General features: G+C 46.8%; 3 protein-coding genes and 2 long non-coding RNA genes across 15 annotated transcripts in view; 1 reads left to right on the plus strand and 4 right to left on the minus strand.

The window, feature by feature from the left end:
- Window positions 1-750: 750 nt before the first annotated feature.
- BIN2 (bridging integrator 2) lies at window positions 751-46,632 on the minus strand. 2 transcript variants are annotated; one of them, XM_054527241.2, is made up of 13 exons: window positions 46,471-46,632; window positions 36,389-36,469; window positions 22,717-22,771; window positions 22,315-22,409; window positions 21,649-21,744; window positions 19,212-19,319; window positions 18,810-18,895; window positions 16,711-16,786; window positions 15,435-15,517; window positions 11,282-12,032; window positions 7,803-7,883; window positions 4,420-4,491; window positions 751-1,240 (listed from the first exon to the last, which is right to left on the minus strand). In XM_054527241.2, the coding sequence occupies exons 1-13, from the start codon at window positions 46,549-46,551 to the stop codon at window positions 1,211-1,213; spliced, it is 1,695 nt and encodes a 564-aa protein (XP_054383216.2). In that variant the 5' UTR covers window positions 46,552-46,632; the 3' UTR covers window positions 751-1,210. The 2 variants fall into 2 exon arrangements, with proteins under 2 accessions (XP_054383216.2, XP_002823287.3); XM_002823241.4 differs by having other exon boundaries at window positions 11,282-12,035; window positions 46,471-46,627.
- Window positions 46,633-51,055: 4,423 nt separating this feature from the next.
- CELA1 (chymotrypsin like elastase 1) lies at window positions 51,056-68,873 on the minus strand. The gene is made up of 8 exons (XM_024257229.2): window positions 68,834-68,873; window positions 68,047-68,129; window positions 65,987-66,087; window positions 64,807-64,932; window positions 63,476-63,612; window positions 62,099-62,244; window positions 52,298-52,447; window positions 51,056-51,208 (listed from the first exon to the last, which is right to left on the minus strand). Exons 1-8 carry the CDS (start codon window positions 68,871-68,873, stop codon window positions 51,191-51,193), a joined length of 801 nt encoding a protein of 266 aa, XP_024112997.1. The 3' UTR covers window positions 51,056-51,190.
- A 4,301-nt stretch (window positions 68,874-73,174) lies between these two features.
- On the minus strand, window positions 73,175-112,556 carry GALNT6 (polypeptide N-acetylgalactosaminyltransferase 6). 9 transcript variants are annotated; one of them, XM_024256742.2, is made up of 14 exons: window positions 112,427-112,556; window positions 111,676-111,763; window positions 105,685-105,806; window positions 104,668-104,734; window positions 101,518-102,111; window positions 99,426-99,598; window positions 87,604-87,753; window positions 86,307-86,541; window positions 82,890-83,007; window positions 81,310-81,510; window positions 80,319-80,450; window positions 79,538-79,639; window positions 78,059-78,211; window positions 73,175-76,747 (listed from the first exon to the last, which is right to left on the minus strand). In XM_024256742.2, exons 5-14 carry the CDS (start codon window positions 102,006-102,008, stop codon window positions 76,634-76,636), a joined length of 1,869 nt encoding a protein of 622 aa, XP_024112510.1. In that variant the 5' UTR covers window positions 102,009-102,111; window positions 104,668-104,734; window positions 105,685-105,806; window positions 111,676-111,763; window positions 112,427-112,556; the 3' UTR covers window positions 73,175-76,633. The 9 variants fall into 9 exon arrangements, with proteins under 9 accessions (XP_024112510.1, XP_024112511.1, XP_024112513.1 ...); XM_024256743.3 differs by lacking the exon at window positions 112,427-112,556 and adding an exon at window positions 111,908-112,186; XM_024256745.2 differs by lacking the exon at window positions 111,676-111,763.
- Window positions 112,557-129,008: 16,452 nt separating this feature from the next.
- LOC129049129 (uncharacterized) lies at window positions 129,009-141,420 on the plus strand. Its single transcript, XR_008511951.1, has 3 exons — window positions 129,009-129,028; window positions 138,945-139,119; window positions 140,986-141,420. It is a non-coding gene; the product is annotated as an uncharacterized LOC129049129 (long non-coding RNA).
- Window positions 139,700-141,621, minus strand: part of LOC129049128 (uncharacterized) — a 5,907-nt gene continuing 3,985 nt past the window's right edge. The window contains exon 4 of one of the 2 annotated variants that reach the window (XR_008511950.2): window positions 139,700-140,840. This is a non-coding gene — a long non-coding RNA (uncharacterized LOC129049128). The remainder of the gene's footprint in view (window positions 140,841-141,621) is intronic. The other variant, XR_008511949.2, reaches the window with a different exon arrangement.

The raw sequence follows: 141,621 nt of genomic DNA on the forward strand, positions 1-141,621 counted from the left end.
CTCCAACTCCTGGGCTCAAGCTGTCTTCCCCTGTTGGCCTCCCAAAGGAATCCAGGACTTCTGACTCCAAATTTCACGCCATTTCCAGGATAGGATTTTTTTTTTTTTGAAACACAGTTTCACTCTTGTTGCCCAGGCTGGAGTGCAATGGTGCGATCTTGGCTCACTGCAACCTCCGCCTCCTGGGTTCAAACAATTCTCCCGCCTCAGCCTCCCGAGTTGCTGCGATTACAGGCATGTACCACCATGCCCGGCTGATTTTGTATTTTTTTAGTAGAGACAGGGTTTCTCCATGTTGGTCAGGCTGGTCTCGAACTCCCGACTTCAGGCGATCCACCTGCCTCGGCCTCCCAAAGTGCTGGGATCATAGGCGTGAGCCACCGCACTCAGCCGATGATTGTTATTATTATACTTTGTATCCTTTCAGTTTCATATCTTCCTCTCTTGTGCTCAGACCCTTACTCATACCAAGTACTAAACTGTAAACACTAGATATAGCTCTAAAATGTTATTACCCCTTTCCAAGTGTATCTGTTTATCAACCAAAGTGGGGAGTACATGCAGGATTAAGGAGAAGAGTCTGTGGCCCTTGGTATCATAAAAGAATTACAGTTAGGAGTTAGGGTGAGCTGGGGGTCAGGGATGTGACTAAAGCTTTCTGAACCTGGGGCAGAATCAATAACCACACCTAAGTGGAAAACAGTGTGCTGGGTTGCAACAATGCCTTGTGTCAAATAAACAATCCACAGATAGTCAGAATCAGACTTTATTTAACAATCTGAAAATGTGTTCTTCTGGCTTTAAGTCTTGCAAAATGGGTCATAAGTCAAAGACAGATTTGTTCACTATCCTCTGAGTATGTGTGGTTATGTCCCTTATAGACAAGTGTCTGTGTCTATAGATACTTTTGCTTTTTATAGTGATTAAAGCTCCACTTTAGTTAATGTATAAAGTCTTATTCTAATAATGCTAAAACCAGAATTAAATATTCCCTGAGTCTAATGTTCTCTTCTCCCCAGCCTGCCTCCCTCCATCCTTCCCATAAGGCTGCTCCTCCACCTCCATTAATGCCAGGTCTTTAGACAGCACCAGCATTCCTACTGAGAACCCAGGGATAGACGCTGGCTCTTATATCCCTCTGACCTATACCCTCTGGTTGAAGAGCTTCTCTGGCAAGGTGTGGGGCAGGGGCAGTCTTGGCAGTTTCTCTTCAGAGTTGTGGATTTTCACCTGTAGATACCTGGAAAGTAAACATAATTGTGTCAGGTGTTGACCTGCCTTCCCACCAACCACTTATGGAGGGGTTAAACTCAATTTGCTTCTACTGAATTATACTTCACGTAATGCCACTGGCCTCTCTTGAGGGAGGCAATGTGAAACTGGTTGTTGGGATTATTGCAAGGACTTGTTGCAGATATTGTTCATTACATCATTCACAATATCTTTATGATGATTCACAGGAGAATTTCTTTTTTTTTCTTTTCGAGACATAGTCTTGCTCTGTCTCCCAGGCTGGAGTGTAGTGGCACAATCATAGCTAACTGTAGCCTTGAACTCCAGGGCTCAAGTATTCTCACCTCAGCCTCTGAGTAGCTAGGACTACATGCGCACACGATCATGCCTGGCTAATTTATTAAAAAAAAATTTGTTGCCTAGAATGGTCTTGAACTCCTGGACTCAAGTGATCCTCCCACCTCAGCCTCCCAAAGTGTTGAGATTATAGGCGTGAGCCCCGGCACCTAGCCTCCTTAAGGAATGAGCATCATGAATTGGGTTAACTGATCAGGTTTTTCTCTTCTTGGATTTTAGAAAGTCTGGAACCTATTTCGTGGTCATCCTTAGTAAGCTTATTTTATAGAATGCATTTTTTTATACTTGCCTAATTCATGGCTCCATTTCATATCACTATCCTGTCTCATATAATTCTGAGTTTTTCTGCTATATGTTGTGTATATGTGTGTATGTTAATATAATAAACATATATATATGCAGTTCACATGCCGCATAATGACGTTTCGATCAACAATGGACTCTATATACAAAGGTGGTCCCATAACATTTTAATGGAGCTGAAAAATTTCTATTGCCTAGTGACGTGGCAGCTATTGTTAACATTGTAGCCTTCATAACATCACAGCACAACACATTACTCACATATTTGTGATGATGCTGGTATAAACAAACTTACAGTACTGCCAGTTGTAAAAAGTATAGCCATGCAATTATGTACAGTACATAATACTTGATAACAATGAACAACTATATTACTTGATGTATTTAATATACTATGCTTTTAAAAATATTTTTCTATATATATTATTTTTAAGACAGAGTCTCACTCCATTGCCCAGGTTGGAGTGCAGTGGCACAATCCTGGCTCACTGCAGCTTCTATGTCCCGGGTTCAAGTGATTCTCATGTTCTCATGCCACAGCCTTCCAAGTAGCTGGGATTACGGGTGTGTGCCACCATGCCCGGCTAATTTTTGTATTTTTAGTAGACATGGAGTTTCACCATGTTGGCCAGGCTGGTCTTGAACTCTTGGCCTCAAGTGATCTGCCTGCCTCAGCCTCCCAAAGTGCTGGGATTACTGGCATGAACCACTACACTAGCCTACAATACTTTTTATTATTATTTTAGTGTGTATTCCTACTTATTAAAAAAAAGTTCTGCTTATTGGCCAGGTGCGTTGGCTCACGCCTGTAATCCCAGCATCCCAGCACTTTGGGAGGCTGAGGCGGGAGGATCACGAGGTCAGGAGTTCGAGACCAGCTTGACCAACATGGTGAAACCCCGTCTCTACTAAAAATACAAAAATTAGCCAGGCGTGGTGGCGCCACCACCTGTAATCCCAGCTACTCAGGAGGCTGAGGCAGGAGAATCGCTTGAACCCAGGAGGCGGAGGTTGCAGTCAGCCGAGATTGCGCCACTGTACACTGTACTCCAGCCTGGGCGACAGAGAGAGACTCCGTCTCAAAAAAAAAAAGTTCTGCTTATTAAAAAAAACATTAACTGTAAAACAGCCTCAAGTAGATCCTTCAGGAAGAGGCATTGTTATTACCGGAGATGACAGCTCCATTTGTGGTAGTGCCCCGAAGACCTTCTAGTGGGACAAGATGTAAAGGTAGAAGACAGTGATATGGGTGATCCTGACCCTAGGCCAATGTGTATGTTTGTGTGTTTTTATTTACTTGTTTATAGACGGTGTCTAGCTATGTTGCCCAGGTTGCATTTGAATTCGTGGGCTCAAGTGATCCTCCTGCCTCAGCCTCCTGCATCGCTGGAACTACTACAGGCACATGCCAACACACCCAGCTCTGTGTCTTAGTTTTTAACAAAAAAGTTTTAAAAAGAAACAGAAAAAATACGGAAAAAAGCTTACAGAATAAGGATATAAAGAAAATAAATTTTGGCCGGGTGTGGTGGCTCATGTCTGTAACCCCAGCACTTTGATAGGCCAAGGCAGGCGGATCACCTGAAGTCGGGAGTTTGAGACCGGCCTGACCAACATGGAGAAACCCTGTCTCTACTAAAAATACAAAATTAGCTGGGCGTGGTGGTGCATGCCTGTAATTCCAGCTACTCGGGAGGCTGAGGCAGGAGAATTGCTTGAACCCGGAGGCTGAGGCTGCGGTGAGCCAAGATCATGACATTGGACTCCAACCTGGGCAACAAGAGTGAAACTCCGTCTCAAAAAAAAAAAAAAAAAAAAAAAAAGAAAAATATTTTTTAATGGTGTAGCCTAAGTGTACAGTGTTTATAGTCTACAGGAGTGTAAGTAATGTCCTAGGCCTTCACATGCACTCACCACTCACTCACTGAGTCACCCAGAACAGCTTCCACTCCTGCAAGCTCCACTCATGATAGTGCCCTATACAAGTGTATCACTTTTTATCTTCTATATGGTATTTTTACTGTACTTTTCTATGTTTAGATACACAAATATTAACCACTGTTTCACAACTGCCTACAGAATTCAGTAAAGTAACGTGCTGTATAGGTTTGCAGCCTAGAAGCAATAGGCTATACCATACAGCCACACATAATGACAAAATCGCCTAATAATGCATTTCTCAGAGCATATCCCTGTTGTTGAGCAACACATTACCGTATAATATGACCTTTTTGCATTTTTTAAAAATATCTTAACCTCTTTAACTCCTTTTTGAAATAATTTGAGATTTAATTAAATAAATACCTAGAAGATAGGGCCAGTTTAAGGTCAAGTATAGGGAAATGGGCACGGAGACACTATGAAGTCCCAGTTCATTCTTGTTTCCTCTGGCTCCCACCTGCTTGACTGCCCTAAGGGTATGGTTCACGGCTGGATTCCCCTTGTAGCCTGTGGTGAAGATTCCAGCCTGTTCCCAAACCCCTGTCAATCTAATGCCCAATCTATTCTCTGTATATCTGGTCTTACCTCTTCTTGAGGTTCAGGTGCTGTGAGGTTGTTGTTTTCTGGTACCGTGGAGACTTGAAGCTGGTCTTGGCCCTACAAAGAGAAGAGTTCTGCCAGTAAAAGGTGGCTCAACCTTTCCAGCCTCTCAGCGTAGAAGTGTCTTCTGTGCCTTACACTTTACAAGGGTCTCAGTATTTGTACTATTACAAAGGGCAAAATACAGTGTTGTTTCACCAGAGCCTGAAGGCATCAGGAAAGGCTTTCATCCATCCTCTTTTACAGATGAATAAACTAAGATTCAAAGGGTAAAAAGACTTGTTGGGACAGGAAACTAGGTCTTTGAATTCCAGAGTTGTTTCCATGATCAAACACCATGTAATCTGTGTGACGTGGTGTGGATGTGTATCTATAAGGGAGTGCGAGGTCTTAAAATTACTACCTGCCACTTTTAGATAAACCGTCCTCAAGAATGTATTGCAACTCTTACACTTAAGTGATCCTAATTCATGACACGCAGTTAGAAGAAGCAAGTGGTAAAATGATTTCTTTGGGAAAAAAATTTAGGTTCTGAGATGGGAACCCAAAGTGTAGGAAGCCCGGTCTAGACCACGTGCAGGGGTGCACACCTGTAGTCCCAGATCCTTGAGAGGCTGAGGCAGGAGGATCACTTGAGGCCAGGAGTATCAAGGTTGCAGTGCACTATGATTGCACCTGTGAATACCCACTGCACTCCAGCCTGGGCAACATAGTGAGATCATCTCTAAAAATATAAATTAAAAAAAAAAGAAAGAAAGCCCTGCCTAGAAACTGCTATGCTAGGGGAAGACCCTGTGAGGTTTAAAATAAGTTTTTAAAACATGAAATTTAATTTACAAACTATAAAATCCATATTTTAAAAACAGAACCAATTTCTTTTTAATTTTTTCTTTTTTTTTTTTTTTTTGAGAAGGAATCTGGCTCTGTCACCCAGGCTGGAGTGCAGTGGTGTGATCTCGGTTCACTGCAACCTCCACCTCCCAGGTTCAAGCGATTCTCCTGCCTCAGTCTCCCAAGTAGCTGGGATTACAGGCGCCCACCACCAGGCCTGACTTTTAGTAGAGATGAGGTTTCACTGTGTTGGCCAGGCTGGTCTCAATCTCCCGACCTCAAGTGATCCACCCCGCTCAGCCTCCCAAAGTGCTGGGATTATAGGCGTGAGCCATGGCACCTGGCCAACAGAACCAATTTCTAACAGTGTGATAGCCACTTGAAATACCATGATTTCTCCTTCAAGGACATTTTCTTTCTTTTTACTCCCTCCTCCCTTTCCAGGTCATGAATTAGCTCAAAGGTGATGTTACATCACCTCCCGGAAAGTTATCAAAACCTTCCATCTCTCTGAGATGATTCAAATGGTAAGCAAGAACAGATTTTTTTCCTAGTAATTTTTTTTTTCAAAAATGGCTATGTTTTTTCCCAGTTATATTTATATTTACCCATTTTTACATGTGATATGTCCATAATTCTGCCTGAGAGAAAATATGATTTATAATGCATCTGCAAGGGAAGTGAGCATACATAGGCTTCAGAGGATTGATGACACGAATAGGCTAGGATCTAAGATGCTCTAGTTGCTTAATTCTACAGGAAAAATATTTCTCCTTAGCTGATGACCAAAGCAATCCCACCAGAGAGGCTAAGAGTAAGGAAATATAAATCTAAAATATAAGGAGACAGACTCAGGTGAAAGGAGAGTGTATCCTGTACCTCTTTTCCACGGAGGACAGTGTTACTAGCCTGTTTCTTAAAATGGTCAGAAAGAGTCTTGGCTGCTATAAACTCTTCCCTTCAAAAAGATGACTCCAAGAATGGAAGCTTGTTTTATCATTCCCCAGAGGCAATCAAAGGGTCACTCTATTACTGTCTCCATCTAAAATCATATAATACATTATAAAATCAAATTGAAATCAGTTCAACCATTGAGTTGCTCTTTTCAGTGCAGAAAAATGAGAAGTGGCTATACTTATGTACTCAAAATGCTGCATCTATCCTGCACTTATTCACTATCCACATGTCCTGCCTATCTCTCTCCATCAGCACAGCTGCCTCAGACTAGAAACTGACCACGGAAAAGTCATTTTTATTATTTAAAAAATCTTTTTTTGAGATGGGGTCTCACTCTGTTGCCCAGGCTGGAGTGCAGTGGCGCGATCATGGCTCACTGTACCCTTGGCCTCCCTGGGCTCAGGTGATCCCACCTCAGCTTCCCAAGTAGCTGGGGCCACAGGCATGTGACACTACGTCTGGCTAATTTTTTGTATTTTTTGTAGAGATGGGTTTTTCCTATGTTGCCCAGGCTGATCTTAGACTCCTGGGTTCAAGTGATCCACCTGCCTCAGCCCCCAACAAAGTGCTAGGATTACAGCCACCTTGGGAGGTTGAGGCACTGCACCCAGATCTTTTTATTAAAATTTTTTTAAAGAGATGGGATCTCACTATGTTGCCCAGGCTGGAGTGCAGTGGCTATTCACAGGTGTGATCATAGCATACTACAGTGTTGAACACCTGGGCTCAAGTGATCCTCCCGCCTCAGCCTCCTGAGTAGCTGGGATTACAGGCTTGCACCACTGAGTCTGACTTAAGGAGAAGTTTTTTTTTTTTTTTTTTTTGAGACAGAGTTTCGCTCTTATTGCCCAGGCTGGAGTGCAATGGCAAGATTTCGGCTCACTGCTACCTCCGCCTTCTGGGTTCAAGCAATTCTCCTGTCTCAGCCTCCTCAGTAGCTGGGATTTCAGGCACATGCCACCATGCCTGTCTAATTTTTGTATTTTTAGTAGAGACGGGTTTTCACCATGTTGACCAGACTGGTCTCGAACTCTCGAATTCCTGACCTCAGGTGATCCGCCCACCTCGGCCTCCCAAACTGCTGGAATTACAGGTGTGAGCCACCGCACCCAGCCTAGGAAAAGTTTTTTTTTTTTTTTTTTGAGACGGAGTCTCGCTCTGTCACCCAGGCTGGAGTGCAGTGGCGCAATCTCGGCTCACTGCGAGCTCTGCCTCCCGGGTTCACGCCATTCTCCTGCCTCAGCCTCCCAAGTAGCTGGGACTACAGGCGCCCGCCACCACACCTGGCTAATTTTTTGTATTTTTAGTAGAGACGGGGTTTCACTGTGTTAGCCAGGATGATCTCGATCTCCTGACCTCGTGATCCGCCCACCTCTGCCTCCCAAAGTGCTGGGATTACAGGTGTGAGCCACCGCGCCCGGCCAGGAAAAGTTTTATATCTTGCTCTGTTAGGGCCCTCAGTGCTTCATGTGAATCAAGACTGAAGGCCTCTGAAAGATATACTTCCGGAAAAAGAAAAATAAATTTTAATGTATAAAAAAATAGGGCATCATCATGTAGATGACTTAGGCTTTTAGTACCTCTGAGGAGTCAGCTGAGATAAGCTTATTATCCTCTTCCTTGTCTTCCATCTTCTTTGCCTCTCCAGGCTCTGAAGCAATCTGTGAATCAAAGTGAACAATGGAGGAGAGAGTCCCACACCTTCCCACCCTGGGGGCCATCCCTGTGCCCTTGGTCCATATTAGCTCCTCTCAGATAGCAAGAGGCTCCCGAGGTAGCCTTGGTCAGACACAGGCAGTAATAGGGTGGTGTGATCTAATGAGTGCCAAAAATCTCACACACTTCTCCCAGATATACACATGGCTCATGTGCTAGCCTTCTTCATTGCTCACATGTCACTGCTGACTGCTCTATAAACTTGCAACTCAGCTCCCACTCCCTGTGCCCTTCCCTACTTAATTTTTCTTCATATCACTTATCATTACTAGATTGTAATTTTATTTATTCTTTTTTTTTTTTTTTGTCTGTCTTCCTGCACTAAAATATAAGCCTCAGGAAGGCAGGGAATTTTGTTTTGTTCACTGTCACACCCCACCTCCTAGAAAAGTCCCAGGCACACTGTAGGGGCTCAGTAAGTAATTGTAGAATGAATAAATCTTGTTGCCATCTAGTCAGACATTTCACCATAATCCTCTCTACAACGTACCTGACTGGAGATCGTATATCCTAGATTTTTTTTTTTTTTTTTTTGAGACAGAGTCTTGCTCTGTTGCCAGGCTGGAGTGCAATGTGGCACGATCTTGGCTTACTGCAACCTCTGCCTCCTGGGTTCAAGCGATTCTCCTGCCTCAGCCTCCCGAGTAGCTGGGATTACAGGCACACGCCACCATGCCCGACAAACTTTTTGTATTTTTAGTAGAGACGGGGTTTCACCATGTTGGCCAGGATGGTCTTGATCTCCTGACCTCATGATCTGCCCACCTCAGCCTCCCAAAGTGCTGGGATTACAGGCGTGAGCCACTGCGCCCGGCCCTTAGCTCTTAACATCAAGGAAAGAGAACTAATTCTCAAGGCGGTCCATCCCATATTTTTTTTGGTCAGCCCCTTGTGTTTCCTTTGCCCTTCCACAATACTTTTTTTCCATCCCATTTAAAAAATTGAGCTAACTGTAGAAAGTTCCTCTTGTATTGATCCAAAATGTATCTTAAAAAAAGTCTTTATACATAGTTTCTGCCTCTGCCCTCTGGACTGTCACAGAACAAGTCAAATCCCTATATGATAGTCTTTCCATATAATGTGACTAGAATATGACTTGAGGCCGGGCACGGTGGCTCACACCTGTAAGCCCAGCACTTTGGGAGGCGGAGATGGGAGGACCACTGACGCCCAGGAGTTTGAAACCAGCCTGGGCAACAAGGCGAAACCCCATCTCTACCAAAAATACAAAAATGAGGCAGGCGTGGTGGCATGCGCCTGTAGTACCAGCTACTTGGAAGGCTAAGAAGGGAAGATCACTGGGGCCCAGAGAGGTCAAGGCTGCAGTGAGTCATGATCGTGCCACTGCACTCCAGCCTGGGTGACAGAGTGAGACCCTGTCTCAAAAGAAAGAAAGAAAAAAAAGAGTATGACTTGATTTACAGATCCTTCACAGAACCAGTTGCTCTTCAATGGGTTGGCATCTCTCAATTTTTTTTTCAAAAGCCTTAAAAATTTTTTTTTGAGATAGGGTCTCACTCTGGTGCCCTATGTGTAGTGGTGCTCACTGCAGCCTCAACCTCATAAGCTCAAGCAATCCTCCTGTCTCAGCCTCCCAAGTAGGCAGCAGCCTTTTCAAAAGGCTGTCCTTTTTGTTTTACTTCCCTCTGTGAGTTCCTGCTTTTAGGTCTTCTCATCAGAGAAGACACACCCTGGAAATTTGCTGCCATTTTTTTTCAGGGTCTATTTACCATAGTCACAGGTATAACGAACTGAAGTGAGACCCACCCTCCTGCCCCCACTAAAGAAGGTAAAGCTCAGGATTCCAACTATTTGTTCTTTATTTTTTTAAATTTATTTATTTATTTATTTATTTTATTTTGTATTAATTTTTTTTTAACTTTTTCTTTTTCTTTTCTTTTCTTTGAGACACAGTCTCACTCTGTTGCCCAGGCTGGAGTGCAGTGATGTGATGTCGGCTTGCTGCAACCTCTGCTTCCTGGGTTCAAGTGATTCTCATGTTCTTGTGCCTCAGGCCTTCCAAGTAGCTGAGACTGCAAACACCACCATGCCTAGCTAATTTTTGTATTTTTAATGGAGACAGGGTTTCACCATGTTGGTTGGCCAGGCTGGTCTCGAACTCCTGGCCTCAGTGATCTGCCTGCCTCGGCCTCCCAAAGTGCTGGAATTACAGGTGTGAGCCATGATGCCTGGCTTCAACTATAGGTTCTTTATACTAGGAACTCCCAGAACTTGGAGGAAAAGAAAGAAATTAGTAAGAATCTGCTCATTAACACTACTAGAGATAAGCCCCTTATAGAAGTCAATTACCGGCTGGGCGCAGTGGCTCACACCTGTAATCCCAGCACTTTGGGAGGCCGAGGCAGGTGGATCACGAGGTCAGGAGTTCAGGACCAGCCTGCCCAACTTGGAGAAACCAGCTGGGCGCGGTGGCTCACACCTGTAATCCCAGCACTTTGGGAGGCTGAGGCAGGTGGATCACGAGGTCAGGAGATCAAAACCATCCTGACTAACACGGTGAAACCCCATCTCTACTAAAAATACAAAAAATTGGCCAGGCGTGGTGGCGGGCGCCTCTAATCCCAGCTACTCAGGAGGCTGAGGCAGGAAAATAAAGTGAACCCAGGAGGCGGAGCTTGCAGTGAGCACAGATCGCGCCACTGCACTCCATCCTGGGCGACACAGCGAGACTCAGTCTCAATAACAAAACAAAACAAAACAAAAAATAAACATGGAGAAACCTCGTCTCTACTAAAAATACAAAAATTAGCCGGGTGTGGTGGCGTGCGCCTGTAATCCCAGCTACTCTGGAGGCTGAGGCAGGAGAATCGCTTGAACCCAGGAGGCAGAGGTTGCAGTGAGCCAAGACTGTGTGACTGCACTCCAGCCTGGGTGACAGCGAGACTCCATCTCAAAAGCAAAAAAAAAAAAAAGTCAATTACCCTAAAAGTAGATTACTAAATTAATAGCTATGAAGACATGAAACAATCCCCAGAACCAAAAAAGGTGTCCAAGAGTATTCTGACTATAGTAAAGATACATACATGGAGGTTATAAAAGGATATAAAGAACCTACCAGAGCCGGATGCAGTGGCTCACATCTGTAATCTCAGCACTTTGGGAGGCCAAGACAGGAGGATCACTTGAGGCCAGGAATTCAAGACCAGCCTGGGCAACATAAGGAGACCCTATCTCTATTGAGGGAGGATCACTTGAGCTTGAGAGGTCGAGACTGCAATGAGTGGTGATCACACCACTACACTCCAGCCTGGGCACCAGAGTGAGACCCTAGCTTAAATAAATAAATTAATTAAATTAAATACCAAACCAGAACTATTCTTACCTGAGATGTCATTAAGGTGGGGGAAGCACAAAGTTCTTCGGGGTTCTGATTGTGGATGTTTTCATTTTCTTTGGCCTCAGGAGTTCTTACTGGCTTCTCTGGTGGTTCTGGATTAGGAGAGACCTCTAGGGAGGTCCTAGGACTTGGAGTCCCAGTCCCCAAGGAGGCCCTAGGGCTGGTGGGTGAACCCCCTCCAGAGGCTGTAGGGCTGGAAGGTATGTTCCCTGAGGAGGGCCTGGGGCTTGCAGTGGCTCTGGGTGGAGGAGGTCTACTAGGAGGTGCTGAGGTCCTCTGGATAGAGGCTCTCTTCTTTGGTTGTTCAGATCCTTCACTTGCGGTGCGGGTTCGGAGGACTACTTCTGCGGCAGATGATGAAGGCTGCCCTGAAGGGCTCAGGGCTCCGCCTGTTGATGGAGCTGGGGAGCTGGGGAGAACTTCCTCCTGGGACTTGGCACTCTCAGTGGTAGGAGAGGGCTGGGCCTGGGCGGGGCCATTGAAGGCTGGTAGAGGCTCATCTTCCTCAGAGGAGCTTGCTTCAGATCCTTCCTTCTCTATTTCCTCCTCTTCTAAGAGCTCCTTGATCTCAGAATTGTCTTCCCCCTGGGCTGCATCAGGTGCCAGATCTTCAGTTGCTGACATAGATTCACTCTCACTCTTCAAGGAAAGTGTAGAGGGACTAGTAGGTGAGGTAAGAGGACTGGAGACCGTAGCTGTTCGAACTGGGGGAGAAATGACTAAAGAGCGCCTGCTGCTGCTAAAAAAGGAAGGTGTTCAGATTCAGAACGGCTAAAAATCAGAAGCAACGTAAATATGCAAAAATAAATTATGATGCATGTAATAAAAAACAGAATAAAGCAATTTAAAATGTTAGAAAGTTTGCATAATTTACAATAACACTTATAGAGTGAAATGAAAAAAGGGCCAAAATTTTATCTCTATCATGAACTCAATTATGTAAAAATATGTACAGAGAAAGAGACTGGAAAGAAACACTGCAAAATGTCAGCAAATATTTCCTCTGGGGCAAAGATTAATGGGTGATATACAGTTGAACTACACAGATTTCATATTTGTGAATTACCTACTTATTTATTTGGAACCCCCAAATCAATACTTGTGGCACTTCGCCAGTCGCTATTGGACACGTGCAAGTGGTGAAGAATGAGTTGCCTGGCACGCACTTTCCAGATGAAGTCTAACAAGGCAATCATCTACCTTCTTGCTTCCGTTCTCAAACTGCAAACAAGTGTCCTTTCCACCATGTTTTCCTAACTTTGTGCTTTTTGCTGGTGATTTTGCTACTTAAAATGGCCCCCAAGCTGTAGTGCTAAGTGCAAAAAGACTGTGATGTGCCTTCCAGAGAAAATACATGTATTATTAGGTAAGCTTCATTCAGGCATGAGTTACAGTGCTGCTGGTTGTGAGTTCAATATTAATAAATTAATAATATATATTAAATAAGGTATCTTTAAACAGAAACTCACATAAAACAAGGTTATATGTTGGGTGGTTGATGAAAATGTTGTGACCAGGGGCTCACAGAAACCTGTGTTTTGATGTTCATTGAGTATGGCAACTTTATAAAACAAAACTACCATGAACAAGAATCAACTATAACATTTATCAAGTAGCTACTATGTGCTGGATGCCATGCTTATCCTTGAGCATCCAGGATTAGAATCTAGAATATATCAGCCAAAAAAAAAACCACTTATTTTTTATTTATTTATTTATTTATTTATTTATTTATTTATTTTGAGATGGTGTCTCGCTCTGTCGCCCAGGCTGGAGTGCAGTGGCGCGATCTTGGCTCACTGCAAGCTCCGCCTCCCGGGTTCATGCCATTCTCCTGCCTCAGCCTCCCGAGTAGCTGGGACTACAGGCACCCGCCACCATGCCCAGCTAATTTTTTTTTGTATTTTTAGTAGACATGGGGTTTCACTGTGTTAGCCAGGATGGTCTCGATCTCCTGACCTCGTGATCCGCCTGCCTCGGCCTCTCAAAGTGCTGGGATTACAGGCGTGAGCCACCATGCCCAGCACAAAAACTTATATAGATCAATTTTTTTAAAAAAGGTCAACAACCCAATTGAAAAAATGGGAAAACGATATATAAGAAAGTCACAGAACAGGAACCTTAAATGGCCAATAACATGAAAAGATGCTCAAGGAAACTAGCAATTATGAAGCTATGATTTAAAACTGCAAAAAAATTCCATTTCATACTCATGAGCTTGTAAGAATGAAGAAGTCTGACAATTTCACATGTAGTGAGAATGTGGACTCATGAGGGCTCTTACTCACTGCTGATGGGTGGTAAACTGGAATTATCACCTTGCAGAGCAGGGTCAAGAAGCCCCATGACAGACCTTATGACTCAACAATCCTGCTCCAAGTATAGACCCTAAAGAAACTCTTGATAATATTCACAGGGACAAATGTAAAACGTGTTCATCACAACATTATTTATAATAGCAAAAACCTAGAAGACAACTCAAATGCCCCAAACTAGCAGGAGGATAAATAAATCATGAACTAGGCATACACTAACAAGTATAGAAAGGAAACAGCAGAGCTATTATAGCAACATGTAGCAATAACAAAAAAATCTTACAAACAACACTAAGAGAACAAAAGAAGTTGCAGAACAATACATACAGCATAAGTCCATTTATATAAAGTTTAAAAACATGCAAAACAGCCGGGCTTGGTGGCTCACGCCTGTAATTCCAGCACTCTGGGAGGCCAAGGCGGGTGGATCATGAGGTCAGAAGTTCAAGACTAGCCTGGCCAATATGGTGAAACCCTGTCTCTACTAAAAATACAAAAATTAGCCGGGTGTGGTGGTGTGTGCCTGTAATCCCAGCTACTCTGGAGGCTGAGGCGGGAGAATCGCTTGAACCCGGGAGGCAGAGGTTGCAGTGAGCCAAGATTGTGCCATTGCACTCCAGCCTGGGCGACAGAGTAAGACCCTGTCTCAAAAAAAAAAAACAAAAAAAAAACCCAAAAAAACATGCAAAACAATATTTTATGTGTGCATGTATGTGTGAAACAATACAGTGTGTGCATGTTACATTTAGTGTTACATTTAGTATTTATTTCCATGCATGTTATTTTATGTGTGAAACATACATGCACAGATAAAACAACACACATAGAAATGATAAATACTAAATGTAACATAGTGGTTACCTTTAGTGGGGTCAGAAAGAGAAAGTGAGTGGGGAAGGAACATTGGGAACTTCAGCTATATTTACAACAGCCGAGTTCTTAAATTTGATGGTAGGTATATGGCTATTTGTTGTATTATTCTTTATACATTCAGTTATGTCTAAAATATTTAATTTTTATTAATTTTTTTAGAGACAGGGTCTTGCTCTGTCACCCAGGCTGGAGTGCAGTGGCATGATCATAGCTCACTGCACCCTCAAACTCCTGTGCTTAAGTGATCCTCCTGCTTCAGCCTCCTGAGTAGCTAGGAGTACAGGTACGCAACACCTTGCCCGGCTAATTTTTTTTTTCTTTTAATCTTTTTTTGTAGAGATGAGATTTCACTATGTTGCCCAGACTGGTTTCAAACTCCTGATCTCAAGTGATTCTCCTGCCTCAGCCTCCCAAAGTACCGGGATTATAGGCATGAGCCACCATGTCTGGCCTTGAAATATTCAGTAAAAAGCAGCCGGCTGCGGTGGCTCACACCTGTAATCCCAGCACTTTGTGAGGCCGAGGTAGGCGGATCACGAGGTCAGGAGATCGAGACCATCCTGGCTAACATGGTGAAACCCCATCTCTACTAAAAATACAAAAAAAAAAAAATTAGCCAGGCATGGTGGTGGGTGCCTGTAGTCCCAGCTACTCAGGAGGCTGAGGCAGGAGAATGGCATGAACCCGGGAGGCGGAGCTTGCAGTGAGCCGAGATCGCACCACTGCGCTCCAGCCTGGGTGACAGAGTGAGACTCTGTCTCAAAAAAAAAAAAAAAAGAAATATTTAGTAAAAAGCAAAATAATTTATATAGGAGCATAGTACAAACAACAAACATCATCACGCACATGCACATAAGGGACAGGTCAGGATTCTGGACTGGAGATGAGGATGTTGAATACATTCACACACAGGACAAGCGAAGCAAAAAAGAGTCTTGGATGGTGCTCACCTTGACAGTCCCTTCACCACAAAGACTTTATTGGAATGTTGCTTCTCCAGTTTGCTCATCACCTCGTAGAGATTGTGGTTCAGCTAGAGCCAGTAAGAAAGAAAGTGATGCTAGCCAACTGGGAACCCGAGAGTGGCATATCCCTTCTCCCCTCCCCTTCAGACAGCTTCCCAAAATAAAACCTCCCCCTTTCAATTCTGATCCGAATTCTTCTTCATCTGTCTAGCATTAGAGTCCAGGGTCCTGTCCCGCCACCCCTTCTTCCTTGTCTCTCTGTGTTCTAAGTTCTGCCTCTTCCATCAGACTGGCAGCTGTCTCAAGGCAGGGTCCATAACTGATATCTGATTTGAGGTTCTAGCTTCTCACAGGTGATTCAGGGAATGAAAACTCATTTTTAGGCCAGGCGTGGTGGCTCACGCCTGTAATCCCAGCACTTTGGGAGGCTGAGGCAGGTGGATCACGAGGTCAGGAGATTGAGATCATCCTGGCTAACACGGTGAAACCCTGTCTCTACTAAAAATACAAAAAAATTAGCTGGACGTGGTGGTGGGCACCTGTAGTCCCAGCTACTCGGGAGTCTGAGGCAGGAGAATGGCATAAACCTGGGAGGCGGAGCTTGCAGTGAGCCGAGATTGCACCACTGCACTCCAGCCTGGGTACCAGAGCAAGACTCCGTCTCAAAAACAAAACAAACAAACAAAAAACCCTCATTTTTAATATTAACTAGGCAAATCATACTTTAGCCAAATAAACTATGGAGAGTAGTATGCATCGCTGTTTGTGAGTATAACTAATATAAATGTTGTAGTAGCAAAGAATCTTGGAATCCCAGGACTAGAAAAGACTTCATAAATTATGTTATATGGCTGCCTGTCACTGACAGGATTAGTCTTATTTGAGACCAACCGCCTGAGAAACTGACTTGTCCTTAAACACTGCCCTCTCCAGTCCCCAGCAACAATAGATAGAGATTTCACAATGGGGTTCCCCATTTTAATTTTCCCTACTATAGACCTAACCTCCTTTATTCATGCTAAAGCTCAAATTTGGACACACTTACTCAGTTGTTAAGAGAGATGAAGAGGGCCCTCGGATAGTGTATATATGTGTTTTAATATAGTTAAGTACACAATCAAGTGCTCTTATTTCATCATGAGATAAAAGTCAAAATCTGTGGTGCCAATATGGATATTTAAAGACATTATGTAAGTCAAGGCTACCTTCATATTTACTAGAAAACACACCTAGGAGCCTCAATTGGCCAGAAGTCTCTCACCTTGCTCATTTCCCGGTAGAAGACATCCCTCAAGTTGGAAATATTTTGGAAGATGGTCACATAGCAGCCAATACGACTATTAGGAAGCAAAATCACAAACACATATGGGTAAGGCATGGGAAAGGAGTTCTTTGTTTGAAATACAAGGTAGGACTTAAGCCAAAACCAGCCACCAAGGCTCCTAAATGAAAGCCATCCCGCTGGGCACAGTGGCTCACGCCTGTAATCCCAGCACTTTGGGAGGCTGAGGTGGGCGTATCATGAAGTCAGGAGATCAAGACCATCCTGGCTAACATGTTAAAACCCCGCCTCTACTAAAAAAAAAAAAAAAAAAAAAAAAATTAGCCGGGTGTGGTGGCACTTGCCTGTAGTCCCAGCTACTCGGGAGGCTGAGGCAGGAGAGTCGCTTGAACCTAGGAGGCAGAGGTTGCAGTGAGCCGAGATCGCGCCACTGCACTCCAGCCTGGGCGACAGAGTGAGACTCCATCTTAAAAAAAAAAAAGAAAGCCATCCCACATCCCACACTCAGGATGTTCTGGGATCTGGATTCATCAGAGCTGGGCCAGGAACACACCTGATTCTTCGGAGCAGGAAGGCCAGGGGAGACAATATCAGCTCAGGTTGACACCAAAGTTTAACAGTTTCATGGAGTTATCTGATTTGGGCTCTTGAAGGGCTGAGCAGACATGAAAAGGCTTTGAATAATTTTTTAAAGGGCTATATAAATATAAGGCTATCTAATTATAATTATTACAGTAAGTAATTATTCTTTCCCTTTGTGCAATACAGGATGACTTCTGTGCCTGTATGTATATTAAGTGAATCAAGGAAGTATACTTTTAAAGAAACTGTATTAAATTTCATGTCTAGGCCAGGCACAGTGGCTCATGCCTGTAATCCCAGCACTTTGGGAGGCTGGGGCAGGTAGATCACTTGAGGTCGGGAGTTTGAGACCAGCCTGTCCAACAGGGTGAAACCTGTCAAAAAATACAAAAATGGCCAGGCACGGTGGCCAACGCATGTAATCCTAGCACTTTGGGAGGCTGAGGTGGGCGGATCACAAGGTCAGGAGATTGAGACCATCCTGGCCAACATGGTGAAACCCCATCTCTATTAAAATACAAAAAATTAGCTGGACTTGGTGGCATGCGCCTGTAGTCCCAGCTACTCGGGAGGCTGAGGCAGGAGAATCGCTTGAATCCGGCAGGCGGAGGTTGCAGTGAGCCGAGATTGTGCCACTGCACTCCAGCCTGGCAACAGAGTGAGATTCTGTCTCAAAACAAACCAAACGAACAAAAACAAAAATTAGTCAGGTGTAGTGGCACGTGCCTGTAGTCCCAGCTACTCAGGAAGCTGAGGTGGGAGAATTGCTTGAACCCGGGAGGCATAGGTTACAGTGAGCCACCCTCCAGCCTGGGTGACAGAGTGAGACCCTGTCTCAAAATAAATAAATTAATAAAATAAAATAAAAAATAAAATTTCAATTTCATTTTAATTAGGAGTCACATAATGTTTTAGAATACATGTGTTCATTAAAAAGGCTCCATCCTATGTACACTAATAAGTGACAATATAAAATATTCTGACCACAATTCTATTAATGCATATCTTGTACAGTAAAAAGAAAAAAGGATACAAATGGAGTTTCTGCTCAGATTTCTCTTTAAATGTGGAAAATTTGGCTGGGCATGGTGGTTCACGCCTGTAATCCCAGAACTTTGGGAGGCCAAGGCAGGGGGATCACTTGAAGCCAGGAGTTCGAGACCAGCCTGGGCAACATGGTGAAACCCCATCTCTACTAAAAATACAAAAAAAAAATTAGCCAGGCATGGTGGCACATGCCTGTAATCCCAGGTACTCGGGTGGCTGAAGCACAACAATCACTTGAACTAGGGAGGTGGAGGTTGCAGTGAGCTGAGATTGAGTGCTACTGCACTCTAGCCTGGGTGACAGAGTGAGACCCTGTCTCAAAAAAAAAAAAAAAAAAAAAAGGGGCAGTGTGGGAATTTAAATCTAAAACACTTTTATCTACCTACTGTCAAGGCACACAAGGTGCCTTGTGTGAAGCAAGGGCACCTTTTCTGAATTTCAGTCATTACCTATTATAAAGAATAGGCAGCTCCTCTAGTAGTTCTTGGTTCAGATCTTCAAACACAGTCTGGGCTTTGTTAAACTCTTCCTCTGCCTAGGTGTAAAAGAGACAAGACAATCTCCCTCAATTCTGAACCCAGTACTACAGCATGCCTCCTTCATCCTCTGTATTTTTTTAGGCACTACGCTTTCTAGGAGCCATCCCTCTTCTTCCCCGACCATGCCCTCCCCAGCCTCAAGACTCTGACTATCCTTACAGCATCAGTGTCAGAAGAAACAGATTTCCTTTAGGACACTGGATGCTGAATTTATAATTTCCTATACCCATGTTGGCCCAGCCACCTGCTACCACCATGGGGAGAAGGAGAACAGGAAGAGTTTACCAGTTTTTGTTGTTGTTTTTGTTTTACCTTGGCAGTCTTGGCCTCATCTTTCTTCTTGGCATTCTGCACTGCCTCCAGGTGATGTCGGGCACTGTCATAGTCCACGAGTTTCCGACCCCGCTTGGCAATTCTCTCCTGACTCAGGGTAATAAGAAAGGGCGTGGATACACACTTTTTAGTGGCCAGGATGTAGGTAACAGAATACCAAACAGAGAACAAGATTCTTGCGTACTACTATCAAATTTCACTTTTGTTGTTTTTTGCTTTTGTTTTTTTTTTGAGACAGGGTCTTGCTCTGTTGCCCAGGCTGGAGTGCAGTGGTGCGATCTCAGCTCACTGCAACCTCTGCTTCCTAGATTCAAGCAATTTTTGTGCTTCGGCCTCCCAAGTAGCTGGAATTATAGGTGTGTGCACCAAGCCCGGCTAATTTTTGTGTTTTTAGTAGAGATGGGGTTTTGCCATCTTGGCCAGGCTGGTCTCGAACTCCTGGGCTCATGTGATATGCCCACCTTGGCCTCCCAAAGTTCTGGGATTACAGGCATGAGCCACTGCACCTGGCCCAAATTTCACTTTCTAATAGGGTTTTGTGCCCATGGGGTCTCCCTCAGTATCTGGGAAGAATGGGGGATTCTCAGAGGGAGATAGAGTCCTACAGAGCATGTGGAAATCTGTATTATGTAATAGATATATAATTAAATACATATATATGTAATAGATATATAATTAAATACATATATATATTTCCACCTCCACCTCCCCCTGTATTAAATGTTAATATTTCCTATGAACCCACTATAAACTGGTTCAGCCTCCAGGAGAAATGGCCTTGAGAATCACATGAAAATGAAAGTCTGGATTTTTGGGAATTAGTCCCAAATCTGCCATTCATTAGCCTGTGGCCAGTGGCAAGGCACATCTCTTTTGGAGCCTCAGTAGCCCCATCTCCCCTTATACAACTGTTATTTGAAAGATCGAATGCTGAATACAAAGTGCTTTGAAAGCTCTAAAACACAATAAAAGCTATAAATTACTATGACCACTGAGAGAAAGTCTACTCAGCCTTATCCAAACTATAAATTATACCAGTGAGAAGCAAACTATGTCATTGAACCGTTTCATTCTCTCAGTCACAGAATTTGAAAAGATCTTAGCAATTATCTGGTCCAACTTCTCATACAATACCATGAGGCTTCTCTATAACATCCAAGATAAGAAGTAGTTTGACTTCTGTTTGCACAAAGAACAGACAACTCACTATCTTTGAGTCTATTTCATTTCATTTTTGGAAAGCTTTAACTATTAGGAACTTAAGTCAGCCTCCTTCTAACTTCTTCCTCTGAATCAGCACGGGGCTTGACAGAATAGGTGTTTAATAAATACTAGAGTCGGGTGCAGTGGCTCACACCTGCAATCCCAGCACTTTGGGAGGCCATGGGCGGATCACCTGATGTCAGGAGTTTGAGACCAGCCTGGACAACACAGAGAAACCCTGTCTCCACTAAAAATACAAAAATTAGCTGGGCGTGGTGACGCATGCCTGTAATCCCAGCTACTCAGGAGGCTGAGGCGGGAGAATCGCTACAACCCGGGAGGCGGGGTTGCAGTGAGCCAAGACTGCGCCATTGCACTCCATGCTGGGCAGCAGAGCAAGACTCCACCTCAAAAAAAAAAAAAAAAAAACAAAAACAAAAAAACAAAAAAAAACCTAGCTGAATGAATAGATGAATTCTAATTCGGCTTTCTGAAACAGTTTAGAATAGGTTGAATTCCTATTTTACCTAACAGACTTTCAAATATTTGAAGATAACTATTTGATTGCTCCATGTTTCCTCTTCTATACAATAAACATCTTTAGTGCCATCAGCTGTTTCTCACAGCTAAAAGGGATGCCTCTAACTTGGATCTAATTCGAAATCAGCCCAAATATAGCTCACTGAAATCTAAGTTTATTTTATTTATTTACTTATTTTGAGACACCAGCCTCTGTCACTAGGCTGGAGCATAGTGGCATGGTCTTGGCTCACTGCAACCTCTCCCTCCCCAGCTGAAGTGATCCTTCACCTCAGCCTCCTAGGGTGGCTGGGACTACAGACACGCACCACCACACGACTATTTTTTTTTTGTATTTTTTGTAGAGATGGGGTTTTGCCATGTTGCCCAGGCTGGTCCCGAACTCCTGGGCTCAAGTGATTCTCCTGCCTCAGCCTCCCAAAGTACTGGGATTACAGGTGTGAGCCACTGCACCCAGCCTTGAAATCTAAGTTTAAACATAAACTTCACACTACTTCCAACCTTCTATCCTAACCTCCCTCTTGTCTAACCCTCAACCTTAATCTTTCTCCTAATTTACCCAAACTTCATTCTTAATCGTGAGCTCTAATTCTACTTATAATGCTTAACCCAATATGTTCTCTAACCTGGATGGGTCATCCACAACCCAGCCTTGACTCTGTACATCGAGTACCTTAATTTCGCTGAACTGGGCAACGTAGTTTTCCATGGTCCTCACAGCTTGGTCAGCCAGTTTCTCCTCGTAGTCTTCCCAAAGGAGATCATTATTCTGTGGGATAGAGTCAGAGGCTGGTGAAGGCTCCACTTCCCAACAACAACTGCCTACCAGGGAAATACCCAAATTCTCCCTGCAAAAACCTTTTTCGTAGCACTGTATTTAGAATACCATGTTGGATTCTGGGGACTAGTCAGAGGAAGAAAAGAGACAGTCCCTACCCCAAGGAACTGCTCTATGGGAGTCTGAACATACATTCAGAGATTAAGAACAGGGCACAAGGTCAAAGCCTTGGACTCCAGAGCTTAGATGGGAAAGTTTAAGAGTGTATAACTGCATGAAGTTTGTTTTAAAAAACAACCAATCTTTAGGAGGTAAAACTTCCCATAATGTTTTAAAGAGGAGAAGAGGGTCAAAATTAGAGGGATCCACACATTAGGGAAAACTTGTTTTTACCTTAACAGTTGTAGCTTCTTCCTACCACCCAGTGACTGAGGCTACACAAATGCACAGTGTGAACTGGCTCCTTTGTTTTCCTATTTTCTTGGATAGAGAAGCTAAGCTGAGGTTGAGATGCAAACAGGAGTAAGTGCCAACAAGTTGTAAAACCCAAGCCACTCTTACCCCTACGATGGCCTTCAGCTCCTCATGACCATCCCACTCGCTGCTGTAGATCTCCTGCAGGGTTTCTGACACTCTTTTTGAACTTTCATGCATCACTGAAAGAAGAGAATTCAGTCCCACCATCATGTTTCCCCAACAGTAGTTGGTGTAATCACATGGGTGACAAATCAGTGGTTCCAATTCAGAAGGACAAACTCAGAAGGTTTGGGTTATATAAGTGAGGAAAGCTGGATGGGGCTGAAAGGAAAAGTCACTCTTCCTCAGCCCACAAAGTTCCAGGAGTCAAGAGTAGACAAATGATAAAATAACAAAAACCTGGGGGTATGGCTGTTGTTTTCCACCCCCAAACCTCCTAGTAGCTGTATAAATGCCCTCTGGATTCTCCCATGCTGCAATGCCCACCTTTGACTGCACTAAGGAAGTTCTTCAGGTCCTTGTACAGCTTGTGGCCTTCTGCCTGAAAGAGAAAAGTACATTTGATGACTAAAGAGATTAATATTTCAAAAGATGCTCCAGAGGTCAAAGTCAAAAAGTAGGTTAAGAGCAGAAATCACACCTGGACTTTCTCTAAATATTCACAATTGTTATAAGTCAGTCTTTACTTTCTTTACCAACATGTTGTAGGTGGTCTCTTTTGTGTTTGTTTTTAAGATGGGGGCTTGCTAAAGCTCCCATTACACTGGCGTCTTCCTTCCCGTGAACAAGAGCTTATACCCAAGTTCCACTGTTGAAATGTAAGTGTTCTCCACGTAACACTATCTATGCGATTCTCTGGCTTGCACCCTCCTCTCTGGGTAAAGTGCTACCATTTTCTGCAGACACCAGCCCTTCTTCTTTCTCTGAACCCTCACACAGACATTCCTCTCCTCCCCAATATCCTTCTCTGACTTGCCTCACTTTACCCTTCCCTTCCATCAGTCACCTTTTATGCTACTCCAAGGAGCCTCATCATTGCTTCTCCTGTTCCACCCTGAATGTCTTCATCTATAGCTCTCTCTATCCCTGCTTCCATCTTTGCCCCTGTGTCTGAAATCTCATTTTTTTAGGCTAGGAACCCCAAGTTCAGACAAGGGCTCCTCCTCCCTCTAAAAAAGGAGAGGAAGGTATTATTTAGACTTGGAAGTTTAAATCTCAATCTGATAGATGAACTGCTTTTGTTATAACTCTGACAAATGTTCATTTAGCCTCTGCTTCTCAAATACTTCCAGAAACTGGAAACTAACGTCTTGCCTGAGACAGTATCACTTGATTTTAAACTAGCTCCGTTAAAACTTTTTCTGGCTGGGTGTGGTAGTTCACACTTATAATCCCAGCACTTCGGAAGGCCAAGGCTGGCAGATCACTTGAGGTCAGGAGTTCCAGACCAGCCTGGTCAAAATGGTGAAACCCTGTCTTTAGTAAAAATACAAATTTTAGCTGTGTGTGGTGGCGCACACTTGTAGTCCCAGCTAAGCAGGAGGCTGAGGTAGGAGGATCGCTTGAACCTGGGAGGCGAAGACTGTAGTGAGCTGAGATCGGATCACGCCAGTGTACTCCAGCCTCGGTGACAGAGCAAGACTCCATCTCAAAACAAACAAACAAACTTTTTCCTATTAGTCTTGGGTTGGCCTTCTGTACTGATAGAGTAGATCTAATTTCTCTTCCACACATGCTTGAAGACAACTTGCATGTGCGCTTGACCAAGCCTTTCTCACAGGTTTCCTCAATTGTTCCTTATGGTGTTTAGACCCTCTTCCCATTTTGGTCTCCTTCCTATGTGTAAACTCATTTTGAAGAGTTGGTTGGGAATTTAAGGCCAGACATCTGACATTCTGGAACCTGACTTCAGGACTGTGGACTGTAGGGATGGAGTGAGAGGTGCAGCCCACTTCAAGGGTACTCTAGGGAGCCAGCCTACAGATCAGAACAGACCAGTTCAGGGGATGTTGTACTTGAAAGCCAAGCTGCATTATTCAGTACACCATAAAATACTTGTTGTGAATTTGTTCATTTGTTATTTGCTGTATTCATTACTTGATAGACTGTCGATGATACCAAAAGTGTAAAAAATTGGCCGGGCGCAGTGGCTCACGCCTGTAATCCCAGCACTTTGGGAGGCCGAGGCGGGTGGATCACGAGGTCACGAGATCGAGGCCATCCTGGCTAACATGGTGAAACCCCGTCTCTACTAAAATTACAAAAAAATTAGCTGGGTGTGGTGGTGGGCGCCTGTAGTCCCAGCTACTTGGGAGGCTGAGGCAGGAGAATGGGCATGAACCCGGGAGGCAGAGCTTGCAGTGAGCCAAGATCACGCCACTGCACTCCAGCCTGGGCAACAGAGCCAGACTCCGTCTCAAAACAAAATAAAAAACAAAAGTATAAAAAATTATGGGGCCAGGCACGGTAGCTCACACCTGTAATCCCAGCACTTTGGGAGGCCAAGGCAGGTGGATCACCTGAGGTCAGGAGTTTGAGACCAGCCTGACCAATATGGTGAAACCCCATCTCTACTAAATACAAAAAATTAGCAGGGTGTGGCGGCAGGCACCTGTAATCCCAGCTGCTTAGGCAGCTGAATCGCTTCAGGCTTAGGCAGGAGAATCGCTTGAACCCAGGAGGCAGAGGTGGCAGTGAGCCGAGAGCAAAACTCCATCTCAAAAAAATAAATAAATACATAAAAGTAAAAATAAAAATAAAAAATTACGGGAGAGGCCGGGCGCAGTGGCTCACGCCTGTAATCCTAGCAGTTTGGGATGACGAGGCAGGCAGATCATGAGGTCAGGAGTTCTAGACCAGCCTGACCAACATGGTGAAACCCTGTCCCTACTAAAAATACAAAAATTAGCCAGGTGTGGTGGCACGCACCTGTAATCTCAGCTACTCAGGAGGTTGAGGCAGGAGAATCACTTGAACCCAGGAGGCAGTGGTTGCAGTGAGCCAAGCTCGTACCACTGCACTCCACCCTGGGCAACAGAACAAAACTCCATCTCAAAAAAAAAAAAAAATTATGAGAAAAAAGGAAAATTCAGAAAATTCTATCTAGTGACAAAATGTTTCCTGTGGAAATCTTTGGGGGAAGGTCGCTATTTACTTAATTTTAGCAGCAGAAAATTTAGGTCTACTTGGTCAAATCAAAGAAAATTGGACTAGCTATTTCATCCATTTTTTTGCCTCCAGAGCTCACTGTTTTTTTTTCTTTTCTTTTTTTTTGAGATGGAGTCTCGCTCTGTTGCCCAGGCTGGAGTGCAGTGGCGCGATCTTGGCTCACTGCAACCTCTGCCTCCTGGGTTCAAGCAACGATTCTCCTGCCTCAGCCTCCCGCACAGCTAGGACTACAGGTGTGTGCCACCACGCCCAGTTAATTTTTTGTATTTTTAGTAGAGACAGGGTTTCACTGTGTTAGCCAGGATGGTCTCGATCTCCTCACCTTGTGATCTGCCCACCTCGGCCTTCCAAAGTGCTGGGATTACAGGTGTGAGCCACTGTGCCGGGCCTCAGAGCTCACTTCTAAGCTAGCCCAAACTTTTGATCAAACTTCAGATGAAAAGTCCCTCTCAAGGGGCTGAATGTCAGTTTGAAGGGACATGAGGACACAGTCTTTTTTTTTTTTTTTTTTGAGACGGAGTCTCACTCTGTCCCCCAGGCTGGAGTGCAGTGGCGCGATCTCGGCTCACTGCAAGCTCCACCTCCCAGGTTCACGCCATTCTCCTGCCTCAGCCTCCTGAGTAGCTGGGACTACAGGGGCCCGCCACCACGCCTGGCTAATTTTTTTTGTATTTTTTAGTAGAGATGGGGTTTCACCGTATTAGCCAGGATGGTCTCGATCTCCTGACCTTGTGATCTGCCCGCCTCGGCCTCCCAAAGTGCTGGGATTACAGGCTTGAGCCACCACGCCTGGCCGAGGACACAGTCTTAAAGGAGTGAAAGGCACTGTCAGAGAGGTACAGAACTGTGATTGTGTGCTGTGTTACAGCAAATGAGGATTAAGAGAACATCATATAAACAATCAAGGAAGTAGGCCAGGCGAGGTGGCTCAAATCTGTAATCCTAGCATTTTGGGAGGCCGAGGTGGGCAGATCACTTGAGGTCAGGAGTTCAAGACCAGCCTGGCCAACATGGTGAAAGTCCGTCTCCACTAAAGATACAAAAATTAGCCAGGTGTGGTGGTGGATGCCTATAATCCCAGCTACTTGGGAGGCTGAGGCAGGAGAATCACTTGAACCCGGAAGGTGGAGGCTGCAGTAAGCTGCAATTGCGCCATTGCATTGCAGGCTGGGCGACACAGCAGACTCTGTCTAAAAAACAAAACCAATCAAGGAAGTGTCAGATGCCACAGAGATGTTAGAATGCAGGAAGAATTGGTAAAATTCACTGGATTTGGTAATGGGTCACTGGTGACCTTGAGAAAGCACTTTCAATAGCATATTGGAGACAGATTCAGTCAGTTAACAAAATTCAGAAACACTCAGCATCTACCAGAAAGGATATCTCACTTCCTCCTTGCTTTTTCATCTATAGATAAAAGCTTAGATAGCCTAACATGTTAAATGTATACAACATCTTTTAAATGTGGATAAGGGAGGTAGGTAGAAGTTTGAGAATTTTGAAAAGGTGATAATCAAGATTTTAAAGAGCCTTGAAAAAGTTTTGGGGATTATAAAAATGAACAAGGCTTGGCCGGGCGCAGTGATGCACGCCTGTAATCCTAACACTTTGGGAGGCCGAGGCGGGCAGATCATGAGGTCAAGAGATTGAGACCAGCCTGGCCAACATGGTGAAACCTTGTCTCTACTAAAAACACAAAAATTAGCTGGGTGTGATGGCACACACCTGTAATACCAGCTACTTGGGAGGCTGAGGCAGGAGAATGGCTTGAACCTGGGAGGTGGAAGTTACAGTGAGCCGAGATCGCGCCACTGTACTCTAGCCTGGGCGACAGAGTGAGACTCCGACTCAAAAAAAAAAAAAAAAAATTAACAAGACTTTTAAATTCTTTTTTTTTTTATTTATGAAGTATTTATTGATCATTCTTGGGTGTTTCTCGGAGAGGGGGATATGGCAGGGTCATAGGATAACAGTGGAGAGAAGGTCAGGAGATAAACACATGAACAAAGGTCTCTGGTTTTCCTAGGCAGAGGTCCCTGCGGCCTTCTGCAGTGTTTGTGCCCCTGGGTACTTGAGATTAGGGAGTGGTGATGACTCTTAAAGAGCATGCTGCCTTCAAGCATCTGTTTAACAAAGCACATCTTGCACCGCCCTTAATCCATTTAACCCTGAATTGACACAGCACATGTTTCAGAGAGCAGGGGGCTGGGGGAAAGGCCATAGATCAACAGCATCCCAAGGCAGAAGAATTTCTCCTAGTCAGAACAAAATGGAGTCTCCTATGCCCACCTCTTTCTACACAGACACAGCAACAATCTGATCTCTCCCTCCTTTCCCTACACTTCCCCCACTTCTCTTCAACAAAACCGCCATCGTCCTCATGGCCCGCTCCCGATGGTCGCTGTCTCTTTGGAGCTGTTGGGTACACCTCCCAGACAGGGCGGCTGGGCAGAGGCGCTCCTCACCTCCCAGACAGGGTGGCTGGGCAGAGGCGCTCCTCACTTCCCAGACGGGGCGGCCGGGCAGAGGCGCTCCTCACTTCCCAGACGGGGCGGCCGGGCAGAGACGCTCCTCACCTCCCAGACGGGGTGGCAGCCAGGCAGAGGCGCTCCTCACTTCCCAGACAGGGCGTCCGGGCAGAGGCGCTCCTCACTTCCCAGACGGGGCGGCCGGGCAGAGGCGCTCCTCACTTCCCAGACGGGGCGGCCAGGCAGAGGCGCTCCTCACCTCCCAGATGGGGCTGCGGGGCAGAGGCGCTCCTCACTTCCTCCCAGACGGGGTGGCGGCCTGGCAGAGGCGCTCCTCACCTCCCAGACGGGGTGGCAGCCAGGCAGAGGCGCTCCTCACCTCCCAGACGGGGCGGCCGGGCAGAGGCGCTCCTCACTTCCCAGACGATGGGCGGCCGGGCAGAGGTGCTCCTCACTTCCCAGACGATGGGCGGCCAGGCAGAGGTGCTCCTCACTTCCCAGACGGGGCGGCCGGGCAGAGGCACTCCTCACTTCCTCCCAGATGAGGTGGCGGCCAGGCAGAGGCGCTCCTCACCTCCCAGACGGAGCGGCCGGGCAGAGGTGCTCCTCACTTCCCAGACGGGGCGGCCGGGCAGAGGCACTCCTCACTTCCTCCCAGACAAGGTGGCGGCCAGGCAGAGGCGCTCCTCACCTCCCAGACGGGGCAGCCGGGCAGAGGCACTCCTCACTTCCTCCCAGACCGGGCGGCCAGGCAGAGGCGCTCCTCACCTCCCAGACGGGGCGGCCGGGCAGAGGCGCTCCTCACCTCCCAGACGGGGCGGCCGGGCAGAGGTGCTCCTCACTTCCTCCCATACGGGGTGGCGGCCGGGCAGAGGCACTCCTCACCTCCCAGACGGGGCGGCCAGGCAGAGGCGCTCCTCACCTCCCAGACGGGGCGGCTGGGCAGAGGTGCTCCTCACTTCCTCCCATACGGGGTGGCGGCCGGGCAGAGGCACTCCTCACCTCCCAGACGGGGAGGCCGGGCAGAGGCGCTCCTCACTTCCCAGACGTTGGGCGGCCAGGCAGAGGCGCTCCTCTTCTCCCCGACGGGGCGGCCGGGCAGAGGTCCTCCTCACTTCCCAGACGGGGCAGCCGGGCAGAAGCGCTCCTCACTTCCCAGACGGGGCGGCCGGGCAGAGGTGCTCCTCACTTCCTCCCAGACGGGGTGGCGGCCGGGTAGAGGCGCTCCTCACCTCCCAGACGGGGCAGCCGGGCAGAGGTGCTCCTCACTTCCTCCCAGACGGGGTGGCGGCCGGGTAGAGGCGCTCCTCACCTCCCAGACGGGGCAGCCGGGCAGAGGTGCTCCTCACTTCCTCCCAGACGGGGTGGCGGCCGGGTAGAGGCGCTCCTCACCTCCCAGACGGGGCAGCCGGGTAGAGGTGCTCCTCACTTCCCAGACGGGGCGACTGGGCAGAGGCACTCCTCACTTCCCAGACGGGGGGGCCGGGCAGAGGTGCTCCTCACATCCCAGACGATGGGCAGCCGGGCAGAGACGCTCCTCACTTCCTATACGGGATGGCGGCCGGGCAGAGGCGCTCCTCACTTCCCAGACGGGGTGGCCGGGCAGAGGGGCTCCTCACATCCCAGACGATGGGCGGCCAGGCAGAGACGCTCCTCACTTCCTAGATGGGGTGGCGGCGGGGCAGAGGCTGTAATCTTAGCACTTTAGGAGGCCAAGGCAGGCCGCTGGGAGGTGGAGGTTGTAGCGAGCCGAGATCACGCCACTGCACTCCACCCTGAGCAACATCGAGCACTGAGTGAGCGGAGACTCCGTCTGCAATCCCAGCACCTCGGGAGGCCGAGGTGGGCAGATCACTCCAGGCCAGGAGCTGGAGACCAGCCCGGTCAACACGACGAAACCCCATCTCCACCAAAAACACAAAAACCAGTCAGGCGTGGCGGCGCGCGCCTGCAATCCCAGGCACTGGGCAGGCCGAGGCAGGAGAATCACATGAGCCTGAGGCAGGGAGGTTGCAGTGAGCCGAGATCACGGCAGTACAGTAAAGCTTCGGCAATAGAGGGAGACCAAAAAAAGAAGGAGAGGGAGACCGAAGAAAGGGGGGAGGGTGAGGGGAGGGGGAGGGGGAGGGAGAGGGGGAGAGGGAGATAAATTCTTTCTTGAAGGAAAAAAAAGGACAATTTTTTACTTCACCATGAAAATTTTATTTCAAAAATAAATATAATAAAGTAACAAAAACTGTTAAATTACCTTGCACATGCTGGGCGCGGTGGCTCACCCACTATAATCCCACCACTTTAGGAAAATTATCTGGGCGTGGTAGTATACGCCTGTAATCCCAGCTACTTAGAAGGCTGAGGCAGGAGAATCGCTTGAACCCGAGGGCACAGAGGTTGCAGTGAGCTGGGATTACACCACTGCACTCCAGCCTGGGCGACAAGAGTGAAACTCCGTCTCAAAAAAAAAAAATTACCTTGCACAATTTGTACAAATAAAATTCCTAATTTTTTCCCATTAGTTATCATATGACCTGAAAAATCAGATCAGTAAACAAGGCTACCATGCATAAATGCACAGTGTTGAAAACTAGGGGGTACTCTATCACAGCCCAGAAAATGAATGCCTTCTGCTTTCCACTGCAGCTCACAAAAGCCCAGGTCCATTTCTGTGTTTTAGAATGAAGCCTTTTAGTTACAAAGTTCTCCTTTATGCTCTTGCTCTTTCTTTTGAGAAGATGAAGTATGAGTGTGAGAGTGAGTGTGTGTGTGTGTGTGTGTGTGTTGGGGGGGGGTAGTGGTGTGGAGTGGGGGAGAGAGAAGACAGGTCAGCAACAGGTATCATTTTCTTTCTCTGACCTATCTGTCCTCCCCTGGAATATATCCAGGGTGAATAATCCCAACATCTTTCTCCTTTCCTGACAGATGTGACTCTCATAGTCTTGGGTTCTCGCTTGTCTGGTAGTCAAGAAACTTGGCTTTACTACCAACTAGCAAGTTACTCCACTTCTCTGCCTTCCATTTCTTCATCTATAAATGCAGGGTAAGGCCAGTTCTAGCTCTAAATCTTCTGATTTTATCACTTCTGCTCTCTGAATCCTTGCCAAATTCTTGGCATTGCCATAAAGAGTCTGAGTCAGTCCTTCCCACCCATTATACAAACAGTCCCAACCCTCAGTTAATGAACCACTCACACCAGAAGCTTGTCCTGAGCAGTCAGGTGGACAGAGCTAGGTCTTAAGAGACTGGAGTACTGAGGATGGAGAAAGTTCTTGTCCTGGGGTTCCCTACTTTCTGGAGAAAAATTGGCTCAGACACTCAGCAAAACAAGTGTAAATAGCATGCCCAAGTGTTGAAGTGATTAAGTGTTGAAAGTGCTTGGTTTAATGTAGATCCAGGAGAGAAATATGAAGCTAGATTATTAGATTTGATTTTAAACATAATGAATTGAAAGCAGCTGTCACTACCAAAAATAACAGGTTAAAGTGTTGCTTGAGGAAAATAATCCTTCCTATGTAATACACTCTGAAGAGAAGGAAAAGCGGGAAGCAAGTAGAGCCTCAAAGAAAAATTACCTATAGAAGAAATGTGATCAGGGCTGGGTGCAGTGGCTCACGCCTGTAATCCCAGCACTTTGGGAGGCCGAGGTGGGTGGATCACTTGAGGTCAGGAGTTCGAGATCAGCCTGGCCAACATGGTGAAACCCCGCCTCTACTAAAAATACAAAACAACAACAACAAAAACAAAAAAGAAAAGAAATGTGATCAGGAATGTGGGCAAGTGGCAAGACTTTGAAATTAGGCTAGGAAGCTTGGTATTGATAGGATAAGCTATTAATAAAAAGTTTATCTGCAAGCTGACTGTGGGTGAGGGTAGGGCACATGACCAACCAGTTCAACTTCTGGAACACTTCACTCACACCTGTAATCCCAGCACTCAAGGATTCAGAGGCAGGAGGATTGCTTGAGCCTAGGAGTTTGAGACCAGCCTGGGCAACATAGGGAGACCTCGTCTTCACAAAAAGAAAAAAAATCCTTGACCTTGTCCTTTTTCCTCCTGTGTGTCTTTGCCACCCCAGGTCCCCAGGTCAGACGTGACTGTATTGTCACTGTCTTCCTCCATAAACTATGAGCAGGCAGGTTGTCTCATTCATGTTGAAGTCCCAGCACCAAACACAGTTCCTGGCACACAGCAGGTGCTCATAAAATGTTTGTTAAATGAATTTACCAAAAAGAGAATTTCAAAAGCGTGTTCAATCAGCACTTATTATAGGTGAATCATTCTCGCAGTCAAGAAGTTTTTCCTTATTTTTTTTTTTTTATAGAGACAAGGTCTCACTATGTTGCCCAGGCTGGTCTTGAACCCCTGGCCCTTCCGCTTCAGCCTCCCAAAGTGCTGGGATGACAGGCATGAGCCACTGCACCCAGCTAGAAGCTTTTCCTTATTCCCAACCTAACTCCATTTCATTTCTCAAACATATTTTCCCCCCTTAAGTGATGTTTAAATGGTGGGCTTCCACAGGGAATTCTGAGGGGATTGTCCCATCAGATCTTGTTCTTCCTGATGGTGCTTCTTCATCTCTTGCCTCTTCCACCTACACATCTGCTCTTAGAGAGAGGACAAATGGACAGAATGGGCCAAGAATCAGAAACCTTCCACAGTGGGTGTTAACTTACTGATTTTTCTTCTTTTCATCCTGGAGTTGGAAATAGAACAGTAAGAAGAGTTGAGAAGAGGCCCAGAGAGGCCTCCTAGTGAAGCACAGTGAAAAAAGCTGAGTTTAAGTCTAAATCCTGGCCCTGCAACTTACATGCTGTTACTTTACTATTAACATCACACAAAAAAGGAGACAACCAGACTTTATGTGCCTCCTGATGGAAGAATACAATAACACCTACTAAGTATTCTTGCCATCAGAACAAAAACCTGAATCTCATCAAGCCTCTAAGTCTATCCATTTACAGAAAATATGGAAGACATAGGAACATATTAGACAATATCATGGGAATTCAATCAGCAAAATATACACTGTAGGAAATTGCAGGACAAACAACCTAGTATCGTTAACAAATAAGCTACAAGAAGGGAGGGATTAGAATATAGATTAAGAGATATGACCTTAAATCTAAGCAACTTAAAACATGTCAGTGAGTTGCTGATTTAAACAATCCATAAAAAGCATGAAGACACAATGAGGGGAATTTGGACACTGACAGGATATTTTGTGATATTAAGAAATGATTCTAGTGTTTTTAAAAGATAGCACTAAAACTTACATTTTAGTGGAATATTTAATCTGAAATATCTGAAAAGATTTGTATGACATTGGTAAGTGAAAAAGGCAAGTTGCAAAATCATATGCATGGAATAATCTCACTTTAGTAAATCTCACATTTATTTATTGTGGATATACTTAGACATCATACACATACATAGCAAAGTAATTGTAAAGACATAAAATTACATTGTTGTAGTTTAGGAAGATGTAAAATCATAATCGTTTTGTTTATATTGTTTTCTTTTCCTTTTTTTTGAGATAGGGTCTCACTTTGTCACCCAGGCTGGAGTGCAGTGGCACAAACAAAGCTCACTGTAGCCTCGACTTCTGAGACTCAGGCAGTCCTCTTGCCTCAGCCTCTCAAGTAGCTGAGAATACAGGAGCACACCACCATGACCAGCTAATTTTTGTATTTTTTGTAGAGATGGGGTTTTGCCATGTTGCCCAGGCTGGTCGCAAACTTCTGAGCTCAGTACTTTGGCCTCCCAAAGTGCTGGGATTATAGGTGTGAACCACCATGTTGGGCCTATTATTAATTTTTAAATTCATTTCTTTCTTTTTTCTTTATGTAGGGGCTTTTTTTTTTTTTTTTTTTTTTTTTTGAGACAGGGTCTTGCTCTGTTGCTTAGGCTGGAGTGCAGTGGCACAATCACAGCTCACCGCTCAGTAGCTGGGACCACAGACGTGCACCACCATGCCCAGCTAATTTTTCTTATTTTTTGTAGAGTTAAGGTCTCCTGTGTTGCCGGGTTTGTCTCAAACTCCTAGTCTTAGCAATCCTCCCACCTCGGCCTCCCACTGAGAGGTGTGAGTCACTGCACCCAACCATGTACTTTCTGAATTGTTGTAATGAGTACATATTTTATTTATACTTATTTATTTATTCATTTTTGAGACCAGGTCTTGCTCTGCTGCCTAGGCTGGCATGCAGTGGTATGATCACAGCTCACTGCAGCCTGGAATTCCTGGGGTCAAGCGATCCTCCTACCTCAGCCTCCCAGATAGCTGGGACTACAAGCATGTGCTACCACACCTGGCTAATTTTTGTATTTTTTTGTAGAGACAGGATCTTGCTATGTTGCCCAGGCTGGTCTTGAATTCCTAGGCTCAACTGATCCTCCTGCTTTGGCCTCCCAAAGTGCTGGTATTACAGGCATAAGCCACCATGCCTGGCCAAGTAAATGTTGTATAGAAAAATATTTTGAGGTATGATAATGGTATTGTGGTTACATTTTAAAAGAGTTCTATTTTTAGAGATTGATAATGAATTTTTTTTTCTTTTTGAGACAGAGTATCACTCTGTCACCCAGGCTGGAGTACAGTGGTGCGATCTCGGCTCACTGCAACTTCTGCCTCCCAGGTTCAAGCAATTCTCCTGCTTCAGCCTCCCGAGTAGCTGGGATTACAGGCATGTGCTACCATGCCCAGCTAATTTTTGTATTTTTAGTAGAGATGGGGTTTTACCATGTTGGCCAGGCTGGTCTCGAACTCCTGACCTCAGGTGATCTGCCCACCTCGGCCTCCCAAAGTGCTGGGATTACAGGCATGAGCCACTGCACCCAGCCTGATAATGAAACTTTTATAGATGTGTAAATGTTGTTGGAATCAAAATGGAGCCACTACTGTTAAAAAAAAATCTCTGATAATAGAGCCAGGGAAGGCTATGAAGAGAGCATTCTCATGCTTATTTGCCTGATAAGAATTATCACAAAAGATCCTATGAAAACCACAACCTTGCACAAAGGCCATCACAACCTTATACAAAAAATATTTCTGCAAGGACTTCTGCCCAGCAACTGCCTGTTCAACCTTGGACTGGTGTCACCCTTATTACTGATCTTTGTAGCCAACGATAATTATTTTCAAAGAATCATGTAATCCTTCTCATTTTTTCCTTTGAAAACATTTGTCTTCCTTTACCTCCCTGTATACCTCATAGTTTACTATGGTACACATATTCCCATTGCAATGCTCTATTCCCACATAAATATCTTTTCTCTTAGACAGCCTCCCTCTGTTTGTTACTTAGGCTGATGAATGAAATGATATATCTAGAATTTGTTTCATAATAATCAAGGATAGGAGAAAGTGAGTGGGGACACAGTGAAACATGATTGCCCATGAGTGGATAAATTATGGAAGCTGAATGATGAGTACATGCGAATTCATTTTACAAGTTTATCTGCCTTTGTACATATTTGAAATATTCCATTAAAAAAAAGTTTATCAGATCTAAGATGGTAAACCAATAACAACAACAAAAAGTTCAAAAGTAAGATTCCCAGGCCCTACTCCCAGAGATCTTGCATTTAAAAATATTTCCCAAATGATTCTGATATACACTCAGCTACTGAATTAGATGATAGCTAATAACCCATTAATATAATTTTAAAAATTATTTTCTATATAATTCAACTAACTGATATTTATATAGTAAAGAATTTGTGGGCCAGGTGCAGTGGCTCATGCCTGTAATCACAGCACTTTGGGAGGCCAAGGCAGGTGGATCATCTGAGGTCAGGAGTTTGAGACCAGCCTTGCCAACATGGTGAAACCCTGTCTCTACTAAAAATAAAAATAAAAAATTAGCATAGCATGGTGGCACACGCCTGTAATCTCAGCTACTCGGGAGGCTGAGGCAGGAGAATCGCTTGAACCTGGAAGGTGGAGGTTGCAGTGAGCCAAAATAAATAAAGAAATAAAGAACATTTCTCTGTTCCCCAAAATGACAGTCAGCAGCAAGAAAAAAGGTAAATTCCTTTATTTTTATTTTTATTTTTTTTGAGATGGAGTTTCACTCTTGTCACCCAGGCTGGAGTGCAATGGCAAGATCTCTGTTCACTGCAACCTCTGCCTCCCAGGTTCAAGTGATTCTCCTGCCTCAACCTGCTGAGTAGCTGGGATTACAGGTGCACGCTGCCATGCCCAGCTAATTTTTTTGTATTTTTAGTAGAGACGGGGTTTCATCATGTTGGCCAGGATGGTCTCGAACTCCTGACCTCAGGTGATCCGCCCGCCTCGCCCTCCCAAAGTGTTGGGATTATAGGGGTGATCCACTGTGCCCAGCCAGTAAATTCCTTTAGTTCACCGAGGAAGGATAAGCAACAGGTTACCCTGTAGCCCTTAACCCTAGGGGGAGGGTGGCTTGGTGGAGATGTTTGCCAGTTTGTAGAACTTATTGTTCTTCTGCCACTCAGCCCTCGTGTCTCCTTTCTTCTTCGAAGCTTCCCTCCCCTACCCTCCAGATTACCTGTTGTTGGTGGAAGTTGTTAGCGCTTTGTTCAAATCGTTCATCTTTGGTTTCTACAGCTTTCCCCAATTTTTGCAGCACCTAGGGATATAAGTCAGAAAGGCCTATAAGGTTATAGTCAAGTCTCTCTTACATGTTGGCCTCATATGACCCTGGCTTCAGTCAAGAATCTCACTTACAACTCAAGGGCTGTACTCATTTATGTATTTATTTATTTATTTTTGAGACGGAGTCTCACTCTGTTGCCCAGGCTGGAGTGCAGTGGCACGATCTCGGCTCACTGCAACCTCTGCCTCCCGGGTTCAAGCAATTCTCCTGCCTCAGCCTCCTGAGTAGCTGGGATTACAGGCGTGTACCACCACACCCAGCTAATTTTTGTATTTTTAGTAGAGACAGGGTTTCACCATGTTGGCCAGGCTGATCTCAAACTCCTGACCACAAATGATCCACCCGCCTTGGCCTCCCGATGTGCTGGGATTACAGGCGTGAGCCACTGCGCCTGGCCTTGAAGGGCTGTACTCTTACTGGACCAAAAGAATTAGGAATGTAGCAAACTGCTAAAAAAAAAATCCTGTTTTGTAGTTCTTTTCAAATTAGGGGTAGCTCTAGGGGTTACGTAGTAGTGAGCTAGAGGATATATATTAATATAAAGCTCAGAAGAAATAAGGTATATCTGGCTGGGTGTGGTGGCTCACGCCTGTAATCCCAGCACTTTGGGAGGCCAAGGCAGGCGGATCACTTTAAGTCGGGAGTTTGAGGCAAGACTGACCAACATGGAGAAACCCCGTCTCTACTAAAAATACAAAATTAGCTGGGCACGGTGGCGCATGCCTGTAATCCCAGCTACTGGGGAGGCTGAGGCAGGAGAATTGCTTGAACCCAGGAGGCAGAGGTTGCAGTGAGGCAAGATCGCGCCATTGTACTCCAGCCTGGACAACAAGAGCGAAACTGTCTCAAAAAAAAAAAAAAAGAAAGAAAGAAGGTATATCTTTCTGAATGTCATTGTTATTATTGTTATTATTTTATTTGAGACAGGGTCTTGCTCTGTTGCCCTGGCTGTAGTACAGTGGTGCAATCACAACTTACTACAGCCTCAACCTCTCTGGGCTCAAGCAATCCTCCCACCTCAGCCTCCCCAGTAGCTGGGACCACATGCTCACACCACCACACCTCACTAATTTTTAAAAATTTTCTGTAGAGACAGGGTCTCACTATGCTGCTCAGGCTGGCTGAACTCCTGGGCTCAAGTGATCCTGCTGCCTCAGCCTCCCAGAGTTCTGCAATTATAGGCATGAGTCATCAGGCTGGCTGGCATTGTTATTAATTTTTTTTTCTTTTTTTTTTTTGAGGAGGAGTCTCGCTCTGTCGCCCAGGCTGGAGTGCAGTGGCGCAATCTCGGCTCACTGCAAGCTCCGCCTCCCGGGTTCATGCCATTCTCCTGCCTCAGTCTCCCGATTAGCTTGGGACTACAGGCGCCCGCCACCATGCCCGGCTAAGTTTTTTTGTATTTTTAGTAGAAATGGGGTTTCACCTTGTTAGCCAAGATGGTCTCGATCTCCTAACCTCGTGATCCGCCCGCCTCGGCTTCCCAAAGTGCTGGGATTACAGGCGTGAGCCACCGCGCCCGGCCTGTTATTAATATTTAAAGTGGGTTTTTGAGAAGGAAGGAGGAAAGCATTATATTAAAACAATTATCGATGAGAAAAATGTCAACTGTGCATGGCTTTTAAGTAAAATGTGGGCCTTGAAGACATTTTTTACTTGAGAGACTGTTTTCAGCTATAGCGTTAGGTTCCTCTAGATAGATGAGGTTAGAGAGGTTGGGCAGGGACACTTCCCTCATGGGGACTTTTGTGGAAAACTTTGAGAGGCCCCGATATAATGCATTTGAAACTCAGCTAGACCTGAATGCTATCCATGTCTATCGCCTCTCAACTAGAAAACCTGAGAGCCAAACCATCATACTGATGTCAGTGCTAATGCAAAAGACATGTGGATGAATAAGACCCAGTCTCTGTTCTCATAGGACACTCACTTATAAACAGGCAATTACATGTAGTAAGAAAGTCCTGAGTCTTCTGCCTATAACCCCCATCTTGGAAGGAGACACCATCATCCTGCCGAGTCCAAGTTAGAATCTCGGGAGTTGCCTTCAACTACTTCTTCATCCTCTTCATTGAATCCCTCGCCATGTCCATCTCTAGAAACCATCTTATTCCCCTGGTCTCACTGCCACAGCCTTAGTCTAGGCCCTCACTGTTTATTACCTGGCCTGCCGCAATAGGTCTACTATGCTGCTGCTCCTTAAAATCTTCTAATGGTTCTCCATTCATCTGTTCAACAAATTTTTATTAAATGCCCAATATCGGCTAGGCGCGGTGGCTCACACGCCTGGCCTTGGGAGGCCGAGGCAGGTGGATCACTTGAGGTCAGGAGTTCGAGACCAACCTGGCTAACAGGGTAAAACCCCATATCTACTAAAAATACAAAAAAAAAATTAGCCGGGAGTGGTGGCAGATGCATGCAATCCTAGCTACTCGGGAGGCTGAGGCAGGAGAATCACTTGAGCCTGAGAAGCAGAGGTTGCAGTGAGCCAAGATTGTGCCACTGCACTCCAGCCTGGGTGACAGAGGGAAATTGTCTCAAAAAAAAGAAAAAAAAAGTCCAATATGTATCTTTAAGTAATAGTTCAAATTCTAGCATGCATGCAGGTCCCAAGGATCTGACCCTACATTAAGCTTCACCTCTCATACTCCTCCTCTCTGCAGGTCTCCTTTCCTAACACTTTTTTAGTTTCCCGAATAACCCACACTGTTGCTTGTCACAGATGCTGGTCCCTCTTTCTAGAATGCCCTTCCTCACCTTGTCTGCCAGGCAAGTATCTTACAAAACCCAGTTCAACTCCGTATCTTTTGTGATACTTAACCACATCTACTTCATCCCATTGATCAATTACTCACTCCCTCCCAAGTGCTTGCAACTTCTGTATCTTGTATACAGTTCAATTGTTGTTTTATTACTACTACTACTACTATTATTATTATTATTATTATTATTTTGAGACAGAGTTTCACTCTTGTTGCCCAGGCTGGAGTACAATGGCGCGATCTCAGCTCACCACAACCTCCACCTCCTAGGTTCAAGCAGTTCTTCTGCCCCAGCCTCCTGAGTAGCTTGACATGTGCCACCACGCCTGGCTAATTTTGTATTTTTAGTAGAGATAGGGTTTCTCCATGTTGGTCAGGCTGGTCTCGAACTCCCGACTTCAGGTGATCTGCCCACCTCGGCCTCCCAAAGTGCTGGGATTACAGGTGTGAGCCACCGTGCCCGGCCTGTTTTATTATTTCTATTTGTTTATTCTCCTAAACTATAGGCTCCTTAAGGTTTAGGTACTTGCTTTGTTCATTTGGATTTCTCAGTATCCAGGAACTAGATATTTAATAATTGTAGCAGGAAGGAGAGTAAGACTGATATAGGAGAAGATATAGGTCTGAATGAGTGGAGCCTTGAAGTAGGATTTTCTAGATTGAAATAGAGTATAGGGGCTGGGCGCAGCGGCTCACACCTGTAATCCCAACGCTTTCGGAGGCCAAGGCGGGTGGATCACCTGCGGTCAGGAGTTTGAGACCAGCCTGACCAACATGATGAAACCTCATCTCTACTAAATACAAAAAACATCAGCTGGGTGCGGTGGTGCACGCCTGCAATCCCAGCTACTTGGGAGGCTGAGGCAGGAGAATCGGTTAAGGGGTTGCAGTGAGCCAAGATTGCGCCACTACACTCCAGCCTGGGCAACAGAGCGAAACTCTGTCTCAAAAAACAAAACAAAAAATTAAATTAAATTAAAAAAGAAAAAAAAGGCCGGGCGCGGTGGCTCACGCCTGTAATCCCAGCACTTTGGGAGGCGGAGGCGGGTGGATCACGAGGTCAGGAGATCAAGACCATTTTGGCTAACACGGTGAAACCCCGTCTCTACTGAAAATACAAAAAACTAGCCGGGGGCGGTGGCGGGTGCCTGTAATCCCAGCTACTCAGGAGGCTGAGGCAGGAGAATGGCATGAACCCGGGGGGCGGAGCTTGCAGTGACCGGAGATAGCGCCACTGCAGTCCGGCCTAGGTGAAAGAGCGAGACTCCGTCTCAAGAAAAAAAAAAAAGAGAAAAAAGAAATAGAGTATAAAGGGTGAGAGTAGAAAGAGGATTCCAGTTAGAGACAACAGAATCAGGAAAATCACAGGCGTACACAGCTTCACGAGCTGGTTCAGCATGGCTGTTATGGGTAGTGGTGGGGAATGAAGGTAGAAAGGGAGACTGGAGTTTCATTATGAAGGGCTTTGAATGCCATGCAAGAGTGCCCAGATCTGGGGAGTGTGGCAGGTTCTGTGGAGAGACTCTGATTCATACCTCCATTCTTTTTTTTTTTTTTTTGAGACAAGTCTTGCTCTGTCGCCCAGGCTGGAGTGCAGTGATGCCATCTCAGCTCACTGCAACCTCTGCCTCACCGGCTCAAGCGATTCTTCTGCCTCAGCCTCCCAAGTAGCTGGGATTACAGGCGCCCAACACCACGCCTGGTGAATTTTTGTATTTTTAGTAGAGACAGGGTTTCGCCATGCTGGCCAGGCTGGTCTTGAATTCCTGACCTCAGGTGATCTGCCCACCTCAGCCTCCCAAAGTGTTGGAATTACAGGCGTGAGCCACTGGGCTGCCAGTATCTCCATTCTTAATCCAGGGGGTGTGTCTCATTCCTGGAGCTCTTGCTGTAGGGGATAAGATCAAGCAACTCTGGAGTTAGACAGATATGGGCTCCTTACTGACTGTAAGTCTTCAGGCAAGTCATTAAAACTTTTGAGCCTCGGTTTACAGAACTCCCTTTCCCCCATTAGATAATATTTATCTCCTGGAATTGTCAGGAGGATTAAATGATATTTTGCATGTCAATTGCTTTCTCAGAGCTGCCCTACAAAGAGCACTCAATAGGTACTCACTGTCATTATGTTTAGTTTTGCTCCCTTGCCTGTAAATGCTTATATTTTTGGTTTGGCTATATCTGTTTGTGTCTGTCTCTAACTGCACCTCACTTGCCACCCAGCCCTGGATGTGCAGTCTGCCATCCTCCCTGGCTCCACCCTTCCCCGCTAACAAAACACTGTTCTCTACCAGAAAGTTGCAAAACCACCTTGTTTAGTGGTAAGTGCAGCTCTTAACTTCCTTTCTGTTACCCCTCCCTTCCTTTGTCCCTAATTTGGTTCTTCTTAGGTGGAGAGGATAGAAAAAACAGAAAAGAGAAAACTCAGTCTAGAGTCAGTGTAAGGGATGACTGGGGCAGACCAATCTCCCCAATCCCCAAAAGGCTCAAGGCCAAAAGGCTTGGAGAGTGTGGGGTCAGGGGTTGGGGGGTACTGAGAGAAACTTCCTTACCTTCCAACTCTGAAAGTGAAAAGGTGTTACCACCCTGAAACATACCCCAGTGCTCTGGGGCCAAAGTAATTTGTTGCCATAAGCAACAGGTACATGTTAGGGCAGTTATACTGTGTCATGGGTGTTCTTCCCAATGAAAGACCCTTGAGGGAACAGGGTGTACAGATACTAAACAGATGTTTGTTGAAACAATGAATAAATTCTACTTTTGGATCACTTCCTAATGAAAACCCATGTAATGCTAATCCCTAAAATCCTGCTTTGAGAATTCTGTCCCAATTTACCTGGCCTGGCAGCTAAATTAGAATATAGATATTTAAGGAGAAAGAGCAAGAGCAAGGCAAAAAAGTAAATGCGGCAAAATGTTAACACTTGGTGAATCTGCGTGAAAAATATTCCAGTGTTCATTGATTATTTATAACTTTTCTGTAGATCAGGGCTGGGGTGGAAATGGAGCTTTAAAAAAAATTACTACATGTATCTTTGGTGGCTACAGTTCCTTACCATTGCCTCTCCCATAATCATTTATTATATTTTAGTTAATTCCCTCGATTGGGGTAATTTGCATAGGGCCTGGATATTTGATATTATAAAATTTTGCTAAAATTTTTTCTTAGGTGCAGTAAATTTTTGTGGTTATGTAGGAAGTCTTTCTTTCTCTCTCCTTCCTTCCGTCTTTCCTTCCTTCCTTTTCTCTCTCTCTCTCTTTCTTTCTTTCAAGACAGAGTGTAGCTCTATTGCCCAGGCTAGAGTGCAGTGGCACAATTTCAGCTTACTGCAACCTCCACCTCCCAGGTTCAAGCGATTCTCCTGCCTCAGCCTCCAAGCAGCCAGGACTACAGGTGCGCGCCACTAGGCTAATTCTTGTATTTTTTGGTAGAGATGGGATTTCGCCACATTGGCCAGGCTGGTCTCGAACTCCTGAGCTCAGGTGATCTACCCACCTCGCCCTACCAAAGTGTTGGGATTACAGGCATGAGCCATGGCGCTTGGCCGGAAATCTTTATTTTTAGGATATATGATAAAGTAAGCTTTCCTTAAAAGGTCCTAATATACTTTTTCCAGCCTTTTCTCTGACCACTCCCTGTGCTCCAGCTGAGCTGTAGTTCTCACTCCAGTCTCCATGCCTTGCTTATGCTGGCACTTCTCAGCTAGAATGCTCTCTGACCATTTGTCTGAAAAACTACTAATCGTCCACAATTCCTATTTCAAATTCAGCCTCCATTATAAAACCTCTCGATTCTCCCCAATCCTTTTGTCCTCTGAATTCCCATAGACCTGCATCTCTTAGGTCAGTTATTTTATTACTATTATTTTTTTTTTTTTGTAACTAGATTGTAAGCTTTTGGCAAAGCAAGAATGTCTCTTACCCCTAAATTCCCTGCTGGGTCCAGCCCAGTACCCTGAACAAAGGAGTTTTTCTGTAAATATTTGTGGAATTTAACCCTCTGGGATTTAAGCTGAGTAGATGTCAACAGAGGAGAAGACCAACAAAGGAGTGGTAAACAACACCCCTTCTCAGGGGGATCTGAGAGGTTTGCCACAAAGAAATCACAAACAGATGGTGAAAGCAGTACTATAGTTGGAAATGAGAAGATGTATCATACTTAAAAAACACACACACACAATAAAGCCAGCTTAAATTCAGTCCCATGTTGAGTTTGGGCGGGAAATGGAAAACAGACCAAGAATGTTTCATCCCTATTGTGTTTAATGGTCACCAGACCTCCACTCCCAGCTTTTCAGAGGATGCCTGAACAAAAAGTGTTTCTACTCCTGAGCTCTGTTCCTGAGAGAGGATCAGCAGGAAGTGGGGGAGGCACAGATGTGAGAGTGGCTTATCAGGAACGTTGTAAAGCAGCAGCCTGAGTGAGGTTAGGATTCAGAGGCAGGACACCTGGGTTTCAGTAATATTTCTGCTACCTACCAATCTCTTTTGAGCCTTGTTTCCTTATTTCTAAAACAGAGATGCTAATAACCTGCTTAAAGGGTTGAATAGATGAAGGGAGATGACATCGGTAGAATGTTGGCTCCATAAAGGGAGAGAGAATCACTTTGTCTTTTGTTTTTTTTTTGAGACAGAGTTTTGCTCTTGTTGCCCAAGTTGGAGTGCAATGGCGCGATCTCGGCTCACGGCAACCTCCGCCTCCCAGGTTCAAGCCATTCTCCTGCCTCAGCCTTCTGAGTAGCTGGGATTACAGGCATGCGCCACCACGCCCGGCTAATTTTGTATTTTTAGTAGTAGAGACGGGGTTTCTCCATGTTGGTCAGGCTGGTCCCGAACTCCCGACCTCAGGAGATCCACCTGCCTGGGCCTCCCAAAGTGCTGGGATTACAGGCGTGAGCCACTGCACCCTGCTGATAATCACTTTCTTATATCCCTGTCTCTGGTCCATAATAGGCATTTGATATTTGACACATTTCGCTATTTGACATGTTAGCTATTACTTATTACTCAGATTACATCCAACTGCTTGCAGAAAAAGCAGAAAGTGTTGCAAGGAATTCTTTCATTTTAGTGCAAATTTCTCCCTCTTTATCTCGCTCTCAATAACTTCCCAAGACTCAAGGACTGGCTTCAGGCTGACTGAGCTGAGCTCCCTTCCGGCATCCCAGGCCATTCCCACCTTATTGAAGTTCAACCTCTGCCTACCCTTGTGTCTAGTCTAGGTTCAGAATATCTTGTTTTCTTCATCAACTGGGAATCCCTCATGGCAGATTTCAGTTTGCTCCTCTTTGTCTACTTCCTCAGGGTTCAGGCCAGAAGAACCTGAGAGACTGGTTCTGTCTTTGGGAAGTATTTGACTCTGAGTCAAATGTGACACCTTTTCAATTTAGTGTTCTTACCATATTGAGTTTCATCAAGAACATCAACCCTCTCATTTTACAGGTGCAAGATCTGAAGCCCAGAGCAGGACATTATTTAGCCAAGGTTTGGAGTCTATGCTTACAAAGGAATGAAAGCCCAAAGCAAGGTTATAGTGTTGACGAGAGGCTAGATGAAGACAGAATATGCAAGAGTGAAATACAATCAATTGTATGTCTTTTATTTTTATTTATTTATTTTTATTTTTTGAGACAGAGTCTCCCTCTGCTTGAGTGTGGTGTAGTGTGATCACTGCTCACTGCAGTCTTGATCTCCTGGGCTCAAGCGGTCCTCCCACCTTGGCCTCCCAAAGTGCTGGGATTACAGGAGTGAGCCACTATGCCTGGCTGATATGTCTTTTTAAAATTACTTTATTCATGAGTGTTTTGTCTTTTAGGGTTTTTTTTTCAACCACAGTGTGGCCTTCTCTCCAGTATCTCCTGCTCGCCCACACTGTTTCTAGCTAGACCTTCCCATAGGCCCTTCTCTTGGGTCTACCAGATTTGTAACTCTTCAGAGAGGCTGAAACTAGGATCAAGGTGAAGTTAGGGTAAGTGAAGTAACGAAGTCTGGCTACACAAACTCTTTCCCTTTTCCTCCTCTCTTTCACATGACCTCAAATGATAGAAAAAACCTCCCTTCCACTGTGGTCTCTTAAAGTCAGGAGCTACATCTACATTCCATCAGTTTTCTGCTGATAAATGAACTCGGGAGAGCTGGTTGCCTTTAAGCCTTCCCAGGGTTCAAACCAGCGCTCCACCTTTAGAAGATAATAGGGATATTTCAGTTGTTAAGCAGAGCTGTTCATCCAAATGCTTCTAAGTCAATCAGCTCTTAGAAAATCAAAACTTCTCCGTTGTAGAAGGCAGGTTGGGCTTAATAAAGAGAGAGAGAAAAAAAGGAAAACCGAAACTCTTATCTCAGGTCCTTCTTGTCTCTCTTCACCCGCTCTTTCTTCTGGCTGACATGTCTTCCCAAAGAGCCTTGTCTACTACAGGGTTGGTAGGTGGAGAGCAGAGGCTTAGGTTAGAAGCAAAGAAAATATTCTGGACAGGTAGAAACAAAAATGCCATCAAAATATGTAGAGAATGTCCCCACGATCTAGATTGCCAAGCAAGTAACAGATGGCCAGCCTACCTAAATGCCAGTGCTGGGGCAGGGCTACCTGGCACTAACCAAGGACACACTCTGAACACAGATGTGGTTCATCACCCTGGGAGGTGTACTCCCCAACGCCAAAGGGAGGGTACAAGAAGCAGATTTGGGCTCCTGCTTACGTCAGCTGAAACACCACCCAGAGGCCAGGCAGGGTGAGGTAGGGGGAGAACTATGCAGGATTATTCTAGCCTTCGGTGGGGGGTGCTGCTGGCATCCGCTGCATCTCTGTCTTTGGGGAAATTGCCCTCTGTGGAAAATTACCCTCCAATTTCATCATCTGTAAAATACCAATTTTGGATTGCTAGCACAAAATTTGATACAAAGGTGGCCACCACCGTCACTTCCTTTCTTTCACCTCTTCTGGGTCAGCCTGAGGGTTGTCGAAGGTTCTGCCAGAGACTGTTGTCTCCCCAGCTACCCGCATCCTTGCCCAAGATCGGGTGGCGGTCTCCGACCTCTCTCCAATCTGCCAGTTTTCATGGAAGCCCAATCCTCGCTCCCGTTTCCCTGGGAAAGCGGGAGACCCTTCTCGTCAGACCAGACCCTTCGGGGCCCCTGAGCACCCTGCCCGCCCCTCCTGCCCGCCCGGGCTCGGCCTCGGCTCCCTGCGGGCCAGACAGACGGCGAGGCCCGGCCACCTACCTTCTCCTGGGCCCTGCTAAACTTCTTCTGCACCTGCTTGGCGAAGAGGCCGGCCGCGCCGCCTGCCTTGCCCTCTGCCATCCTGCCAACTCCCTGGGGGCCGCCGCCTTGGCCCCGCGCCCTGTGGTTTTCTGAGGCCCCCGAGGAGGAAGTGCGGGCTCCCGGCATGCCTTGCATCCGGCCCCAGCCCTGAGCCACCTCAGGCCGCCCCTGGCCAGCCCTGAGGCCCGCCCCTCGGCCCACCACTGTCAGCCGCAGCAGGCCGGCTCGGAGGGGCGGGGACGGGGCCTGCCCTCAGGCAGCGCTCGCTTGAGGCCACCTTCCGAGCTCCAACCCCTGCCCGAAACCTCGGCCTCACTGAACCAGGTCCTCAGCGGTGGGCCCAGACTCATTCGCTCCGGAAAGCCAGTTCCCATCACGCTGAGCACTGGAGAGCAACTGCCACCGCAGGGTAGAAAATGGTGTGGGTTCCACTCAGCGAGAGGACCTACCATATGGAAAACACGTTTAGGTTCTGTGAGTATGCATGCGAAGCCGCCATGTAAACTGCGTTTCTTGCTCCAGGTTGCGGTGTAGGCTCTAAGCCTGGAACTGGTAGGGATAGAGTGCAGAAAGGGAGCAGGACACCAGAGCCTGGCTTGAAAGAGAGAAACAGGCCGGGCGCGGTGGCTCACTCCTGTAATCCTAGCACTTCGGGAGGCCGAGGCGGGTGGATCGCCTGAGGTCAGGAGATCAGCGTGACCAATATGGTGATAAACCCCGTCTCTACTAAAAATACAAAAATTAGCTGGGCGTGGCGGCGCACGCCTGTATTCCCAGCTACTCGAGAGGCTGACGCAGGAGAATTGTTTGAACTCGGGAGGCAGAGGTTGCAGTGAGCCGAAATCGCGCCACTGCACTCCAGCCTGGGCGACAGAGCGACACTCCGTCTCAAAAAAAAAAAAAAAAAAGGAACAACTAAGCTGGAGATAGAAACAGGGTAGGGGGCTGGTTCTTAGGCAAGGGAATGATTGCATTGAAAAAAAGGCTGAGGAGGATAGTATGGATCCCCGTGCTGGGGATGAGGAGCAAGTTTTTCTAGTTGGAGTACAGTGTACTGGATGGAGGCAGAATGTGAACACAGACACAGATTGTGCAAATTGGGGTGGGGCTGTTGAGATGACAACTATTGTTTCTCTAGGGGGAAGTTCTCCAAAAAATTCTTCCCTGACCTATTTGCGGGGATAGCTTGAGATTAGGACACTAGGTGTGGAGGAACCATGTACTCAGATTTTACAGTGCAGGTAAAATTTCCTCAAGGAAGGGAAGAAGGTCAAAATAACACTTCCTAAGGGGTGGAAGAGGAAGATAAGGGCCTGACACAAAATTAGAGGCCCTTGTATGCTATTGTGTTCCTCTTCTTTCTCCAAAACAATCATTACTGCACTCAAGGTCAACTGTGTACCAGGCATTGCTGGGTGTTCTGAAACTAAGGATGAATAAAATGCAATCCCTGACCTTAAGATGCTTAATGAAGTCTGTCCAGGCACCACGGCTCACACCTGTAATCCCAACACTTTACGAGGCTGAGGCAGGCGGATTGCTTGAACCCAGGAGTTTGAGACTAGCCTGGGCAACATAGCAAGACCTTGTCTCTGCTAAAAATACAAAAATTAATTGGGCATGGTGGCACACACCTGTAGTCCCAGCTATCAGGGAGGCCGGGGTGGGAGGATCACCCGAGCCAAGGGAGGTAGAGGCTGCAGTGAGCCCTGATGGTGCCACTGCATTCCAGCCTGGGCAAAGCGTGAGACCCTTTCTCAATAAATAAAGAATAAATATTAATAAATAAGTACATAAATAAAGATGCTTAAAGTCTGGAGCTGGAGATAGGTGGGTAATCAGGTGATTATAATGTAATGTGCTTAATTCATTTGTAGAGATGGATACAAAATTTTCTGGCAACAGGTGATTAGGGTTTGTTTGTTTGGAGACAGGGTCTTGCTTTGTTGCCAGGCTGGAGTGCAGCAGTGCCATCAGGGCTCACTGCAGCCTCTACCTCCCAGGCCCAAGTGATGCTCTCACCTCAGCCTCCTGAGTAGCTGGGGCTAAGGTGCGTGCATGCCACCACTCCTGGCTACCCAGGCTGATCTGGAACTCTTGAGCTCAAGCAATCCACCCGCCTCAGCCTCCAAAAGTGCTGGGATTACAGGTATGAACCACCGTGCCCTGCCAGGCGATTAGGGTTTATTCTGGATGTTAGCTTTGGTGATGCCCTGGAAGAGGCAGGATGATGAAAGTAGAAGGACTTGATATTGGATGGGGAGAAGTGGGGAGAAGCATGGAGAATAGCAGTACTGCGGGAACACTGAGAGTAGATGGCAATGCTAACAGGTGTGTCACTGGCAGAAGGAGGCCAATACCTGTGTCCCTGCCAGGATTACATGGCATCCTCAGCAATGCAACCCAGCCACTGTCTCCTAAGAAACTCTGTTTAGTGCCAATATCTTGCAAACTGAAATTGATGGTCACCAAATCATGTAGTGTTAGAGAAGAAACAACCCTTAGAAGTTAATTAGATAGGGAAATTGAGTCACAGAAAGGGCTGATGACTTGCCCACAGCCACCCAGCTCCTCAGTGGTGGAACTGGGATGGGAACAGACTCGGCCTCTTATAGCACATGGAGTGTTCTAGAGGCCTCTGCTGAGCCTGCCAATTCTAGGGTCTGTCTCAGCCAGTTTCTCCTTCTGTAATGTTTGATACCCTAGTCCCTCTTGTCTGGTCTTAAGTGATTGACATGAAAAGCTGCTTCTCATCCTTTTTAGCCTTCCCCTTTCAGTTCCCCCTTTGCTTTCTCATAGGCCACTCTAACACACTGAGCCCTGGCCAGGATACAGCAGAATTATCAGTTTCCCAGTTCTCTGTGGTTTATAGAACCCTGGATCCGGTTGCCTATTTTAGTCCCAGCCTTGAAGTGCCGATTCACACTTAGCTTGAGGCCCTATGTTGTTGTTGCCTCTTCCTTTCTGTTCTGCCTCTTCCCCTCAACCCTTTCCTTTCTTTGTTTAGTATCTTCTCTTCTCTCCTTTTTTCTATTCTTAGCTCTCCAGTCTCCATTATTTTTTTTTTTTTTTTTTTTGAGACAGAATCTCACTTCGTTGCCCAGGCTGGAATGCAGTGGCGCAATCTTGGCTCACTGCGGCCTCCACCTCCCAGGCCCAAGCGATTTTCTCCAGTCTCCTTTCTAATTTGTGACTTTCTTAGTCTGCTGGTATCTGCCCTGCCTCCTAATCTTACACTTCTATCTCTAGTGTATCCTAGTAGTTGCCATCACCCAGAAACTTGGAGTGGGCGCTCGTTTTAGGCATTAAAGGGGGAAACAAAAGAAGGATGAGCCCACAGTATACCTGGGAAAGACAGGGCATATTCAGTCACTCAGGAACTTTTTTGTTTGTTTGTTTTGAGACGGAGTCTTGCTTTGTTGCCCAGGCTAGAGTGCAGTGGCACGATCTCAGCTCACTGCAACCTCCACCTCCTGGGTTCGAGGAGTTTTCCTGCCTCAGCCTCTTGAGTAGCTGGGATTACAGGCGCCTGCCACTGCGCCCAGCTAATTTTTGTATTTTTAATAGAGACGGGGATTCACCATCTTGGCCAGGCTGATCTCGAATTCCTGACCTCGTGATCCACCCACTTCGGCCTCCCAAAGTGCTGGGATTACAGGCGTGAGCCACCGTACCCAGCCCACTCAGGAACTTTTTTTTTTTTTTTTTTTTTGAGATGGTCTTTCGCTCTTGTTGCCCAGGCTGGAGTGCAATGGTGCAATCTTGGCTCACTGCAACCTCCACCTCCCGGGTTCAAGCGATTCTCCTGCCTCAGCCTCCCAAGTAGCTGGAATTATAGGCGCCCACCACCACACCCAGCTGATTTTTGTATTTTTTTTAGTAGAGAGGGGGTTTCGCTATGCTGGCCAGGCTGGTCACGAACTCCTGACCTCAGGTGATCCACCCGCCTCAGCATCCCAAAGTGCTGGGATTACAGGCGTCAGCCACTGCGCCCGGCCCACTCGGGAACTTTTTAAAGCACTCTGTGCCTTCGAATATAGCAAATATCCACAGGAATAGGGCAGATGGACAGATTAGTGGATAGGTAGATCCTAAAGTAACCCAAAATGGATAACATAAAGCTACTCCCCACTGGGTTTGTGGACTGGTAGAGGTAGCAGCAAAGGGAAAACCCAGCCTGCAGATGTGGTGAAATCCAACTTGGATCCTATAACTGCATTTCTTCTAAATCAGTGGTCCCCAACCTTTTTGGCACCAGGGACCCGTTTCGTGGAAGACAATTTTCCACGAATCAGGGTGGGGGATGGTTTCGAGATGATTCAAGGGCATTACATTTATTGTGTACTATATTTCTATTATTATTACATTGTAATACATAGTGAACTAATTATACAATTCACCATAATGTAGAATCAGTGGGAGCCCTGAGCTTGTTTTCCTGCAACTAGACAGTCCTGTCTGGGGGTGATGGGAGACAGTGACAGATCATCAGGCATAGGGACCCTTGCTCTGGAGGGCTTAATTACAAATAGACACAGTATGATAATGTATATCTAGTTTTATTTGCTTTTCTATCAATGGCTCAATAGTCTTTTAGAATGTGTTTTACTTTTTGATCGCAAGTCCTGTTGCAGATCTAAGAACCATTTTGGGAAGGTCGTTGGACTCAGGAAAATGTTCAGTTGGAGGCGATGACCTGAAGGAAAGACAGTTATGTCCACAGTCAGTAACTCCTGCCTACCTCCTTTCTTGTTTCCTCAGGGCTCCCAGTTAAGTATGGTTTTGTAGTGGGTTTATGGGAAGTTGACAGGGTGTGGGGACAGGGAGGCAGGAAGTCAGCCTCAACTGTGATAGGACAGCTCAGTGTTACAGCTACATACCCAGAATACAGTGGCAAAGACAGACCTTGAAATGGCCGTGAGCCAAGATTAATACACAAGGCTCCAGAATGTGTTTGAAGGGTGGAGGGCACAGTGAAATGTGTTGTGTGGCCTTTCCACCAGGTCAGTGTAGGCAGAGCCTCACCTAACTCTCAAGCATTATTTAAGGTGGTAAAACCTGTCAAAAATTAGAGCAGGCCGGGCGCTGTGGCTCATGCCTGTAATCCCAGCACTTTGGGTGGCAGGTGGATCAGTTGAGGTCAGGAGTTCAAGACCAGCCTGACCAACATGGTGAAACCCGGTCTCTACTAAAAATACAAAAAAAAATTAACCAGGTTTGGTGGTGCATGCCTATAATCCCAACTACTTGGGAGGCTGAGGCAGGAGAATCACTTGAACCCAGGAGGCAGAGGCTGCAGTGAGCCGAGATCAAGCCACTGCACTCCAGCCTGGGTGACACAGTGAGACTCTGTCTCAAAAAAAAAAAAAAAAAAAGTTAGAGCAAATTACCATAATGTCCTTAGAAAGACCTTGCGGGAGAGGAAGTCGGTGCCTCCTTCCCTTGCCTAGGAGTATGCAGGCCTTTCTGAACCTGTTTTTCCCTGGGCTTTGACTTAGGAAGGCACTGATATGTCCCTGATTCAGATTTGATGTTGCCACTGTCTTACCCTAAGCAATAAACAATACAGTGAAGTCTGCTCTGTGGGTATGTGAAGGGGAGGGAATTCAGGATGGCAGCCTTATTGAGGGAAAGTACACTGTGGAAGGAAGGGAAGGGAGTAAACACATGAATGTGGTAAGGAAGATGACGGCTTGCCCAGTCCATCCAACGTTTGTTCCCCAACCCAGCCAGTGCATAGGTCTCCAGGTGACCCCATTTCAACCCATCATTTGAGAGGACTCACATTATTTATCCAGGAGATGTAAGCAGAGACCCGGGTGAAGACTGTAGGCTTCTTGGAGACATTACAGCCCCGGCTGGACACAAAGCTGGTCACTCCATGGACAGAATACTTGCCATTCACCAAGCAATGGAGGGGGCCCCCAGAGTCACCCTGCAGGGAGGAGAAACAGAATCCTAAAACTCCAGATCTTCGGGGTTTTGCTTGCACTCCCCTCGCCCCCTGTCTCTGGTTGTGAAATTCTGTACAGTTTTAAAGCTCCAATGCAAATCTCCACTTCCTTCATGTCCCCACAATGAAAATGAATCTCTTCTTCCTTTCTAAACAACCACAATATTTCTTCTCTTTTGCTGCACTTATTTCATGTTCTGCCTTGTATTTTGGTTTCATAATTTGTTTGTACCGCCTTACACATGTCTATGAGCTTCCTGAGACAAAAACTCTTACCAAGATCTTTCCTCTCCACAATGCTAGCATAGAACTTTAAATATCTAAAGTTCAATCGCTTTTATTGGCTTAAATTGAACCTGGGGTGGAAAAAATAGGGCATTCTAATAATTTCTTTATCCCCAGCATTTAGACCAATGGGTATTATTAGACCAAGTATTTAGACTTGGTAGTCAAAACATGCTAAACTAAACTGGAATGAAGAGGGAAGTGATGTATTAGGTTACATGCTCAATTGGGAACCTGGGTTTATGGAATATGATCTTGCCTCCCTTCTTACTCAGCTTCTAGAATGCCAGGTCCATAATGCCACACATAAAATGGGAAGATACTTCTCTGGAAAAACTGAACTGTCCAAGAGGAAAGACCTAAAGGTACTGACATTGGAGGTCCTCCACTAAAATGGCCTAGCCAGGTCACCTGACAGAGAATCCACTATTGATGAACCCCATCTAAGGCTCAGAGCTACCAATCAGCCCACCCACTCTGGGTAAAAATACCACCCCCACTCTGAAATAAAAGCAGATGGTTAAGGATCACTAAACATCTAAAGAATGCCTCTAGCCAGGCGCGGTGACTCGTGCCTGTAATCCCAGCACTTTGGGAGGCTGAGGCGGGCAGATCACGAGGTCAGGAGATTGAGACCATCCTGGCTAACACGGTGAAACCCCATCTCTACTAAAAATACAAAAAATTAGCCGGGCGTGGTGGCAGGTGCCTGTAGTCCCAGCTACTCGGGAGGCTGAGGCAGGAGAATGGCGTGAACCTGGGAGGCAGAGCTTGCAGTGAGCCAAGATGGTGCCAGTGGGCTCCAGCCTGGGCGACAGAGTGAGACTCTGTCTCAAAAAAAAAAAAAAAAAAAGGAATTCCTCTAATACAAAAATAAAGATTGAAACAAAGAAACAAGAAGCTAAATAAAAAATGAAGGCAACCAAGACTATGCAGGGAGAAGAAAACAAGCAATAAAACCGTAACTAATAGGCTGGGAGTGGTGGCTCACACCTGTAATCCCAGCACTTTGGGAGGCTGAGGCGGGCGGATCACCTGAGGTCAGGAGTTCAAGACTAGGCCAACACAGTGAAACCCCTAAAACTCTACTAAAAATACAAAAATTAGCCAGGTGTGGTGGTACATGCCTGTAATCCCAGTTACTCAGGAGGCTGAGGCAGACGAATCGCTTGAACCCAGGAGCTGCAGGTTGTAGTGAGCCGAGATTGCACCACTGCACTTCAGCCTGGGCGACAGAGCGAGACTCCGTCTCAAAACAAACAAACAAACAAACAAAAAACATGACTAATATGCATCCATGATACAAGAATGGCATACTACTAAACAACATTCAGACAGCAAAAAAAGCCTTTGGAAATTACAAATTTGATAGATTTAGAAATGAGAGACTGGAAGAGTTGGAACATAAGGTAGAACAAACAAGATATAGAGAAAACAAGAGGACCAGCTTAGGAGGTAAACATGTGAATAACAGAAATTCTAGAAAGGGAAAAGTAGAGTGGGAGGAAATCAACAAATAAACAACATTTTCTGGATCAAAGGTCTGGAGTTTCCGGGAAAACCCACCCATTAAGTGTCCCTCACAACGAATGCAAATAGATCCACATAGACCACTAGGTCAAGAGAAGATGATATAGGTCACTTAACAAATTAGTGGAGTGTGTGGGGTTGAATTAATGAAAAATTGACTATATTAAGCAAATGAAAAAGACAGTTATTAACAGACATTGAAAAAATTGAAAAAGTTGTGTAGCAAGGGCTGACCTTGGTGGTTTATGACTGTAATCCCAGCACTTTGGGAGGCTGAGGCAGGAGGACTGCTTAAGCTAAAGCCAGGAGTTTGAGACCAGCCTGGGGTACAAACCGAGACCCCCATCTCTATTAAAAAATTGTAAAAAATCAGCTGAGTGTGGTGGCATGTGCCTGTAGTCCTGGCTACTCAGGAGACTGAGGTGGGAGGATTTCTTGAGCCCAGAAATTCAAGGCTGCAATGAGCTGTGATTGTGCTACTGCACTCCAGCCTGGGTGACAGAGTAAGAGCCTGTCTCTTTAAAAAAAAAAAAAAAAAAAAGTTATGCAGTAAATGAAAAGTAAACCTAGAATATATTACATGATTTTATTGTAAATAGCATTTTATATAATCATAGTAAATACTGAATGTTGATCTAACCAAAATATTTTGAGAGGTTGAGATGGTGATCAGAAAATGTCATGCTTGGAAGGCAGGCATGTGTATATAAAAAATAAAGAGAATCACATCTGCCATAATGTCTGAACTGAAAAACAGCAGTGTAAGTGTATAATTTTAAAGATATAGAGGTAGACACCAAAAAAATCAGCTGAAGAGTTGAAAGTGGCCTCCCATGGGGTGGGAGAACTAGAGTAGCTATTCTTTTCCATTATTGAGCCCCATAATCTTATTTGCCAATTTAAGCTTCAATAAAAAGTAAAACTTGGGGCCAGGTGTGGTGGCTTACACCTGTAATCCCAGCACTTTGGGAAGCCGAGGTGGGTGGATCACGTGAGGCCAGGAGTTTGAGACCAGCCTGGCCAACATAGCGAAACCCTGACTCTACTAAAAATACAAAAAAAATTAGCCAGGTATGGTGGCTCATGCCTGTCATCCCAACTACTGAGGAGGCTGAGGCACAAGAACCCAGGAGGAGGAGGTTGCAGTGAGCTGAGATCACGCCACTGTACTCCAGCCTGGGTGACAGAGCAAGACTCTGTCTCAAACACAAACAAAAGTGAAACTTAAAGAAAACTAGGGAAAGAGACCAAAATTTCAAATTGGGATAATTCTGTGTGTGTGTTTGTTTTGAGATGGAGTCTTGCTCTGTCATCCAGGCTGGAGTGCAGTAGTGCCATTTCGGCTCACTGCAACCACCACCTCCTGGGTTCAGGTGATTCTCTTGCCTCAGCCGCCCGAGTAGCTGGGACTACAGACGTGCAGCCCCACTCCCCGTTAAATTTTTTTTTTCTTTAGAGACTGAGTTTCGCTCTTGTTGCCCAGGCTGGAGTGTAATGGCATGATCTCAGCTCACTGCCACTTCTGCCTCCCAGGTTCAAGCAGTTCTGCCTCAGCCTCCCAATTAGCTGGGATTACAGGCATAAACCACCACACCTGGCTAATTTTGCATTTTTAGTAGAGATGAGGTTTCACTATGTTGGTCAGGTTGGTCTTGAACTCCTGACCTCAGGTGATCCACCCACTGTGGCCTCCCAAAGTGCTGGGATTACCAACATGAGCCACTGAGCCCGACTGTTTTTTTTTTTTAAGACAGAGCCTCTGCCCAGGCTGGAGTGCAGTGGTATGATCATAGCTCACCGCAGTCTCAATCTCCTGGGCTCAAGCAATCCTCCCACTTCAGTATCCCAAGTAGCTGGGACCACAGTGTGCGCCACCTTGCCTGGCTAATTTTTTAAATTTTTGCAGAGACAGGGTCTCCCTATGTTGCTGAGGCTAATCTGTAACTCCTGAGTTTAAGTGATCCTCCCACCTCAGCCTCCCAAAGTGCTGGGATTATAGGCATAAGCCACCATGCCCAGCCAAGGGTAATTATTTTAAAGTGGAACTACCTGTACTCCACCCTAACTGCTATTTAGGAAAGGATGTTTTCTTTAGATTATTGTACTCAAAACAAAACAATCTCTTCCACCTAAATTCTGTTAGGAATTTAAGAGTATTTCAGGGGCTAGAGGAATGATAGGTTAATGAATTGTATATAATACTATTGTCTTGTGCTGATTGACCCGAGAAGAGACCAAGCCTCTGGAGAGAGGGAGAGTGTGGCTGAGGATTTTAGAGCAGAAGGAAGAGTTGGAAAAGAAATCAGTGGGAATGGGCTGATTGAAATGGGAGGTTCTAAGTGAATCCACTCTGAGGAGAAGGGTTGGAGACCCAGAACTGTGAAAGCCCAGAAGACACACTATTTGAGAAACTCCATTGGGGAGGGACCTGGGGACACAATTGCCTCCGAGAATTGTCAATTTGGAGTGGCAGCCAGAAGAAAAGTACTCGTTTTTTAGAGCTCAGGGCTTACGGGAGAGCACAGGCATGTGTATTCACTCAGAAAGGTTAAACCTTAGGAGGTTATAGGTGAAGCTGGCTGATGAGGGCCTAGAAGAGGTTGCATTATGCATTAGTCTATTTTCCCCCTTATTCCCATGTAGAGTCCCTCTGATACAGGACTTTTAAATGTTAATACCAGGAAAGTCTAGGGCAAGCTAGGATGAATTGGCTACTTTATTTCCATGGTTCTTTGTACTTATACCACAAAAAACTTTTTAATCCTTTTTTCTTTGAGACAGAGTCTTGCTCTGTTGCCCAGGCTGGAGTGCAGTGGCACGATCTCAGCTCACTGCAAGCCCCACCTCCCCAGTTCACACCATTATTCTTCCTCAGCCTCCCGAGTAGGTGGGACTACAGGCGCCCGCCACCACGGCCTGGCTAATTTTTTGTATTTTTAGTAGAGATGGGGTTTCACCGTGTTAGCCAGGATGGTCTCGATCTCCTGATCTCGTGATCCGCCTGCCTTGGCCTCCCAAAGTGCTGGGATTACAGGCATGAGCCACCACGCCTGGCCTAATCCTTTCATTTTATAGTTTCAGCCAGCCTGCCAGCTTCTCTTTCTCCTCCATCTAGTTTGGACCTTGCAGTTGATCTGCAATCCTGTCCTTTTACTCCAATCATGCAGGAAACTGACTTTGAGTAAAACAGAGTGAATCATATATCCATGTGGTCGTAGTCTGGTCTCCAAACAGCCAGTCAGCAATATCTTGGAGGACTATCCTCCCATTCGCACTAACTATTCCAGACCCATACAACCCTTTCGCCTTCATTTTCAGCAGTGAAGTTGACTCATCCTAGTTCATGAGTAACTAGAAGCAATAATGTAGAACACCTGCCAACGTTCGGCTACCAAATCCTGCAAACTTTTCTATGTCTGTGTGCACATCTGGTATCCCTCTTCCTGTTCAGAGCCAGCTCCACCTGTGCTCTTAGTTCCATCTCTTTCTTCTCCTGTGGGATCTTGTGCCATCCATTATTATTATTACCTCTCTCTGACTCTACAGGATTCTTTCCTCTCTGCCTATTTATGCACTCAATTTTCTTTTCTCTTTTCTTTTTTGAGACGGAGTCTCACTCTGTCACCTAGACTGGAGTGCAGTGGTGCGATCTTGGCTCACTGCAACCTCTGCCTCCTAGGTTCGAGCAATTCTCCTGCCTCAGCCTCCTGAGTAGCTAGGATTACAGGCACATGCCACCATGCCTGGCTACTTTTTTGTATGTTTAGTAGAGATGGGGTTTCACCATGCTGGCCAGGCTGGTCTCGAACTCCTGACCTTGTGATCTGCCCGCCACGGCCTCCCAACGCACTGATATTACAGGCGTGAGCCACTGCGCCCGGCCAATTTTCTTCTCTTAGCTACCAGCTTTTTTTGTTCTTCCTTTTTTTTTTTTTTTGTCCTCTTTTGAGACAGGGTCTCACTCTGTTGCCCAGGCTGGAGTGCAGTGGTGTGATCATAGCTCACTGCAGCCTCGAACTCCTTGGCTCAAGTGATCTTCCCACCTCAGCCTTCTAAGTAGCTGGGGTTACAGGTGCACACCACTACATCCAACTAATTTTTAAAATTTTCGTAGAGATGAAGTCTCCCTACGTTTCCCAGGCTGGTCTCTAACTCCTGGGCTCAAGCGATCCTCCTGCCTCAATCTGCCAAAATCTTGGGATTACAGGCATGAGCTACTACACCCGGCCGGTTATATTTGTTATTGCCTCTTTATTCCTTACCCTTCGGACAAACTTCTGCCCTCACCACTCCACTAAAACTGCTCTTGCCAAGGTTACAATTGCCAAAGTGGCCACTTTCAGCTCTTATCTACTGTGGCTTCTGGGTGAATTGTATATTATGTGATATCTGTAAGTACTTCCTGAGATTTCATAATACTCTTATTAGCAGGTTTTTATCTTACATCTACTTCTCCTTTCTTAGATCCTAGTGGTTTCTTTGTCCTCCACCTATCCCTGAAACACTCAAGTATTTATGTTCTGATAGTTCTTTCCCAACCCACTGCTCTTTTCTCATTGAACAGTGTTTCCCTGGGATGGGATCTGATTTGTTCTCAGTGGGTATCTCTAGCCCAGCTCTTCCCCCAGGCCCCACTCTTTCTATCTAATTTCTTGGCCAGGCATGGTGGCTCATGCCTGTAATCTCAGCACTTTGGGAGGCTGAGGTCAGGAGTTTGAGACTTAGCCTGGCCAACATGGGGAAACCCCATCTCTACTAAAAATACAAAAATTAGCCGGGTGTTGTGGCACATGCCTGTAATCCCAGCTACTCAGGAACATGAGGTAGTAGAATCACTTGAGCCTGTGAGACAGAGGGGGCAGTGAGCTGAGATCGCGCTACTGCACTCCAGCCTGGGTGAGAGAGGGAGACTCCATCTCAAACAAAACAAAAAAAACACCAAATTTCTTACCGGTTGCTATACCTGAATGTCCCATTGGGATCTCAGACAAAACTTGTCCAGAACCAAACTCATCATCTTCTCTGTCAAACTCTGTAAATCTTGTCTCAGGGCAACAACGCCTTCCCCCAAATCACTTAAACCGGATGCCTGGCTGTTGTTCCAGATCCTCCTCCTTCCCTCCTCCGGTTCCTATCACCAGTGCCTTAATTCAGGCCCTCAAATTTCTTGCTTAGATCATTGCAATAGCCCTCTAGGCAATCTCCCTGCCTCTCTTGCCTTCTTCAAAAACATGCCTAAAGAACACTTCTAAAAGGTGAATCTGGTTGTTCTAGTCTCCTGTTTAGAAGTCTTCAATGGCTTCCCAATGCCCAAGAGATAAGGGTCATGTCCCCAAGCCTGGCATTTGAAGCCCTGAGTTGTAACAGCTCTTGCTTGCCTCTCTAGTCTTACCTCCTGACATTTCCTAGTATGGTGGTAGCTTCTATTCTAGCCCAGGGGTCAGCAAACCTCTTCTGTTAAGGGCCAAACAGTACATATTTCAGGCTTTGCAGGCCATACAGTCTTAGTTGCAACTACTTTGTGTTGTAGTACAAAAGCAGCCATAGGCTGGGCATGGTGCCTCACGCCTATAATCCCAGCCCTCTAGGAGGCCAAGGCAGGAGGATTGCTTGAGGCCAGGAGTTCAAGACCAGCCTGGGCATCATAGTGAAACCTTGTCACTACCAAAAACAAAACAAAATTAGCTGGGTGTGATGGCATGTGCCTGTGATCCTAGCTACTTGGGATGCTGAGGTGGGAGGATCATTTGAGCCCAGGAAGTTGAGGCTGCAGTGAGCCAAGATGGCACCACTGCACTCCAGCCTGAGTGATAGAGCAAGACCTTGTCTCTTAAAAAAAAAAAAAAAAAAAAAAGCAGCCATAAACAGTTTGTAAATGAGCAACTGTGACTGTGTTCCAATGAAATGTTATTTATAGGCACTGCAATTTTATATATTTTTCATGTGTCATGACATATTATTATTCTGATTTTTTTCCTTACCATTAATAAATGTAATAATCCCAGACTGGGCAACATGGTGAAACCCTGTCTCTACAAAAAACACAAAAAATTAGCTGGGTATGGTGGTGTGTGCCTGTAGTCCCAGCTACTAGGGAGGCTGAGGTGGGAAAATCACTTGAGCCTAGGAGGCAGAGGTTACAGTGAACCATGATGGTACAACTGAACTCCAGCCTGGGCAACAGAGTAAGACCCTGTCTCAAAAAAAAAAAAAAAAAAAAAAAAAAAAAACATACATATACATATATATGGCCAGGTGCGGTGGCTCACGCCTGTAATCCCAGCACTTTGGGAGGCAGAGGCAGGTGGATCACGAGGTCAAGAGTCCGAGACCAGCCAGTTCGAGACCAGCCTTGCCAACATGGTGAAATCCTGTCTCTATTAAAAATACAAAAATTAGTGGATGTGGTGGTGCGTGCCTGTAATCCCAGCTACTCGGGAGGCTGAGGCAGAAGAATTGCTTGAACCCGGGAGGCAGAGGTTTCAGTGAGCTGAGATTGCGCCACTGCACTCCAGCCTGGGCGACAGAGTGAGACTCCATCTCAGAAAAAAAAAAAATATATACACACACACACACACACACATATATAGAAATCGAAATGTAATAACCATTCTAAGCTCATGGGCCATATAAAAACAAGCAGTGAGCTAGATTCGGCTTGTGGACCTCCAGCCTCTGCTCTACTCTAGCCTTAGGGAATGCCCCATAATTCTCTATGTACTCTAGGTTGTTTCTTGGCCCCCTGCCTTTATTCATGCCATTCCCTCCCTCTGAATGTCTTTTCTCCTTTTTGCCTGGCCTATTCGTATTTACCCCTCAGGACCCACTACAAATTCTACTTTCTTGGGGAAGGCAGGTCTTTTCTGGCCCCAGTAGGTAGAGGTAAGTACCTACCCTTGGGCTTCCATATCACCTATGCACATCCTGATTATTAACACTTAACCACATTGTATTACAATGTTCTATTGTATGTCTGCGCCTCTAGTTTCTTTACTTGACACTGTTGGATCCATCTTTGTATCCTTAGCACTTAGCACAATGCCTAGCATATAGTAGATATATAATGAATAGTTGTTAAACTGCATTAAAAAATCTGAGGTGGGGCATGGTGGCTCACGCCTGTATTCCCAGCACTTTGGGAGGCCGAGGTGGGAGGATCACTTGAGCCCTGGAGTCCGAGACCAGCCTGGGCCACAAAGCAAGACCCCATCTCTATATTAAAATAATAATAATTAAAAAAGCTTAAAAAGAGAAATCTGTAAGATAGTTTATGGCTGATTGATCTTGTCAAAATGGAGGAAGGTTATATTTGTTATATATAAGCTATTATAAAATTATTTTGTGCACTTTCCCCTATCAAACTCACCTGTACATACTGCCAGAAATATCACTGGGGTAAAGGGATGGTGGTAGAGGAACTGCAAGAGAAGTTGGACTGATTGGTAAGAGGGGGCAGGGTACTGCTAATACACCATCACAACCACCTCTCCAGGCTCAGCTCCATCGCTGCCATTAAAAAATCTAGGTAACAAATTCTAAGAACACACACATATACCAACAACAACATACAAATGTTGGGCCACGTACAAACTTTGAAGTGAGGGCATCGAGCAAGATCAATTTTAAGATTCCTTTCAACTTTGAGTTTCTGCAGGTGTAGAGTTACCAGCACAGGATCATTCTCACTTAGATGCCAGAGTAGAAAATTGAGTCTGTGTAGGACTAAGAGTAAGTGTGGAATAGGGAGGTGAGGAAGAGGGGTGGAGGGATAGGCAGAGAGTGGTGGGACCTGGGGTGGGACCCCCTGCAAGTGTTCACCTGGCATCCGGAGCGAACTCCATCTCCACCAGCACACACCATGGTGTTCTTCACAGTGGAGCCCCAGTAGGAGGAGCTGGAGCAGATGGTGTAGTCCACAGAGGGCAGGTAAGCCTGCTGCAGGGTCTGGGCCAGCTGCCCATTGGCTGAACAGAACACACGGCATTGGCAGTCAGCTCCAGATGTGGTCCAGCGGAAAAACCTTCCACCCCTGCCACACCTTCCCAAACTCTTGTGAAAGCTGAACTCAGGGCAAACTCCTTCTCTCTCCCTGTTGCATGTGGTGGATCCTCTGTCTTCTCTCTTTATATGGCCGCACAGGACCCTTCCCTCAGGGAGGCAGCCATGCTTACTGTACCTAGGCTCCAAGCCACCAACCCTACTCTTGCTTCTTTTCACTCGTGGATAACTTAGTTGCGCCATGGAATGGCCTTATTTGTGGATGATTTATCTGTCTGTTCTGTTTCCTCCTTGCAAGCTCCATGGAGCAGAACTGGGATTGTGCATGCTTGTTTCCATTTCTTTTTTTTTTTTTTTTTGAGATGGAGTTTCACTCTTGTTGCCCAGGCTGGAGTGCAGTGGAGCAATCTCGGCTCACCACAACCTCCGCCTCCCAGGTTCAAGAGATTCTCCTGCCTCAGCCTGATGAGTAGCTGGGATTACAGGCATGTACCACCATGCCCGGCTAATTTTGTATTTTTAGTAGAGATGGGGTTTCTCCATGTTGGTCAGGCTTAAGTGATCCTCCTTCCTCAGCCTCCTGAGTACCTGGGACTACAGAATCATGCCACCACACTCAACTAAGGATCCTTAATTTCTCTGGACCTTGGTTTCCTCATGTATAAAATGAAGGGCTGGCTGGGTGCAGTGGCACATGCCTGTAATCCCAGCACTCTGGGAGGCTGAGGTGGGAGGATTTCTTAAGCTCAGGAGTTTGAGGCCAGCCTAGGCAATATAGCGAGATCCCATCTCTACAAAAAAATTTAAAAATTAGCTGAGTGTGGTGGTACATGCCTATAGTCCCAGCTACTCAGGAGGCTGAGGTGGGAGGATCACTTGAGCCCAGGAAGTGGAGGTTGCAGCCTGGGTGACAGAGCGAAACCCTGTCTCTAAATAAATAAATAAATTTTTAAAATGGGGGGCTGGTAAAAAAAAATTCTCTGATAAAGTCTTTTTTTGTTCTAAGAGTCCATGAATCTGTCAACTACTTCACAGACCATTCTTAGCTTGATATAATGCATCAGTTATTGTATCTATGGTTCCTTTAGCTCCTGGTCTCTGGCCATAAGCACCTAGGACCACAGAAAAAGGTGCCTTAGAAGCTCAGCTACCTAATCAAGATTCCCGTGGTGGATTGTGCCAATGTAGGCAACTTACTCTTGGTCCTGCCCCAGCCTGTGATGTAGCAGGGACTGTTGTTAGCCAGGATGGCTCCCTCCTGGGGCAGAACACCCAGCTGGACATAGCTATTGAGGGTAACGCTCTGGGCCAGGCGTAGCAGGGCGATGTCATAGCTGCAGGAGAAAAGGAGACTGCTCACTCATGGGATCAGCTCTTCCCTGAGGTCAGCATATACACTGGCCCTCTCTAAGCATTTGTATCCCCGTGGAATTGGAAAGTGACGACTTTGAAGAAGGACGGGGCTCACTTGCTAAGCCTCAAACTAGAGCAATTACAATTTAACATGTAAACATTCTATGTTTAACAGCAGCATCTGCTGGTGGGACATTGGTATTGCAGCCTAGCTCTGACCTTTGCAACCCAGGAAAGTAGAGAATGGGGGAATCTGAAGGAGCAGAGTGGCGTGGTCTTGGTGGCAGAGTTCTCAAACAAGAAAAATGTAAAAGGCTGAGTGGCTCTACAAGCTCAGTAGAATATCCCAATTCCTTGAACCCACCCCCACCTCCACATGCTATAGAATTGACCACCATTTTAATTATTTATTTTCCAGAAGTTTACAACTCAACTTGCAATTTTCCCGTGTAAGATTCACTTTAGGAAATTTACTTTTGCTGATGGAGTCTATTCTATAATGTGAATAATAAATAATGATAAAACCCCCCATAGAAACAGAACATTAAAATCTGCAGAGAAGGGTAATCCACTGTGCAAACCAGCCTGGATCCAACAAATCCTAAAGGTCTTCAAAGATTCTCAAGCCCTCCAGAACCTCAGTTCTCTTTTTCTTATGAGACAGAGTCTCACTCTGTCACCCAGGCTGGAGTGCAGTGGCGCGATCTCAGCTCACTGCACCCTCTTCCTCCTGGGTTCAAGTGATTCTCCTGTAATCAAGCGATTACAGGCACGTGCCACCACGCCTGCCTAATTTTTTTTTTTTTCGTATTTTTAGTAGAGACAGGGTTTCACCATATTGGTCAGGCTGGTCTCAAACTCCTGACCTCAGGTGATCCGCCTGCCTTGGCTTCCCAAAGTGTTGGAATTACAGGCATGAGCCACTGTGCCTGGCCCAGAACCTAAATTTTCAAAGTCCTCCTGGATGAATGAGCCAGCTCATTGCTCCCTCTAGGACATGGTGCCCTCTCTCAGGCTCAGCTGGGCTCCTTAACTAAAGGCAAGGCCAGGAGCCATGGACCAGGTTTCAGGCCATGCAATCCCTCTAGCCCTCTGAAAGAACAGGTGAAGGCAGCCAGTTGTTGGCTAGTCAGGCCTCACTGCCCAGCCCAGGGCTAGCTTGGACTTGCTCCTACCCGGCAGCCACGTTATCGCTGTTCCAGTATGGATGCACCACGATCTTTTGCACACTCACGGACTGCTCAGTGCCATCATTCTGGCTCAGGTTATGGTCTCCAGCCACCACGCGGAAAGTCTTCTGGCTGGTGTGAGAGAAGGACGCCCTGAGTCATCCAGGGGACTCAAACCTTCTCTTTACCCCACTTAGAGAAAAGTTGAAAAACCATCTTTTATTTTATTATTATTATTTAGGAATTTTTTTTTTTTTTTTAGAGATGGGGTTTTGCTGTGTTGCCCAGGCTGGCTTCAAACTCCCAGGCTCAAGCGATCCTCCCACCGCAGCTTCCCTAGTAGCTGGGACTACAGGTGTGAGCCACTGTGCCCAGGTTTTGTTTCTTATTTTAGGACAGGAACCCATCTTATCTGGTCTAGGCAGAGGAGGGATATAAGACTCTCCAAAATGAGAAAGTAACAAGCTCTTTCATTCCCTAATTGACTAACTTGTGGAAGTGAAAAAAACTACCATCACTTTCATTTTCTCGGTTTAACATCATAGGCTGAATATCTTGTAACCTGGGAGAGTTGTAGTGTGCATAAATGAAATAATGGCTCTCAGCCACTAAGATTTTGAAGGAAGCATAGACTTCTAGGCTAGTCGTTCTTAAAGCGTGGTTCCTGGGCTGCAGCATGGGCATCACCTGGAAACTTGTTAGAAATGCAGATTATCAGGCCTCACCCTGGACCTACCAAATTAGAAACTCTGCTGGGTGGGGCCCAGCAATCTGTGCCTTCCAGGTGATTCTGACACATGCTCAGATGTGAAAACCATTGCCCAAGACAAATAGGAAAAAATAGTCACCAGTCAGACATTGACTAGGCACTTACATATTTACTCAATCCTCACAACATTTCTACAAAGTAAATGTTCTTAGCCCATTTTGAAGATAGGAGAATGGGGGCATAGTTGCCCAAGGCTACATAGCTAGAATTTGGTGGAGCAAGATTTAAATTTGAGTCTCCCTGACTCCAAAGTTTGTACTTTCAGCATACTACCTCCCTGCAGGCCCTGAATAGGAAAGGGGCCACTGCCCAGTCCCTGAAGTGCTGTCCAGAGAGGGCAAAGTTATATCATCCTTCAGAAGGGTCAGCCCCTTCCCCTTCCAGGGGCCCAGGAAAGCTCGTCTTTGTTTTTCTTACTAATCCACACAGTGAGCAGCTGTCATCACCCAGTTCCGTCTGATGAGGGTCCCTCCACAGGTGTGATACCAGGAACTTCCAGACCGGTACTGGAGGGAAATCTAGATGGGGAGGAAAGAAAGAAGGGATAGGTTGGTGTTTCTCAAATGGTTTTGCCCCAGGTCGGTTGCAGTGGCTCATGCCAGTAATTCCAGCACTTTGGAAGGCTGAGACAGGAGGATCAGTTGAGCCTAGGAGCTGGAGACCAGCCTGGGCAACATAGTGAGACCTCACCTCTACAACATCAAAAATAATTAAATATAAAAGACTTTGCCTCAAACTACATGTCACCTCCTTAAAGTCCTGCTGTCCTTCAAAACATTCTCTTTCTGGGCTAGGGATGGCAAATAGGTTTCATCTGACCTGCCAATTGCTACTGATTGGTTGGTAGTGGCCACCTGGAGTGTGGCATTGATAAGGGGTGTGTAGATGCTTCTGGGGTCAGCAGGAAGGGATGCTCCATCGCTTGGTGATGTTTGCTGTGTACATGGATGAGGAGTAAAGGCACACAGTGTATTTGGCATTATCTCTCTAGGTTGTTGCAATGGACCTAGAACCCATTGCAACTCCTTTTTTGGAACTCCTTCTACCTCTGTTCTCCCTTAAAGAGGAACTATAGGCCAGGCACCGTGGCTCACGCCTGTGATCCCAGCACTTTGGGAGGCCGAGGCAGGTGGTTCACGAGGTCAGGAGATCAAGACCATCCTGGCCAACACGGTGAAACCCCATCTCTACTAAAAATGCAAAAATTAGTCGGGCGTGGTGGCATGCACCTGTAGTCCCAGCTACTCAGGAGGCTGAGGCAGGAGAATCGCTTGAACCCAGGAGGTGGAGGTTACAGTGAGCTGAGATAGCGTCACTGCACTGCAGCCTGGTGACAGAGCGAGACTCCATCGCCCTCCCTCCTCCCCCAAAAGAGAGGAACTATAGGCAAAGATTTGCTCCATCACCTAAGCCCAACAGGCTTAGGTCTCCAGAGCTGTACCTTCAGTGTTTTCAAGACATCTCCTGTCTCCCCACTTCAGGGACTACTTAGAAATACCAATGGGAGGCCAGGCGCGGTGGCTCACGCCTGTAATCTCAGCACTTTGGGAGGCTGAGGCCGGTGGATCACCTGAGGTCAGGAGTTTGAGACCAGCCTGGCCAACATGGTGAAACCCCGTCTCTACTAAAAATACAAAAATTAGCTGGGCATGGTGACAGGCACCTGTAATCCCAGCTACTCAGGAGGCTGACGCAGGAGAATTGCTTGAACCCAGGAGGCAGAGGTTGCGGTGAGCCGAGATCATGCCATTGCACTCTAGCCTGGGCAATGAGAGCGAAACTCCATCTAAAAAAAAAAATACACCAATAGGATGTTTGTTTTTATCAGTTCATGTCTCTTCCTCTAGCATCTCATATTATGTAATAGCTCTACTCCTGAAAACTGGGGCTCAGACTTTTATAAGCTAAAACTCTGATTGCAGTGATATCCTCTCAAAGTGTGGATCTTCACCAGTTAATTTGCCAGGTTTACATATTTAGATCACTTAAATCAGGGCCCAGCTGCCCTGTTAGGAAAGTGGAAACTCTAAATAGCCAACTAAGCAGCATGCTGTACGTGTGTGTGTGTGTGTGCGCGCGCGCACACGCGAAAGCATTGTGACGCACACGCGAAAGCATTGTGACACACACTGTGGAGTGGTGTGCGTGTGAGTTTCAAGGTATGTGGAGTCCAAGGTGCCTTTCTGGCACCCAGTCTTTCTTGCGTGGCACAAGTGCTGTTGCTGGGAATATAAATGTATCTTGTGTTTGGGTGTGTGCCTTGAAGAGGGACTGTGGTTGGTGTATAAATCCCCTCCTCCAAGCCTTTTGCATTTAGAAAACCACCTAAGCCTGATCCCATCCATCTTTAAAATCGAGAACCTAGACAGTTGGAGAGCTGCTTGTTGATAGGGACATGCACAAACACACATGATACCTTATGTCATGCACTGAGCTCTTATTTGGGTGGAAGTCTGGGGCTGGGAAGGAACACCCACCTGAGAGGGCCAGGAATTCCTCCCGGCCTCTGTCCCTCCGACTACGCGGGCATTGGTTTCCGGAAAGTCCTGGGTGCTGTGTCCTTTGTGGGGCAGAAGAAAAGTGAGTGATGACTAAGCATGGGGTCAGCCAGGGGTAGGGGTGGGGGGTGGCGATTGTGCTTTGAGGAATGTTAGCCTTGTCTGCAAATTCACAGTTCCTCTCTAACGAATGAGGGGCCCAGCTGTGAGTTCTCTGAGCCCCTTTTGGAAACAGGGGTGCCTGGGTGCCTTCTGTTTCCCCCAGGTGTTCCCAGAACTCTGGCATGCTATGAAGGACCTCTCTCAAACCACTAGGCTAGGCTCCAGAGGCTCCTTGTGGTCTCCTCTTTGCTCAAGATCACCCTTTGGCCTGAAGAGAACCCTCCTACTCTTTGACCCCCATCAGCCCCCTAATGCTTTGGCAAGATTCTCCAGGGTTCAGGGCCTGCAGTGCACACCCCAGTCAGGCACCTTCTGAGGAAGTCCTCCTGTCAATGGGGGTGGTGGGGAAGCCCAGGGACCCACCCCACTACCAGATGGGGCTTCTCTCTGCTTTGTGGCCCAGGGACCTGCCACCCAGAGGGGCCTGAATAGCCAGTGGCCCTGACCTTTTCTGTCTTGGCCTCCAGGAGAGTAAGGACGCTCTGCAAGGCGGAGTGTCCCACTTGCCCTGGGACAGGGTGCTGGCCTGGACTTAGGGAAAATTTGCTGATCCTCCTGCCCAAGTCCCCCACCCTATAGACCTCAGGCCTCATGATCCACTTACCATAAAGGACTAGGGTTGCGAACACCAGGAAGCGCAGCATGTTGCCGATGGAGTAGACCACTGCCTTCTTGCTTGGACCAAGCCCTCTTTATACTCCTCTTAGCAGCAGCTTTGCTGACCGTCTTCTTGCCAACTGGCAGAGCTGAGGGTGCAAGGCAGGGAAAATCACAGGTGACATGGAAATACAAATGAAAATATTTCTTTTCAAGTAAACTAATGTATCTGTTATTCAAAGACAGAACAAGGCCAGAGCTGAATTTATCATTTGCTTTTAATTGAAAAGCATCCAACAAACTCTTTTTCAGAAATAAGACGGAGAACCAGGGCTGGTTTTTCCTTAAGGGAGCACCTCTCGTCATCCATCACTCTCTCATTGTCCTCAGTGGCACCATAAATGCAGAGACTTGCCCCGTGCACTAGCAGCTGGAGGCCAGGGGGATAGTGGAAGAGGGGAGAGTGGCTAGCAAGGGCAAGGAAGACACAGCAACTCTCTCTGCCCAAAGAGGGAGATGGCACATGCCCCCAGGATCCAGGCATAGGTGTAAATGCAGACACAAAAGCCAAGTAGATGCAGTGGAGAGAATTCTGGGGGAGGAAAGTACTGAGAAACAGGCTTGGGCCCTCTCAGATGGAGAGCCAAGAAGGAGCTCCCAGAGGAGAATATGGGGCAGGGTAGAGGAGGGGATCCTTGGGATGTGAAGACAGTCTGAGGGCTATGAGGGTAGATGGAGGGTGGAGGGCAGAGGGAGAACGAGGGTAGGAGCCGAGGTTCCTGCAGGAGATGAAAGGCTTTGTCCATCACAGTTCGTAGAGGAAAGAGAAAGGAGTTGCGGCCGGGCACGGTGGCTTACGCCTGTAATCCCAGCACTTTGGGAGGCTGAGGCGGCAGATCACAAGGTCAAGAGATCGAGACCATCCTGGCCAACGTGATGAAACCCTGTCTCTACTAAAAATACAAAAATTGGCCAGGCGCGGTGGCTCACGCCTGTAATCCCAGCACTTTGGGAGGCCGAGGCGGGCAGATCACGAGGTCAGGAGATCAAGACCACCCTGGCTAACACAGTGAAACCCCATCTCTACTAAAAAAATACAAAAAATTAGCCGGTGTGGTGGCAGGCGCCTGTAGTCCCAGCTACTCGGGAGGCGCAGGCAGGAGAGTGGCGTGAGCCCAGGAGGTGGAGCTTGCAGTGAGCCGAGATCGCGCCACTGCACTCCAACCTGGGCGACAGAGCGAGACTCCATCTCAAAAAAAACAAAAAACAAACAAAAAAAAAACAAAATACAAAAATTAGCTGGGCATGGTGGTGCGCTTCTGTGGTCCCAGCTACTCAGGAGGCTGTGGCAGGAGAATCGCTTGAACCCGGGAGGCGGAGGTTGCTGCACTCCAGCCTGGAGACAGAGCAAGACTCTGTCTCAAAATAAATAAATAAATAAATAAATAAATAAATAAAAAGAGAGAGAGAAGAGTTGCAATGTGCCTTGAGGTGGGCAGAGGACCCTTGGGTTGGCCACAAAATGATCAGAGCCATTACAGGCTCCAGAGCAGAGGACTGTGGGTGCAGCAGTCATGGTAGCAATGCATGGGATTTGGAATTAGGCAGGGAGAAGTCAGGAACCTAGACAGAAGCAGGACCATCACCTGCCCACCCAGGGCTTTTGTTGCCTAAACACTCCAGAATCCAAGCTTCATGGCTGCCGGGGTGGGAGAGGCCTGGAAAATGCTCTTTGAAGGAATCTGCACAGTCACCTTTTCAGTGTCTAGAGCTGTTCAGAGGAGTTGCACTTTGATGCTCAGATAACCTGAAGAGCTTGCTCCCCAGCCTGCCCTCCAGCATTCTGGCACAAAGTGGACCTCAGGGAAGAGGGGTGAGCTGCGCTAGAGAACCCGAGGCCTCTTTTGTCATTCTCCTCCCGCTTCCCTGCTTCCTCTGGCCTCTAGCCCCAGGATGAGGAGTCCAAGAGGAGGCTTGAGGGCCTCCTGAAGGTTACCTCTTTACATCACAGCAGGGCCGGATCACCTGAGGTCAGGAGTTCCAGACCAGCCTGGCCAACATGGTGAAATCCCGTCTCTACTGAAAATACAAAAATTAGCCAGGCGTTGTGGTGTAGTCCCTGTGCTTGGGAGCTGTAATCCCAGCTCCTTGGGAAGCTGTGGCAGGGAGAATTGCTTGAACCCTGGAGGCGGAGGTTGCAGTGAGCCGAGATTGTGCCACTGCACTCCAGCCTGGGCAACAGAGCAAGACTCCATCTCAAAAAAAAAAAAAGAAAAAAAATTCTTACTCTTAGGGTTAGGCATAGACAATGGCTTAAATTTTTTCTTTTTTTAAGACAGGGTTTCATTCTGTTGCCCATGCTAGAGTGCAGTGGCATGATCTCAACTCACTGCAACCTCCATCTTCTGGGCTTAAGCGATCCTCCCACCTCAGCCCCTCAAGTAGCTGGGACTACAGGTGCCAGCCACCATGCCCAGCTAATTTTTGTATTTTTTGTAGAGACGAGGTTTCACCATGTTGCCCAAGCTAGTCTCAAACTCCTGAGCTCAAGTGATTCACCCACCTCACCCTCCCAAAGTGCTGGGATTGCAGGCGTGAGCCACCCGCCCAGCCAGACAATGACTTAAATTTTGAGGCATTGCATTTCTTCTGACATTGCATACCAATTCTAGGAATGAATTCTTTTGAGATAAACACTGGTCGGGCATGGTGGCTCATGTTTGTAATCTCAGCAATTTGGGAAGCCAAGGTGGGAGGACTGCTTGAGGCCAGAAGTTTGATATCAGCCTGGGCAACATAATGAGACCTTGTCTGTACAAAACATGAAAAAAACATGGTGGCGCATGCCTGTAGTCCCATTACTTGGGAGGCTGAGGTGGGAGGATCCCTTGAGCATGGGAGGTCGAGGCTGCAGTGAGCCATGATTGTGTCACTGCACTCCAGCCTGGGTGACAGAACAAGACCCAGTCTCAAAACAAAACAAAACAAAACAAAAACAGGCAGAAAAATAAATGTTCAAGGTTGTGGGTTATAGTATAGTTTGTCACAAAGCTTGTTGCAAAATTGGAAAAAAGTTAAGTATTCATCGGTAGAGGAAGACTGAATAAATTGGGTTTAACCCTGCTATGGAATACTATACAGCTTTATTATTTTTTTTGAGACAGAGTCTCTCTCTGTCACCCAGGCTGTTGTGCAGTGGCGCGATCACAACTTACTGCAGCCTTGACTTTCTGGGCTCCAGCGATCCTCCCACCTGAGCCTCCCAAGTAGCAAACTTCACTTTTTTAAACCTCACTTTTTTAGATCACTTGACTTTTCTCCACAATATTACTTAAAAAAAAAAACAAAACAAAAAACAAAAAAAACGGAGTCTCTCTCTGTTGCCCAGGCTGATGTGCAATGGCACAATCTTGGCTCACTGCAACCTCCACCTCCCAGGTTCAAGCGATTCTCCTGCCTCAACCTCGAGAGTAGCTGGGATTACAGGTGCCCAACACCATGCCCAGCTAATTTTTGTATTTTTAGTAAAGACGGGGTTTCGATATGTTGGCCAGGCTGGCACAGTATTACTTTGGTAATTAAAAATAAGAATAAATTCTGGGACATCTAGCTATTTGTGGCAATGGCCCCAATACTCTTCATGTGGGAAACAGATCCCCAGAGAGGCCTAGCTCTTTAATGCTAGAGTGAGAGACTCCTAGAGCCAGGAGATAGTAGCACAGAGCTAGCAGCAAGGTTTTAAGAGGTAGGGGCCTTAGGTTAGCTGAGAGTGGTCAGAGGGGTGGGTTTTAAGGAAGAATATGGGTGTTGTTAGGGCCAGGCCAGGCTTGACTAAGGAAAATGCCATGAAGAAGCTAGTTTCTTGTTTGTTTGTTTTTTTGAGACAGAGTCTCACTCAGTCACCCAGGCTGGAACGCAATCTCAGCTCACTGCAACCTCTGCCTCCCAGGCTCAAGCAATTCTTGTGCCTCAGCCTCCCGAGTAGCTGGGATTACAGACGCCTGCCACCACATCTGGCTAACTTTTGTATTTTTAGTAGAGACTGGGTTTCGCCATGTTGGCCAGGCTGGTCTTGAACTCCTGACCTCAAGTGATCTGCCCACCTCAGCTTCTCAAAGTGCTGGGATTACAGTTGTCAGCCATTGGTGCCTGGCCAAAGCTAGTTTCTTGAGCCTTCCCACCACTCCCATCAGTGCCTTCTCCCTCTTCTCCACCACCTCCCTTCCCTAGTCCTCCCCTCATCCCTGAACCCAGACCTACTCTCTAGACACAGCCTGTGTCTCCCTCCTGCTGCATCTCCCACTCCCCGGGAGTAACTCTTGGCTGACTGCGCCTGGGAAGTGCTATGCTATTTGGGGGCAGGTGGAACCTTCTTGACACAGCTGGGCACCTTGGTTGGGCTACATCATATGATTGGGATGGGGAGCTGTTGGGTGATACCATAGATAGTATGAGGGATACTGGGATCCACGTTTGGATATTTAATGCAACCAAGAATAAGGCTAGGGTTAGGCTCCATGACTCCCTGTGGCTTACCGGACCTACCAAAGCATCTCTCAGCTGGGTCCCAACCCACTCTTGTATGGGGCTGAGTTACCCAGTAGGCACAGCAGGTGCAGTGCCCAGGGCCCATAGAAATGTTTTAGCTTCTTTTAAAACCAGAAGAAATAAAGTAAATACAATCAGTCTGGATTACATTTATCTTTATGCCAACATAGTCATAACATTAATTTTTTTTCGAATGGAGCAAGAGCCCCGTGAAGGCTAAAGTGCCTAGGGCCCCAGAAATTCACGATGTAACTCTGATCTTCCAGCTTCTACACCTGTCACTCCCTCACCCCAATGTCCTCTGGGTTTCTCAGACCCACTGGGGCCACATGTCCTCTGTGGCTTTGCTCCTGCCAGGCTGCTGCCTGTGTGACAACTCTGCTTATTGAGCCCTTCCCATCTGAGGACACATCTTCCGAGGTCTTAGGTCAAACATTGCCATCTTTGTGAGGCCTTACCTGATTCCCTAAGTGGAAGGAATTGCTCCTTCTAACTCATCCAGCACCTCTTGGAGCATCTCCAGGCTTGCCATGATTTGCTTACATTTAGTGTGTGAGTTCCATGGGGACAGGAAGGACCTCGTTTCACGTCTCACGTCTCCACGTGCTTGACACAATACACAGGTTAGATTTAGGGCCAGAGAATGTTTGGGGACACGAGACAGTGGCTGTAACAGAACTTTTCAGATGTGTGTGGTTCTTCATAGCCCAAATCAACTGATTCAGCTAAGGGACAACGCAGGTAAGAGAATACAACACGAGTTTCCTTGACCAATGCCAGAAAACCTTTATTTCCACTGAGACCTCTCATCCAATTCTCTTCTTTCCGGGAACTTTTTCCCTTCCCTACTCCAGGTCCGTGGCCACTCTCTCCTTTCCTTTTGGCTGGCCTACCCCAAAATGTCTCCTCTGTAGGGTCCAGAAGGCTCTCAGGGATGTAGGAGGCCTCCTGCAGGGTTGAGTTGCATGGGAACAAGAGACAGCTGTGGTCCCATAGCACCCTCATCTGGTGACATCCTGCTACTGACAGTCAAAAGAAGCCTTCCCAGATGAAATTTTAGTCCTCTGCGCAGCCATGCTCTTCTTCCGGCAAAAGAGCCATGTGCAGTCGGGTCTGCTCCCCATGGGGGCTTTATGTGGGCCCAGCAGTGGATCAGCCTTCCAGACATGCTCAACTCTGCACACTCTTCCTGCTGCCTCAGGCTTTCCAGGACCCTCCTGAGCCTTATCAGAGTCCTTACCCTCAGGGCTACTGATACCTTGCTGGGTGACCTTGGACAGATTCACTTACCTGGACTCAGTTTCATAATATGAAAATGATAGGGTTGGGCTATGTGATTTTCACGTTGTGCTTCCAGAGCGTTAGAAGTTGGGGGCTGGAAGGCATTTCCTGTCCCTCTCTCAATTTCACTCATGCTCCTTTGTTTTTTTAATCTACCTTTTGTATGGGGCTTAGAAAAAAGGGTTCTGGGACAAACTTGAGAATCACTGGCTCCAGGAGCTTTCTTTTAACACTAACATCCCAGGATTCCTAAGTGTGCTTTCTCCACAATGACTACCTGGCCCTGTTTTTCCTTTCTTTTCTTTGGAGATGGAGTTTTGCTCTTGTTGCCTAGGCTGGAGTTCAGTGGCGTGATCTTGGCTCACCGCCTCCCAGATTTAAGCAATTCTCCTGCCTCAGCCTCTCGAGTAGCTGGGATTACAGGTGTGTGCCACCATGCCTGGCTAATTTTTATATTTTTAGTAGAGATGGGGTTTTACTATGTTGGCCAGGCTGGTCTCGAATTCCTGACCTCAGGTTATCCACCCGGCTCGGCCTCCCAGAGTGTTGAGATTACAGGCATGAGCCACCGTGCCTGGCCCTGGCTGTTTTCCTGTGCTCTGTGGAGGCCAGCCAGTGAGAAATGATCAGAATGGAGGAAGAGGGAATGAGCAGGCTGGTGGCAAGTGGTCTAGTGTTCTTGTGGTGCAGTGGAAGGAGCCCTGGCTCAGCATTGAAGAACGAGCCTCAGTCTTGGCTCCAGCCATCTGCTAGCTATGGGACTACAGACAAGCCCCTTTACCTGTGTCTTAGTTTTCGTATCTGTAAAATAGGCACAGTGGTTTCTGTCCTGTCTTTCTCACAGGATTATTGTACAGATAAAGTAAGATAAAGGACACCTGTCAGGGAGATATCTGTAAACAGTTCTACAGACTTCGGGTAATAATAGCAGGGGAGGATCTCTTAGACCTCTGATCCGTCTGTTAGAATATACTTTTTTTTTCCTGAGACGGAGTTTCGCTCTTGTTGCTCAGGCTGGGGTGCAATGGTGCCGTCTTGGCTCACTGCAACCTCTGCCTCCTGGGTTCAAGCGATTCTCCTGCCTCAGCCTCCCAAGTAGCTGGGACTGCAGGTGCGTGCCATCATGCCCAGCTAATTTTTGTACTTTTAGTAGAGATGGAGTTTCACCATGTAGTCCAGGCTGGTCTCAAACTTCTGACCTCAGGTGATCCACCTGCCTTGGCCTCCCAAAGTGCTAGGATTACAGGTGTGAGCCACTGTGTCCAGCCAGAATATATCATTTCACTGGACTCTGCAGGTGGTTTGGATGATCAAGGAATTAGGACATGGCTGTAGAAGTACTTTTCTTCTTCTTTTTTGTTTTTTTTTGAGACAGAGTCTCACCTGTTGCCCAGGCTGGAGTGCAGTGACACAATCAAGGCTCACTGTAGCTTCAACCTCCGGGGAACAAGCAATCCTCCTACCTCAGCCTTCTGAGTAGCTGCGACTACAGGCATAAGCCACCATGCCCAGCTTTTTTTTTGTGGGGGGGGGAGGGTGGGCATAGAGATGGGATCCTCACTATGTTGCTCAGGCTGGTCTTGAACTCCTGGGCTCAAGCCATTCTCCCACCTTGTCTTCCCAAATTGCTAGGATTTCAGGCATGAGCCACTGTGCCCATCCTGAAGTACTTTTCTTGAGCTCAGCATTGCTGCCCTGAACCCTCCCCCAGCTGCCTTCCCTACTTTGGAAGCCTGTGTTTCTAGAACAGGAAAATGCTAGGCTAAATATATGTCCTAATGGTCTCTTCCGTCAGTGTGAAGGAAAGAAAATGGGCCCAATGTTGTTGCAAGGAGTAGGAAGGTCCTGCCTTGCCACCCAGTGGGTTTAGAAATCCATCTTTACGGCCTCCAGAGAAGCTGGTGATCAGGTTCCCAGACATCAGCAATCCTGTTTCCTGAGGAGCTTGTGGGGGCTCTCTCTGGGGATGATCTGGGTCCTAGACAAAGAGCCACAACTGATGGGGGTCACTGGGATTGCAGGGGGCCATGGCTGGCTTTTTGTCCTGGGATGTCAGGCAGGTACCAGATCCTGAGTTCCTGATGAGCTGATCCTAAAAGATGACAAAGCAAAAGGTCAATCTGGGCCATAGACCTCTAACAGTGCTACCAGGGACAATGCGATGGGGTACAATTGATAAAAGCCAAGGGAACCCCACAAGGCACAAAGAAGACACTTCCCCGTTCCTTTCCTGCCCTCTCATGAGACACATTCCTGAGTTCCCACCTCTATCTGGTGCCAAGTCCCTATCCCCAGCTTCAGCCTGAGTGGATGAAATGGTGAAAGACAAGACCATGGGCTGAGAGAAAAATGCTTTCAGGGCCTCCCCCACCCCCAGATGGCCAGGCTCAAAGACCCAGGGCCACTGCTCCACCTCCAATTTTCTGCCTTGGATTATGTTTAGACTGCTCCCTTCCCTGCAGCCTCCAGGTTAGGTTCCTCTTTCCTAAGCTGGGGTGGAGTAGGGAGGCTTACTCAGGGTGCTGGCTTGAGCTCAGCATGGTGGCGGTTACATGGCATATCCGGGAGCAGTGTGGTGTAATGGAAAGAGCCCGTGCTTTCAAGTCAGACCCATCAGGGGTTAATCCCAGGCCTGCCATTTACTAGTGATGGGTCTTGGGCCAGTCACAGACATGCTGGGCTTCCTCCAGCTCCAGCTCATCTGTAGAAACAGTGACTATTCCTGCTTGGAAAGAGCCTCTGAAAGATTAACTGGACTCAGGTATGTGAGTGCCTAGCTTTGAGCCTAGGACACAGAGGACAAGCAGGAACTATGAATGACTCTTCACCTTCTTCTCATTGGGTTCAGCCTAAAAATGCTTCAACCATGGCATAGCTAGCCACGAACCATAACCTCTCACCCCATTTTTACATCAGTCATCACCAAATACCCTTTAAGCCTCAAGAACCCTGCCTGTGGCCACGCCCACACTTACCTACCTTCTACATTGCTCTACTCCACCCCATGGCGTCTCAGGAAGAAAATGAAGAAACTATAGAGGGGCCGATGTGGCCTCAAGTTCTCTTTTTATTTTTTATTTTTCCCAAGATGGAGTCTTGCTCTGTCACCCAGGCTGGACTGCAATGGCACGATCTCAGCTCACTGCAACCTCTGCCTCCCAGGTTCAGGCAATTCTCCTGCCTCAGCTTTCTGAGTAGCTGGGATCACAGGTGCCGACCACCATGCCCAGCTAATTTTTGTATTATTAGTAGAGATGGGATTTCACCATGTTGGCCAGGTGGTCTCGAACTCCTGACCTCGTGTTCCGCCCGCCTCGGCCTCTCAAAGTGCTGAGATTACAGGCGTGAGCCACTGCACCTGGCCTCAAGTTCTTGATTCTGAGCTTTCTGGACACTGACTCACCTGGGCCAATTCCCATTCCTCGTCCTTGGGGACCTGGCTATTCTTGCCAGTGAAGTGACAGCTCCCAAGGCCCAGAGCACCCTTGCTGACATGTAGACACAGCTGCTTTGCAATGTTGTGGCGAAGGTCCCTCTGAGTTGTGTACTCGAAGTACTGGAAATCAAGACGAGAAGCAGGTGAAGAGTTCACCCCCAGCCTTCCAAAGCCACCTGCCCTGAGCTGTCAACCATGCATGGTCTCCTGGGAAGGAGAGTGAATGTGAGGCCATGCCAAGACTTTACTCATTTATGTGCTGCCTTCAGGATTGTTACCATATCAGGGTTATACTGGAATTATATATATATATTTAATTCTTTTTTATGAGATGGAGTCTTGCTATGTTGCCCAAGCTGGTCTCAAACTCCTGAGCTCAAGTGATCCTCCCACCTTGGCCTCCCAAAGTGCTGGGATTACAGGTGTGAACCACTGCGCCCGACCAGTATATTTTCTTTCTTTTTTTTTTTTTTTTGAGGCAAGGTCTTGCTCTGTTGCTTAAGCTAGAGTGTGGCGGCATGATCATAGCTCACTGCAACCTTGAATTCCTTTGTTCAAGCGATCCTCCATGTCAGCTTCCTGAGTAGCTGAGACTGCAGGCGTGTGGCACCACACTCGGCTAATTTTTAAAAAATTTTTTATAGAGACGGGGTGTCTTGCTATGTTGCCCAGACAGGTCTCAAACTCCTAGGCTCATGTGATCCACCTGCCTCACCCTCCCAAAGTGCTGGGATTACAGGTGTGAGCTACCGTGCCTAATCACATTTCCTTTAAATTAGATTAAAATTAAATTTAACTTAGCCTCATTTTAAGTGACATCTGTGAAATCATGTGATATGCTTGTTCTATTTTTGCGAATACATTACTATTAAAATAAAAAATGTTCTCCAGTGCACCACCAGAAATCATCTTGCAGGCCAGTGGTACAGGAAACTGCTCTAGAATGACTGTCTTCACCTGCATATGCCAGCGGGCTTGTTCAGTGGCCCACACCACTCCTTTCCCCGCTCTGGCTCTGTTTTCAGTGCCTCTCACTTACTAGTGCTGGGCACCTAGTTTTGGGGTCCCTGGAAGGTGGTAGGATCAGAGTGGTAGCTTCTAGGCAGAGAATGCATTGAAGATTGAAGTTGAGTGTAGGTGATGGGATGTGCTCGAAAATTTTCCACCCTCACCCCTAAATATCCCCCAGCAGCTAGCCTCCTCAAGCCTCCTCTGATGAGCAACCCTCCCTCCCATCCCCTTCTCACACCTAGCACCGATGCCTCGTTCTCTCCGGATATCCCTTATTCAGACTTTGTGTGTGTTATGCCTTCTCCTCCAACTGGAAGCTTCCTGAGGGCAGGGATGGTATCTCCTCCCTCCCAGTCCTCAGGAAAGGACTCTTTAGGGTAGAGAAAAGGAGCCAGTGAGGAGAGGAGATGCTCCGGAGATGGGTGGGCTGCATACCTGGTTGCCACCAAGGCCGTGGCAGGAGTACATGATGAGGGGCTTCCCCCCGCGGTTGTTCTCACCCACATCCAGGCATTGGTTGGTGCCAAGGTTCTTGATCTGCAGAAGGGTGAGCAGAGAGGGGAAGCAGGATGGCACAGTCAGGAGGTTCCTCATGTGTGGTATGGGGCCCCACTGGAACAAATTCCAGTCAACTGCAACAAATTTGCATGGCTGGATTTCCCCCGTCATTTCTCTCCTCTGTGCGTTAACCCACATGCCTGGAGCTAACAGCAAAGTGAGCTGCAGAGCCCCAGAGGCTGGAAAGGGCAGGACTGAACCCCTCTGTGGGGCAGGCAGGGAACCTCCCAGGACGCCAGGTCCCTGGAAGAAGCCCTCAGCACGTGGGAGTTTCCTTATAAGCAGTGGTTCTCAAATGTGAGCCCTGGACCATCAGCATCACCTGGAGACTCGTGAGAAATGCAAGTTTTCAGACCTCCCCTGAGTCCTTCTGAATCAGGAACTCTGGGGATGGGCCCTAGCGTTTTACTGTGCCTTCCTGGTGATTCTGATGCATGCTAATGTTTCAGGACCACTGCTTGTGGGTTGTTTTGCCCTTTATAAGGTTTTTTGCTATCTCTAGAAGCCCCAGCGTGGCCTCTCAGTCCTCCTCCTGGATAAAGGAGGGTGCAGGGTAAAAGTCAATTCTTGTTTGTCATCCATCTGTGGGGTCAGTGGTCTTGAACTTCTCCAAGGGGTGCTGTGGTGATAGGCAGGCAGGTTGGTTCTCAAGACTTACGGCACCATAGAAGGTGGGCGTCAGGTCAGGAACAAACATCTCTGGGTAGACATTGTGCAGGTACCAGGAAAAGTTGTGACAGTGCAGTTGTTCCCTCAGCTGCAGTCGTTCCGAAATGTCACCGAAGGATTTCTGTCAACCAAGCCAGCCCCCTAAGGATCAGTTCCACCAGTTTTTGTTTTTGTTTTTTTTCTTTTAAGAGGGAGTCTCACTCTGTTGCCCAGGCTGGAGTGCAGTGGCGCAATCTTGGCTAACTGCAACGTTCCCCTCCCGGGTTCAAGCGATTCACCTGCCTCAGCCTCCTGAGTAGCTGGGACTACAGTCGCACATCACCACGCCCAATTGATTTTTGTATTTTTAGTAGAGATGGGGTTTCACCATGTTGGCCAGGCTGGTCTCAAACCCCTCACCTTAGGTGATCCGCCCGCCTCGGCCTCCCAAAGTGCTGGGATTACAGGCGTGAGCCACCTTACCCAGCCAGTTCCACCAGTCTTTGACCTTCCTGTCTGGGCTGAAGTAGTACAGACAGCATGGAGCACCTGGGGCTACTGTCTCTCATGTTCATTCCCACTCAGGACCTGTTAAAGCTACTGGCCCAGCCTCACACCCAATCCCAAAAACCCGCCTTAGCTTTGGAGTCCCCTGCTTATTGGTCCATCTCCTGTGACTCCCCAGACAATTATGTCCCACTCCCCAATGCCGAGGCTCTCAGAGCCATTCCTCCTGTAAGAGGCTCTTCCCCCAAATCTCCTTTTGCTCCCTTCCCCTCCGAAGGGATGCAGAGACTCTATGCCTAGGGACAACATTCTCTAGCTTTCGAAACCTGTGTGCCTTGTGGCCTTCTCCTGGGCTCTAGCTCACAGGGCCCTGAGGGTGAAGGGAGGCGCCAGATGGTAGAGATGAGGGGGGTCCCAGCCATTAGGCCCATGAACAGGGTCTGGGGGCCGTACTTCTCTTCATCTAAACCTCTCCGAGAACCATTTCCTCTCACCTCTTGGGCCATCTTTGCTGCCTGCAGATTTCTCCTATAGAAAATCTTCTTGTAGCTGTCCATCCAGACCTCCGCCAGGCGCACTTGATTGCGAGCAATGACACTAGTGCCCTTGGGGAAGGTGTGGGGGCTCTTGGTCCGGAACACATGGCCTACGACAGAGCAGGGGATGATCTCCATCTGGCCCCCACACTGCCACACCTGATGTAAGAGGAGATGGGACGAGGCCTTCAGTGGGCTAGGTGAGACAGTCTCTCCATAAGCAGCTCTATTCTATTCCCAGGGCACCAGACCCCAGGTCCAAGGACTTGGGCAAATGCTGCTCTCTCTCCCTGGAAAAAAGGATACCGACCAGGCTTCTTCGTAGGCAATGACTACACAATCCCAGGCTTTCTGATGTTGGTTCACTCTGACTTAAGCACAGGGAGACTGCAGGGTCCTGTGTTTACCAGGGCCCACTTTAGGGAAAAGCCTGCTGGTTAATTTTTGTTACCTGTGCCTGTATACCTACTCTGAGCTCTGATCACTTGGCTTTTTGACCTGGAAATGTGAGTTTATCAGCTCGTTCAGGTGATAAAAACCAGAGCATCAGTCTGTTAATTAATAGCAAGGATAGTTGGCTGCTAGGTGGCTAGTGGTAGTCACCTGGGCCCTTAGCACACTGGCTGCCTAGGAGGGTGAACAGAGGTCAGAGACTCATGGAGGAGCCCAGGATTGGGCCGCTGGGAGTTGGAGTGACTGGCAGGTGACCCTTTTCTATGCTGGTGGGCTGGCTGAAGACATCCCTCCCACTGGTGTCTTCTCTTGGGTTTTAGGTGGGAAAGTATGTTGCTATTCATTTTGGTGTGGCAGCAACAGAAATACATCATCGTTATAGTAACAGCAGGCATCAATTATGTGCTTAATACACATCAGGCACCGTGAGAGGTGACTTCATAAATGAGCTCATCTACTTACTAATTACTTTTCCATGGCATGGAGATTTGTGTAGGTTTCATGGAGAGGCAATCCTTTCTTCCTGACCTAATCCTGATTTGCCTAATTCCTGGAATCTCTAAGAGTTCTGGGGTCCACCAGAGTTGGGGCCACCATCTTCTCTGACTGTTATGAAGGGCTTATTGAGCACAGGTAGGGAAACTTCAAAGGTTACCAGGGCATGTGTCCTTTGAACTGGGAAGGGGAGCCTGATTTTTCCAGAAAAAGGATGATGACTGGTTACTGATCTGTTTTTTTCTTTCTAGCCCTAGTTGTGAACATACTAACCTGTTTCTATCTTCACCCTAACCCTTTCCCACAGACATTGCAAAAGAGTCCCCAGTCACCAGATGTCCAGTCCTCATTACCCCTATTATTCCTTCCCTCTGAGAAGTTGTGCCCAGTAGTTTGTTTTGAGCTGATTGCTCATGCCCTACTGCCATGGACAGGGGGAGCAGAAAAGAGGCAGAGCCACATTGGGAAATAGCCACCCTTTCTAGTTCAGTTCCAGATGGGATGTCCCTGATGCCACCTCTGCCTGAGAGATGTTTCTCAAGCTGTCCCCTAGGATGTTGTGGTTCCCCCAAAGCCCTTTTCACTCTCACCCGGAAGGACATTTCCACGTTCTCCCCTCCCCAGATCTCCATCTGATTATCATAGGTACCGATGTGCTCAAAGTAGGACTTGGAGATGGAGAAGAGGCCACCAGCAAACGTCGGGGATCTGGAGAGACAGAGGGAGAAGCATGTGCATCTTCTGGGAGAGGAGGAGCAGAGCCTGGCGGGGAAAGCTGTTTGTGGACTCCCCTCCTAACCTACCTCCCCCTCCTTTCCTCTTTCTCAGGACGTGCAGCCCCCCGTCCACTAACTCATCATTTAGCTTTTACTATGTCCTCTTCCCCTTCTAGGACCAGGTCAAGGAAATATGTAATTATCCTCTAAAAGGCACTCATTCGTTCGTTCAACCTAGGATGCACGTAACACTGGCCACCAGGGCCCGTGCTACATGATGGACACACAGAACGGAGAAAGACAGATCCTATTCCCCCAGAGCTCGATCTAGTCACAGAGGTTAAAGCTACCATTAGTTACTTTTTGGCAGCAAAGTGCCTCGAGCCTAGGAGATATTCAACTTTCAGAAGCTGTGTGAAATTGTTTTTGAAAATAGGCAGGATTCAAACCATGAATGAATGAATGAATGAATATTATCAGCTGGGCTGACTCCATTCTGTTTCAGGGGCCCTGCCCTTTAGGGACTATTAAGCCACAGTTTTAGTAGGCGCCTAGCCTTGGTCATTTATACTGCATGAGAAACTGTAGATTTGGGGAGAAGTTGCCAGTTGCTTTTAACAGAGAAAGCTGATAAGAGGTGCTCCTGGAAACGGTGGAAAGTCAGGTGAGATCAAGCTCAATTTGGGCTACAGGGAACATTTAGAAGGTTATAAAAAGATTCTGGCTTTCAGACACAGGCAGGGAGGTGTGGACTCAAGATAAGATAAACTGACAAAAGCATCTAATTCCTAGAATTTAGATACCAGGTTGCTTCTAAGAGGGACTGGGCTAAGTGTTAGGGTATCCAAGCGGACCTGGGGAAGTATAAGCGAGATGGAATGCTGGGGTGGGGGCCAGGGAGACAGGACAGGAGCACAATCATCAGCTGTTGGCTTCTGTGTGAGCCAGCCTGGCATGGCTAGGGCTTTGCTGCCCTCAGTGGGCAGCTTCATGTGGTACAACCAAGCAGAAAGATACAGAAACCCCTGTAACCCCAGAACCTATCCAGGTGCCTTACACACAGCTGGGGCCTAATCACTGTTCATTCGGCTGATCCATCAAGGTGACTACCCAGGAACGTGACCCTGGTGTTACCCTGTGGTTGCTCTTGTCTCCCCGAAGTTGGCTCCTGCAGCCACTTTCTGGAAGGAATTTCAGTTGGGAAACCCTCATGCTCAGGCTGGCTTCCTATCACTTTGGAAGAGGCTCTGGCCTCTCCGAGGGGTCTTAAACCAGCCCAAGTAGCACCCTGAGAGGCTCAGAGAGTGCTGGAACTGCAGAGGAGCACTTGGAAGCCAACCTGCTTCCTCCCCCGACAGGCCCTGAGTCTTGTCTTTGAGAAGTCTCCCAGACCGAGAAGTCACTGATGGATTAGCCATGAGGACAAACCCTGCATGAGAAGCTTCACTGTAAATTCACAACCACAGGCAACCTCTAGTAAACACCCTTTATGTCCTGGCCTACCCCTAGGATCCCCCAGGTCCTCTGCCTCTCCTCTTAGGCTCTGGTTGGCTTGAGATGGGAGGCCAGGAGGGGACTGTCAGCAGTCCTCCTGGGGTGGGGGCGCTATGTGAAGAGCCTCGGCAAGCCATGCATGCTACCGGGGCATGTGGGCCAAGGAGCACATTCATTCCTCAAACACTGGAGCTTTGTCTTCCAGTTGTATGGCCCTTGGACATTGAAGCCTGAGACGTCAGTGATGGGTGGGGGCCAGGTGCCCTCTTTCTGACTGTGCTGCTGTGTGCCTGGTCACTGGCATGGGGGTGGGGGTGGAGATCTGTTGCAGTGCACACCAAACAAAAGGCAGCTATGAAACAAACATTGGGTCAGTGGAAAGTTCCAATTTCTTTTCTCTCTTTTGCCTTTTCCTTTCCCTCTCTCCTTCTAACGGAGACAGAGCAGCTGGCTGTTCAGGATCCGTGGGATTTCTCCCTGTGGCATTCACCTGAGTTCCTTTCTACTGGGACTCTGAGCAGGTTTCTTTTTTTTTTCTTTTCTTTTTCTTTTTTAAGAGATGGGGTCTTGCTATGCTGCCCAGGCTGTTGTTAAACTCCTGGGCTCAAGCAATCCACCTAATCCACCTCAGCCTCTCATCTAGCTGGGATTACAGGTGTGGGCCACTGTGCCTGGCATGGACAGCATTTTTTAGGATTCTGGGCACGTGGAGAGGAAGAAGCACCAATCCTTTCCTCCTTTCAAACCTTCCCTCTTATCTCTGGCTACTGTATCTCCAACCTCTGCTTCCCTCCGTCCTGGATGTATATTCAGTTGAGCCTTAAGTATACTGGCCAGTCTAAGATAACAATGACACAAATAATCCCAAACCACAGGCTACACTAAAAGTCACTCCTCAACTTGGTTTGTCTGAGACAACTGTTAAAATAAACTTACAGTCTCCAATAACACCAACAGGCAGCCTGGAGAGGGGAGGATGGGGTGAGTATAAGAGGGGAAGGTGAGCCCAGTGGGCATTAAACATTGGGTTGACTTCCAACTGTCTACCCTGCAGCTCAGGGGCTGGCACACAAGAGCCTGTGGCAAAATCTGGCTGCCTGGTTTTAGAAGCCTCTGAGGCAAAAAATTGTTTTTACATTTTTTAATGTTTGTAAAAAAAATAAAAAATAAATTAAGACGAAGAATATGCAGCAAACTATATGTGGCTGGCAAAGCCCAAAATATTTATCATCTGGCCCTTCACCAAAGAAGTTCAGGGCAACTGCTACAAACTTCACGCTGCAGAAAATGTGTCTATTTTCTTTTAGTATATTCTCAGTCTTTTCAAAGACAGTCACCTGGGGGCACACACCACTCCCTCTTATTACAGTGACTATTCCACAATGGCCTCCATCACATCTCTTGCCCCATCTGCAAGCATGGGCCACTCCTTTTATGTGTAGGGAGGAATAAACTAAAGAATGTATAGCCCTTAGTTCAGTGCCTGGCACATGGTAAGTGGTGAATAAGAGCAAAATGTCATGGTATGAGGCAGTGCAGTGCCACGGTTAGGGCCAGACAGTCCGGGAAGGGTGTCCTTGCTCCACTGTTGCTAGCTGCATGATCTTAGGTCAGTGTTTATCACTATGAGCCTTAGTATTCTTAGTATTGTACCTGCTTCATAGGGAGTGAGGATTAAACACAATATGTCAAGTGCTTGATAGAGCACCTAACAAATGTTGATGTGAGATGGCACAGGTTCCTGGAACTGGGTAGGACTGGGGCCAGGTTGGGGGCTCACCAGGCTGCGGTCCTTACTTGATGGGGTAGGTCTCATCCTTGCGCCTCTGCTTCTCATGTGGAGGAAGTGTTTCCCAGCCGAAGGTCAGACTCCAGTCAAAGTTGCCTCGGCTATGGACTCTGCCCCTCTGGACGGGCTTGGCGAACTCAAAAGTATTAAGGTCGATGGTGACGATGTCTGGGCTCACCACCACTGTCTTGTCCTCAGCGATTCGAGCCAGGAGGGGCTCCAGCCAGCCGTGGAAGCACTCACCTGCAGGCCCCAACCAGGAGGCAGCAGTCAGGGTCCTGCCCACAGCGAAGCCCAAGCTGCATCCTGGGGGGAATGCCCAGGAGGATAAGAGACCGTCCACCTACTCCTGGGTTACAAGCAGCAAGCCCCACAGCTACAGGGAGCACACAGAATTTCCTAAAACCCTTCTACCACCCCTCTACCCCCAAAGGCGGAGGCAGCTTTGGCAGGGAGAAGGGAGGTCTCAGGGGAGTAACATGGTCAACTCAGATGACCCAAAAGCACAGGGAGGCCCTGGATGGTATCTTCAGGGGTTCCAGCTGATCCATTGGCTCAGCCCTCTGGGCCCACATGTGGATTTCAGAAGAGGGTGTTCCCCCTCCCAGGGGCATCTGCTTGTCAAGCTTCAGCCCTAATTGTAGAAGAATAATCTCTTCCATTTTTCTAGCTCCTTGAGACTTTCAGCGAGCTTCTGCATGTATTACTTCATTTGGCCCTCAGAGTAATAGTTCTGTTCAGTAAGGTTAGTATCCTCATTCCTATTTTACAAATGAGGAAACTGAGGCTGTTAGTGGGGCAGGGTCAGAATGCAAACCAAGAATTCTGACTCCAAGTCTAGAGCTTCCCCTAATATATATCACCACTCCTAGGGAAAATATTTCATCCTCCACAACAGTAGGGAGGTGTTTTGGTTTTGGGCAAGAAGGAGGCCTTCCTGGCTCCATGTTGCCCTAGAAGCAAGCCCCAAACAAGCCAGTTCAGTCATAACAGGAGGCCTCTCTGAGGGGCCAAGCTCAGAGCAAGGTGCAGATGGGGAGTACAGGGAGGGATGAATGTCTGGGGCCCCAGAGCACACTTCCAGTGATTTTGGGGTCACCAGTTGTTTTAGGAATGTTTGTCTTCTTGATGAGACATCCTTGGGATTGGGGTGAGAAAGGGGTAGAGGCAGCTGGAGTGGGTCCCAAGCCTCCTTCACTCCCGGAACAGAGAACAGGAAGGGGCCTTGGTGAGGCTGTGGCCCTGGCTCATTCTAGCAGGGAGGGGGCCTCCAGGTTACACCCAGGCCGGTGCCCTGGTACTCACAGTGGGCATCCAGGAATGTGAGCACCTCTGCCTGTGCCACACTGGCCCCCAGCAGCCGGGCGGTGATCAGCCCCTTCCGCTCCTCCTGCCGCACCACCCTCACCACCTGCAGCTGCTTCACGTACTGCTCCAGCTTCTCCTTTAGGTGCTCTGGAAGGGACAGTGTCATTGTGGCCAGTCCACCACTTTGCTGTATACCCAATCCCCTGTGGGCACCAAGCTAGGGGCTTTCAGGCCTCTAGCAGACCTGAATTTTAAACCCCCAACACCTGCTGCACTGAGCCATTCCACAGAAGCTGGAGCTGGGGAAGGAGGTTAACAGGGAAGATGGGGAGAGGAAGAAAGAAGCCCTGTCTGTGGTCAAACCTGCCTCACCAGGGCTCTAGCTCTGTGGTGCTAGATCCTATGCCTGTTCACCTGGGCACCCTCTCTAATGTCAGGGACGGCACCTCAGAGTTGTGTTTCTGTGGTCACATATCAAGTACAAACTTTTTGTTGTTGTTGTGGAGATGGAGTCTCACTCTGTCACCCAGGCTGGAGTGCAATGGTGTGATCTTGGCTCACTGTAACCTCCACCTCCTGGGCTCAAGTGATTCTCCTGCCTCAGCCTCCTGAGTAGTTAGGACTACAGGTGCGTGCAACCACGCCTGGCTAATTTTTACATTTTTAGTAGAGATAGCATTTCACCATATTGGCCAGGCTGGTCTCATACTCCTGGCCTCAAGTGATTCACCTGCCTTGGCCTCCCAAAGTTCTGGGATTACAGGCATGAGCCACCACGCCCAGCCCAAGTACAAAATTCTGACAGAGGCTCTCAGATGCCTCCCTCAGTTTCTCCACCCTCTCAGCCACCATCTTCCAGAGCTACGATTCCACAGCTCCACTGCACAGTTGTTTTTTAGTGTCTAGGATTCCCTGTCTCCCAGGCTCTTCACAGTAATGTTGATGGGTGGGCATACACAAATGGTGACTCCTTGCTTGCTGGATCAGCAGCAGGACATCTGACTCTAATCCCCTTTGTAACCTCCTCTGCAGATAGAATTCTTTAAGGTGAAAACATGTCCAGCAGCTTTTTAATTATATTAAGAAAATACTTGCACCAAGCACCTACCATGGACCAGGCACAGTGGCGAGCCCAGCTGGCTTGACCATTTGTCCTAAGGAACAAACCACCCAGAAGCAAGGTTGACCAGGAAACAGGCAATTCCAGGGCAGGTGATCTGTGATCTAACAGAGGTAGTGCTGGGGTGTGGGTCCCAAAGAAGGGCCAAATCTCCTGGATTTGAGGAGTGGGGAAAGTTTTTGAAGGGAAGATGTCTCTACTGAGACCTCCAGCTCCTTTCAAAGAAGAGTTTTAGTTCATGGCCCTGTAATTTAGTCTGAAATCCTCAGAGCATTAACAATAGCTCTATTCTGGCTGGACATGGTGGCTCACTCCTGTAATCCCAGCACTTTGGGAGGCCAAGGCAGACGGATCACTTGAGCCAAGGAATTTGAGACCAGCCTGGCCAACATGGCGAGACCCTGCCACTATTAAAAATACAAAAATTAGGCCGGGCGCGCTGGCTCATGGCTGTAATCCCAGCACTTTGGGAGGCCGAGGCAGCTGGATCACCTGAGGTTGGGAGTTCGAGACCAGCCTGACCAACATGGAGAAACCCTGTCTCTACTGAAAATACAAAATTAGCTGGGCACGCATGCCTGTAATCCCAGCTACTCGGGAGGCTGAGGCAGGTGAATCGTTTGAACCTGGGAGGCAGAGGTTGCAGTGAGCCGAGATCGTGCCATTGTACTCCAGCCTGGGCAACAAGAGTGAAACTCCATCTCAAAAAAAAAACAAAAACAAACAAACAAACAAAAATTAGCCAGGTGTGGTGGCGCACACCTGTAAACCCAGCTACTTGGGAGGCTGAGGCAGGAGAACTGCTTGAACCCAGGAGGCAGAGGTTGCAGTGAGCTGAGATCATGCCACTGCACTCCAACCTGAGTGACAGAGCAAGACTTGTCTCAAAACAAAAAACAAACCAAGAATAGCTCTATTCTGAAGCAGTACATCTTGAAACATACCGAATTCCAAACCTTACTGTTTTACTAACTGCCATTTTGGTTTATCTCTGCCATGGTTCTGTTCTGTGCAGAATGGAGTTGCCTGCAGTTTCAGATGTGGGGGACAGATGTGACAATTGTGTGTCCTTTTCCTTTTGGACTGTGGGATAAGCCCAGAGCTTGGGCCTTGCTCTGAATGCAGCATTCTACAAATGGCAGGTCCTGAAATTAAGCAGCTTAGGGGGTTGCATGCAATTGATCTCCCACAAATGCATGCACACACGCACACAATAACCCAGCACTGAGCTGGAGTGTGTGCCGGTGTGGGTGAGGTAGGTGTCTTCATGGTGACTTCTTTATTTAATCTTCTCTATGATAGTTAACAACTCTATGAAACAGGGAGTATTGTCCCTAGTGTTAATAGATGGGAAAAGTAAGACTCAAAGTGACTAGCCCAGGGTGGCAGAAGCACAAAGGGCAGCAGCAGGATCCTAGCCGGTCTGCATGTGAGGATTCCTCACCTTCTCCCTCCAGGGGAAGTGAGGCCACGGATTTTTTTTTTAATTTTTTAATTCTGGAGCAGATTAAGATCAGAAGGCCAAGGACTTAATGCATCCGAGTTTCAAGGTGGTCTCTTGACCACCAGTGAGGCCACGGACTTTTTTTTTTTTAATTTTTTTATTCTGGAGCAGATTAAGATGAGAAGGCCAAGGACTTAATACACCCGAGTTTCAAGGTGGTCTCTGCTTCCTCTCACAGTCACCCAAGGCCTTGCCATTTCCCTGTGTGTGAGATCCCGGGAGGGAAAGGGAGAGAAAGGGGTTTGTTGAAGCTGTTCTTTAGTCACTGTCCTGGAGAGTGGCGCCTAGGAGAAGGAAAGTCTCTACAATTTGGAATTTCAGCTTTTTCCTTCTTTTTTTTTCCATGTTTTTTTTTTCTTCTTTTTTTTGGAGACAGAGTCTTACTCTGTCGCCCAGGCTGGAGTGAAGTGGTGCAATCTCGACTCACCGCAACCTTCACCTCCTGGGTTCAAGCAATTATCCTGCTTCAGCCTCCCAAGTAGCTGAGATTATTGGCATCCGCCACCATGCCCCGCTAATTTTTTGTATTTTGTGAAGATGGGGCTTCACCATGTTGGCCAGGCTGGTCTCGAATTCCTGACCTCAAGTGATCTGCCTGCCTCGGCCTCCCAAAGAGTTGGAATTACAGGCGTGAGCCACCACGCCCCGCCCACTTTTTCCTTCTTCGATCCTACTGGACAGACAGGTGATTATGACATGATGCTCGTTTATGAATGGATTCTTCAGGCAGTCATCTGAGGAGGGGGCTGTATCTTTCTTAACTCCAGGAATGAGGCCTCTTATCTCTGGGGGCCAGGACCTCAGGAATCAAAATTAGCCTCATGCAGCAGCCTCAGCCCAGCACTCACTCCACGAATGTCTATCAATGTGCTGCCAGGCGCCAGATGCTGTTCTGGGCAGGGAGGGGCCTGGTCTGGGTCCTGCCCTTTGAGACTCATAGTGCACCTGCAGCCCCGGGAGCTGGCCCTGACAGGAAGGAGGGAGGAAGTCCAGGCTCCTCAGCATGGCTGCTGTGTTTCCCCGAGAGCTTGCCCAGCTCTGCGCACAGGAAGTTCATGGTAGTGGAGATAACTCAGGGACAAAACATCATAGGAAGTGGGTTTTGTGGTGAGAGACAGTGAAGCACTGAGCTGTGAACCCCCACGGGGGGCCCCGAGCACTACAAAGCCCTTCTCCCACGCCTTCCTTCCAGTCTGGCGAGGCCAGGGATTCTCAGCCCGAGAGGCTCCCAGTCTCTGGCCTCAAGCCCTTCTGGGGAGACAACTCCCCTGAGCAATGCCCCTCGTGATACTCCACCTGTCCCACCCCCAGACCTACTGGACAGACCCAGAACTGAGGAGACTGGAGCTGAGCATAGCTGTACCGGTGAGCCCAGCCACACACTCATGTCCCCACAGTGACAGCCTTCCAACTTAGGTTCAACATCCCACCACCCCAACCAGCTTCACTCCTCACAACTCAAGTCCACAAGACCCCTGGGATGCCAACACAGACACCGCACTCAGTTCCATGATCTGAAATATCATGCAGATGGCTCCCAGGGATTCCTTCCTGACCTTGCCATCTTCACTTGGATGTGGAACAAAATGGAAAATTCAACATATGCCCAAAACGGGCTCTGAATTTCCCCTGCAGATCTGCCCCCCAGTCTCCCTCGTGTCAGTACACAGTGCCAGCATCCCTCCAGCTGCTCTAACCTGGGAGTCATGCTACATTCCCCCCTGCTGTCCCCTTCCACAATCAGCACATCTGCAGGTCCTGCCAGCTCTCTCTCTCATCCCCACAGTCACTCCAGCAATCATGTCTGAACTGCTTTTCTATCTTCTATACCACTCTCCTCAATCTATTCTTGACACAGCAGCTACTGTGAGAAGTAAAATTCTCTCTAAAAATCATAAATCAGACCATGTCACTACAGTGGCTTCAAATTGTACTTAAAAACAAATCCATGGTGTTTTCGTATGGAAAGGTATGACGGTTCCTTAAAAAAAAACTAAAGAGAGAATTACCATATGATCCAGCAATTCCACTTTTGGGCATATACCCTGAAGAGCTGAAAGCAGAGACTTGGATATTTGCACACCAATGTTCACAGCAGCATTAGTCACGATAGCCAAAGGCAGAAACAGCCTCAGTGTCCATCAGCGAATGAACGGACAAACAAAATGTGGTGTATACATACAATAGAATATTATTTAGCCTTAAAAAGTAAATTCTGGGCCGGGCTTGGTGGCTCACGCCTGTAATCTCAGCACTTTGGGAGGCCAAGGTGGGTGGATCACCTGAGGTCGGGAGTTAGAGACCAGCCTGACCAACATGGAGAAACCCCGTCTCTATTAAAAATTCAAAATTAGCCAGCACGTGCCTGTAAGAGGCTGAGGCAGGAGAATCACTTGAACCCAGGAGGTGGAGGATGTGGTGAGCCAAGATTGCGCCATTGCACTCCAGCCTGGGCAACAAGAACGAACTCCGTCTCAAAATAAATAAATAAATAAAGTAAATTCTGAAAGATGTTACAACATGGATGAATCTTGAAGGCATTATGCTTAGTGAAATACGCCAGTCACAAAAGGACAAATACTGTATGATTCCACTTATGATAATCAAATTCACCGAGACAGAAAGTAGAAGAGGGGTTGCGGGGAGGACAGCGTGGAGAATTCATGTTTAATAGGTACAGAATTTCAGTTTGGGATGACAAAAAATAAGTTCTTGGCTGGGTGTGGTGACTCACACATGTAATCCTAGCACTTTGTGAGGCTGGGAGTTCGAGACCAGCCTGGTCAACATGGTGAGACCCCCATCTCATTAAAAAAGGAAAAAAAAAGTTCCGGAGATGGGTAGTAGTGATGGTTGCACAATAATGTGAATGCATTTAAAATCAATAAACTGTGGACTTAAACAGTGAAGATGATACGTTTTATGTCATGTGCCTTTTACTACATACACACATGAAAAATCCAAACACTGCCGGTGGCTTACAGAGGTCTCACAATTTGGTCCCGCTAGCCTTTTAAAAAATTATTATTATTATTATTATTATTTGAGATGGAGTTTCGCTCTTGTTGCCCAGGCTGGAGTGCAATGGTGTGATCTCAGCTCACTGCAACCTCCTTCTCCTGGGTTCAAGCGATTCTCCTGCCTCAGACTCCTGAGTAGCTGGGATTACAGGTGCCCGCCACCATGCCTGGCTAATTTTTGTATTTTTAGTAGAGACGGGGTTTCTCCATGTTGGCCAGACTGGTCTTGAACTCCTGACATCCTGTGATCCAACTGCCTCGCTTCCCAAAGTGCTGGGATTATAGGTGTGAGCCATGGGCCTGGCTCCTTACACCCACTCCACCAGCACTCTTTCAGCTCCCTGGCTTACTTTGTTTAAGCCACACTGTCTTCTTTCTGCCTCATTAACAAGTCAAGCCTCTGGCCTCTGTGTTGGCTGCTCCCTTTGCAGAGAGTACTAACAGTAGTCTTTCCTGGCTACTTGGGTGAAAAGAGCTCCCTAATTACTCACTCACTAACCCATTGCCCTGCATTCTTCTTTTTTTCCCCTCTAATTTAGTTAAGCTGGTGGAGTGTGCCAGACAGGGAGGGAACCCTGGCTGCTGACCTAGCCACTCAGGAATGAGGTCTGTGCCCTGGTTCTGACTCAGAGCTGGGGAAGAAAAAGCTCCCCAGCTCAGCACGGGGTCTCCTCCCCAATAGTATCAAATGCCCTTAGACTCACCCTCATAGGGCTGCTGCTGGGTACCTGGAGTGGAGGTCAGAGAGCAGGGACATTGTATTTCGGCAGAGACACAGTCCTGTTTGTGTGTGTGTGTAATGAGAGCTGGTTAATCTGATCAAACAGTCAAACGTGTAGGAAATTTTATCCCACTGTGGATGACAGAGATTTCTGACCATGGATCTGAGGTTTTTTTCCTCCTTTCCTCACTGAACTGAATGTTGCTTAAAGTATCTCTACCGTCTGAAAGCCCTCTGGGTAGGGTTGTTTATCATAGGGTCCACAAATTCCCTGGAATTAGATGCAAAAATGTGGGTTTTGCATATTATTGTGGGCAGTGGTGCACTATTCTAGTGATTTTAACAGATTCTGAAAGGATGCCAGGACCCAGAAAAATAAGAATGACTAGCTTAGGTTTTTCAGGCAGGTGATTGTTTTGTTTTTGTTTTTGAGACAGGGTGTTGCTCTATCACCCATGCTGAGTACAGTGGCATGATCAGGGCTCACTGCAGCCTTGGCCTCCTGAGTTCAGGTGACCCTCCCACCTCAGCCTCTCGAGTAGCTGGGACTACAGGCACATACCACCATGCCCAGCTAATTTTTTATTTTTTTGTAGAGACAGAGTCTTACTATGTTGCCCAGGATGGTCTTGAACTCCTGGGCTCCAGTGACTTTCCCACCTCAGCCTCCCAAAGTGCTGGGATTACAGGTGTGAGCCAGTGCGTCCTGACCATGCAGATGATTTAGAGATGCTGGAATTGGCCTTAGGAGAGAATTGGCCTTAGAAGAGAGTCCAGGGTACCAAGTCCAGGACAGCCAGAGAGAAGGTGAACGTGTGTATGGTGGCCTGCCAGGGGCAGGCGCTCTGGAGGGGATACTGGGGCTACTGCCAACTCTGCCCTACTGAACACAGGCTATTCTGCCTGTTAGATGCTGCCTGTGCCAGCCTGGCATTATGTTACTTGTCTAGCTAGTCAGAGGAGTTTCCTACCTGGGCACTTGCAGCTCACGGAGTCACAAAATTTAGGGTGAAAAGTTAACAGTTTAGAACCCCCATGTCCAAGGCTACGGGAGCCCACCTCTTGCATTAGCGTGACCTGGATGTGAGACACGAAGTCAAAGGAGATCACTTTGGAACTTTAAGGCTTAATGAATGCCCTATTGGATTTTCGACTTGCATGGGGCCTGTTAGCCCCATTTAGCCCCTTCGTTTTGGCTAATTTCTCCCATTTCAAATGGGTATATTTACGCAATGCCTGTACCTCCATTGTATCTAGGAAGTGACTTAACTTGCTTTTGATTTTACAGGCTCATAGGGGAAGGGACTTGCCTTGTCTCAGATGGGAGTTTGGACTTGGACTTTTGGGTTAATGCTGGAATGAGCTAAGACTTTGGGGGGACTGTTGGAAAGGCATGACTGTGTTTTGAAATGTGAGGACATGAGATTTGGGAGGGGTTAGTGGTGAAATGATATGGTTTGGCTGTTTCCTCACCCAAATCTCATCTTGAATTGTAGGTCCCATAATCCCCATATGTGGTGGAAGGGACCCAGTGGGAGATAATTGAATCATCGGGCAGTTTCTACCATGCTATCCTTGTGATAGTAAGTTCTCACGAGATCTGATGGTTTTATGAGGGGCTTCCCCTTTTGCTCAGCTCTCATTCTTCTCTCTCCTGACACCTCATGAAGAAGGACATGTTTGCTTCCCCTTCTGCCATGATTATAGGTTTCCTGAGGTCTCCCCAGCCCTGCAGAACTGTGAGTTAATTAAACCTCTTTCCTTTATAAATTACCCAGTCTTGGGTATATCCTTATAGCAGTGTGAGAATGGACTAATACACTCCAGTACAAGGGATTCAGGTGAAAGAGCTTCCGAAGGATGGGTAGCATAGGGTTAGGAGGAGAAAGATAATGAAAGAACCCAGTTTGAGAGGAAGGACCGCTAAAATGCTTGCTTCCATTCCATACAACCTTTCCATTGCTACAAAGATTCCCTAGAGATCACTGCCAAGCTCCTCCCATCTCTGCCAAACTCTTCACCCTTCCCTTTCCAGAAGCCTAATCTATACATTCCTTGTCCACCAGACCCTGTCACTGCATCCCTGATACTTGCTTGCCTTGATTTATTTATTATTTTTTTTTTAGAGACTGGGTCTCACTCTGTTACCTAGGCTGGAGTACAGTGGTGCAGTCAAGGCTCACTGCAGTCTGAGACTGCTGGGCTCAAGAATCCTTCCACCTCAGCCCTCCAAGTAGCTGGAACCACAGGCACATGCCACCGTGCCCAGCTAACTTTTCTATTTTTTATAGAGATGGGGTCTTGCTACATTGCCCAGGCTGGTCTTGAACTCCTGGCCTCAAGCAATCCTCCTGCCACGACCTCCCAAAGTTCTGGGATTACAGGCATGAGCTACTGTGCTTGGCCTATTTTACTTTACTTGTATCTTTTTTAGAGACAAGGTCTCACTCTGTCATCCATGCTGGAGTGCAATGGTGCAATCACAGCTCACTGCAGCCTCAACTTCCTGGGCTCAAGTGATCCTCCCACCTCAGCCTCCCAAGTAGCTGGGACCACAGGCAAATACCACCGTGCCTGCTAATTTTTTATTTTTGTAGAGATGGGATTTTGTTATGTTGCCCAGGCTGGTCTGGCCTTGCTTTATAAGTGCTGCCAAGTATCTGTCTTCCCTGGGAAGATGTGAGCTTCCTGAAGAAATGAACTCAACAGGGCTCACACTCAGCCCTTCCTTCCACAGCCCTAGTCCGCTTTTCAGCATCACCCCTAACCTAGAGGAAGGAGGGAGGCTGGGGGAGGACAAGGACAGGAAGCAGCTCTACTGGAGTAGCCCCAGCACTTACACTGGGAAGTGTGGAGTCAGTTCCTGCCCTCACTATTGGGAGTTTGAGCACAGGAGGTCAACCTGGGAGAGCCCCAGACACCACATGCCTCCTGCGAGGAGGGCTAAGCTTGTGGACACTCTCAGCCTAAAGGTGCCTCAGTCCCACAGCCTTTCCTAGTTCTGGCCCCATCATCTCCTACTCTCAAGTGAGTGTAAGAACTTCCTCTCCAGACTGTGAGTCCTCTGCCTCTCTTCCTGCCGATTATCCTCCTCCAAAGCTGCCATCCTTCTGAAATGAGGTCACAATCCAGATGAAACACTTTCAATGACTCCTTCTTACTTTCTAATAAATGCTTTTAGCATGACATGAATGTCAATTCAACATTTTTTTTTTTGAGACGGGGTCGTGCTCTGTCTCAGCCTCCCGAGTAGCTGGGACTACAGGCACATGCCACCATGCCAGGCTAATTTTTGTAAATTTTATAGAAACAAGGCCTTGACATGTTGCCCAGGCTGTCTTGAACTCCTGGGCTTAAGTGATCCACCTGCCTCGGCCTCCCTAAGTGCTGGGATTACAGGGGTGAGCCACTGTCCCTGGCCAATTTAACATCTTTTGAGTCTCATTTCCTAAACAAATCTAAGCTTCAGCCACACCAGATCTCTTTAACAAACACATTCATGTCTTTAGGACTGTGCTTATGCCATTCTCTTGTGGGAATGCCCTTCATCCACTCTTCTCTCTTAGACACTCATCTTTTAAGGCCCAGCTTCAAACAGGCCTCCACAGCAGACCAGCCCTAGCCACGCCAGGCAGAAATGGCACCTCCTGGCTACATACTCCATGGTGCATTGTTCCCGTACCATGAATAAAATGGAATGCATGCTTGTGACACTCTTACTTGATGCCAGCCACTCTGTGGCACATGAATCTCATTTATGACCTGTCTCATATCCCTCACCCACCACGTAAGGGACTCAACTGCTCTTTTTTTTTGAGACGGAGTCTCGCTCTGTAGCCCAGACTGGAGTGCAGTAACACAATCTCGGCTCACTGCAACCTCCGCCTCCTGGGTTCAAGCGATTCTCCTGCCTCAGCCTCCTGAGTAGTTGGGACTGCAGGCATACGCTGCCATGCCTGGCTAATTTTTGTATTTTTAGTAGACACGGGGTTTCACCATATTGGCCAGGCTGTCTCGAACTCCTGACCTTAAGCAATCTGCCCGCCTTGGCCTCCCGGAGTGCTAGGATTACACGCATGAGCCACCACGCCGAGCCCTTTTATTTGTTTTGTTTTTTGAGATGGAGTCTCACTGTGTCTCTCAGGTGGAAAAGCAGTGGTGCCATCTTGGCTCATTGCAGCCTACGCCTCCTGGGTTCAGGTGATTCTCGTGCCTCAGCCTCCCAAGTAGCTGGGACTATAAGCGCACACCACCACACCCGGCTAATTATTTTTTGTATTTTGGGTAGAGATGGGGTTTCACCGTGTTGGCCAGGCTGGTCTCAAACTCCTGACCTCAAGTGATCTGTCCGCTTCAGTCTCCCAAAGTGCTGAAATTACAGGCTTGAGCCACTGTGCCCAGTCTGCCCCCATTTTTTGAAGAGGAAACAGGTTCAGGGAGGCCAAATGCTTGTCCAAGGTCACTGAGCTAGGAAGGGTTAGAGCTGGGATTTGAATTCCTGGGTGTTGGACTCGGCAGTCCATGCCCTTTCACACCTGTTACAGGTGTATCACTGCCACAGCACTGTGGCTAGTGTTGTAAGAGACTTCTGGCCGGGCACGGTGGCTCATGCCTGTAATCCCGCACTTTGGGAGGCTGAGGCAGGCAGATTACCTGAGTTCGGGAGTTCAAGACCAACCTGACCAACATGGAGAAACCCTATCTCTATTAAAAATACAAAATTAGCTGGGTGTGGTGGCGCATGCCTGTAATCCCAGCTACTCGGGAGGCTGAGGCAGGAGAATCGCTTGAACCCGGGAGGCAGAGGTTGTGGTGAGCTGAGATCGCACCATTGTACTCCAGCCTGGGCAACAAGAGTGAAACTCCATCTCAAAAAAAAAAAAAAAAAAAAGAGGCTTCTGACCTATGGGAGTTTTTAGTATTTTCAGGGCAGGGTCTGTCTCCTTTGTCATGGCATCCCCTCTGCCTGGGTCAGAGCCAGGCACACAGTACTCAGTAGATGTTTGTGGAATTGAAGGCTGGAAGTTTGGTGAGCAACCCCACTTACCTATCAACAGCTATGGCAAAAAGGGCTGGCTGGGGAGTCTTTAAGAGCAGAAGAGTGGCCCAGTGGGTAGGAAACAGAGGTGAAGGCCTGTCCCTACCCTCTGCCCTGGCTCTCCCAGCATTTCTGAGTTAGGGTTGGCCTTGGCAGCATTCAGGGAGTCTTGAAGCCAGAGCTGAAAAGCTCTTGGAGCTCTTTGGCTGAGGTGTGAAGGAAGCATGGTCTACCTGCCCCTACCTGACTTCTTCCTGCCCCTACCTGACTTCTTCCTGCCCCTGGCCTTTAAGATGAGCTGTGATGCCAGGCAACAGGCTCTGAGGTGGTGCCTGCTCCCTTGAAAGGACCTGCCCTCCTCCTTTGAGTGCCCAGGGGAGACCCCGGCCCCCTCCTCTGGGCCCCTCCAGCCTCACCCTCCGTGCTGGCATCATCCACCAGTATGATCTCCTTGAGCAAGATGGCAGGGGTGGTGTGTAGGACGCTGTACACTGTTCGCAGCAGCGTGGACCAGGCCTCGTTGTGGAACACAATGATGACGCTGGTGGTGGCCAGTGGGGGGCAGCGCCGGAACTTCTGGTCCACACACCTGGAAGTATGAAAGTACGAACAAAGTTCTCCTGGTCCTTGGGAGTGCCAGGTGTGGGAAGGGCCCCGTCCAGAGACTCCCCCAGACCATCCTGCACTCCTCTGAACCACAGCCTACATTCTCTGTATCAGGTGGGAACAGCTGTTTCCTGTTCCTGTCTCCCCCGGTATCTGCCACCCACCCTGAGCCTCTGCACAGGTTCTAGCCAAACCACTCCAAAATCCATCCCCACAGAGCTGGCTCAGTGCCCCAGCTGTGATGCTGAGGCTCCTCCACCCCCTTCCTTCATCTGCTATCTGCTCTCAGGCTAGGAGTTCCCAGGGCTGGCTCTCTTCCTCCGTAATATGTGAACTGCATAAAATGTAATCCAATCCAGAGGTCCCAGAGGGGTAGGTAATGAAGGCCAAATTTGACATCTGAGAATAGTGACTATGATTTCCATACTCAATGAGAAGAAAAGGCTCTTCCCTTTACAGCGTACAGTTCCTCTCTAATCCATTTTCTCATTAACTCCCTGTGATCTGACACCACTATCACAAACAGTCAATTTCCTGCGACCTTTCTTCCATCTTTATCCACTCCAGCCACTCTGTGGCACTTGGCCACGCGGCTACCTTCTTGACACTCCATCTCAGGGTGGGGGTGGCAATGTGTGAATCCTGGATCTCAAGAAATCATGTGACCTCACACCCTTCCTTGACCTCCTCTGCTGGTCAGAGGATTTCTTGGGGACCCTCCAGAAAGATTCCCCGGCTTCCTCCACTGGCTGCTGTCACACCCAGTGCTTTTCTCGCTCTCTTTTTTTTGAGACAGAGTCTTGCTCTGTCACTCAGGCTGGAGTGCAGTGGTATGATCTTAGCTCCCTGCAACCTCCACCTCCCAGGTTCAAGCGATTCTTGTCCTTCAGCCTCCAGAGTAACTGGGATTACAGGCACCCACTACCATGCCAGGCTGATTTTTTTGTATTTTTAATAGAGACAGGCTTTCACCATGCTGGCCAGGCTGGTCTTGAACTCCTGGCCTCAAGTGATCCACCCACCTCAGCCTCCCATAGTGCTGGGATTATAGGCGTGAGCCACTGTGCCTGGACCCAGTGTCCTTCTCTGCTGAGGAATTCCTGATAGTTTCAAGTGGCCCCTTGTTCTAGGGCTATCATACTTGGCTCAAGTCTCAAGAACCTCAGGTTCACAGCCCTAAAGACTCATGAAATCTGGGGATGAGGGCTGCCATTTGAGAAAAGGCCAAATAGGGTATAACACTTGACCTGGAAAAGACAAAGGCTAAGTGGGGAAGACACACTGTCTTTAACTTGAGGATCATGGGAATGCAGCCATAGGGGCATTAGAGGGAGGGGGCTGCCACTCAAAGATCTAAGTGATATCTCATTGTGCAAGATTGTGCTATAAAAAACTTCAAATAAAGGTTGGAATCAATTTGCGGCCTTGTGGGCCTTCACTGGAGGAAACCAGGTGTGAGGATATTCCTAACCACCAGGGCTGCTGTTAAGAAATGCCCCCTCTCCAAACAGCTCAGCATTAGAGTCCCACAGTCTCTGGGGCAGGCCTCAGTAGGAGAGAAAGCTACTGAAACCACAGCTTGGTATCAGTCTCCCCAGTCACCCCGTGCCAGGTCCTGGTGCCAAGCTGAGTTCCTTCTTCTGCATCATCCCACTTTCATAATTGCATTTCACTCTCACAGGTCTCCCTGGGCCTCTGGCCTGACCATAATACCCTTGAATCACAACCCCTGGGATCAGCACAGTTGTTCTGGGAAAGAAGTGAGGCACAGAGGAGATCCTTGCCCATATTATAAAATTCCCTTCAACTCTTTCTCTGGCCCTTGATCTATGGCCCTGGCCATACTGGCCATGCCTTTAGCAAAACCCTGGTCTCCCCAGAAGGACTCTGGGTGCTACTTACTCAGGTGGTCGGGTGTCTGGCCCCAGGGACCTCTGCAGGGAGATCCGGTCGCTGGCAAAGGCATTGAAGCAGTGCTTCTTATAGCCTTCTTCCTTTTCCTGGGTCTCCAGGGGGGTCCACTTGCTCTTCTGAAATGCTTTTCCATCTGCCCCAGGGGCATTAGGGTCCTGTGGTGGCCGTTCCCAGAAGGGCTTCAGTTCAGCTGGGGTATAGAACCCAGGGAGGCAGGACTGGTTTATGGAGAACAGAGTCTGCTGGGCTTCTGGAGCCCTAATTTGGAGCTTGGGCATTGAATCTCTAAGGTTGTTCATGGCCTCCAGCATGAGGTCCAGGACGTGATCCTTCCGGCTCACCAGGGACTTCAGCCATGGCTTCTCTGTGGCCTCCTCCCTGCTGCTCACGTCCCTATGCAGGAGGAAGAGGAAGAGCACAAAGGCGCAGCCCACCATGGCCAGGCGCAGGGGCATGTGGCGTCTGCGGAGGAGCCTCATCCTCCAGAACCAAGGGGGACCCCAGCTGCGTCAGCTCTGAGTCCTGAGCCCAACCCTGGAAATAGCTTGATACGTTGTGGTGGCCACAAGCTGGGGCCTCAGCCTGAAAAAGGAGGGGATGAGAGAGAGAAGTGAGCCAACACAGGGTAAGGAGGGAGTCGGGTGCTTGGGGTTAGAGGCCAGGCTCTGTTGCTGAGTGGTGGCATCACCTTATTGGCCACAACTTTCCCGTATCTACATTTCCTTCATCCATAAAATGAGGAGACTGGAGGCAGTGTTTCTTTCCTGCCCTAAGATCCTAATATGCATGGATCTAGAGTCACTGGAACACTGAAACACTACATGAGATTTAATCGTTAAACTCATGAGATTTAATCATTATGGCTTTGGGAAACAACTTGGTATTATCAAGAAAAATTTAAAATGAACACAGCCTGAGCCAGCAATTCCACTCCTCATTTTATATCCCAGACAAACTCTGGTACATGCAAACCAAGAGGTATGTACAAGAACATTTAAGTCAACACTGACTTAAATGGCAACAAACTGGTAAAACCTTTAAGTCCACCAGCAGAATGAATAAATAAAGTGCAAAATACCCATACCATGCAGTGCTCTACAGTGATGACCAAGAATGAACCACTTCTCCATGCAACAATGTGGATGTGTTGTTGGGTGAAAAAAGCAAGTGACAAAAGGATACGTACAGTATGATTCCACTTATAGAAAATGTAAAAACATGCTAAAATTAAACAATATCTTGTTCATGAATACAAATATGTGATAAAGCTATAAAGAAAGCTAAAGAAGACTAGCCTGGCCAACATGGTGAAACCCTGTCTCTACTAAAAATACAAAAATTAGCTGGGCGTGGTAGCACATGCCTGTTATCCCAGCTACTCGGGAGGCTGAGGCAGGAGAATCACTTGAACCCGGGAGGCAGAGGTTGCAGTAGGCTGGGATCACACCACTGCACTCCAGCCTGGGCAACAGAGCAAGACTCCATCCCCCCACGAAAAAAAGAAAGCTAAAGAAATGATATAACCAGTTTCTGAAGATGAAGAAAACAGTACAGGATTAGAGATGGGTAACAGGGGACTTCAAAGTGTTTTTTTCTCGAAGTGGATTGTGGCTGCTGGTGGACTGTAATTCTTTATACCCTACACGTATTTTATAAATATTTCTTGGCCGAGCATGGTGTAATCCCAGCACTTTGGGAGGCTGAGGTGGGAGGATCGTTTGGGCCCAGGAGTTCAAGACCAGTCTGCTCAACGTATTGAGAGCCCATCTCAATAAAAAATTTTAAAAATTAGCGAGGCATAGTGGTGCACACCTGTAGTCCTAGCTGCTTGGGAGGCTGAAGCAGGACTGCTGGAGCCCAGCAGGTTAAGGCTGCAGTGAGCTATAATCGCACCACTGCTCTTCAGCATGGGCGAGAGAGAGATTCTGCCTCTAAAAATAAATAAATAAAAGTTATCTGTAATCTACTCATATTTAATAAAAAAGAATTTAACAGAAACCTAAGATTTTATGACAAGACATTCCCGGCAGGGCTGGGCATGGGCGTTCACCAGGCTCCACCCCCAGGCATGTGGATCCATGCCCTAGAGGATGAATGCTTGCAGAACTTTCTGTGCAGAGTTCTGGACACATAAGCTCACTGGTTAAGCAGTAGACATCAATGGCAAGGGACCTGGGCACAAATTCCAGTTCTTCCTCTTCTAGTAGTAGCACCTACCTCCTAGGGTTGTTATAAGAATTATGTTCCTTCCCCGCAAAATTCATGGACAAAGCTTAGCAGTCTCTGCACATGGTAAGTTCCCACAAAGTGTTAGTTTTGATCATTAGCAGCTGTGTGACCCTTGGGTGATTTACTTAATCCCTCTAAGCCTCAATTTCCTCATCTATAAAGTGGGGGCAACTAATACCTAACTGACAGGGTTGTAGGGAGGATTAAATCAGATAATGTAGGTAAAATGTTTGGCAGAGCACCTGTCATACTAAGCCCTTAATAAATGGTATCAACTATTTCTATTATTATGATAAATCCCTGCTTCACTTCCCAGCAGTTATCCTCAAGCACCTGGCCCTTGGCCAAAGCCACGTTCATTACTCCCTGCATGTTTTGCTTAAAAATAACTCTGGTTGTACTATTTAATGCTATTGTTTAAACGCACAAGCTCCTGCCTGTGGAGAGGCTTGGTGTCTGAGACCTTGGGAGTATGTGGCCATCGTGATCTCAAGTGGGGAGCTGGATTCACTCTGGACTGGGGTACAAATGTGGCTTCTTTTATAACATCAGATTCAGCAGCACCATCAAAAATCAAACAAAAGAAATCTCTGAGCATCTATTTTGTATTAACTATTGTCTAGGAGATAGGAGAGATTTGTTTATTCCACCAGTATTTACTGAATAACTGCCTCTACCAGGTACTCTGCAAGAGGCGGGGGACACAGAGAAGTGCAAGGCCAGCCCTCAAGGATCCTACAGTCAATTGGGGGCATCAGATTTTTTTACACAGAGATTACCCTGTGAGAAGCAGAATCAAAGAGGTACCCTTGAGTGCTGAAGGAGACGGCATGCAGGAAACTCAGCAAATGGGGGAGGGCAACATCTGTGAAGAAATCTCACGGGGGCAGAAACGGGCCAAGCACTAACCGGCGAGTAGGAGTCAGCGAGGCGAGGTGAGCACATTTCAGGCAGAAGGCACAGTACCTGCAATGGTCTGGAGGTGGGAGACAGAAGAGCCAGTCACAGAACTATAAGCAGTCTGGTATGGCAGGAGTAGCAGAAATTGGGCCTACAGAGGTGGCTGAAACCAAGTCCTGAGGGCCTTGTTCATCATGCTGAGGAGCATTTGCCCTTGACCCAAGGCATGGGGAGTAATAAAGCATTAAGCTGGGAGCCCAGCATTACAGGAAGAACAATATGACAGCGGTGGAGAGTATCTTGGAAAGGGACCTGCTTGGCAGCTGGATGACCCATTCGGAGTCTGACCTAGGAGAGTTAGTAGCAGTGTGGATGGAAGAGGGAGGGTGTGGTGCTAGGAAGACCACCTTGGGTGATGGGGTGGGACAGTTTACCCTGTCTGGTACACAGAGGGACACAAAGGCTCAATTCCTTTCCCCAAGGGATTTGAAAATCTTATTGGAGAACGAGAACTGATAGCACTGACCAGGTGAAGGAAGCACCTGACCAGGGGAGATTCAGGAGCAGGAAAAGGACCTTTCACTGACTACTCTTTTGTACTTTGAACCCTGACTATATTACTTATTCAAAAATGAATAAAATTAAAGCAGAATAGCACAGACAGTAAGTGCTAAGCTGAGAGAGGTAGAGTTCCCTGTGGGCTTGAGGAAGGCTTCGGGGAGGAAATGGGGATTCAGTGTAGCAGGAGTTTCTTGTCACAGAGGTTGAGCTATGCTGGGGCTAGCACAGGGGGATTCGCTTGAGCTAGACACCTCATCAGTTCTGGAACTGTCCCAGCTAAGCCCACACAGAGGCCTGCAGAATGGGGGAGTGTTTGCCATGACAGCTTTGAACCATCCTGCAGGCTGCATCTTCCCCGCTACTTTCCATCTACCTTCCCACTCCAGCAAGAAAGAGGGAGCACAGTTAGAAACAAAGGCATGGTAAGATTGTAGTTACTAGCTGTTGCCAGTGCTCAAGACTCACCCCCTCCAGGAAGGCCTCCTGACTGATTCACTCAGAATCACCTAGGTTACTCCAACTCTTTCATCCTGGCACTGCCTCGTGGTCCCTCACAGCAGGGCCTGTTTTTGCTTCTTTTATTTTCCCTGGAGAAAGAAATATAGGGTTAAATTGAGCTCTTCCTAGGCATCTAATCTCTCAATCCCATCTGGCTGCCTGAAGCTTTCTCTCTCAAACCTACAGTTCCTCAAGGTACTAACCACATCCTGAACAGAAATGAGACACCTGGGATTAGCCTTGGTGGTGAGGCACTCATTCTCTAGTTTGTTTGCTTAGCATGAGGGCAACAGGAAGAGTCTCTTAGAAGAGACACAGAATCTAGTGCAAGCCACAGGACTTTGGGGTTAAGGATTTTTGCTCCCTGTGTAGGAGATGATTCCCAGAAGTATGGTTAGCAAGGTCCTGGAGGTCGCCCCTCCACCAGCCTTGGAGAAAGAATAGCTGCTATTCTTTGCTATTCTTTCAAGTACAAAGCTTCACGAGATCCACCCCTGGTGTCTTGTATATCTCCCTCACCTTTGGGCTCCCACACCTGGCCTGCTTTCCTGGCAAGTGTGCCTGCAGCTCCCATCCACTCATTTCCCTCTCGCTGTGGCTCAGCATTTCTTCCCAAGTCTTTTTCCTCCAGCTACCCTTGGGCCTGCAACTTCTCGGACCATCCTTGGCTTTGATCCCGAGATGATGCCAGAAATCCTCTCTGAAAAGCCTGCCCAGATTGAACAAATGGGATTTGCTTCCTTGGCCCCACCGGCCAGAATACAAACTTACCTTCTCTCACTGGTGTAAGGAACTGAGGCTTTACCCAGCCCAGCTTGTATTAAACTGCTGATTACAATCCACTGTGATATTATAAAATAAATTCAGAGTGTTGCAAATCAGCATTCAAAAATTTCTTTGAAAGACCAGTTAGGACCAGGCACAGTGGCTCACACCTGAAATCCCAGCACTTTGGGAGGCCAAGGTGGGCAGATCACTTTAGGCCAGGAGTTCAAGACCAACCTGGCCAACATGGTGAAACCCCATCTCTACTAAAAATACAAAAATTAGCCAGGCATGGTGGCAGGTGCCTGTAATCCCAACTACTCAGGAGACTGAGGCAGGAGAATTGATTGAACCTAGGAGCTGGAGGTTGCAGTGAGCAGAAATAGCACCACCGTACTGCAGCCTGGGTGACAGAGCAAGACTCTGTCTCAAAAAAAAAAAAAGACCAATTAGCAAAAAGAGACCAGTTAGTTGGGTGTGTTTTGACTAGGTCTGTCTGTGAGTCTAACACCCTCATTTTATCAACAGCGAGGCCAGAGTGGTTAGGTGACTTCTCTAGCAACACACAGCTAGTGGCTCCCAGGAGTAGAACCCGATCTCCCAACTCCTAGACCACTACTCTGTTTACCACACTCGTACCCTTGGAGGTTGAGTAGGCAATTTGGGGACCAGGCCTGTCCTCCCTGAGCCTTCCCCACTCCACCCTTTGATCCCCTTCCTGGCATTTGCCTTCCTCCCACTCAAGGATACAAATGCTTTAAAGATGCGGAAACTGGAAGTCCCAGGCAGCCTTAGCTTTTGTGAATGTCAGAGTCAGCCATCCAGAACACGCCCTAGCTGGCCAGGTGGCCTCTTTGTAACAATGTTTCTATTTATCACCTGAGCTGGTCACCTCCTTAGACGTGGCAGCAGGAAGCAAGCAGTCCTTACCACAGGGATATTTGCTCAAGTTACTCAGAGGAGGGCTCAATTACAAGTTTCTTTGGAAAGTGATAACTGTCACCACTCTTAACACTGGCACAGGTGTGTGGAGCTAGACATCATATTGGGGAGGGGGCAGGTTAATTTCACACTACGGTTGGGGGAAATGGGGCTGAGAGGCTGTTTGGCCAAATGACCGTCCTTTCTTCCTCATAAGCACTTTCTCTTCATCAAACACAGCACTCCTCTCAAGTCCTCTGTACTCATACTGTGAACAGAAGAGCAAATTATCTCCTCCAAAGCCCTCCTCCCACCCCTGACCCTTTTGATCACAGAATGTGGGAGGTTTTTATTTTTCCCCATAATTACACCTTCAAGACACTTCAGCTTTTCCCCAAGACTCAAGCTGCAATACTGTGGCTTAGTTTCCCAGGAAGATATGCTGAAAATTATTTCTGTAGCTAGTCTATCAAGTTCCCCCAACATATCAAGGTTCATTTTATGTTTGCATAATTTTTTTTTTTTTGAGACGGAGTCTCACTCTGTTGCCCATACTGGAGTGCAGTGGTGGGATCTCGGCTCACTGCAACCTCTGACTCCTGGGTTCAAGCGATTCTCATCCCTCAGCCTCCCGAGTAGCTGGGATTACAGGCACCTGCCACCACGTCCGGCTAATTTTTGTATCTTTTTAGTAGAGACAGTGTTTTGCCATGTTGGCCAGGCTAGTCTTGAACTCCTGACCTCAAGTGATCTGTCTGCCTCGGCCTCCCAAAGTACTAGGATTACAGGTGTGAGCCAATGCGCCCAGCCTGTTTGCATGATATTTTAAGCTTAAATTACCCAAACATGGATTTTCTATTGAAAAACTCAACCCAACTTTGCTCACCACTGTATACCTAGAGCAGCGTTTGGCATGTGGTAGGCACTTGGTTAATATTTGTTGACTTATTCCAAGAAAAAGTCACCAAAAATCAAAATAATATGCCACCAAACAGGAGGTTCAACAGTTCACAGGTTTTTCACTGGAGACCCTGTAGGCCCTGCCAGGTGGGGCAGGGGTGTGCAACGGTTCATCCCTAGGAGTGTAGAAGTGGAGGGAGGGTTCTAGGTGGAGATGAGGTGGGATTCTCTAATCACCTAGAAGCCTTGGTGACAACCAGACTGGGCTTGAGGGGAGCAGTTGGGGGAAAGGACAGAGAAGGGACAGGGAAGTGATGAGAAGGGTGGAAGACAGGAGGGGTATTCCCGAAGGCCTCTTGGTCCAGTCTTCAAATTGGGAAGGGGGGGTTAATGGGAGAGACTAGAACTGAACTTTTCCTTTTCTCCTCATCCCCCAGTCTGCTCTTGGCTGCAGAACTTTCACCCGGGGCCACTGGCTACTCAATGTACCATCCCCTGGGCTCAGGGTCTGTGCCCAGCCTCCTCCGCTAGCCAGCCTTCCCAATTTCCCCATTGCTGCCAGAAGCATCGAAGTCCGTGAAACAAGCCAGCCCCTGACCCACTCTCAGACAGGTCCTTTTTAATCCTGTCTCAATTTCAGGTTCACCCCACACCCACTCCCAAGTCCTGCTGATTCATTCCCTGCCTCCTGGTTCCTCACCGTCCTTTCTGCTTTCAAAACCTTCATTTGAAATTGTGCCTTTATCAACCAGCATCTGGAGGATCAGCAGGAGCTGCCTGCCAGCCTCCTTTGCCTCGGGCCCGTCTCTGTCTTTCACAATCAGGACAGCCGTATTCATATTCCTTGAGCACTGTTTGACTGTGGCAGAAACACAGAGGGGCTGGCCGGGTTGCTTCCTGTTTGCTGCTCACCCTCAAGCCCAACCAGATGCTTGGCACTCACTGGCTATCTTTTCTTCCTCAAAGCCTTTCCCTTATATTCTTGCTAAGCAAGCCATATTTCTTTTCTTTCAAATTCTTACCAGAGACTCCCCTCTTTCAAGAAGGCTTCCTAGACTAAGGTGCATCTTGCTGCCTCAGTTTCTAGGTGTTATTTGTTCACAAGTTTCTCTACTACCCATGCTTTCCTTACATGGGACTTCCCCACTAAATATCATGGAGAAGGGAGAACCAACAGGCCCAGATGGTAGACCACCTAGATCCTGTTTCCTTCTCCTTCCCAATCCTTGAGTCTTGGTCCCCAAACTTCTGTCTCCAGAATGTTCTTCCTGACCAATCTACCTGGCCTTCCAATCCCTGTCACACCTCTCTGCCTTGAGATGTATGGCAATGCTATTTTGCTAGTCTGTTCTTCATTCTCTGTTACGTGCAGCGTTGAGGACTGGGTTGCTTTCTTCCTTCAAATCTCTACCTAGGCCTTAGGACCAGGTTGTTCAGGGTACAAGAGAATAAGCTGACCCCACAGGGCTGTCAGGTGCCACAAAAGTCTTCTAACAGTCCTTCTCCTCCCTGGAGTGAGCTCACCCTTGTTCACCACACAGGCCTTTTACACAGCACAATTACAGCATTGAGCTCGACACAGAGACAGGCACTGCCCTGCACTTAACCTCCTGCTTATTCAAATCCTCACTCTCGTCCCTATCGAATGAGAATGAACATTTGGGCTTTCCCAGAAAGGGGCAGAGGGCTGTGTAAAGAGCTGAGTTCACCCAAGCTATGGCATGGACACACCCAACCTGGTCTTCAGCATCACTTCCAGGGCTGGAGATGTTGGAACACATCCGTGGGAGCCAGAAAATGTTAAGAAGAATGCCGTCGCCATTTTAAATATTACTGCTTACCATATCAAATCAAGTTACAGTTATCTTCTCTGTTTTACACAGAAGGAAACTGAAGCACAGGGAGGTCAAGTAACTTGACAAAAGTCACACAGCTAGAAATGTGGCAGAGGCAGAATTTGCATTCAGGCCTATGTATCTCCAAAGCCCACTCTCTTAACTATGACATCACGTTGTCTTGCATTTGACTGGTGCTTGGAGCTTTGCCAAAACACTTCATATACACCTTCTCATTTGCTCCCCACCCAGGGAGTGTTTATGTGTTTTGGCTAAGATTATATATCGAAGTTAGTGACAGGGCTGAGTCAGCTGCCTGCCTCCATGATACCCACTGCCTCCCTGCACTGAGAGGCCCTCAGCCCTAGGGTTAGCTGCCGCTCCTGGTCCTGAGGTCTGTTCGAGGCAATGGTTGCATGGACTAAGTTCATGCTCATATTTCCTGTCCCCACTTCTTCCAGCTGAACTTGGACAAATATGTTTCTGACCTCACAGGGCACCTGACACACATCAGGGCCTCCCCTTCTCTGCCCTGAGCTCTTCCATGCTGCTATGGGTAGTAGTCAGCTGTTCCGCCCACTGTAGGACTGTGGGCAGCATTACTGAGGTGAGGTCATCTTGAGCAGCCCAGTCTCCTGCATACTTCCCTCTTTCTTTTGAGGGTCCTGTCCTGCTCTCTGCCCTGGTGCCCCTGGAAGCAGCTTTCTCTGGTTACCTCTGGGTTCCTAAAGTGCATGGCACCATTAAGGAACTGGAGCTAGGGAAATGCCTGCAATGCTACTGGCTCCGGCTAGGCAACTGGAATCAAAGCATATTTCTTTCTTTTCTTTTTTTTTCTTTTCTTTTCTTTCTTTCTTTCTTTTTTTTGAGACAGAGTTTTGCTCTTATTACCCAGGCTGGAATGTAATGGTGCCATCTCGGCTCACTGCAACCTCTGCCTCCCAGGTTCAAACAATTCTTCTGCCTCAGCCTCCCAAGTAGCTGGAATTACAGGCGCCTGCCAGCATGCCCAGCTAATTTTTTGTATTTTTTCTGGAGATGGGGTTTTGCCATGTTGGCCAGGCTGGTCTCGAACTCCTGATCTCAGGTGATCCACCAGCCTCAGCCTCCCAAAGTGCTGGGATTACAGGCATGAGCCACCACATGTGGCCGGAACCAAAGCATATTTCAAACCCCTCACCTGACCTGGTTTTCATCATCACATGAATTTCCCTGTCTCATCCTTCTTAACCTTCCCTTTGATGGGAAGGGAGACAGCTCATCTGTCTGGAGCGGAGAATAGGGCCTGTGTGGTGCACACACATCTCTGGTAGAAGGCGCAAAAGTCCTCGAGGCTCTTTGGTGTGTCCAGAACTATGAACCTCACCCAGTGCCTGTAAATTGTGTGTGTGGGCCTGGGGGCAAGCTCAGAGCACAGAATTAACACCCTTTCTGAGAGTGCTGCAATGGGTTGTCGGCTGCTAGAAGGGGTCTGTTGTAAGCTTTGCTGGCAAACTGACCACCCTCCACCCGCATACACAGAAAAGCCCCATCCTACCCTCTGCAGAGGTCTGGGTCTGCGATGATTGGCCCTGGGTGCAAGTAAAAGCTGTTTCTCCTTTTTGTCAGCCTGGGAATCTGAACAACTGAGGAAATAGGGAAGTCGGTGACAGTCACAGTCATGAACACCCAACAGATTCCATTTCCCCACAGCAGGAGGCAGATCCCTCCCCACCCCCAAAAGCCCCCAGGCTCGGGAGGGAATTCAACCAAGCAGGGCTCAGACCGACCTCCACCAGCGAGGCTTCTCCTTGCTGTCCCCTTCTGCTCAGGCGCAACGTGGCAGGGCAGGAGGAAACCTCTCTGCAAGAGTTGCCGTACCAGAGCACTTGGGGTGTCCCGATCTGGGGAGACGGGACACAGAAGGAATGCAGGGCATGGGTGGGTGAGGGGAAGACGGTGTGGAGCCCTAGCTCTGGCTTGTCCCCCTCTCACCCCTTCAAGTTCCAGAGGTCTGGGCTCCTCATTCATCTCGTAAGCGCCAAGGTGGAGGGGGGTCCTACCGAGGGAGGAGCTACAGGCCACCGCGACCAGCAGAGAGCGAAGGCAGGAGGGACCAGCCTGGCCCAGCCCCTTCATTTTACTGTCGGGGGTGGTGAGGAGGAAGAGGAAGAGGCGAAGGCTGGCGGAGGAGGAGGTGAGAGCGAGGACTCGGCAGAAGCGAGCTCCGCCGGAGGGAAGTCCGAGCAGTTGGGGAGCTCAGGGGGGCCCTCCCGGGGAGAGGGTCGCGGGCTCCTTCTGCCGCTTACCTGTCGCGCAGAGGCAGAGCCGCAGCCGCGCCGCGGGGCGGCTCCCGGGTTTCCCCACCGGACGGCCGGGAGGGTGGGACCGGGGCGGGACCTCCCCCAGCTGCACTAACGCGCCCGCCCCACCCCTCCCTGGCCAGGTGCAGCGGGTCTCGCCGTGTCCCCAGCCTGCTGCGGGCGCGGGAACTCCGGGCAGACCGGCAGAGGGGCGCCCCGGCCTCTGCGTCTCAGCCCGCCCCGGGGGTGCGGTGTTTGCGGCCAGGCTTTCAGCGCGGAAAAAGATTGGAGGGTCCTAGTCACCCCAAAGACGACAGGCATTAGCAGAGCCGCGGGCGGCGGGTGCATGGAACCAGAATGTGCTGCGCGCCCGCCTGGAGCGCTCGGAGCCCGGAGGCCTGCCCGGGAGGGGAAAACGCGGCGGGGCGGCCATGGGCCCCGGGGTCCTGCCCCAGGTTTGCTTCTCATTTGTGCTCCATCCAACAAGAGCTCGTATTCCGTGTGCCATGAACTGTGTCAAGGGCTCCAAGTGCCAGGTATCAGGTGAATCCCAGCCCCAGCAAACTTTAAACCTGCTATGATTATTCCGAATGTACCGGGGAGGCAGCTGCTCACACAGCAGAGGGTGTTTCTCAAAGTGGGATCCCCCACCAGCAGAGCCAGTCAGAATCACCTGAGAACTTATTAGAAATTTTGGCCGGGCGCGGTGGTTCATGCCTGTAATCCCAGCACTTTGGGAGCCCGAGGCGGGCGGATCACAAGGTTAGGAATTCGAGACCAGCCTGGCCAACATGGTGAAACCCCATCTCTACTAAAAATACAAGAAATTAGCTGGGCGTAGTGGCGGACGTCTGTAATCCCAGCTACTCGGGAGGCTGAGGCGGGAGAATCGCTTGAACTCGGGAGGGGGAGGTTGCAGTGAGCCGAGATCACGCCACTGCACTCCAGCCTGGCGACAGAGCGAGACTACGTATCAAAAAAAAAAAAAAAAAAGAAAAGAAAAAGAAAAGAAATGGGCCCCACCGCAGACCTAAATATTCCGAAACTCGGGTTGGGCCCGGCCGTTTGTGTTTTAAAAGCCCTCCGGGTGATTCTTGTGCATGCTGGACCTTGAGAACCCTGAACAATTAGTGGCAGGGCTGGAATGAGAATCCTGGCAAACCCGCCTCCTAAACCGGTGTTCGGAATTACCCCGCCAGGGCCCGTGCTGCTCACTGGTCCTCTCCGGCGCTGCCTCGTGTGCTGCGATCTTTTGGGGCCTTAGCAACAGAGAAGGAGCGCGCATGACTCCAAATAGCCAATAATTTGAAAACTTTCTATGGTAGAAACTTCTACCACTAGTTCAGTTTCTCTTTTGTTTTGATATTTAAATAAATTCGTCTTTCTCTTTTCTTCCTCTTTCTGCTGCCCAGCCTCCCTCCTTTTTTCTTTTCTTTTTCTTTCTTTCTTACTCTCTGTCTCTCCTTTCTCTCTCTCTCTGTCCTTCTTTCTCTTTCTTTCCTTCTTTTTCTCTTTCTTTCTCTCTTTCTTTTCTTTTCTTGCTCTACTGCCCAGGCTGGAGTGCAGTGGAGGTATCACGGCTCACTGCAGCCTTGACCTCCTGGACTCAAGCTGTTGTCCTGCTTCAGCCTCCACAGATGCATGCCACCATGCCCGGCTAACTTTTTTATTTTTTGTAGAGAGGGAGTTTCGCCATGTTGCCCAGGTTGGTTTCAAACTCCTGGGCTCAAGCTATCCTGTTGCCTTGGCCTCGCAAAGTGCTGGGATTAGAGGCGTGAGCCACCAAGTCCAGCAATGAATTTGTATTTCTAAGACCCTAAGACCTGGGAGCAGGAGCATGAGTGAGTAGATCCTAGCAAGAAGTTCTGACACGCACTGGGAAAGGCAGGGAAGCCATCCGGGTGTTAACAGGTGAATGAAGAAAGTAATCTTTTTTTCTAACCTGCGACTCCAAGGTAGGGTTGATCTATTCAGAAGGTGAGATGTTCTTTGATGGAGTCAGGAGAGAAGGCCAGCAGAGTGTGGAGAAAAAGAGTTGCCCAGCTACACATGATCAGAGTGACGTGAAGGATGGACATTCTCCCAGGAGTAGAAAGGGGGGCATCCGCTCACTCTTGGCATGGTGCCCAACTCCCCTAACTCTAAGCAGCCTTCCACCAACTCCCTTCCTTTCACATTCCAGGCCGTGGGCTTTAAGCTCCTAGAGAGACTTTCTACAGAGCTTCCTTGAGCATCCCTTAGCCCATCTGTAGACCCTCTGGACTCTGATTCCACCTCACTGCCCCAGCTGCTTCTATTCTTGTCATGTGCCTTACTTGACAGCTATCTTTCTCAGAGTGAGGGCACTTGCTGTGGAAGACTGTGGGATGCTGCCCCTCATGTCTCTCTTCTTGGGGCTGAACACTCCCTGTACAGGTCGGACCTACCGTCTTTGCTCTGTCCTTCCTCCACCTCTGCTCTGTGACACTCAGGGGTTGTGTGATCCTGACCTGAGTCTTGCACCTTAGTCAGGACCCAACCTAACCTGAGGTGAATGGCCCCTATTCCTTCCCAGGACAGGGTCATGGCCATTACCCCCAGCCTGGTGCTCCTGAGAGGGCCGGGCCCAGCTTCCCAAGAAGTAGCAGCAGTCTGCGTTGTGTGTTTCGCATTCCGGAAGCAAATTACTCATCTGATTTTACTTCAGCTGACGCTGATTTTAAATGTGACTTGGAATCCTCAGAATAATTAGCTGCCTAATTTGGAGGTTCATGAGTCCGCAGGATGTGTGACCCACCCCTAATGTGTCATGCACTGAGCTGTTCTCTCCTAACAGGAAGGATGGTGCAGGCTTCCTCTCCACCACGCCAGGAAGGTTTGCAGATGAGCCACCACAGAACAGTGACTGCAACTTCTGCCTCCGCTGGTGCAGGCAACTTTCGAAAAATGCTTTTTTAGGCTGGGAGTGGAGGCTCGTGCCTGTAATCCCAGCACTTTGGGAGGCTGAGGTGGGAGATCGCTTGAAGCCGGGAGTTTGAGTTCAGCCTGACACAGTGAGACCCTGTCTCTACAAAAAATAAAAATACAACAGACATGGGCGCCCACTTGAGGGTGGAAGGTGGGAAGAGGGAGAGGATCAAAAAACTACCTATCGGGTATTATGCTTATTACCTGGATGACAAAATCATCTGTACACCAAACCCTTGCAACATGCAGTTTACCCATGTAACAAACCTGGACATGTACTCCTGAACCTAAAAGTTTAAAAACATATATGATAGTGAAAAAATGAAAATAAAATTAACTGGGTGTGTTGGCATGTGCCTGTGGTCCCAGTTACTTCGGAGGCTGAGGTGGGAGGATTGCTTGAGCCTAGGAGTTAGAGGCTGAGGTGAGCTATGACTGCAATGCTACATTCCAGTCTGGGCAACAGAGCAAGACCATGTCTCTGAAAAAAATAAATAAATAAAAAAAAACGGGTTTCTGTAAATGAAAAAGTTATACGTAAATGAAATGGAAAATAAAAATGAAAAAGTTATATATGCACATGGTAAGAAGTCAGGCACTATGAAAATGTATACAGTGAAAGCTCCATTTCCCACCTCTCTAGACATCGTCTCTATCTCCAGAAACCTTGGGTCCAAGGTCCCATGCATATTCATGACTGAAAGTTCCCATAAGCGTTTCTGCAGGACATGTCTAGATTCTGTTAGCTGCAAAGACCCAGGATGACCCCTTCTCAGGAAGTCCTATGAATTTCTTTTTTTTTCCTCACAATCTTATTTTTATTTCTTGGCTGTTTTAGATTCGGGTTTTGGGTGTTCTCAGTTTCACGTTTCACGTGAGCGTGTGTCAAGGGGGTTCCCCACCGTAAGGCAGGAAACCTGGAGGGGAGCAGAACAGTGGAAGCGTGACAAGGGCAGCTCTGTGAGGCCGTTGACACCAGCCCTGGCCTTTATCTAGTCTCTTCCTTCCACACAGTCCCTAGTGAGGGGATACCCACCTCTGGTGGGGCAGAGTGAGGGAGACCTGCCCTTCAGGGGGAGGTGCTGGCTCCACTTAGCTAGGAAAGTGTGCAACAGATACCATGAACTTGCCAAGGAGGTTAGAAGGGGGGCCAGCTGGTCAACCTCCCTCTGTCCTATCACTACCTCTCATCTCACCCACTCTCCTCTACCCTGAGGGAAAAAACGGAGTCTCCCACTCCCTCCCTACCTCTTTGTTTCTTATCTGTGAAGTGCAGTTAATGATACCCAGGGTTGTTAATGAAGCTCAAGTGAGATAACACGTGAAAGTGTGAGAGTTTGGTCTTCTAAATTACATCTGCTGCTCTACTTCTTTCCTCCATATTCACACTTACTCCTCATCTCATTCCAATGCTCAGGAGAGAAACGGTCAAAGCAAGAAATGTTTTAGGGAACCCAAGCAGGTCTGCTCCTAGTTCTGCCATATTCACTCATGCGCTACAATTCATCCATTTCTGTGTGCCTCAATTTCCTCATCTGTAAAATGGGTATGTTATTTTTATGATTGGGTTGTAAGATTAAATAAGCAAAGTGCTTAACCCAGCATCTGGTACACAATAAGCAGTCAGTTGAAATTTGGATGTTAGCCATTATCATATTAGCTGTTTTCCTTCTTTCCTTCCTCCATTCCTCCCTTCAATAAAATGCTGTTAAAGTGCTCCATGTGTTAGCCTCTATGCTAGGTCAGGCGTGGAGATACAAGGATAATAAGTCACGTTTGTCTCATCCAGACGCCCACAGTTTGTCAGGGAAGCCTGATGTAAAAATGACTATGAAGGAGCAGGGCTAGGACTAGGGTAAGGCAAGCGAGGGCACTTCTCTTGAGTGCAAAATTTATGGGGGCATCCAAAAACTCAGTAACCAAGATAAATAATACTTTAATGCAATATTTTAAAAAATATCAAAATTAATGCAAAAAATCAGTGATGGACAAAGTATCAAAAATTTAAAATAATCAGCTGGGTGTGGTGGCTCATGTCTGTAATCCCAGCACTTTGGGAGGCTGAGGCAAGAGGATCACTTGAGCACAGGAGTTTAAGACCAGCCTGGGCAACATAGTGAGACCCCATCTTTATTTAAAAAAAAAAAAAAAAAGAATAGTTTCCTCCTAAGCCATATTGAAGCCTAAGGAAAAAAGAAAAATATGTACCCTCATACATATTTTTCTGTATTTTTTGAATGGTTATTTTTTCCTAGAGCATTAAAGTAGTTGAAAAAACATTTAAAACTTGAAACATAGGTGTATTAAAACTCACAGCATTACTTTAAATATTTTATTTATTCCAAAATGGAATTTATTATGATTTCACTTCAGCCTTAGTTAATTTTTTTTTTTTTTTTTTTTTTCTGAGACAGAGTCTCACTCTGTCGCCCAGGCTGGAATGCAGTGGCACGATCTCGGCTCACTGCAACCTCCACCTCCCAGGTTCACCTCCCAGGTTCAAGCGATTCTCATGCCTCAGCCTCCCAAATAGCTGGGATTACAGGTGTGTGCCACCACACTCAGCTAATTTTTGTATTTTTAGTAGAGACAGGGTTTCACCATATTGGCCAGGCTGGTCTTGAACTGCTGACCTCGTGATCCGCCCACCTCGGCCTCCCAAAGTGCTGGGATTACAGGCGTGAGCCACCACGCCCGGCCTCAGCCTTAGTTAATTATAATTTATTTAAGATCATCACTTGGTCAAGGGAAACTGTCAAACGTGGCGATCTTACAATTCAAAATGAAATAAGCAAAACAGTTAGTTTTGAAAATATGACTAATGAGTTTGCTTGCCTTAAAGCCAGGAGCTTGTATTTTTCCTTTTGCCTCAAGCTCCAATTTGGCTTAGCATGGCATTGGATTGGGACGTGGACAAAGAACATAAAGAGAACAGAGAGGAGATAAGAGACAGGGAGAAGGGTTGAAAGAGTCAGGTGGGATGGGGAATATATTATTTTTTCTAATGATCCAAATATCACATTTTCAATGTGCAAAATTTCAGATGCACAGAAAATCACAAAAAAAGAAGACAAGTTATCCATAATTATGTTACCTAGAGATAACCAGTGTTGCTATTTTGGTATGATATAGTCTGCTCTTTTTTATGCATATATGATTTATATGTACATATGTATTTCATCAATTCTAAGATGCATTTTTTAAAATCTTTAACATTTCTGAAATTGGTATGTATCTTAAATTGATGGTGTTATAACTTCGCAGTGTTGGATAATGCCTGTAATCCTAGCACTTTGGGAGGCCGAGATGGGAGGATTGCTTGTGTCCAGGAGTTTGAGACCAGCCTGGGCAACATAGTGAGACCCCTGTCTCTATAAAAAGTACAAAAATTAGCCAGGCATGGTCGTGTGTGCCTATAGTCCCAGCTACTTGGGAGGAGGCTGAGGTGAGAGGATCTATTGAGCCCAGGAGGTCTCAAACTCCTGAGCTCAAGTGATCCACCCACCTCAGCCTCCCAAAGTGCTGGGATTAAAGTTGTGAGCCACCGCGTCCAGCTCGAGTATCCTTATTTTTACAAGTGAGAGGTTTATAAGCACAGCAGGTCCCTGTAACTGCAGTCTGAGCACTTAGCCACTACTTTTTGCAAGTCTGTCTCTCCCTTTATTCAAGTTTCTAGTTTATGATCCTCAGAAAAGTTTTCTAGTGTTCTCTCTTCCTAATCTTTACAGCTCTTGTTAAAATGATTCCTTGGCATTTTATATTACCTATTTTAGGAGACTCTTGATCAGTCTTTCTTTTGTATAACCGAAGCCTCCTAATATCATACAATTAATAAATGTTCCTCTCTTGGGATTGTCAAACTGTAACTATGGACTTTCTACTTAAATCACACAAGATCATCTCCTTAAAAGCAATCAAGTGCCCAAGATCTGTCTGTACCTTTCACAATAGAGAAATTTCACAATTGCAATGGATAAAACATCCAAATGCTTGTAAGATTTTGCTGTGAGAGCTTTTTCTGCTCAAAATTATGATTTCTTATTAAATATCTCTCTTTAAAAGAAGAAACATATGCACATTTAACCTTCTGAAACAGTTAATTGGATTTCAATCTGACAACTGTTTTGCCCAAAGAGAGGTAATAAAAGGGGCTATAAACTAACTCCGCAGAGCAAACAATCCTCCAGCTAAAAGCAAAACCTGTTATCTTCCCCTAAAGACAGAGAAGTTTCTGTTTTCTTTCCTTTTTTTTTTTTTTACTGAGATGGAGTCTCGCTTTGTCGCGCAGGCTGGAGTGCGGTGGCGTGATCTCGGCTCACTGCAATCTCTGCCTCCTGGGTTCAAGCGATTCTCCTGTCTCAGCCTCTGGAGTAGCTAGGATTACAGGCGTGCGCAACCACGCCCAACTAATCTTTGTATTTTTGTAGAGATGGGGTTTCACCATGTTGGTCAGGCTGGTCTTGAACTCCTGATCTCAGGTGATCCACCTTCCTTGGCCTCCCAAAGTGCTGGGATTACAGGCGTGAGCCACCACACCTAGCCGAAGTTTCTGTTTTCTTAGACATTTGAAAAATCACAAATTTCATTAGGATTGAAGTCTATCTGATATTAATATTGCTTTGGATTGTAAGTAAAGGAGAGGTGATAGAATAACTCATTGGTAGATGAGTCCAGATGTCTAATGTCCTCTTAATATCCTAAAATGTTTGCCTCATTGCTTATTAATTCCCATGGAATCTTATTTACTTATTTTCAATAGGTGATATGTGCATATGGCAAAAAAAATCTAAAGCTCAAAAGTGTAGTGAAGAGGGAGTCTCCCTCCTTTTCCCATCCTCAGGGACCTAGTTTTCCTCCCCAAAGGCAGCCGCTGTTACTGATTTCTTTGATTCTTTCTAGAAACATAGTTCAGAGGAGTCACCCTGATTTTGGCAAGTACCTTAAATAGCAGCTTCTTCATTTTTTTTTTTATTACATTGCCTACAATGGTTAAAGTTATTTTAAAAGTAGTCCACTTACTGAGCTCTCTTTGTGGCTCTGATAGATTTCCAGAGGATTCTCTTGATTTTCTAGGTAGACGGACATATCAGCAGTATTCAATTTTGGCAAAGTGAAAACAGTTTTGGAGTGAGACCTGGGTTGAATCCTGATTCTTCCAGCTGTCTGATCTTAAATCCAGCCTTTAAAACATGTTGGGCCGGGCGTGGTGGCTCACGCTTGTAATCCCAGCACTTTGGGAGGCTGAGGCAGGCAGATCATGAGGTCAGGAGATCGAGATCATCTTGGCCAACATGGTGAAACCCTGTCTCTACTAAAATACAAAAAATTAGCTGGGCGTGGTGGTGCGTTCCTATAATCCCAGCTACTTGGTAGGCTGAGGCAGGGGAATTGCTTGAACCTGGGAGGTGGAGGTTGCAGTGAGCTGAGATTGCGCCACTGCACTCCAGTCTGGTAACAGAGCAACACTCCGTCTCAAAAAAAAAAAAAAAAAAACCATGTTGGCACTATCCAAAGGTAGCACAGAGGTACAAAGTGGTCCCTCCTCCTGGGTGTGGTGGGTGGAGTGGGCAGAGGCCACGCAGACCCAAGCACTGCCCCTTGGTCCTCTCCTGGGTTTGTTCCACCTGGACCTGCAGATAAATCCAGAGGCCTTTGATCTCAAGGATTTCTAACCACCCAGAGATCAGGAGGAAAGACTGCAAAGGAAGCCCTAAAGTAGAATAACCTTTTCTTTCTCCATGAATGGAATGTGAGTTATGTTTGCTGAGGGCAGATTAAAATAGATTTTATTGTTTGAAATCAGGAATTTACAGAAACTCTTTGAAGAGCTACTATCAGCGAAGACCTTTAAATCCCCCACTGTGGTAGTGGGCAAAATAGTCACGTACAATTGTAATGTGTATAGATGTGTATAGGTTTTCTCAGAGTTAGGACCCACTGCCAGGCAGGGAGTTGGTGGTATTTGATGCTGTTGTTTGGGGAGGAGTGGTACTGAGAAAAAAAACCATGGTTAGTGAGGAAAAAACAAAAAACACAAAACACACTCTCAGTTGCCCACAGAGTTATATCAGTTTGATGGGATACCCTAGAACACCTCAGGGATCTGTGAATCCTTTAACCGCTCAATGGAAAAGGTGACTAGGGGTAGAGATTGTCTAGTTTGTTTATATGACATAACTTTTTTCCAACGGTACTTGAGAGGAGTGTGAATGAACTCCTTTATATATATATTTTTTTATTTTTTTATTTTTTAGACAGGGTCTCACTCTGTTGCCCAGGCTGGAGTGCAGTGGCACCGTCACGGTGAAACGGGAAAGGTTCCCTTGTCCCCCTCACAGGGAGTGCAACAAGGGGAGTGGCTTGTTTCTTTAGGGCCCAGCTGCTGAAATCTCTGTGGAACATACAGATGGGCAGTTTGTGGGGCTCTGATCCCACGGCAGCGTCTACCTTTGGACAGTGCCAACATGTTTTTTTTTGTTTGCTTGTTTGAGACAGAGTGTTCCTCTGTCGCCAGTTAGTGTTTACAGCTCCTGAAGCCCCAGTGGGCGTGTGCTACCGTGTCCTCTTTTAGTTTTGTCGTCTGGAGGCGGCTGTGCTAACCAGCTGGAATAGACCCTCTGTCTTATCGCGAGGTTTTCTGTATCCCGGGTTCTTGCCTTGGTGTACCGGAAAAATCAGATCGTATGTGGGCTTGGAGAATGAGTGCAAGGTTTTATTGAGTTTAAGTAGCTCTCAGTAGATAGGGGAGCCAAAAGGGAGATGGAGTGGAAAGGTGGTTTTCCCCTGAGTTGGGCTGCCCAGCAGCTGGGCTCTCCTCTGACTGCCTCAGGCAAACTCTTATGTCTTTCCGTAGGCCGATGGCCTGCCGGCATGCTAGCATTTGCCAGTGCATGTCCATATGCTCTTCCACTGGTGTATTCCTTTCAATGTCCAGCTGCCTGTGCGTTCCTCCACTGATCTGTTCCTCTCGACGTCCAGCTGCTTGTGTCTCTGCCCACTAGGGTCTCGGGGTTTTTATAGGCACAGGATAGGACTGTGGTGGGCCATGGTGGGCTTGGGAAATGCAACATTTGGGCACGAAAACAGAAATGCCTGTCCTCACCTAGGTCCATGGGCACAGGCCTGGGGGTGGAGCCCTAGCCAGGGACCATGCTCTTCCCTTCCCAGCACTTCCCTGCCCCCTTCCCATATCAACTCCTCACTGCAGCCTCAACCTCCCCAGGCTCAAGCAATCCTCCCACCTCAGCCCCCTGAGTAGCTGGGACTACAGGCATGTGCAACCAAACCCAGCTAATTTTTCTATTTTTTCTGTAGAGACGGGATCTCCCTATGTTTCCCAGGCTGGTCTCAAACATCTGAACTTAAGTGATTCTCCTCCCTCAGCCTCCCAAAGTGCTGGAATTACAGGCACGAGCCATGGTGCCTGGCCCCTTCGTATCTTAACCACCAGGAGAAACAGACCTGAAGTGATGCCTTGATATATGTGTGTTATGCAAGACTAGAGTAAGATGTGACAGGCATATATTGTTACAACAGGGGGTGAGCTCAGACTTTGAAAAGATATTGGCTTCACTCACTAATCATCAAGACTTGGAATATCCTGGGATTCAGCTATTGTTGAAGGGAAACCATTCCAGGTTTGCCAAACAATTGAGTGACTTAAGGGGTGCAAAGCTAGAATGCTTCAAGAATAGAGGAAGAAGAAGCCCTGCTGTGCTGAGCTTGAGACTGGACTTTCAGAACCCTGATGGGCTCTCTATTGTGTTATCCTGTCCTGGCATTTGCTACCCCGATGAACTCACAGGTGCTAAATTTAAAGGCTAAAGTGAAGCCTGGCACAGTAGCTCACGCCTGTAATCTCAACCCTTTGGGAGGCTGAGGTGCGTGGATCACCTGAGGTCGGGAGTCTGAGACCAGCCTGGCCAACATGGTGAAACCCCATCCCTACTAAAAATACAAAAATTACCTGGGCATGGTGGCATGCACCTGTAATCCCAGCTACTTGGGAGACTGAGGCAGGAGACTCTTTTGAACCTGGGAGATGGAGGTTGCAGTGAGCCGAGACCGCACCATTGCACTCCAACCTGGGATACAAGAGTGAAACTCAGTCTCAAAAAATAAAAAATGAAAGCTAAAGTGGTCAGGGTAGTTGACTCCTAGGCATTTATTTGTCCCTTTGCCATTAATCTAAGCGCAATATGGTGATTCCACTCTCCTTGCCAGTGATGGGCAAAGACGGGTGTCTTCTGGGGGTGCTTGTCACTTATCCTGTTCTTCACAGCGTTATCCCATGGCCAGATGCTATGGGAGAGGCATGTCTCAGTATGGGACTGGGGGTCCCTGATAGAATCCTCCCCAGTGAAAGGAGAGACTCTGAGAATGACTGCATGAAATCACTCAGTTAGCTGGCAGTTCTGTAGTCACGGGTAAGTTGTTTAGCCTGTTTTCATTTTTCTTTTAAAGGACAATTATATAGAGTCTGTTGTGAAATTTAGATTAGGTAACAGATGTAAACTGCTCAGAACAGTGCTCGGAACATCATAAATGCTCTGTGTTCAACAAGAGCAACAACAACAACCACAGAGGCACTCCTCGCTATCTCCGGGGAGACCCAGGATACCTGAACTCTACTGAGTTGGGGTCACTCAAGCCTGAACAGAAGGATCAGTGGAGCCAACATGTGAGTTTCTTGATATGTGCCTGTTACTCCACCAGAAAGCGTTACTTACTCATTTCCAGAGTTTGGGCAGGAGCCATGACAGCCTGTTGATGAGCTTGGCTGAATCATGAAATTTGGCCTGGGTTTGAGGGTGGGCAAGAATGGCCACTTGGATCCTGCTCAAAGTTCTTTCATTTTAGGTTTACTCCCAAAGCAGCTGAAAGCAGTGCACAGGATAGAAATGAAACAAAGGTACATTTAGGTGGGTGGCTGCTGCTTCCCATGGCTTCTTGTGTCAACTCCCAGAGAAGCACCCCTCATAGTCTGCCGATGTTACCATTCAGTGGGGGGAGCAAGATGTTTGCCAGACTGGAGGAGCAGAGAATGGCAGGTTTACTGCCTTTATACCGCAGCCACATGGCACCCAGAAGGAATAAGAACACCTGTTTTATTTAACACCCGGCAATAATTCTGTTAATCAAGCCATGTCACCCAGGTCTAAAGTCTAAGCCTTGAGATTCTTCCCATGTCAGCCTTGGGGCAATCATTCCTTATCTGTACCTTTGCCATAGGCAGGGCAGTTGCTAGCATTGCTAAAAGGCATCCTTTCTGTTGGGCAGATGCAAAGCTATAGATTAGGATGCTTGCTTGACAAGCTAAGTGTGTACAAGGCAAACAAGTTGCACAACCACAGGTGGTGGCAGTGGCTGCAGGGCCCTGGAGTTCCCATTTCTGCTTGAGGCTTGGCACAGTGATCTCTGCCTTAGGGTAGACAAGGGAAGTAGACTTCACTCAGGGTGAAGTCAGACTTGTGAGCAAATCATAAGACTCTTACCATGCGGCCACTGTTGCTGCTTGCTGCAACACAAGAGCAGATGCAAATAGGACATCGGGAGCTACATGAAGGGGTTAGATGGCTTTGGAACTCTGGGCTGCCTGGTGAGCATAAAATTGTCAGTCTGTGGAAGTTGACTCCTGACCAAATGCAAGAGAGGCTGGGGAGGTTGACTATGTACAAGGAGAGGCAGAGATTGGGACAGGGCAGTCAAGTACAAAGAACCTGCTTTTTCCTTTGGCATCTTTTAGGGAACTACCTTCCTTTGATTCTTAGTCCATGAAATTCAGGTGAGGCCCTCCTCACTCCCCAGCACCAGCCGGGTGGATCTTTAGTCTTGTAGTCACTGTGATTGGTTTAGGGTTAGGCATGTTACCCAAGCCAGGCCACTCAGAGCTTTCTCTGAGACATTTCCTAGAGCAAGCAAAAAAGATGAACTCCTCCCCCCGTCTTTTCTCCTCCATCCCCACATGACCACTGATGGAATCATTAGATGGGAAGTTATGTATGCTTAGGGTGGCTAGTGATCATCTTTGCTATTACATGAGGCAGGAGAGTCAATCTGACCATGAAGCCAATGCTGAGAAAGCAGAGAAAGATAAAGAATGAGAGGACTCCAGTGATATCTTTTGGACTCCTGGATCCTGCTGTATCTGAAGTCATTTATTCCTAGACTTCTTCTTTCTTCCACTTTCTTTGCTTTCTCCTCCCTTCCCTGCTTTCTTTCTTCCCTTTTCTTTTCTCTCTTTTTTTCCTTTCCTTATTTTTTTCTTGTTTTGATTGAAATTTGTTTGAGTGTGTTTTTGTCACTTTCAACCAAAAGAATCTGATCAATAAATAATATGATGCACTGGATTAAGTTATTGCTATAAGGGGGTGGAAGGGCTTGAGGTAAAAGGGCTGTCTATGTTCATGAAAACCCAGGTCTGGCAGGGAAGAAGCAGAGAGAAACTGCCAAGAAGAGCTTAGGGAAATGATGCTTCTGACTCTCGAAGGAGCAGAGAAAGGGAGTTGGGTGGTGACTCACAGTGGGGAGGTGGGAACACATTGGATTGGAAGGGATGGACCACCCATCCTTGTAGGCTTTATCCTATGAGATACCCTTGAACCATGCAGTTTCTTTTTTTTTATTTTTTTATTTTTTAAATCTAGAGTTTATTCTGTTTTTTTTGTTTGTTTGTTTGTTTGTTTGTTTGTTTTTTTATTAAACCGTGCAGTTTCTAGGCAGGTCTTGGAGATCTTGGAAGACCAGGAAACTGGAAGCCTTCCCCTTGGGAGAGAAGGTGATCCCAAGAATAGAGAGGCAAGAGGCTGGTTAGTGTCTGGCCTATTCCAGGCGCTTCAGGACATACTGTACCTCATTCCCTCTGAGCACTGGAGAGGTCACCATTTCTCTGCTTCATTACACCATTAGGCTCAAGCCTGTTCATGTTCTGTGCTTAACCATGTCCCTCATGTTTGCTTTGAAGAGGTTGCACCCAAATTCCCCAGTGGGGGTCTCCCCCGTTATATATAAATAATACTGCTGTAAACCCCCTTTATGTTCATCTGTGGCCATTTTCTTTCTTTTTCTTTTCTTTGTAGAAACAGGGTCTTGCTATGTTTCCCAGGCTGGTCTCAAACTCTTGGCCTCAAGCAATCCTCCCACCTGGGCCTTCCAAAGTGCTGGGATTACAAGCATGAGCCACCATGCCTGCAGGGCCCCATGGCCATTTTCTTAGGATAAACTTCTGGAATGAAATGTACCAGGTCAAAGTTTATGAACATTTTTAAGGTTTTCGATTCATTCCAGGAAGAAATATTATCTATTACTAGAAAAGAGATGTAAAAGGTTCCAGCCTTTGTCAACTAGGAGAGTGATGATCATCAAATACCACACATAAGAGGTGACTTGTTTTTCAGAAAAACAGAGCCATGTCATGATGCCTATAATAAATTAAATTAAGGCCATAAAATAGGGTGTGAGTGCAGCAGATCATGTGGCATTAAACAAATTGGACTGTCTGGTTCCCTGGAGATATATAGGACAAACACACCAGAGAGGTGATGTAATGGGGTTATCAGGGCATTTCCTTGAGAGTATCCCAACAGTAGCAAGTGTGGTGGTAGCCACAGTGGCAGAGGCAGCAGTAGCAGCAGCTGTAGTTGCATTTACTTCTGTGTAAGTGGGGTTAGGACCAGAGAGGGCAAAGAGCTAGTCTTTCACTCTCAGGAACTTTTTGTCTAATGAGAGAGATCTCCAACTGCAAATAAAATTATCCCAAGGGAGAGATTTTGGCCTGGTATAAATAACATTCTAAGTCTATTCACAGTTGAAAAGGTTAATGCATTTGAAAGCAATGTGGAAGCCATAAAGTATTATTGGTGTGGGGTAGAGTGTTAGGTACTAGGGAGTCAGACAAGAAAGACCTGGTCCGTATCTGTAAGGAGCTTCCAGTCCCTGGCACAGTTACTCTAGAATATGATATGAATATGTAACAGAGGGGTGTATGTAGGAGGCCCAGTGGTGGCATGAAGAGGGGAGTGGTTAACTTCACCTGCTGCTTCAGAAGGATTTAGAAGAGGTGACATGACCCGGTTTGTAATGAATGAGTAGAAGTTTGCCAGGTAGGTAAGTGGGAGAGACGCAAATAGAGTGAAGGGCATTTGTGTGACGTTGGTGGCCCCCACAATTTAGGGAGCAAATAACATGCCCCTGTTAGTCCTCATAATTTAGTGCTCCAGGCCCCACGTGCAGTAATATCAGGTCTGTGGCCCTCTGAGGCTTCACCCTCTCCCCCAGATCCTTGAGGTTACTAGTGTTGAGGGGAACTTGGCTCTGGCTGGCAGGGCTCATTGCAGCAGGGGACTGCGGCTAATGAGGAGGAGCCAGGCTAGGCCAGGCAGTCCTCCCTGCAGAAGCCGGGCAACGTTTGCAGCCTGTGAAAGGAAGTGGATACTGAAGGGATATCTTATCCTGGGGGGTGTGTCTTACTCCATTTTGGCTGCTATAACAAAATACCTGAGACGGGATAATTGATAAACAACAGAAATCTATTTCTCAGTCTGGAGGCTAAGTCCAAGATGAGGGTGCTGGCAGGTTTGGTGTCTGGTGAGGGCTGCTCTCCTCTTCCAAGATGGTGCCTTGTTGCTGTGTCCCGGTATGGAGGGAGACAGAAGGGCAACCTGACTGACGGGAGGAGCCCTCATGGCCTAATCATCTTCTAAAGGCCTACCACTAATACTGTTGCATTAGAGATTAAATTTCAATATAAATTGCTTGCTTGCTTTTTTGTTTTTTAGAGATGAGGTTTTGCTCTGTTGCCCAGGCTGGAGTTCAGTGGCACAATCATAGCTCGCAGTAGCCTGGAACTCTTAGGCTCAAGCAATCCTCCTGCCTGAGCCTCCCAAGTAGCTGGCACTACAGGCGTGCATCACCATACCTGGCTAATTAAAAAAAAATTTTTTTTTTTTTTTGGTAGAAATGGGACCTCCCTATGTTGCCAAGGCTGGTCTGAAACTCCTGGGCTCAAGTGATCTGCCCACCTCAGCCTCCCAAAGAGCTGGAATCACAGGTGTGAGCCACCATGCCTGGCTTCAACATAGATTTCAATGTAATTTTGAAGAGACACATTCAAACCATAGCGGGGTGTGTCTCTAAAGCATAGGCTCCTTGCTCTCCAGGAAGTATGCCCCTAACTGAATTGCTCAAAATTGCCTGCATAAACTCTTGGTTTTTCTACCAGACCACTTCCATTGGGTGCTCAGCTGCCTGCCCTGGTGTGGGAGGTGCACAGATTCTGACCATAGGCATCTGTATTTGTTCCCTAGGGCTGCTATAACAAAGTACCACAAACTGGGTGGCTCCAAGCATGTTTACTGTCTCACAGTGCTGAAGAAATCTACAAGGCCATGCTCCCTGTGAAGTCTGTATGGTAATCCTTCCTTCCCTCTTCCTAGTGCCTGGTGGCTGGCTGGCAATTTTTTGTGTTCCTTGGCCTGTGCAGGCAGCACTCCAATTCTCCATCCTCATATGGTGTTTTCCCTGTCGCACTGTGTCTTCACATGTCTGGCTCCCTATAAGGACACCAGTAATATTGGATTAGGAGCCCACCCTACTCCAGTATGACCTCATCTTAACTGATTACACCTGCAAGGACCCTATTTCCAAATAAGGTTACATTCTCAGGTACTGGGGGCTAGGGGTTAGGACTTCACCATATCTTTTTCTGGGGGACACAATTCAACCTATAATGGGTTGTTGTTTGTTTGTTTTTGAGGCAGAGTCTCACTCTGTCATCCAGGCTGGAGTGCAGTGGCACGATCTTGGCTCACTGCAACCTCCGTCCCCTGGGTTCAAGCGACTCTCATGTCTTGGCCTCCAGAGTAGCTAGGATTACAGGCGCGTGCCACCATACCCAGCTAATTTTTTGTATTTTTTTTTTTAGTAGCCATGGGGTTTCGCCATGTTGGCCAGGCTGGTCTCGAACTCCAGACCTCAGGTGATCCGCCCACCTTGGCTTCCCAAAGTGCTGGGATTACAGACATGAGCCACTGCGCCCGGCCTATAATGGGTTTTCTGAGAGATGTGGTGGTGGAGCTTTGAGATGGCAAAGACCAGTGCTCCCAGTATTTGGAGGTGCTGCTCAGGGGCGACAGCGCAGGAGCATGGTGTTCCCCTCTCTCTGCTTGATGACCTGAGGCTGCCCAGGAGTATGGCTGAGGGGAGCTGGGGCTCTGCTGGAGCCACACAGAGTGATGTTGCATCTGGAGGGAAGGGTGGAGTGGAGTCCCTGTCAAGGGGGCCATTGCTGGGCCCCTTCCCTGCTGTTCCTCAAGAAAAGGAAACTGCCAGTATGATGCTCACTCCAGAGCATTTTCCTTTTAGAACAGAGGAGTGGGGAATGCATCTGACTAGGTACCCAGTCTTGTTTTTGTTTTTCAGAGTTATTCTGGATATTTTTGCTTGCCCATTAATTAAAAAAACCCTGTTCATAATTTTATTGTAATGTCCTGAAATTTAAAGATGAGTGAAAGGAGAATTAGCATATATATATACTTTTTTTTTTTTGAGACGGGATCTCACTCTGTTGCCCAGGCTGAGTGCAGTGGCACAATCATGACTGACTGCAGTTTTGCCCTCCCAACTCAAGCAATCCTCCCGTCTCAGCCTACCAAGTAGCTGGGACTACAGGTACACACCACTACACCTGGCTAACATCTTTAATAAAATTGAATTTTTCCTACCAGATACACAGTTATTCAATCTATTCAAGAGTCTTTTGTGCTACTCAGTAGTATTTTAATGATTTTTTTCTACTAGTTCTTGCACACTATTTGTTGTTTGCTAGATCTTTTCTCTTTGCTTGCTAATATAACAGGAATCTTTTCTCTCATCTTGTTATCTAATCAGTTGTGCTTTGTGTTATAGGAAAGCTGTTGATTTTTGCATAATATTCTTTTGCCTAGTCACTCACTTCTCTGAATTTTCTTACTATTTGCAATCGTTTTCAGTTGATTCTCTTAGATTTTCTAGGTTTACAATAATATAATTTAATCTCTTTCTTTTTGATATTTTTAAAGAGATGGGGTCTTGCTGTGTTTCCCAGGCAGGAGCACAGTGACTATTCATAGGTGCAATCATAGTGCACTGCAGCCTTGAACTCCTGGACCCAAGGGATCCTCCTGCCTCAGCCTCCCTAGTAGCTGGGACTATAGGTGTGCACCACTGCACCCTTGATTTTTATACATTTTATTTTTTTCTGTTGTCAAGTTCCATTTGTAACCAAATGTAAGTCTGGCTGCTCGCTGCCTGAGAAGCCAAATACTCATGAGGCGAGGTGTGGTGAAGCCCCAGCAGTTGAGGAAATGGCTAGGCTCATGCTTCCAAAAAAACCATTTCAACTTTTTGGGCTGAGTAAGGGGATTTAAGAAGGAAAATGTGGTATGGGAAATATGTGGAAATGTCGGGTGCGGGTTCTGCGTGTCTCGTTCCGATGGCTATCTTGATAATTGCCCCTCCAGAGGCCTGGTTGGCGTCAGTTTGACTTTGGCCTGATGGTGGTGGGCTAATCATTTGTAACCTTCCTGCAGGAGGATTCTGCAGCTGGGTCTCTATGCCTGATTTATTTCGGAATTGGTCCCTGGAATTTCTAAGCAAGCACATAATTAGATAAGCAAGCACAGTGCGTGGGAGTGCCTGGCGGGAAAGGGAGGAAAACAAAGAGTTATAAAGTACATTTCAAGGCTATATTTTGAGTTTAAAGAAAAAAAGTTTTAAAATGCATCTTGAAGCTGAGATACTGGGTTACACATTGACCTATTCAATCCTTCCCCACTCATCAGGTAACAGTAGTGTTCTTGGGCATCTTTAGCTAGTTTTTTACTTTACTAGGAATATAGCTCTATTTTCCCATTAAGTATGATGCTGGCTTTGATTCTTCTGGTTAGAGTCATCCTGAATGCATCTGGTCTTGAAATTAATCTCTCTTTTTTTTTTTTTGAGATGGAGTGTTCACTCTTGTTGCCCAGGCTGGAGTGCAGTGGCGCGATCTTCGCTCACTGCAATCTCTGCCTCCCTGGTTCAAGCAATTCTCCTGTCTCAGCCTCCCGAATAGCTGGGATTACAGGTATGCGCCACCAGGCCCAGCTAATTTTTTTGTATTTTTAGTAGAGACGGGGTTTCACCATGTTGGCCAGGCTGGTCTCAAACTCCTGACCTTAGGTGATCCACCTGCCTCAGCCTCCCAAAGTGTTGGGATTACAGGTGTGAGTCACCATGTCTGGCCAATCATTTTTTAATTAGAGGGGATTTCTTAAAAACTTTCTTGTCCCCCTTCCCACACTCCATGGTTTGGATTTCCTATCTCTTCGAACAATCTTTCTTTTCTTTTTTTTTTGAGACAGGCTCTCACTTTGTCACCCAGGCTGGAATGCAGCGGCAGGATCATAACTCACTGTAACCTCAAACTCCTGGGCTCAAGCCGTCATCCTATCTCAGCCTTCCAAAGTGCTGGGAATACAAGTGTGAGCCACTGCTCCTGGCCAAACAATCTGTTTTCTTTTTTTTTTTTTTTTTTCCAATACAGAATTACCTGTTTAATTGAGATTTCAGTTCCTTATACAGAGTTGAGCAATTTTTTTTGATCAGTGGAGGTTATTTATTCTCATTTCTTATTATTTGCATTTATGCTTTTTCTCCTTCCCTATCCCTTCCCTATGCAATAATTTGGTTAGCTGATGCTTTAATCTTTTCTGATGCTCTATTGCTTTTCAATTTTCTAATTTAATAATTTCTACATTTATCTTTAAAAAGTCTTTCTTTAGGCTGGGTGCAGTGGCTCACACCTGTAATCCCAGCACTTTGGGAGGCTGAGGTGGGTGGATTATTTGAGCCCGGGAATTCAAGACCAGCCTGGGCAACATAGCAAAACGCCGTCTCTACTAAAAATACAAAAAATTAGCAGGGTATGGTGGTGTGCACCTGTAGTCCCAGCTACTCGGGATGCTGAAGTAGGAGGATCACCTGAGCCCAGGAAGTTGAGGCTACAGTGAGCCGTGATTATGCCATTGTACTCCAGCCTGGATGATGAGAGTGAGACCCTGCCACAAAAAAAAAAAGTCTTTTTTAAGTTATTTTGTGGCTCTTTTTCTAACTTTTTGAGTTGGGTGCTTAATTCATTTATTTTCATTTTCGTATTTATGTATGTAATTATTTAAAGCTATAATATGTTTGGTTCTAGTCTTCTGCAGTGTCAGCTGAAAGAGCTGCTTAAGCGTTTAAGAAGTTCTATTTAGTAGAGTTAAAAAAAAAATTGTTGTCTGGGCATGGTGGCTCATTCCTGTAATCTCAGCGCTTTAGGAGGCAAAAGCCAGAGGATCACTTGAGCCCAGGAGGTTGAAACCCTTTCTCTACAAAAAATACAAAAATTAGCTGGGCGTGGTGGCATGTGCCTGTGGTCCCAGCTACTCGGGAGGCTGAGGTGGGAGGATCGCTTAAGCCCAGGACTTCCACACTGCAGTGAGCTGTGATGGTGCCACTGTACTCCAGCCTGAGTGACAGGGTGAGATCCTGTCTCAAAAAAAGAAAAACTGTTACTGATTTCAAGTTTTATTATCTTATGACAACAGGATGCCTTTCACTCTATCAAAATTATTGAGGGTTTTTTTTTGGCCTAATAATCAATTTTGATGAATATTCCATGAACCATTGAAAAGATGTATTCTTTGTTTCCAAAATATAGAATTTAATATATATCAATTGGATCATATGAATTATGTTACTTGGATGTATATCTTTATTTTTAAAAATGTTTTAGTTGATGCATAATAATTATATATATTTATGGGGTACATGTGATATTTTGATACATGCATACAGTATGTATTAATCAAATCAGGGTATTTAGGATATCCATTACCTTGAACATTTATTATTTCTTTGTCTTGGGAATATTTCAAATCTTCTCTTCTAGCTATTTTGAAATATACAATAAATTGTTGTTAACTGTAGTCACCCTACTGTGCTATTGGACACTAGAACTTATTTCTTCTATCTAACTGTAGGCTTTTATCCATTAACCAACCTCTGTTCATTCCCCACCTGCCCCTGCTCTTCCTAGCCTCTGGTAACTATCATACTGCTCTCTACTTCCATAAGATGAACTTTTTAAAGCTCCCATATAAGTGAGAACATGTGATGTTTGTCTTTCTGTACCTGGCTTATTTCACTTAACATAATGACGTCCAGTTCCATCCATGTTGCTGTGAGCAATAGAAATTCATTCTTTTTTTATGTTTAATAGCATTCAATTGTGTGTAAATACATTTTCCTTATTAATTCATCCATTGATGGACACTTAGTTTGATTCCATATCTTGGCTATTGTGAACAGTGCATGGAGATGCAAGTATCCCTTTGATATACTGATTTCCTTTCCTTTGGATAAATACCCAGTGATCGGATTGCTGGATCACATGGTAGTTCTATTTTTAGTTTTTTAAGAAACCTCCATACTGTTTTCCATAATGTCTGTACTAATACACATTGTTACTATCAGTTTATAAGAGTTCCCTCTTCCCTGCATCCTCACCAACATTTGTGTTTTTTTGTCTTTTTGTTAATAGCCATCCTGGCTGGGGTGAGATGATATGTCATTGTAGTTTTTATTTGCATTTCCCTAACAGTTAGTGATACTGAGCATTTCTTTTCATATACCTGTTGGCCATTTCTATGTCTTCTTTTGAGAAATGTCTACTCAGATCCTTTGTCCATTTTTTCATGGGATTATTTGTTTTATATCTTGCCGTTGAGTTCTTTACATATTCTGGATATTAATTCCTTGTTGGATGAATAGTTTGCAAATAATTTCTCTCATTCTACAGGTTGTCTCTTTACTTTGTTGATTGTTTCCTTTGCAGTGAAAGAGCTTTTTACTTTAATATAGTCCTATTTGTCTATTTTTGTTTTTGTTGCCTATGCTTTTGAAGTCTTAGCCATGAAATATTTTGCCTAGATCCAGGTCCTGAAGCATTTCCTGTATGTTTTCTTCTAGTAGTATTTATAGTTCCTGGTCTTACATTTAAGCCTTTAATTCATGTTGAGTTAATTTTTGTATATGGTAAAAGATAGGGTCCAGTTTCATTCCTCTGCATATGGATAGCCAGTTTTCCCAGCACCATTTATTGAAGAGCGTGTCCTTTCCCCAGTGCATGCTCTTCATGCCTTTGTTGAAAATCAATCAGTTGGCTGTAAATATGTGGATTTATTTCTGGGTTCTCTATTCTGTTTCGTTGGTCTGTGTGTCTGTTTTTATAGCGATACCATGCTGGTTTTGCTTATTCTAGCTCTGTGGTATATTTTAAAGTCAGGTGGTGTGATGCCTCCAACTTTGTTCTTTTTGCTCAGGATTGCTTTGGCTATTTGGGATCATTTTTGGTTCCAGACAAATTTTAGGATTATTTTTTCTATTTCTGTGATGAATGTCTTTGTTATTTTTATAGGGACTGCATTGAATCTGTATATTGTTTTGGGTAGTATGATCATTTTAACAATATTAATTCTTCCCATCCATGAGCAGGGGATGTCTTTCTGTTTGTTTGTGCCCTCTTCAATTTCTTTCATCAGTGTTTTGTAGTTTTCTTGCAGAGATCTCTCACCTCCTTGGTTAAATTTATTCCTGAGTCTTTTTTTTTTTTGTAGCTATTGTAAGTGGGATTGCTTTCTTCGCTTTTTTTTTTCCAGCTAGTTCATTATTGGCATATAGAAATGCTGTTGATTTTTATATGTTTACCTTGTATACTGCAATTTTACTGACTTTGTTGGTCAGTTCTAAGAGTTTTTTGGTGGATTTCTTAGGTTTTTCTATATATAAGTTCATGTCATCTGCAAAGAGGGAAGGTTTGACATCCTCTTTAATCTGAATGCCTTTTATTTGTTTCTCTTGCCTCCTTGCTCTGGCTAGGACGTACAGTATTATGTTGAATAAGAGTGGGCCGGATGTAGTGGCTTACACATGTAATCCTGGCATTTTGGGAAGCCTAGGCAGGAGGATCACTTGAGCCCAGGAGTTTGAGACCAGCCTGGGCAACACAGTGAGATCTTGTCACTACAAAAAATCATAAAACAAGGTGGGAAGATCACTTGAGTCTGGGAGGTTGAGGTTGCAATGAGTTGTGATTGTGCCACTGTACTCTCACCTGGGTGATAGAGTAAGATCCTACCTCAAAAAAAGAGTGGTGAAAGTGGACATCCTTGTCTTATTCTAGTTCTTAGAGAAAAGGCTTTCAGCTTTTCCTCATTCAGTATATTAGGTGTGGATTTATTACCTGTGGGCCTTTATTATATGGAGGTATGTTTCTTTTATGCCTAATACGTTGAGAGCTTTTATCATGAAAGGATGTTGGATTTTACCAAATGCTGTTTTAGCATCTATGGAAATAATCATATGGTTTTTGGTCCTTCATTCTGTTAATGTGATGTATATTGATTTGCATATGTTCAGCCATTCTTGCATCCCTGGGATAAATCCCACTTGATCATGATGCAATATCTTTTTGATGTACTGTTGGACTTGGTTTGATTTTGTTGAGGGTTTTTTGCCTGTATGTTCATCAGGATTATTGGCCTGTAGTTTTCTTTTTTGTTGTTGTTATATCCTTGTCTATTAGGTTGGTGCAAAAGTAATCATGGTTTTTACCATTGGAAAAAAAAAAAGTCAAAAACTGCAATTACTTTTGCACCAACCTAATTTTGATATCACAGTAATGCTGGCCTTATAGAATGAGTTAGAGAGAATTCCCTGCCTTTGATTTTTTGGAATAGTTTGAGAAGAATTGATGTTAGTTCTTCTTAAGTGTTTGATAGAATTCAGCAGGAAAGCCATCCAGTTCTGGGTTTTTCTTTGTTGGGAGACGTTTTATTACTGATTCAATCCTGGTATCTGTTACTGCTCTGTTCAGGTGTTCTGTGTCTTCCCGGTTCAATCTTGGTAAGTTGTAGGTGTTCAGGAATTTATCCATTTCCTCTAGGTTTTCAAATTGTGAGCTTTACTTATGTTTTGTCTTGCTCTGTCACAGGCTGACAGAGGTAAAATAAGCTCTTCTCAGAATAATGTGTGTTGATTCTTTCTTGTATGTCCAGTAAACTTTGTTTTAAATCTTTGTTGCTATGTTATTTGTTTACTCAGATATTTATTATATCTTCATTGTAATGTAAACCTTTATTGTTATAAAGTGCCTATCTTGGACACAAATATGGAAATTACAGACACTGGGGACTCCAAAAGGGGAGAGAGTGGGAGGGAGGTGAGCATTGAAAATTTACCTATCAGGTACAGTGTTCACCAGTTGGGTAATGGGCATACTAGATGCCCAGTCCCCAGCATTACACAATATACCCACATAAAAATATGCAAATGTACCCCCGAACCTAAAATAAAATTAAATATAATAATATAGTGCCTATATTTGTCTAGTTTAATAATTTTCCCCTTGAAATCAATATTACCAAAAGATAAGAGCATGACCGCTACTCTCTTCCTTTTTTTAAATTTACTTGGTATACCTTTGCTCATTCTTTTATCTTTCAAACTTTCTGAGTTACCTTGTTTTAGCCATGACTCATGTGCTGGGAATAATCTGTATCTTTGGCATTTTGCCAGCTTAGGACTAGAGCTGTCCTAAGTAGTACTCACTGGCCTGGGGAATTTGCCTGTTTGATGGAGGTCTTTTTTTTTTTTTTTTTTTGAGAATTTGTGTTTTTGAAAATGTCTCTATTTCACTTTCATGCTCTCCCACCTTTTCTGGCCCTTTATTTCCCAACTTTTAATTGTGAAAATTTTGAAACAAAGAGATGCTAAAACACAAGGACAATAGGCTGGGCACGGTGGCTCTTGCCTGTAATTCCAGCACTTTGGGAGGACGTGACAGGCAGATTGCTTGAAGCCAGGAGTTTGAGACCAGCCTGGTCAACAAGGTGAAACCCCATCTCTACTAAAAATACAAAAATTATCTGGGTGTGGTGGTGTACGCCTGTAATTTCAGCTACTTGGGAGGCTGAGGTACGAGAATCACTTGAACCCAGGAGGCAGAGGTTGTGGTGAGCCAAAATAGTGCCACTGCACTCCAGCCTGAGTGACAGAGTGAGACTCTGTCTCAAAACAAAACAAGGACAATGAACATCTGTAAAGCTTCCACAATTGTTATCATTTTGTCATATTTGCTTTATTTCTTCTTATATAGCTATCTAGGCATATCTATCTGTTTCTGTATCTGTAGTGCTGTATCATTCAAAAGTAAGTTGTAGACATCATGGTACTCTACCTTAACACTGCAGCATGCATCTCCTAAGAGTAAGAACTGTCTCCTGGCTGGTGCGGTAGCTCATGCCTATAATCCCAGCACGTTGGGAGGCCAAGTTGGGTGGATTGCTTGAGTTCAGGAGTTCAAAACCAGCCTGGGTAACATGGTAAAATCCTGTCTCTACAAAAAATACAAAAGTTAGCTGGCCATGAGTGTGCCTGTAGTGTCAGCTACTCAGGAGGCTGAGGTGGGAGGATCACTTGCGCCCAGGAGTTTGAGGTAAGATCTTATCAACTTGGATGACAGAGTGAGACCCCCGTCTCAAAAAAAAAAAAAAGAGAAATAATTGTCTCCTACATAACCACATTACCATCATCACATATGAAAATTAACCGTGGTGTAAGTCTTTTTATTTTTTTATATTTGAGACAGGGTCTCCCTTTGTCACCCAGTGCAGTGGCACGATCACAGCTCACTGCAGCCTCGACCTCCCTTGCTCAAGTGACCCTCCCGCCTCAGCCTTCTGAGTAGCTGAGAGTACAGGTGTGCAACACCAAGGCTGGCTACTTTTTGAATTTTTTTTTTTTTTTTTTGAGATGGAGTCTTGCTCTGTTGCCCAGGTTGGAATGCAATGGCATGATCTTGGCTCACTGGAACCTCCGCCTCCTGGGTTCAAGCGATTCTCCCGCCTCAGCCTCCCGAGTAGCTGGGATTACAGGCATGCGCCACCACGCCCAGCTAATTTTTGTATTTATTTTTTTTTTTTTTGAGACGAAGTCTCACACTGTCGCCCAGGCTGATGTGCAGTGGAGCGATCTCGGCTCACTGCAGCCTCCACCTCCCGGGTTCAAGTGATTCTCCTGTCTCAGCCTCCCGAGTGGCTGGGACTACAGGCATGCACCACCACGCCCAGCAAATTTTTGTATTTTTAGTAGAGATGGGGTTTCACTATGTTGGCCAGGCTGGTCTCGAACCCCTGACCTCGTGATCTGCCCACCTCGGCCTCCCAAAGTACTGAGATTATAGGCGTGAGCCGCTGCGCCCGGCCTAATTTTTATATTTTTAGTAGAGACAGGGTTTCACCATGTTGGCCAAGCTGGTCTCTAACTCCTGACCTCAGGTGATCTGCCCACCTTGGCCTCCCAAAGTGCTGGGATTAGAGGCGTGAACCACCATATCTGGCTGTAAGTCTTTTTAAACTGTGCATTCCATTGCTAAATTCCAGACTCCTGGCAGTCTGGAATTATAGGGGTGCAAGTGGCTTACTGGAGACAGTAATCCTATCTTGATCATGCCCTGTCTCAGAAAGATAAGAACAAGGGAAGATATCATAATGGGCTACAAGAATTTGAAGGGCTGTCACGTAGAAGAGTGAACAGACTTTGCCTTTGGAGCTACAGAGGAGAGCATTTGGAATGAAGAGTGAAAGTTTCAAGGAGGCAAATTGAACCTGGAATGGGGCTGCCAGCCTCATTCGATGGTGAGTACCCTGTGACTAGAGATATCCAGGGAAAATCAGATGGCTCCTTCTCTGGGATGGAGTGGAGGGGAATTGTGTTGGATAGGAACTGGTCTATAGGACATATAAGTTTCTTCCAAGAATTCTTAGGGGGCAGGGACAAGTTCCGGAGAGACCCAAAACGATATACAAGTTATAGTCTAATTATAATGGCTCTAGTCCATTTTGCCTACCCCAAACAAAGCTGATTATCCTTACACGTGTTTTAAGCTTGTATTTTTTCCTCTGCTATTTGTTGGCTAACCATCTCATAGCTCTGGTTTTTGGTAAATCTAGCAAATACTCTTTCTTATATTTTCTGTTGGTTTGTAGAAAGGGCTAAATAACTCTGCCTTCTTTAAGGAGGTGGCTGGCCCTTTCATTTTGGTAAAATGTTAGAGATAGAAAAAAGATAAGTGAAATAAATTCGCATTCTATCTCTATTCCTTTTTGCCCCAGTCCTAATGTCTGACTGGGTATCTTTTTAAAAATATATATATAACTGCAAAATAAAAGGCCTCAAGGGAAATATCACTGGAAGTAAGAGTAGCTTGGATTGAATTTATATCTATGTCAGATAATGTGCTTCAGTAATAGTTATTTTCAGAACTCCATGGGAGTTTTCTCAGTAAACTAATGAATGGGTGTCACTGACAAGCTTTCCAAAGTGGAAATTATGTGAAAACTCTCATCTTATGGGAAAGGCTAAACAGAGGAGAAACCCTGGGCTTTTGCTTGTGGGGGAGGGGTTAATGTCAGTTCTAAAGAAGATTCACATTTTCATTGTTTCATTGAAGCCAATTCAATTTTATGCAGGAAATGGCTGAATGGAATTATATTTCTAGGAAGCCATACAATTAAGTAGAAAGCATTAGTAGTTCTTGACCCAGCTCTGCTATTAACTGCCCTGGGCAAGTCCCTATACCTAGCTACATTTCCACTTCCTAGACTTCAAATGTTCTATGTACATTTACCAATCCATTGAAGATAAATGAGATAGCAGTGATTACAAATGTCAGGTATTGAATTTGCTGCCACCTTAAAGCTGTCCCAGGCCTATGGGCTAAAAGTGAAATAAGAACTTCCCTACTTAGTATAATACTTAGTATAACAAGCTCAGGAGGTCTTATCCCTAAATAGACAGGATGTGGAGTGAAATCACTTTAAATAGACCTGATTTCTAAGCAGGGTTAGGTTTGGTTAGACATGGATAAGATAAATGTATTGACTATGAATGTGTTCAGCTCTTGTATCAAGGACTTGGCAAGTAGTCCTTGGTTAACACCTGCTGCTTTCAAATTTCTGAATGGCTTCCCATCTGGATCTGGAAGTCCTACAGCTTTTCTCCTCCAAGGCTTATTCTTGACTTGCAGATGACAACAGTTTTTTTTACAGTCAGCTTTTCTGTTTTGTTCTGCTCCCTCTAGAGGTCCCTTCCCCTACCTCTGCCTCTGTCCAAATATCTTAATAGTGATATCAAAGAAGGCAGAAGTCAGGTTTTGCCATTTCACTTGAATTCTGCCCCAGAGCCTCTCTCAGTCTGGAGCAAAGTGCAACTGAGTGTGGTGTAACGAAGTTCTGTGGATGATGTTGATGATGACGAATAGTGGGGAGCGATTTTCACAGCCAGGAGCTTGGCTCTCGGCTTTTGTGGCGCCTCAGACTCTTCCCTGGGATGTGTAGTGTTCCAGGCTGGCAGCATGCTGTGAACAATGAAAATTGTATTCTGTAGTCTCTTTCAATATGCTGTGACTTGGCAAGGGCTGAAAGCAAATCATGCACCTGCATAACCTCTTCAGCTTGACAAAGAATCTCTCTCACTCCCCCTCTCGCCCCTCCCTTCCACAGGAAATGCTCCCAGACGACAGCATGAACAAGCCCTAATTAAGTCTTTCCTCAGAGCCCGACGTCTTTTCCTCCAACCACATCTTGGGTTTAGATGTGTAAGTAAGAGGAAAGTGGAGAAATAAAATCAGGTATAAGATGCAGCTGGAAATTGGGACCTATTTAATTACAAGTAAAGCCTAAGACCTCGGCCCCGGTGGCTCTTTGGACAGTTCACATAGAACAAGAGACAGAGTAAACTGATGGAGGAGTTAAGATGCTTTTGATGAAAAAACTGGTTGCAAATTATTTAAGAACATTTTCTCAGACTTTTTGCGTTTCTTGTATTTGTGTCTGTCTCTGAATAGAAGAATCTCAATGTCTTTCAGGATATTTAAGGATCATATACGTAAGGTGCCTCATGCTTCCTTGAGAAGTCTATGAACACATCCTTACGATTATATGCAAAATTTTGGGCTTTGTTTACTTATCTGAAAAAGAGAATCCACAGATTTTAAAATGTCTCCAGGGAGTTCAAGACCCACCACTTTCCCCAAAGTTTAAGAACCACTGGTATTATAGAAGAGAAAGAATAGGTCTAAAACAAAATATGGAAGGATGGCCACGTCAGGAAGCCACAAAGAAAGAGTGGAGCCTATG

This window comes from Pongo abelii, chromosome 10 (genome assembly GCF_028885655.2).
Source record: "Pongo abelii isolate AG06213 chromosome 10, NHGRI_mPonAbe1-v2.0_pri, whole genome shotgun sequence".
NCBI classification, from domain to species: domain Eukaryota; kingdom Metazoa; phylum Chordata; class Mammalia; order Primates; family Hominidae; genus Pongo; species Pongo abelii.

Bases quoted from the DNA above. Each gene is read 5' to 3' on its own strand.
- BIN2 (XM_002823241.4), bottom strand. From the start codon at position 46,551: ATGGCAGAGGGCAAGGCAGGCGGCGCGGCCGGCCTCTTCGCCAAGCAG. The intron at 21,745-22,314 runs GTAAGAGTGGCT...TCTATCCCACAG, and splicing joins AGCTGAAGGCCATCGTAGGG to AATAATGATCTCCTTTGGGA. The intron at 1,241-4,419 runs GTAAGACCAGAT...TTTACTTTCCAG, and splicing joins CACCTGAACCTCAAGAAGAG to GTATCTACAGGTGAAAATCC.
- CELA1 (XM_024257229.2), bottom strand. From the start codon at position 68,873: ATGCTGCGCTTCCTGGTGTTCGCAACCCTAGTCCTTTATG. The intron at 64,933-65,986 runs GTAAGAAAAACA...CTCTCACACCAG, and splicing joins GCTGCTCACTGTGTGGATTA to CCAGAAGACTTTCCGCGTGG. The intron at 63,613-64,806 runs GTAGGAGCAAGT...TTTCTCCTGCAG, and splicing joins AGCGATAACGTGGCTGCCGG to CTATGACATCGCCCTGCTAC.
- GALNT6 (XM_063711787.1), bottom strand. From the start codon at position 102,008: ATGAGGCTCCTCCGCAGACGCCACATGCCCCTGCGCCTGGCCATGGTG. The intron at 81,511-82,889 runs GTGAGAGTGAAA...CTCTTACATCAG, and splicing joins ACGTGGAAATGTCCTTCCGG to GTGTGGCAGTGTGGGGGCCA. The intron at 76,748-78,058 runs GTGAGTCAGTGT...GTCATCTTTTAG, and splicing joins AGGAATGGGAATTGGCCCAG to GATCAGCTCATCAGGAACTC.